The sequence below is a fragment of the Xenopus tropicalis genome, chromosome 1 (genome assembly GCF_000004195.4).
Source record: "Xenopus tropicalis strain Nigerian chromosome 1, UCB_Xtro_10.0, whole genome shotgun sequence".
Taxonomy (NCBI): domain Eukaryota; kingdom Metazoa; phylum Chordata; class Amphibia; order Anura; family Pipidae; genus Xenopus; species Xenopus tropicalis.
The window spans coordinates 58,157,662-58,301,840 of NC_030677.2; the positions used below are offsets into that span (position 1 = coordinate 58,157,662).

The following is a 144,179-nucleotide window of genomic DNA, read 5'->3' on the forward strand; positions in this document are numbered from 1 at the left end:
AATGTAGCCATAGTTTCAAGAATCTAGAAATTCTAGCCACAGCTAATTCTAATGGGAATATCCACTGAAGTGGAAACATTTTTTCCTATAAAAAATATAAAATTCATCATTATTTCAATTGGGTCATATAATTCCAGTCTTCCAAAGTAAGAATAATTTCTGTCTCATTTTCTAGCATCAGACATGCTTTCCGGAAATCCACTTACAGCCCAGTGAAGGATCCATTTTAGAATACAGAACGTACATGATAGTTTTATTTTCAAGTATTGTCTGTTCTTCTTCTTTATCTTGTTTTTGTTGAACATTTGGCCATGGAGAGAAACTTTATTAAAATAGTCGAGAAAAAATGAGCTTTGTTTGCTATTCATAACTCAAACAAGTTCTTTAAAGGTCAAGATCAAGGAGTGTTTCTGAACTGCTCTGTTCCTGAGCAATATTCAGCCTGGCATCTTTAAATTTTTCATCTCATTTAGATGCAAAAAATGCATTTGCCGGCATATACAGGCATGCTTATTCCCCATACAGGTTATCTGAGAATCTATACGGGTAGTGGTTGTTTGCAAACATACCAGGAGAAAACTGTTACGTTAGTAAACTCCAGTTGCACCTTGGCATGCCTACTCTCCTACTCTACACTCCTCATGATAGCTGGCAACTATTCCTAGATGCAAGGGACAGCTGTGTGTTTTTAAATGTGCCACACATTGGCATATGGAAATGACAAAGTATTTTTTAACCTTGATAACATATTTTTACTTCATGGGTTGCCACATAGCAAGTTATTTTATTGGTCTGGCTGGCAAAAGTCATCCTTAATGCCAATGTTCTAAAAGAGATGGTAAGGCTGCTTCTTTGTATTCAGACTATAATCACATCAGTCTGGTACATGCAACCTGCTGCCCTCCAGCTGTTACTCAGCATAGGGTGTAACACTTTCTCCAAGAAGATATCAGTGTTTGATTGCAACACTGGGCACTTAGTTTGATTGCAGCCTGGGCACTATCTGCATGGGGTTGCCTCTCACACTCCAAGTTAACTGGCTTCTGTAGACTATAAGCTCCACATGGCACAGGCAGTGAGGGGAATAATGAATAATTGTTGTAAAGTGCGGTATGTCAGTACAATATAAATAAAGTTCAGTATTGGTTAAGAAAATAATAGCAGGGGTGGCACTTCATTAACATCTGGAAGACATCCCTGATTTCCTCAAAATATCTAACAATGTATCCTATGTATTTCTTCTAAATGGACACCTCAGGGGCTCAAGGCAAATGCCCTTTCTGCCCTACCCAAACTGGCGCTAAAACCGTAGCCTGTAGCAGACCAAGTTGGCTCTACAGATATCACCCTATGCGCACAGCCATAGCAAACGCCATGCAGCTGAAGTAATACAGAGTGACAGGGTGGGTAGCTAGGACTCATGGCAGAGGTTCGCGTTCTACATCTGTATGACCCACCAAGGCTTCTGTAGTCGCTCCCGCCAGCTGGGAAGATTTTTTAGTCACACAGCCTATAGTGAAGTTATCCTGTGTGTGTGCGTCCCAGCTCTTATCATTTTGCTTACCCGCGGAGCCTGTGCCTTGTCTGAGAAATGTAAGGTGCGCTGATATTCGAGACTGCTTGGTAATGATGGCGGCTCACTGGGAGAGTTTCTTAGCAGTGGCTGGGGTCGTTCTGCCCCGCTAGAATGAAGTGAAAGCCAATTGCCAGCCTCCAGCCTGTTTGTTTGCCTGCAGATACCTGAGGTGCTACATGTATGTAGCAAGGCTCGGAAGCAAGGGGGCGGGGACGTTTGCCCGTTCTTATATTCAGCAGTAAGAAGGAGGAAAGGTGGCAAGCTGTCAGGATGGGCCTGCTGGAGAGACTGAGGAAAGAATGGTTTATCGTCGGAATTATCTTGGTTATCGCAGCTGCTAAACTGGAACCTACCATAGGAGGCAAAGGGGGTAAGTGCCCTGGCTAACGCTGTCCCACTGTGTGCCTTGCCTGTATCCCGGCTCCTTCCTGCACATCCCTGGGGAAACAACTCCATTCACTGGTGCATAAGGCTTCGCAGCCGGCTGCCTTTCTGTGGCCCTGCAACTACAATCCCCACTGAAATAAAAGTTCCTGTAGAAGTGGGGCCACAGGCTGGTTACCCTTTATGATTTCCTGCGGCGTTTGGCGAGTTAAAGCCACGTCTGTAACATGCTGCTTGCCAGCACTAAGCCAACAGCTGGGGTTAAACTGCAACCCCTGTGTCTCATCAGTGTGACCGCACCTTGGCCGGCTACTTACTGACCTCTCCGGTAATTTCCCCTTCTAGTGGCACTCTCACTCCCTGGGCAAGCCCTGCAGCCACACTGGGTACTAGTGGCACTCTCACTCCCTGGGCAAGCCCTGCAGCCACACTGGGTACTAGTGGCACTCTCACTCCCTGGCAAGCCCTGCTCAGCCCTGCAGCCACACTGGGTATTAGTGACACGTTGCATAGACCTGACTTCCGTGTCCTTTTAAATGGGGCTCTTGTAACATCCTCCTCCGGCCAGCTCTGCGCCTTCACTGAGCCTGCAGTCTCTCTGGCACATACTGGAGGCCACTTTGCTGCAAGTTTAACTGCCCCATAGGAATGACACACGGTACATACCAGTCTAATGTTACCCCTTGCACTCTCACTGCTGGGGTACCAAGGGGTGACACCATGTTCAACTTTCCACAATAGCTCAATGTCCCACTTGCTATTTGTGCCATTATGTCATGCTATACTGGCATGAAGTGATTTTGTATTGTATAGTCAATAATAATATTGTTATATTGATCAGTGCTTCTAAAACTTTTCTGTACTTGCTGCTCTTTCATCTGTGTCAGATTGGAGTAGCAAATCCCCCCCCCCCCAGCTACTAGTAAGCCCTAGGCGAAGTCTATTACATTACATTACATTAACATTTATTTATAAAGCGCCAACATATTCCGCAGCGCTGTACAATAAGTGGGTTACATACATTGGACATACAGAGTAACATATAAAGCAATCAATAACCGATACAAGAGGTGAAGAGGGCCCTGCCCAAAAGAGCTTACAATCTACAAGATCAAAAATACTTTATGCAGCAACTAGTGTGGAAGCTTACAGATTCAATGCTAATGCTATGTGTGCTGTGTTTTCTTGTGTGTGCTGTTTGTTTCATTGTGACCCATTTGCTAGTACAGGTTCTGTGAGAGTAATGCAGTACATACACACTGACACACTGACCGACTGAAAGGGTAACACAGGCAGTGTGCACTAAACAGGCCAAACCCCTTAGCTTGCTCTGCACCCCTATAGTTATGCCACTGATCCCTGTGAATTTACAACTCAGATTACATGTTTGCATTGTTATGTATCTCTAAGGGCTGTGGCACACTGGGAGATTAGTCACCTGCGACAAATCTCCCTTGTCGCGTGCGACTAATCTCCCTTGTTGCATCTCCCCGAAATGCCATCCCACCGGCGAAAATGTAAATCGCCGGTGGGATGGCAAACGCAATCGCGGAAGTTTCCTCTCAAGGCAACTTCTGCGATTTCAGGGAAATCGCGGCGCCGTGAATGCCATCTCACCAGCGATTTACATTTTTGCCGGTGAGATGGCATTTCAGGGAGATTAGTCACCCGTGACAAATCTCCGTTTTCGCGGGCGACTAATCTGCCTTGAGAGGAAACTTCCACGATTTTGGGGAATCTCGACTAATCTCCCCGTGTGCCACAGCCCTAATGCAGGGATTCCCCAACCCGTGGCTCATGTCAACATGTTTCTCACCACGCCCTATAATGTTGCTCCCAGTGACCTGAAACTAGGTGCCCATTTTAAAATTTCTGGCTTGGAGGCAAGTTTTGGAAGCACAGAGACACAGATTTATTTCAGGCAGAAACTCCTGCTGTGTGTTTTGGCTCGCAAATAAAAAAAAGGTTGTCAAATCCTTCACTAATGCGTAAGCTCTTGCTCTCCTATTTACACTATGCAAATTCTTCCTGACAATCTCACCCCCCCCAGCACTATACAATCTGATTCACAGTCATCATATCATGCAATGGCTACTGTAACTTTCTGATAATTGGCCTTCCCCCTCCAGAGACTGTCTCTAGTCCGTGATCAATGCTGCTGTCAGGCTCATACTGCTCAACTGCCCTTCCTTCTCTGCCAGTCTCAGCTCTGACTTCCACCACCTTTCAGAATAAAATTCAAATTTAAGACCCTCACAGTCAAAGCAGGTCGTAACTGCCCCCCTACATATCTCCAGGTACTCACCAAACCACTTGTTACTCTCCTCTAATTACCTGCTCCTCAACTCTTGCATTCAAGACTTAAAAAAGGGCTGCACCTGTTCTTTTGAGCAGGGCCTTCATGACCTCTTGTATCAATTATTGTTATTTGTATGTAAGGCTGATGCCACACCAGGCGTAGGGCTGATTTTTTCGGCAAGCGGAAAAACGCTTGCCGAAAATTCAGCCCTACGCTACTTGTGCCTGCACCCAAATGAATGGGATACGCTCGGGTGCAGGCACATGTAGCCGATATACGCACGAAAACGCGAGAGAATGCAAAGTCTCGCATTTTCATGCGTATATCGGCTACATGTGCCTGCACCCAAGCGTATCCCATTCATTCGGGTGCAGGCACAAGTAGCAGGCGTAGGGCTGAATTTTCGGCAAGCGTTTTTCTGCTTGCCGAAAAAATCAGCCCTACGCCTGGTGTGGCATCAGCCTAATCTGTTCAATATACACACTTATTTACAGCACTGCAAACTACGTTGATGCTTTATGAATACATGTGATAATTTATAAAAAATAATCTGCATAAATGTAACAAGAGTTCCCATGGATGTTTTTGGTGAGATGACATTTCATATTCATGTAGGTAGAGGTTCTGCGGTGTCTTTGATATGTATGGCTCATTGTGACCAAAGGGAGTGTCAAAGCAACTGTGTATGTTAATGAGGGTGTAGGTTTGTGTGTTCAGTGCCACGCTACACACAGCACATTTTTTAGCACCCAAGTTTTACAGTTGCCTTAGCTATGCATGCGCAAAACCGTGTCAAGCCTGGGCAGTAACCTTCCATAGAGGATGGACATGTGTTGCTAAGCAGTTTAGAGATTACCAGTCTGGGCCCGGCATCAGGCAGGGCTGATTTGGGAATATGAGCTTTTCCTAAATTCTGCTGGTTTGCATTGTTTCAGAAGTGGTAGAGATTCATCTTGGACTTTTGTACATTGGTACTCTGCTTTCAAACAGCGGGCTATACTTAACCTGTTACACAGAGCTGACATGTTGCAATGCAAACGTTTTGGAGGTTTTTCTTATTTTATTAACGCTTATGAGTGGCTGCATCTCTGTGACATCAACTCATACTGAAGGCAATGCATCTTCCTTAAGGAAAAATTATAGGAATCTCTTATGATGATGATTGAGTGCCCTATTAGATTATACATCTGCGTTTAAGAGAGACCTCTTGCTAAAAGTTTACATAACCAGAATGAGAAACAAAATTGTAACCTACGTCAAATTTGCACAATGGAATCTTAATACCCTTCTCTTCAGTCACCCCAAATATATCTTTTGGAGGTATTCTCCATTGATAAAACGCTTCTAGTAAATATCAATATAATCCTGTGATCATTTATATTGCACAAGCTTGGCAACGTCAGAAGAAAAATATTTTTGGGAATGATCGCACCTTCTGGATGTTATGGTACTTGGTTTGACTACTGCATTATTGCTGGATTCTTTGTACCCCTTTTGAAAAGCTTATTCTTATACAAAATGTATACAGAGTGATATGTTTTACTAATACTATAGTAGCCATCCAGGGACTTGTGTTCTGTTTCTCTATGGTGCTGCCTCAGGATCGCTTTACTGTGACACAGTTATGTATTTTACAGGCATGAAGATTGGAACAGGTACAGGCCCAGCAAATGGGGTGAGAAAAATTTCTCAACTGGCCCATGCATTAGTTGCTAAATTTCACATAGTGACATATTTTGCAGTCAGCAGTGAGTAAATTGCTTTATATCTCAGAATTCATACTTTAATCAATTACTTACATTAGGAAAAGGAAAGGTAAAAACTAAGTAAGCTTTATCAGAAAGGTCTAGGTAAATACAGTCATAGGCACTTACGGTAATGCTGCACTGAGCCCTCTGTCAAAAGAAACACAGAATTTCTTGTCTCTTTTTTTTTTTTGTAAACATGATGTTTCAGTGTCTGACTTCCTCTCTCAGAAACAGCCTTAATTCCTGGGGCCAGAGTCTGCTCAGTTCTTTCCTCTCTCCTCCTCCCCCCTCCCACCAGAATGCTAGGAACTCCCTCCCCCCTCCCTTAGGAATGTGTCATCTCAGCTATAACAGCTAGAGCTGGAGCAGGAAGGAAGCTACTTAAAATGGCAGCTGTTATTTTAAGCAAACCGAGAAAGCTTCTAAAACTCTTTACTCAGGTATGTTAATGGTTTTTGCAGAATAAATATTTTGTTCTAGGTGGCACTAATGTGGCAAATCTATTGGCAGTAAAATGCCGAAATGACTTACCTTCTCCTTTAACTGGGAAAATGCAGATAATTATATGACTACAGTGATTTCATGAGAATGCACTTTATTCAACATCAGAGTTTTGATCAGAATCATAGCCATATACTGTATACACTGAGGGACATAAGTATTTGAACACCCTACGATTTTGCAAGTTCTCCCACTTAAAAATCATGGAGGGGTCTGAAATTCACATTGTAGGTGCATTCCCACTGTGAGTGACAGCATTTAAAAAAAATTCAAGAAATCACATTGTATGATTTTTAAAGAATGTATTTGTATTGCACTGCTGCACATAAGTAATTGAACACCTGAGAAAATCAGTGTTAATATTTGGTACAGAAGCCTTTGTTTTCAATTACAGAGGTCAAACGTTTCCTGTAGTTCTTGACCAGGTTTGCACACACTGCAACAGGGATTTTGGTCCATTACTTTACACAGATCTTTAGATCTGTCAGGTTGAGGGGCTGTCACTGAGCAACAAGGAGTTTCAGCTCCCTCCAAAGATTTTCAATTGGATTTAGGTCTGGAGACTGGCTAGGCTACTCCAGAATCTTGATATGCCTCTAACGGAGCCACTCCTTGGTTATCCTGGCTGTGTGCTTCGGGTCATTTTCATGTTGGAAGACCCAGCCACGACCCATCTTCAATGCTCTGACTTAGGGAAGGAGGTTGTTGCTCAAAATCTCACAATACATGGCCCCATTCATCCTCTCCTTAATACAGTGCAGTCATCCTGTCCCCTTCGCAGAAAAGCACCCCCAAAGCATGATGTTGCCCCCCCCCCCCATGCTTCACAATAGGGATGGTGTCCTTGGGATGCAACTCATCCTTATTTTTCCTCCAAACACAGCAAGTGAAGTTTAGCCCAAAAAGTTCTACTTTGGTCTCATCTGACCACATGACTTTCTCCCATGCCGCCTCTGGATTATCATTGGCAAACTTCAGATGGGCCTGGACATGTGATGACTTGAGCAGGGGAACCTTTCGTGCAATGTATGATTTGAAACCATGTAGTAGTAGTGTTCTACCGACAGGGACCATTGAAACTGCGGTCCCAGCTCTCTTCATGTCATTGACCAGCTCCTCCCTTGTAGTTCTGGGCTGATTCCTCACCTTTCTTATCATCAGTGATACCCCACGAGGTGAGATCTTACATGGAGCCCCAGTCCTAGGGAGACTGACAGTCGTCTTTAGCCTCTTCCATTTTCTAACAATTGCTTCAAAAGTTGATCTATTTTCACCAAGCTGCTTGGCAATAGCCCCGTAGCCCTTTCCAGCTTTGTGGAGGTCCACAATTTTGTCTCTGGTGTCTTTTGACAGCTCTTTGGTCTTGGCCATGGTAGTGGTTGGAGTTTGACTGACTGTGGGGTGGACAGGTGTCTTTAAAGAGCTCAGACAGGTGCTACTAGTTTAGATTAATGAGTGGAGTAGAGGTGGACTTTTTAAAGGCAGAGTAACAGGTCTTTGAGAGCCAGAATTCTTGCTGATTGCCAGGTGTTCAAATACTTAAGTGCAGCAGTGCAATACAAATAAATTCTTTAAAAATCATACAATGTGATTTCTTGAATTTTTTTTAAATGCTGTCTCTCACAGTGGGAATGCACCTACAATGTGAATTTCAGACCCCTCCATGATTTCTAAGTAGGAGAACTTGCAAAATCGCACAGTGTTCAAATACTTATGTTCCTCGCTGTAAATTTAATTTAGGATTGGCAACTAACTGGTATGACATCTGTCGGGTAGAAATAATTCACATTGCCAATGTAAACTAAAAATAAAGGAAGGTTGATATTCATATTAGGTTGAGGTTCCTAAGTAAATGAAGTAAAAGTTTTCCTTTACGTTATTTTAGTTTTTTTTAGCATGTTTGTTACATTGTAACCTTCATTAATGTTGAAGTTCAGAAGTTTCCTTGCCTTGAACTATTTTTGCTAAATCACCTCTCCCTCCAGTTTTACTTTTTATTCGCTGTCCTGGCATCTGACGAGTGCATTCTGTTTTGTGCTGGCTATTGAAGTTGAATCTCCCTCCAGTTTGCCTCAGTAGTTGGAATTTAAGTTATGCTGATGTAGCCCTGAACATTCCCATAGAATTCCGCTTAGTGTGGCTACCTGCTTGTCAGCTTGTATGTCCTATTATTTCTTTTGAATGTTACAAAGAGCAGTCATTGACCTGTCTATACTGCATTGTTGAAATGTTTTAAATGCATTCGTGTATCAGATTAACAGGAGTAATGATGACCAAAATAATATGGTAGTATCAAACACAACTGTTTATTAGATATTTTTACATATAGGTTATACCTCCATTGTGGCAACTCATTTCTAATTTAACCCATCATTTGTTGTTGATCATCGCATCTTTGGCACTGACACTTTGGTTACAGATTGTGCATAGATTCTGGGTTTTAGTTTGTTCAGTTGGGTATCCTATGCTTGCTTTTTTATGGTTGCTAAAATTTTCCTTGCCTTGAACTATTTTTGCTAAATCACCTCTCCCTCCAGTTTTACTTTTTATTCGCTGTCCTGGCATCTGACGAGTGCATTCTGTTTTGTGCTGGCTATTGAAGTTGAATCTCCCTCCAGTTTGCCTAAATACACTCTATAAGTGAATCTCTAAGGCAGGGGTCTTCAACCTTTCCTACTCGTGAGACACAGTCAAATGTAAAAAGACTTTGTGAGCAACATAACCATCATAAAAGTTCATGGAGGTGCCAAATAATAGCTAAGATTGGCTATTAGGTAGCTTCTATGTACACTCACATCAGATTACAGGAGCCTTTATTTGGTGGTAATCTTGTTTTTATTCAATCAAAACTTACCCAAGGCAAGACATTCAAAAATAAGCATCTGCTTTGGGGACACTGGGAGCAACATCCAAGATGCTAGTGAGCAACATTTTGCTCACGAGCCACTGGTTGGAGATCACTGCTTTAAGGGTTCCATCTCTGACTTCATTTGCAACTATTTCTCCTAAGTGCTGTGGAGTGCTAGTCTGTGTTTACTCTTTGTTTTTTTTAATTGCACTCTTTAGTCATCTAGTGCAGTGTTGTCCAACTTCTGTGGTGCCGAGGGCCGGAATTTCTCTAGCATACATAGTGGAGGCCTGCTAATGGAAGCCAGTTTTGACGACTCTCCTTTTTTAAACTGCACCCTCTACAAAGCACGCCCATGTTATCACAAGAGCTTTTAAGACCATGCCCCATTAATGGTGGGTGTTTACTGCGGGGATATCAACCTTCACTCATATGTGAAAGAATTATGTCATATTAAGACACACCCTTAATTCCATATGCCTCCTCCTCCCCTGTGGATAGCATGTCAACCCTCAGCATATAGTTACAAACCTTAGGGACCATTTAATGGCTATTTCCAACTCCCAGAACAAACCTGGCAGGTTCACCTCCCACAGGCAGCATAGGGCAGGCAGAGTATGGCACACACAGGCAGCATAGCGTAGGCAGAGTATGGCACACACAGGCAGCATAGCGTAGGCAGAGTATGGCACACACAGGCAATACTCTGCCTTCCCTATGCTTCTGTGTGTGCCATACTCTGCCTGCCCTACCCCGCCTGTGTGTGCCATACTCTGCCTGCCCTACCCCGCCTGTGTATGCTATACACACAATGCTGGCACTCCTCCTACAGACTGATCCTGAGGTGTGAACACTGCAGGGGGTGGACAATGCAGAAACTAAAAGGTGTGAACAACACAGGGGATTACATGTTTAAACAGTACAGAAGAGTTACAGCCTTAATCTAAGGCAGGGATAGGGAACCTATGGCTTGAGAGCCAGATGTGGCTCTTTTGATGGCTGCATCTGGCTCGCTGCCAAATCTTTAATAAAAAAATTAATGGGGACGTGGCCTGCGCTCGGCGGATAGAAGACGTGTTCTAAGCCTTAGAACACGTCTTCTATCCGCTTAGCGCAGGCCACGCCCTCCTCCGCATCACATCCACATCCGGTATCCTTGGGACCCACCCTACCTTGGCCCGCAGCATCCGCGGCCAAACATATTGTATGGCTCTCACGGAATTACATTTTAAAATACAGTGGTCTGAAAAACGATTTGCCCACTTCCTGATTTCTTATTCTTTTGCATGTTTGTCACACTTAAATGTTTCTGCTCATCAAAAACCGTTAACTATTAGTCAAAGATAACATAATTGAACACAAAATGCAGTTTTTAAATGAAGGTTTACATTATTAAGGGAGAAAAAAAACTCCAAATCTACATGGCCCTGTGTGAAAAAGTGATTGCCCCCCTTGTTAAAAAATAACTTAACTGTGGTTTATCAATTTCAATTTTCAATTTCAATTGCTGTAGTCACCCCCAGGCCTGATTACTGCCACACCTGTTTCAATCAAGAAATCACTTAAATAGGAGCTACCTGACACAGAGAAGTAGACCAAAACCACCTCAAAAGCTAGACATCATGCCAAGATTTAAAGAAATTGAGGAACAAATGAGAACAAAAGTAATTGAGATCTATCAGTCTGGTAAAGGTTATAAAGCCATTTCTAAAGCTTTGGGACTCCAGCGAACCACAGTGAGAGCCATTATCCACAAATGGCAATAACATGGAACAGTGGTGAACCTTCCCAGGAGTGGCCGGCCGACCAAAACATCTAAAGAACTGCAGGCCTCACTTGCCTCAATTAAGGTCAGTGTTCACGACTCCACCATAAGAAAGAGACTGGGCAAAAACGGCCTGCATGGCAGATTTCCAAGGCGCAAACCACTTTTAAGCAAAAAGAACATTAAGGCTCGTCTCAATTTTGCTAAAAAACATCTCAATGATTGCCAAGACTTTTGGGAAAATACCTTGTGGACCGACGAGACAAAAGTTGAACTTTTTGGAAGGTGCGTGTCCCGTTACATCTGGCGTAAAAGTAACACAGCATTTCAGAAAAAGAACATCATACCAACAGTAAAATATGGTGGTGGTAGTGTGATGGTCTGGGTTGTTTTGCTGCTTCAGGACCTGGAAGGCTTGCTGTGATAGATGGAACCATGAATTCTACTGTCTACCAAAAAACCCTGAAGGAGAATGTCCGGCCATCTGTTCGTCAACTCAAGCTGAAGCGATCTTGGGTGCTGCAGCAGGACAATGACCCAAAACACACCAGCAAATCCACCTCTGAATGGCTGAAGAAAAACAAAATGAAGACTTTGGAGTGGCCTAGTCAAAGTCCTGACCTGAATCCTATTGAGATGTTGTGGCATGACCTTAAAAAGGCAGTTCATGCTAGAAAACCCTTAAATAAAGCTGAATTACAACAATTCTGCAAAGATGAGTGGGCCAAAATTCCTCCAGAGCGCTGTAAAAGACTCGTTGCAAGTTATCGCAAACGCTTGATTGCAGTTATTGCTGCTAAGGGTGGCCCAACCAGTTATTGGGTTCAGGGGGCAATTACTTTTTCACACAGGGCCATGTAGGTTTGGATTTTTTTTCTCCCTAAATAATAAAAACCCTTATTTCAAAACTGCATTTTGTGTTTACTTGTGTTATCTTTGACTAATAGTTAAATGTGTTTGATGATCAGAAACATTTTGTGTGACAAACATGCAAAAGAATAAGAAATCAGGAAGGGGGCAAATAGTTTTTCACACCACTGTATGTGGAGTTTTATGGCTCTCTCAGCCAAAAAGGTTCCCAACCCCTGATCTAAGGTGTTAACACCTTAGATAGTTAGGTATTGACACCATTTAAAGCTTACACAAAGGTAAGCCATCAAAGCAGCCAGACAGGTGGGGGGGCCACACAGAGGGTGGTCACGGGACAGCCCTGATCTAATGGAAATACTTATCTTCATCAAAGATTATTCAGACTCACTTTACAGTTAGGGGACCCATTCATTAAAGCACATTTTTTTTTCTTGTTTTAGAAAAAATGTCCATGATAATTTCATAAAAAAGTTGTGGAATTTTAGTGGTTTTCTTTAATTTCCATGAAAAAGTCATAATTTTGTAAAGACTACGACCATTTCAGAATTCATTCATAGTCATCTGTGACCATCTTTTGGCCAGGTTGGATCTGTAGAGTGCCATTGAGTCCTATGGAAGGCTTCCAAAATCATACATTGAAGGTTTCAAAGCCAAAAAGGTTTTTGCACCATTTACGAACATTCGGATCCGAAAATTTTGTGACTTTTGGAACACAACAACTATATTTTCGTACGACTGATAAAATAATTTTCGTGACATTTTGTGACGATAAATCGGAAATTATTGTGGATTTTAACCACAAAAAAAATTGTGGTTTTAAGAATGAGCCCCTTAGAGTCTCGCCCTGTTGCCATACTATTCTAATCACTTGAAATTATTTTTTAAAGGGGAGTGGCCAAGTAGCCAGGGGGGAGTTATTGGGTTGTGTGTCATTTTATTGTCACTAGGAGGAGTTGCATATAGTTATGCCCATATAATCATCAAACAATATCACACTAGTTCAGGCAATAGTTCCTGGGGCAGGATGTATTCATTAATTCTATTAATATCAAAGTCAACAGCATGTGGTGGTGTATGATTTATACATTAGGGTCGGTTGATTTTCAGCCTGAAAATGCATACTTTTGCATCAGTGTAGCTGCGCACTGGCCAACATCGTGCCAGTTTGTGACAGAGGAGCAAATGGCAGCAGAATGCTTTTTCTCATTCTAAGTACAAAACTTATGCTGAGAAAAAGCAGAGCACCTGCCTGGTGTGCCTTTGCCCTTACTAAAAAGGAGAAAGCAATATCACACTTTGGGCTGTGCCATATGGGGCAGCTTCTTGACCTACGGATAAACCTGGCCAAACATGCATTCCTACGCTTAGAAAATCTCATAATTGTGCCTAAAACCGGAGCCATTGTGTTGGCCCTGGTGCAGGCACACTGAGCAGAATTTGAAATGTAACTGCATATGCAAGCAGTTTTGTGCCGAATTCCGCTTTGTATGTCGGCACCCAAGCCAGCACAATGGCTTCAAGTGCAGGCACACCAATAAGCTGAGAATCTGCCCTGTGTAGTATCAGTCTTTAACGTATAAAACTGGTTTTCTGATACAACACCTCAATAATGATCAAATACAATCTAAAGGGATGATTCTTGGTTAGTAGTCAAGACTCCTGTCTTACCTGCTTGAAACACTACTGCTGATGTTAGGTGTAATTATAGTTGTCTGCAAACAGTGCTGTTATATTAAAAAAAATTACATTTATTTTGCTGAAAAAGTCATAGTCAAAAAGCTGAAAAGCAGCTGTTTTAGTGCTGAAGGGTGATATTTGCACAATGCATAATGTCTTTCATATAGCAGCAGCAGGTATTGGGATTGATTTTGTTTACTCATTTGCCACAACTGCAAGCATTCCACATATGTTAAAATGTTTACACTAGTAAATAAAGCACATGTCCCATAAGTAAGTTTGTCTCAATCTGTGTACATTTTATATGGTTAAATATTACAAAACAAAATTAGTACTAATCTTTGGCTGAAATTTATATTTATATGAGCCGCTTATTGGCCACATGGAAATGGCTAGAAGGTGTACAGTACTAAATCTCATGTTCCTTTTAAATTCATCATTAATACCCCAGCAACAGTATGCAGCTAAGTGGTGAAACCATATTTACTTACCCTTTACTGAGGGTCTGTAGGAATACAGGCACAAAAACTTTTTACGTTAATTAACGTAAACCTGTGAAAATCTTTATTTGAATACAGCTTGAAGGCAATCTAAGGCTACAGTTTGTACACAAAACAAAAAAGTATTGGCAGTGGTCCATCTAACCTGTTCCAGGTTTCCCCCTCCCTTGTTTGTGTGCAAATAATGGCTGTATATCACTTATATTCAGCACCAGGCCTAGCTGGCCGGGCGCCCTAGGCAACCCCTGCCCACGCAAACCTACCGTGGCTGTGCTGCAGAAGATGGGCGTTAATGCGACTGCAAGAGGGACCTGGGGGCCTAAGGGCCTGGACTAGGGGTAGGCGAGAGATTTATGTACCTAGCGACCCCCTCAATGTTGTGCCCGAGGCACATGCCTGTTCTGCCTTCTCATAGTTCCAGCCCTGTTTCTATTAGCCTGTTTTCTCCAGAATGTAGGTAGGAATGACTGCTGGCATATGGTGTATCTGGCAGCTGGTTAGCTTAGACTGAGGGTTGGGGATTTCTTTCTATGTTTCATGTATTCTAACAGTGCCCAAGTTCATGTGGCACTATAGGGCTCATTTACATCCGCAACCACCAGAGTTGTGGTCGTTAAACATGGGCACAGTTATTGCTCAAATTGACATTATTTATTAAAGGTATGTGCATCCAAGCATGCTCCTTGCACTTCCATATTGTCATGCGCTGCGCTAGTGCATAGGTTCTACCACCTGTTCTGTATGATGGGCAAATAAGTGTAATGACGCACCACAATCTTGAAGGTGCAGATTTTGATGCATTGGCAGCAATTGCGGCAGATGCAAAACCTCCACAGCCATTTTTGCACACTGCACTTGTATCAGGTAAAAGAAACGCAACTAAGTTACAGAAATGTTTCTCGGTAGGAGTGCTGCCACACTATGGAAGATATAATCAGAGGTAACTAGTTAGGACTGTACATGGTATGGTGTCTTAGCATGTTTCTGATAATGAAACTTGAAAAAAAAAAAAAAAAACTGTACAAATGCAGAGAAAAATGGTTTTTCTTTGTGTTTGATGCAATTTTGTCAAGGCCAGTTCACCTTCACTTTTCGATTGCCCTTGTATTATCATTCAATTGTTCAATTTTTTTTCTTGTACTTGAATATAACTTTTTCCTTATTTGCTTTTTCCCTTTTATTTTTGTAGGGCCACTGAAGCCAGAAATTACCATCACTTATATTGCGGTGTCTGCTATATTCTTTAACAGTGGACTCTCCTTAAAAACAGAGGTAGAGTATCAATTTATTTGGTGCTTTGTGCTAAATAAAACTTTCCCAAATCTATGCTTTAGTTTACTTTAAATTTAAAGGCAAACCTTTGCAAATTCTTTTTTTTTTTTTAAATAAAAATAGATATAGATGTAGCCAGTGTTAACCATTTATGATATGCACTGGGTATTTATTCTTAATGCTGCTTTTGGTTTTATTGCTGCAGCATTACTCATTAAAAACAATGGTGATACTGATGAAGGCAGCACATTGCGGAAAGTAGAGCTAATACCAGGAATAGGACCTGTTATCCAGAATGCTCGGGACCTGGGGTTTTCTGGAGAAGGAGGTCTTTCTGTAATCTTGATCTTCATACTATAAGTCTACAAAGAAATTATTTAAATATTAAATAAACCCAATAGGATTGTTTTGCCTTCAATAAGAATAGTTATATCTTAGTTGGGATCAAATACAAGGTACTGTTTTATTATTACAGAGAAAAAGGAAAACAATTTTAAAAATTTGAATAATTTGATTAAATCGGAGTTTATGGGAGGTGGCCTTCCCCAGTTCTGAGCTTTCTGGATAATGGATCCCATACCTGTACTGCCTTATTTCCTATTTAACAACACTTCTGGACTGCCAGAAAAATTTTCATGACCATCTGGAAAATGTTAACAGATTGACAGAGTTAAACACATTTATCATATTTGTCATAATATGTTTAGCTTAACGTTTTGTGGGAGTCAGTACTCAGCAGCAGCCCCAAGCACTAACACCCATTCAAAATCTTAATCCCTAAACAAGTTGAGTGTTAGGATTTGTTCAAGCTAGAACCCCAATAGGAAATTATAATTATTCTACCAGATAATACACTGACCTGTTATTTTTGTGCATTAGCTTCTAAATGTGGCATTAATCAGATCTTCAGAGAAGCTGTAATTTAGGACTGTGGGGACACTTGTCTCAGAAGTGATAATGGTCAGCTTATCTTCTGCAGAAGCTACTTGTTACAGAGCATCAGATGTGCTGCATGCCAAACAAATATCATTTGCTTATAATGTAAAATCTGTCCCGTAAGAAAACTTTAGAAATGTAGACATTGGTACGTTGTGTCTCATAGGAATGACAAATATAATGACCATCCAATCCTACTGCAAGTGAGGGAACAGGCTGCTGGTTATTCAGATCTGGATGATTGAACCAATCACTTGCAATCACAAATAAGATAAGTCATGTAAAGTATTTATTATAGACAGAAAGTCCTAGGGCACACAGGGCATTTAGTTGCCTGCTGGAAATCATGCACTACACAGGAAACAGAGCCTCAGAAAATACTATTAAATAGCTGCCTATGTCAATTGCTGTGCTATTGTGAAAAGTAGCATTGTCCCATGTGCTACTACCTGATATTAATAAGGTATTAGCATTCCACATTATTTTAGGATATTTTACTTAAACATGAACAGAATGGGGAAAAACACCCCAGGGGCCCACAGGACACTAGGCGCATTACTGGAACTGAGTTGTACAAAGTTCAAAAATAGTTTCTGGCCCCCATTAAGACCCTCATTTTTGCCATGTTTTGGACCTGTTTGAAATCCTGTTTTTCTAACTGAAGAAAGCCTTTCTTATTTTGCCATATTTCTGTGAACACCCTACTTCTAGGCATCTTTCTAAGTATCAGACCTTGTGCAGGTGACGAACACACTGTGAGACAAAATAATCTTTGCAAGTGAGAAAAATTTGCAATTCTCAAAGATCTGACTTTTATCTCATGCTGGTTGAACTAACGCTTTATCTTCTCGGTGTATCAACTGATCTGCTCTGATGCTTTGAGATATCTCCTCGTAAGGTCATCAATATTAAACAATCCATACAAACAGAAAGCAGAAAGGTATTTGCACATTAACAACAAATCTGTAGCCTCGTGGATTTCTCCCTGGAATGCTCTAAAGGCATTTATTTGAGGAGAAAAATTGATTATTTTTGCTGCCCAGTCCAAACTTTAAATATTTCAACATTTCAACTTGATGTAATTACAAAGAGCACTTGTACAGAAAATGTAGACACGTTTCTAATTTCTTGATCTTCATTCAAACTCAAGGAAAAAAAAATCTGCCTGCATGATTGAGGTGGGTCATTTTGAAAATACCAAGAAAACTTTAATAATTCATGTTCTGCGTAAAGATGTACACAAGCGGTGTATATTTTACTATCCTTGCACTAGGAGAAGGCATAAGTCCATCATATTGCTTAGCTAGAGCACTCCTATGCTTCTTCAGCTGCAGTGCAGACCAGTTTGACCGACTACTAATGTTATTTGCATAGTAATTTATTAGCTGTATGGCTAACTTGGACCTAATTTATACTAATCCCAGTGTAGACTATTGGGAACCAAATACACTAATAATCACTAATGTATCTGGGCCTACCTACTTGTAAAACCTCATTCTGTATAAATTTCCTACAATGTACATAACAATCATGAATAAACATAAAACTGGGGAAGTATGTTTAAGCAGGTTACTCAAAGGATAAGCACAGGACTAATTATAATCACTTACTAAATACCCCAGGCTGGCGCTCATGTTAAAACCTGTGCTGTCCCAGGGTACGTCTACACAAGCATGATGGAGCAATCCTCTTCTTCCACTTCATTCTTCCAAACACAAGGACTGGCATATGCACAGTAGTAAAAAAGCCAGCTTTTACTAAGTTTGGCTTCTCACTTTACTTTGTATGTGCACCCGAAGAAGCGGAAAGAGAATTGCTTGCCAGAAGTACCCCTGACTGGTGCAGTTTTCTGCTAACCTTGACGCTCGGGGTATCAGGTAAGTTATTGCAATTGCAACATTTAGAACCCCCCCAGTGATTAAAGCTTTCCTTCTGCACAATAGGACAGCATAGGGACTTATTTGATGCAAAACCTAAAGCAATCGATGATTTGTGCATGACTGTATGAAACACAGACTAATTGGAAATCTCTATTAACTGACAGAAACATGGCAACATATGCATCTGATTGGTATTTTACACCTCTTGATATCACTGCAAATAGCATTCACAGAGGACAAAGCTATTTTTTGGAAAATCAGGACAATTACATTTTGCTGTAAAATCCAGGAAAAACACCCAGTGAAATGCAGTATAAATTATTGGGACCACAAGGTTTTCCTGTATGTATGACATTCAATTTTGACATGTCATTTGAGAACTGGCGAGAATGTGTGTTGGAACTAATTATGGTTTAATACATTTTATCTGTGATAACTTGAATAAATAAAAGACTGTCTGTCTGTTTTCAATCTGACACAGAGCTCTAGCATTACTAGATAAATAAAAAATAATGAACTAACTTGGCAGCAGCACTCCTCTCAAGGCAATTTCCTAAGCTTTGTGTGTCAGTGCAAAGGTGGCTGTACATGGGCTAGTCAGGTACACTTTTTGAATGATTGTCTGAACAGTTGCCTGAACAGATTGAGGGCATAAAATATGCCACAAATGGGATGACGCCACTCGTTTTTTAATTTATTTTTGATAGTATTGTGCACACTTTAGGGCACAGGTACCTTCAAGCACAATTGCTATGTTTTTTCTCCCACAATGCAGCGGTTTTATCAGAATTCTGACGACATTGCAGTCGCAAAGGACGACTCATTTGTACTCCACCCACCACAATTGATGCATCTGTGTGTGTACATCATTGCAAAAGGGGCACAGTTGTTGTGAAAATTGTCTCCCATCATTTCTGGTTTGGTGTGTGGCACCTGACTTAGGGCGCTGAGGGAACCCTTTAGCTATGGCCTAATCTGGAGATGGTGGTATCTCCAGGATTCCCCTGCAGCAATAGGTGCAGCAGCACTCGGTTCAGAACGGAAGGCAGGAAGGACTTGAGCGGCTCTGAGTGCAACCTTAGGGAAGTGCATTATGTACATTTTACACAGGTACCTGAAAGTAATAAAAGTGGTTTTACAGCCAAATGACTGCAGGGCACCACAACTGCATGTGTGGACATACATGAGCCCTTTTGAAATGGTGCATTCTAAATGCAGGTATATCAGAGACACAATTTTGCCTATGAATCGTGGCTTCACACAGCATTACACTATCATATCTCCATTGCCTGAAATACTTTGTCACTAACAAGCAGGCAGAACTGGAAATACATAGCGTGAATCTGCAATATTACATTTCCTTTGGCATCATCTATTCTACAGTCATTGTTAAGCAAATCAATTCTTCCAACCAAATATGAAATAATCAGGTGTATTGTATGTTTTTTTCTGTGAATAAGGAGCTGAATTGCCATCACATGCCTTAGCACTTGCTAATATTCCAGGTAGTTTATATTCTAATTATTTCAACCCTTAATTCCATTTACAAGTTGTCATGTTCTTTTATACTTTTGGTTCTAAGCCATTAAATTCACAAGAGCATCTTATTACAGATAGGCAGTGTGCACTGGAATGTTAATAGGTTTGTATCATAGTGAAAAGCTGCAAATGAAGCTTGGAGACAAATTGAGTTTATTTATCTGAACATCTCAAGAGAATGGTTATTAAAGCTCCGCAAAAACCTCAAAATCCTACAAATGTAATTCATGTACCAACAGGGAAAATGCAAAATGAAAAACAGTATAATAGATGTCAAAGAAGAACCAGTTTTGAAAATGAAAAGTTAAATATTTGTGCAAGAAATATACATGGCTTTATATCACATAGAGAGGTGTGCATGCTTTTGGCTCCAGATGGCTTTGTATGTGTTACAATAGTCCTTGAAGGTTTCCATCATCCAGATCATGATACACGGTACAAAGTCTAAAACAATAATATCAGTTCAATGGAATAATTGTGATTGGGATTTGGTGGTTGCAGTAGAACCAAAGGTACAATGTAAGTCAAGCAGTATTGAGCAGGCAATGTCGAACCATCATCAGGCAAGGCATTGGTGTCACTGGAGAGCATTCAATACAAAAGGTCTCATTTATGTCGGTAGATGCAGTGGGCAATATGTGCATTTTCCTATAGTAAGTTATGTCTAAAACCACTTTCATTAAAGGCACTTGCGTTCAAATGGGTCCTTCGTAGTCCATATAGGTGTGCTTAACAGCAATCTGTCCTTCCTCCCTTTCTTTATGAAATGAGCACTGCCACGTCTACTGACAATGACCAGGCAGTAGCTCCTGGGTTCCCTCAGTGCCTTGCATCAACGGACACAGCACACTTGCTCCTTAAGAACCAGAGGAAGATGGTATTCACATGCCAAACGCCAGAATTGATGTACGTGAACACTGCAACTGACACCAGGCAATATTTGGTGCAACTGTTTCCAATTTACATTGCATATGCCTGTTTTGGCTAATTAGATGCAGTTTTGCTGGACATTGTGAACTGTGCATTGGTGGGGGAAAAACATGTCGATTGTAGCCAAAAGTGCACTTTACTCACTGCGGCAGGGTGAATGAATGCTCCATAAAATCTTCACACATAGCATAACAAATAGTTAAGTTAGAGCTTGCCAGATAATTCCGCCACTCTCTGTTTATTACTGTTGGATTTTTAAAAGAATATTTATCAGTGGATGAAAGTGAGAGTTCAGCCGTTTAATAAATATGCTTTTCAAAATTACATAGAAGACTTTGAGGGTTCTCTAACTTCACTTTTACTTCATGTGCGGTTATATGCAGGTGCTCTGAACCAGCTAAGGAGAAAGGCAGTGTGCAAAAAAAAAAACAACTCACACTGCCTTCCCTTAAGTAAATGAGCCCTATAGACTTGTACAGAAAGCAAGAAAATGAATGCATAAGGCTGTGTACACAGGAGCCTTTCAATCTGCACTCAAGATGATATTGTCTCACTTTGAACATAAAGGTGAACATGGTTATGCTGGCTGAATAATCTATGGATAGTGGACAGATTGTGGTCAGATTGTCACTGAATGGCAAACAGAATAACCTTCTGCATGCAGATACATTTCCAACATCTGAGTGTGTCAGGTGCAGGCCTGTGTTTGTCGCAACTTCACCATCAGCTCTTCCACATAATAAATTATAACACCTTTTTATATATTAGGATCTGTTTTTGAGATCAATCGTTAATTAGTGGACAGTTTTTATAGGGTTTTAGAACCAAGTCTGGAAACGCTAAAATATTTTTACCCTTGGCCTTTAAAGGGGACCTGTCACCCTAAAAAATAATTCCAAATCATTTTCTATCATGTTAGTTGAATAAAATAAACTTTATTTATGCTATGTACATTTTTTCATTTTTTTTTCCCCTTCAGTCCTGGAATTTACAATGACAGTCAGCAGGCTGGTGCCATTTTGTGTACACTGTTATTCAGGCAAAGCTTTGTTTCACCCCAAAATCTTTGCCATCTAGGTGATATCTACGAAAAGCTGAATGCTAAGTTAAAGTAATAGTGATTAAAAATCTGAGCCGTCAATCATATATTGCCTGCGGCATAGAGGCGGGGCAGGCAATATATGATTGACAGCTCAGATTTTTAAATACAATTATAACAGGTATGGGTGATTTAATTTAAAAAAAGATCCTTCGGTTGTATGTTTAAAGGACTTTTATTATACAGCTTTTTAAAGCCTTTAAATGATCTAAAGTTGTAACCCGGTACATCATTTTCTCCCTTTTGCTCCCACCAGAGATGCCACTATCACTTGCAAAAAGTTTAGCAGGGTGATTTTTATAATTGTTTATTTTGCTTGCATGGAAATGATTTTGTTAAACTGAGGATTCAACAAGCCACTTTTGAAACTACACTTGTCGCTACAAGGTTTGTATATTTGCTTAAATAAGTTTAGTTTGAGGAAGATGTATGAGTCCGTCTTAACATGTAAATGGCCCATTCAGCCTCTGCACAATCAGGGTTGGTGTTACTAAATAATCGGTTCCTTGTTTTCTCAGTATCAAGTTCAGGAAACCAAGTTTTTTTTTTTTTTTTTTGTGCAAGAGAAGGTAAACCTGAAAAGCTGTAAGGCCTCATATACATCTTTGTCTGTGGCAGTTCAGTCATCATGACCGCATAGTTAACAGTCCCTCATTTCAAGGAACAGTTTTGAGGTTTGATGTTCTGTTCATAGAGGTGGCTTGTCATGACCACATGTCATATAAGTTCTAACTTTTTGCAATCATTTCCCCCCACCCCCAGTTTCTCACAACACAAATTAAAGTTAACTTCTCTGAAACCAGAACAGACTGTTTCACTGGCAGTTGGAATATATGTTCCTCAGATTTGCAGTGTCTTATAGGACATTTTGGGAGAGACCAACAAACATACCCTTTAAGATTTTTCCAGGTTTACAGATATACAGTATTTGACATGATGGTTTAGCATTGCATCCATAGCTTAACAAATGTGTAGGACAACTAATAAGTGTTCATCCAAAATACCTAATATACATAAATGGTTCAGCTTGACTTCACACACACCCCCCCCCCCCCCCCCCCCCCGCCGACGGCGGCTATATTAGTTATATGAGTTTATATGATATTTTCTAATGACTAATGCAGCGGAGCTGGACAATGTTTAAAACCTATTATCCCAGGTTGGTTAAACAAGTTCAAAAAGTAATATTAATTATATTTTCTTCATATTGACACTGGAAAGATAAAAATCTGTACCTTTTTTTTTTTTCTCTCTTTTAGGAACTGACCAATGCTTTGATGCATGTAAAGCTTCACCTGTTTGTCCAGCTTTTTACGCTCGTCTTCTTCCCCACAGCAATATGGGTTTTCCTTCAAGTTCTGTCTCTTACTCCCATAAATGAATGGCTTTTAAAGGGGTATGTGTTACCTAATAACTAATATCACAATTATGAATATATTTTTGTTTAAGCTTGAATAACTGACAATGGTGTACGTCAGGGTTGCCCAGACGTTGTCTGGTGCAAGCTGCAAGAAAAAGTATCAATCTCGATGTTTAATACCCAAATACACAATGCAATTTATAATTGCACTGCCAAATTCACATTTATTGCCCACATAACATTATACAAGTGCCAACACAGCAGTATATCAATGCAGGGCAACTTCAAGTTTAATGTGAAAAGATTGTAGTACCTGTACTTCTTTACAGTCCCCTTTGTAGTTTGCACACAGAAACAAATATCAAGTGGGAACAAATGTGTACAGCTGATGGCAAGAGTCTCCATGCCTCTGCTGATCATTCCATCTGTACTGTAACCAATGCCCAAAGGGGTTATAAGGAAAGAAAAACTTTAGGAAAGTGGAGTATATTTTTCTCTTAAAGTTGTGTGTCTATGGGACAAAATGGATAGTTTGGATAGGCACAAGGAACAATGACTGGGCTAGAGGGAACTGGAAGATGCCTAGGGATCGAGTACTTATTTTGCCAGGCAACAAAGAATGAATGTGGGGATAGTTTGGATAGGCACAAGGAATATTGACTGAGCAAGAGGGAACTGAAAGATGTTTTGGGATAGAGTAGAGTACAAAGAATGAATGTGGGGATGAAAGTTATTTAAGAACAAATGAGCAGTAATAAGAAAAGGAGGAAGGACAGTTTGGGGGACAGACACAAATTTGAAGGTGGACAGAATATGGAGTAATCAGTTATAAAAAGGCTGTTTTATCCTTAAAAATTCCCTTTTCTCTCCTCTACATTTTGCAATTGATGTTGCAAGAGAAAAAGTGTAATGTGTAGTATATCTATGCTCTTTATGAGTTTTACACTGCATGGGATAAAAAGAATTTGAATATTCTACAGTCCTTTATGTATTTGACTTATGTTAATGTTTAGGGTATGTCTGAAGAGGAAGAAGGATTAAGATGTCATGAGAAATTAAGCTAAACACATCAGCCAATCACTTGCATTCATCACGCTTAGTGTGAAACCTTCATATATTTAAATGTGAATGTCTCGTGTGACACTGAGCTTTTCGTTAAGCACTAATAAGAGTCCTTTATTCCCATTCCTCTGCAGAAGAGCGCTCTTCCCTTATGCTGTCCCTATGTCAAAAATACTTTATAAAATTGGTCTCTTCAAATCGTTCCAAGTTCTTAATGTGTTTTGGTTTTTAAACTGGTATATCCCTGAGGATATGGCAGGCTGGATGAATATAGAAAGGGATCAGGGAGATAATGCAAAGGTTCATTGAAATACAGCACTTAAAGAATTAGTGTGAAGGGTCCAACTCCCAAACATGGATGTTGTTGCTATTAGTACATGCTGAAAGATAATTGAAATTCTTGATGGGTTTTAATGTGATGCTGCTTGCTAGAGGTTAATCTAAGATATTGTGAAAGGCTTTAGGACTTTGTTATTCTTTCTATCTTATTTTTTTTTTTTAAAATGATTTCTGTATTGTCTCATCGTTTGTGCCTCTCAGTGTGTCATCTGATCAGCATCTTAAAAGCTTTGCTTTTTTTTTATTCAAAGGGCTTCTGTTGTACATAAATCTTTTGTTCACTGCTATATAAAAAATAACTTTATTTGTTTTGTGCATGAGATACAGGGAATATTTTACAATGATGACACAATACTAGGCCTTGAGTAGGATAATCCTGCAAGAGGCTGTCTATTTGTTATTTATAAAGAGTGCATGTGGGACTTTTAAGTGGGAAAAAAACTACTTTTAAAGGGCACCCAACCTGTGTGTTTCTGCTCTGTGTGCTTCTTCTGTGTAGGCCTTCCCAGTCTGACCTGCACCCAACCCAGCGGATGCTGAATTCTCAGTCCTAACCTGTGTGACCTAAGGGTAAACCCGCAGGTTGCGGTTCAACCATTACTACTGGTCAGGTTCCCCTCTTCTTAAAAAGCACACTAGCCCTTGTATGCTTCTTGCTCCATGCCACAATGTTCCTCTCCTCCGAGCATTCCCTTCAGTTTTGGCAGGCACATATGCAGTGTAACATTTTTACATTTGTTTGCAGAGTTACATAATATATGTTTAATATCTGGTCTGTGCTATTAATGTTTTATAAGAAAAATGATAGGCTGAGGACAAAAGTAGCATTTTATAAACACAAAAATATATATTATTTGGGTGGACATTTGTGAAACCTTTTTTTTATATTTATACTTTAATTTTGTTTTTTTTTTCAGTTTGCAGACAGTAAGCTGTATGCCTCCTCCTGTTTCATCAGCTGTGATCTTGACCAAAGCAGTCGGTGGTAATGAGGTGAGGGTTCCTTTCTTTCCCAGAAATCATCTGAAATATTAATAGTAGTACCATATATGATTTCACTTAAGCATTTACAATTATTTTTAAAAAAAAGTTTTTAAAATGAATATTTTCCATTAAAAGTATTATACAGTGTGTGCTAAAGTGCGATGTTATGTATTTCTTCTCAAAAACATTGCTAAATTATGGCTACATCCAAAGGACTCTAGGCTGAGAGAGACTAACTAGGTATCCATTATTTGTCCAAATATGGCCAGCTGAACTCAAATATCCATGACTGTGCTCAGAAATTTCATACATATTGATTAATTTTGCTTAATTTGAAACAAATAAGAGGCCCCAATATTTGATATATTTGACCACTTTGTTCTGGAACATCTGGAGGCATCTGCTTACCTGTTTGTACACCAATGACAGAGGCAGTGAATATATGTAAATATGCTACATGTGAAAGGCAGTTTTTTTAAATTATGTTAACCAACTTTTCAGCCTTGGCCGAGTGAAGTGACCTTTAGGGCGAAAACACATGGAGCTACTTAGTAGCAGCTACTTGTCAAAGCTACTAAACACCAAAAAATACCCTGCCATAGATCATTCTGAGAATTGCCTCTGCTAAAACACACAGACAATTATCAGTAAATGATCAGCATTGTCTATTTTATTGTCTATCACCCTCAGGTGATGCTTCAAAATCTCATGTCATGCCCAGCAGCTTGCAAATCATTGCATTTGACATTAGCCTTATCGCTATTAATGTACAAATCACAGATAAAAAATATGTTTCTTTTGTGAGAGCCCGTCAGAGCAAGGACTGCATTAACAAACCAATGCGGTCATCACTCCAATGAGATTTTCAAACCTGTTCAATCACTATTGGTTGAGTCGGCCCAATGGAGTGCCCCATACATAGGCAGATGCTGACTCGGACTGAAGGAGCCAAATCGTCAGCTAAACATTAAAAACAAATCATAACTTTGTTCCACAGAATATGTTTACCTCATACAGGTATGGGACCTGTTATCCAGAATGCTCGGGACCTGGTGTATAAAACCATAATTTGGAACTGTCTGGATAATAAGTTCACGGTTAATGGGTCCCATACCTGTATATGATTATTTACAAAAATGTTTGCTGTTAAGCTTTTTCAGAGAGATGCCTTGCCTTAAAGGAACAGTAACACCAAAAAATGAAAGTGTATAAAAGTAACTAAAATATAATGTGCTGCTGCCCTGCACTGGTAAAAGTTGTGTGTTTACTTCAGAAAGTCTACTATAATTTATATAAATAAGCTGCTATGTTGCCATGGGGGCAGCCATTCAAAGGGGAAAAGGCACAGGCACATAGCAGATAACAGATAAAACACTATTCTACAGAACTTATCTGTTATCTGCTATGTAACCTGTGCCTTTTCTCCTTTTTTCCAGCTTGAATGGCTGCCCCCATGGCTACACAGCAGCTTATTATATAAATTATAGTAGTGTTACTGTAGCAAACACACCAGTTTTACCAGTGCAGGGCAACAGTGCATTATATTTTTATTTCTTTAAAGCTCTTTCATTTTTTGGTGTTACTGTTCCTTTAACTTAAAGAGCAATTAAGATTCCTTTGTTTCCAGAAAGGGTAACTTTGATTTTCAGTGTTAAAAACTAGATTGAAGTAGATTATAGATTGACTGTTGTGCTTCATTGGTAAAAAGAGCAATGATAAAATGCAGCTGTCTGTCTAAATTTACTTGGAAGGCATTAAAAATTTTTATCATATAATAGCTCTCTTCCATATAAGATTTCTTCTGTCTCGACATTAGTGCCCTTAATACACGATCTTCAGTCTCATGCCATGTTTGAATTCCTTTGCAGTAACAATGGTGCCGACTTCATTCATAGGCAGTATAACTCTTACAGTGATTTCCCCTTAGGCCAATCTGCCTGTAAAAGACTTCTTTTTAATTGACTGTAGAGTGACATCGCTAAGAGATGACTCAGCCAATCCATTTCTTTAAGCAACCAGCTAAATGCCATGTGGCCTTTTAGTTGGCCAACTGGAGAAATAATTCACACATATACCTCACACAGCTCTTAAAATCCCAGAATTAATTGAATCCACACAGGTGAGTTATTGAGCATATGTCTAGTTAAGTGTAGGCACAGTCATGTAAAAAGGACTACATTTAACTCAAATGATTTAATACTTTTTGTTATATTTTGTTAATAGTTTGTAAATTGTATTTTTATTTATCCTGAGAAAATATAGTCTATTATACTGTGTATAAAGCTTTCCACATACCAGGGTAATGCTTGGTGAATTCTCAAACCAAGTAACTACATCTATAACAAATCTTAAAATACACATCAGTAAAATGTAGCTCACATTATTACAACATTCAGTATAGCAAACTTTGTATCTTAAGTTTAAGCTTTTTCACTCCTATATTTGACATAAAAGCTTCTGTTTTCCATTTTCTGATATGCATTTGCTTTAAAAGGATGCTATCATCAAAATAAAATGGTGGCATTCTTATTTAAAACATGCTAGAAGTACAATTTCTTTAAGTTAACACGCATATAAAATGATATTATTTTGTTAAATGTAATCTAAACCTTTGCATTCTGTTGCAGTAGATTCCTCTGCAGGGGTCTGTGCATAAAGGGGTTAACAGTGATCTATTTTAGAAAGAGATGCTATAGCAGCCTCCCTTTGTTAAGGCCCTCTTGTCTCATGTCAATTTTTCCCCATGCTCCTTTGGGGCTGGATTATTCTAAAACAACAAAGTAGCCAGATGTCTGGTTCTGAGAGAGTCCCACCGGACAACTATGGAAGGCAACTGCATTCGTTCAGGGCTGGAGATCAAAGATACCTGAGAATTACTTATGGGCACGTAATTTGTGTCACAGCTATTATTATCACTCAGAAAATCATTATGGCACATATTATCGGTGCTAATATTAAGAATAAGCCATGCTGGGTTTTTCCAAGGGATTTTCTGATCTGTCAACACAATCCTTAACTGCAGGATTCTTTGTGTATGATATTTGGCAATGATATTGCCCAAAGTTTTTATCTAGAAGCTCGGCAAAGTCTTAATCTTAAATTTATGTTTATTTATTATAATGTATTATTTGCTTCATAATTAAAACTGGTCTTTCATACCAATGGTATTAAATGTAGTTTAGACAACCAACATCAATATGTAATAGGCAATATAAGGTTTGAAAACTCTACTGCTATACATTAGTAATCTTTTAGAAGCATTCTTTAGTATTGTTCAGTGTTTGCAACCTTAGGGTGGATTCACTAAAGGTTGATAAGTTTTATCGCACGTTTTTTTGCGGTAAAATTGACGCGAAAAAAAAAACACGCGATTCGCAAAAGTAATATCACATGCGTTTAGTCGCATATCGCATGCGTTAATTAGCGCGCAGAAATAATACTAACGCATGATTCACAAACACTAAGACGTGCTAAATATCGCATTTGTCTGTGCGAAAAATAACACCTACTTAAGGCAGGTGGTAATTATAGAAAAGTGCAGTTAATAAGCTTTTGGCAACAAAATATGGACTTTGCAGTGGGATTTATTCAAATATGTGTTGGCCCTATAGTGATGCAGCCTCCAGTGTGCAGGGAAATGGTCATTTTCATAAAAGTTTTCCGAGTTTTCGTAAAAAAAAAAAGTTTTCGTAGTTTTACGAAAGTAATGCCGTGTATGGCTAATATGACGTGCGTTTTTTCGCACGCGGCGACTATTTGTGTGCGATGCGTTGATTAGCGCGCGTTCCGTCAAATACTGCACAAAAATAGTCTTCACGACTTAAATAACGCAAGCAGCATCTTGTCTAAAATAACGCAAGTATGCTTTTAGTGAATCGTGCGTTAAGACGTGAAAAATTAGACACGATAAAATTTTTAACGCATGCTATAAATAGTGCACGTTTTAACACACTTTAGTGAATCGGCCCTCTTGTTTGGTAATCCATGTGGATACCATAAATTCTGATAGTGGTCACAAATTTATTCAAGGATCATTTGAATATTATTCATTATGTGATTGTGTTGCATTGTAGCCTTTAATAAATAATAACAAATGTAAACTGCACTCTAAACAGCAAACTAAGCCCAAAAAGCTAATATGGTTATAAAAACATTTTTTTTTTTTTTTTATATACTGAGTTTAATTCACAGGACTAAAGGTTCAGAATCTTTGTAACAGAAATGATCAGGCCACAAATTTGTTACAAGGGCTCAACATTGTGGATTTTGTTAGATGTGTCAGTGACACTCACATGCTCAATGTGCTCTGGGCAGCTGCTGAGAAGCTAAGCTTAGGGGTCGTCGCAAATCGTCAAGCAGAAAATGAGGTAACCTGTCTAGCATCAGCTTATATGGCAGGCAAAGGGCTGATGATTAAATTCTGATGCTAATTGTGCTGAATTTGGGGCCCCCAGGTAATGAGAATCTGAAATAATTACAAATCAGCCTTGTATTGTGACATTTATATTCTATATAAAGTATATATTATATTGTGAGTTGATCCCTAATTGACAGCAGCACAGAGCATGTGCAATGAATCAGCAGAAAAGAAGATGGGGAGCTACTGGGGCAATTAATCTAAAATGTAAAAGTATTTTAGATGTAGATTTTATTATTGCATTGACTCCTGTCTGTTCTTTTAAAGAAGAATGAAAGGCATTTTTTCACTTTATTGCAAATAGATTAGCCACTATAGTGATAGCTAGAACGCTATATTCTGTAGAAAGATTTACCAACAGCCCTAGAAGCTCTCTGTTTAAGATAGCAGGTGCCATTTTAGCTTCTGTGCTGCAGCTCAGAAGTATGATACCAAATAATACATGTACACAAAAGAATAGAAGGAATCCTGCATTTCTTTTGATAGAGGACTCAGTGCAGCTTTTCTGTGGGTGTTTATCGCTTTATTTACATAGACTTTTCTGACAGAGCTTTGTTACGTAACAGCACAAGGTTTTGTAGGATCCTACAAAATCTGATCCTCACAGTTGTAATGTAAATCTGCACTTTGCGCATCAGAGTTTTCTATTAGTCTCATTATTTTGTAACCAATGCAGCTACAACCGACTTGTAGGATGTGATCTGCTGGTCCAACACCATTCTACAAAACCTCCTGGGTAGTTAAAGGATACTGTCATGGGAAAACGTGTTTTTTTCAAAATAAATCAGTTAATAGAGCTTCTCCAGCAGAATTCTGCATTGAAATCCATATTTTTTTTTTATATTTTATTTTTAAATTTCAGATGGGACTAGCCAAAGTCTTCATTTCCCAGGGTGCCACAGCCGTGTGACCTGTGCTCTGATAAACTTCAGTCACACTTTACTGCTGAGCTGCAAGTTGGAGTGATATCACCCCCACTCCCTTTTTTCCCCAGCAGCTGATCAGCAGTACAGTGGGAAGGTAGCAAGATAGCAGCTCCCAGTAGATATCAGAATAGCTCTCTAGAAGTAAGAAATCCAAGTCTGGTTTGGGACTCCTCGAGTTACATGGGAGTAGGAGAAACAATAGGTTGCCTGAAAGCAGTTCTAATGTGTAGCGCTGGCTCTTTCTGAAAGCTCAGACACACAATGCACTGAGATGGCGTATAGTTTATGTATGTGAGTGTATAGTTTGGTAGGTGTGGGTTAGGTGTGCTGGGTTTACTTGGATGGGTTGAACTTGATGGACACTGGTCTTTTTTCAACCCTATGTAACTATTGCGCCTACACCCCAATATTACAACAAAACAAAAAAATACATTTGTTTGTTCAAGAATAAAATTTTAATTGGTGGAGTGAATTATTTTCTATGTAAACAGTGTAATTTAGAAGTAAAAGGTACACCATAAAAATCATGACACTATCCCTTTAAGCTTTAAAACGTACCAAATCATGATTGTTAGATTATCAAAAGCTTGTCTGTTTTTAGACAAAAAGCTAGGTATTAGCTTGCCCTTTCAGTAAATTGAAACTTTTGCCATTAATTAAGCACGCTGATGATCTAGCTTTACTTGTTTCAAAGTTTTTTTTCTGAATCTATGTAAAACTTTTTTTTATAATAGATCTTAGAAAGGCACCTTTGTTGTTGTTGTTTTATAATTATCTATAGATTTGATTTATTTCAGGGCCAAGTTTGTCTTTAAGCACAATTGGCAAAACATTATAGAATGGTACATGCATGCTAACATGCAACTGCTTTGTGTTTCCTCATTTATGTTAATATTTTATCAAACAAAGCTGTTTATAATATATATATATATATATATATATATATATACATATATATATATATATATATATATATATATAATATAATATAGTTTTTTGTTTTTTTTGTTGATTTGAGTCATCTGTCTTCCTTTAAATTGTGAAGCCCATTTGTGGGGGATTAAATAGGCCTAGTGTAAAACATACACTAAACAGGCAGAGAAAGATGGATTCCTCTATTTAACAGCAGTGTAATTGTGTACTCTGTTCTAGATGGAGCTGGTGTTGCTGAATAGTCTATTACTGCCACAGGTTGACAGGCAGGTGATAAGGCAGCTTCTGCTAGTGTCTGCGCAGGAGGCCTACCTAATATGCTGTCTGCCCTAAGGGCTTATGGGAGCACAGTTGGATTATTATGTTAATGCATGAGCCTCCTGCCCTCTTCCTATCCCAGCTGGGCTCCCTCTTGTTCCACTCTGCTTTTCCCTGACAGTGGAGTAATATGCTTCATGATTGAAAGGGCAAAAGGGCTCAAAGTGAAAGAAAAAAAAAAATAACAGGTCTACAAAGAGCTGTCATTGAAGCAAAGGAAGATTTTTTTTTTTTCCCCTGGAATCTAAGACACAGTAAATCTGAGATCGCATTCACTCCAAGCAGCCACACTTATAGGGAGCAGTTTGAGTTTAAATTTCATCTAAAATTGTGTGCACAAAATATCATGGAAAACGGACATACGTAAAAAAAAAAAAAGCTTGAATACAGTGAACTGTGCATAGCTTGAATACACTGTGTATAGCATTTATATGTACTAAGGCTGCACACTTTACATGCCACAGAAAAAAAAACTGTAAAAACGTAGTATTTCCTTATCTAAAATGAAGTTCAATGAGAACTAAAACTCAACAAAGAATTAGGCTAGGAATACTTTACTTTATGTATTGGTCTTCTGTACCATCCCAAGTCCACGACCGCACTAAATGTGTTTGACTACTGAGATTCCCCCAGTAGCCCCCCATCTTCTTTTCTGCTGCTTTACAACACATGCTCTGTGCTGCTGTCAGTTACCTGAGCTTAGGGGTCAACTCACAATGTAATGCATATAGGCAATATAAAATCCATGATACAAATTATTTCACTTTTACATTTCATGGCTACATAGAAATCAGTTTATGCACCAGGATCAGCAATGTAGTATCTGTTTCTAAAACAGATGTACCCTTAGTTTCTAATTAATATTTTGATGGTTTCCAACAACCTCAACAGTTAGTTGAGGGTGTTGAGTTAGTTAGTCCTGAACAGCAGCCAAGAACACTGGAGGCTTCTCCTGCATCCTACCCACCCCAGTTAAAATTTAGAACTAGGAGTAAAAATTCTTATAGGCCCACTGGTTCTGACACCTACAATTCTTATGGAAGGTTTTGTACTAGATGTTGCAACATTGTCGTTACGATTTGCTTCCATTCATCAAGAAGATATTTAGTAAGGTTGAGCACTAATGTTGGGTAATCGGGCTTGACTTGCAGTCGGTGTTTCATTTCTTATCTCAAGGTTTTGTTTTGTCCATTTCTTCCACTCCATGCTAGCAAAGCTATATAGATCTCAAATAGAAAAAAACATCCAGGTTGTTTTGAAGGCTAAAAGTAGAAATGCACCATGACGTAAAAGCAGAGTCAGCTCACCAGACTTTCTCCTAATAGGAGTATGGGAAGTGATAATGGTATCTCGATAATGGTATCTCAGAAGTGCAATTGTAGACTTCATTGTCAAGCTTCCCAACAAAAGAGATCTGAAAACAACAATTGGCAAAAAGTAATAAAATGATCTCAAATAAAAAAAAAAAACATGATCCAGAATTTGCCCAAAGGGTTAAAGGAACAGTAACACCAAAAAATGAAAGTGTATAAAAGTAACTAAAATATAATGTGCTGCTGCCCTGCACTGGTAAAAGTTGTGTGTTTACTTCAGAAAGTCTACTATAATTTATATAAATAAGCTGCTATGTAGCCATGGAGGCAGCCATTCAAAGGAGAAAAGGCACAGGCACATAGCAGATAACAGATAAAACACTATTGTATTCTACAGAACTTATCTGTTATCTGCTATGTAACCTGTGCCTTTTCTCCTTTTTTCCAGCTTGAATGGCTGCCCCCATGGCTACACAGCCGCTTATTATATAAATTATAGTAGTGTTACTGTAGCAAACACACCAGTTTTACCAGTGCAGGGCAACAGTGCATTATATTTTTATTACTTTAAAGCTCTTTAATTTTTTGGTGTTACTGTTCCTTTAACATTTCCCTAATTTGTTAAGACCACTGTTTTTTCTTGTTTACATCAAATAAGAAAAGGAAGGGTATAGGTAGCATGTGAATATGCACATGCTGTGAAATCAGGAAATTAGGCTTTATATTATTTTTTTTTTATGAAGCCACAACAGATGCATCTGTTTGCATTTTCCTGAATCTTACAGTTATATGTTAGCTTTTTATTCACTTCTTAGCTCCATCTTTGTCCATCATTCTTAGCTTGGGTTTTTGTATGCATTTAAACGGTCTTTTTAAAAGCCCTTGAGTATTTCAGCTGGACCTGCATTCTGGTTGAAGCAATATTCTGTTCTCACAAAAGAATTGCTGGGAGACGGGGTTTGAACTTTATGTAAAACCCGAGCTTGTAGAAGACTTCCTTTATTAACTGTCATCGCCCTCATAATATATGTTCAAATAAATGTTGTATAATAACTAAATTTGAGATTAATAGGCCCCTTTAGAAAGGGCTAAGTCATTCGTGATGGTGAGTGAAAAATCATCAGTGAGAAAGTAACAGGCACAAATTGTCTGCTTACTTACGCTCCTCAGTGTCATTGCCATCTATCACTGTCGCCTGGCACAGTTCTCATTAAAAGCAGTCTTCAGCCTAAACAACTTCATTTTGCTAAGGAGGACTGAAAATATATTTTATTTACAATACCTCCTCTTTCTCCTGATCTGATTATGAAATTAAACAAGGGCATAAAAGGGAATGCATTTTGTTTGTCCATTTCTGTAGATAACATTCAAATATTGATAATCCATTGAATGCTGGGACCACTGAATGTATGGCTGCTTTGCATTGATTGAAACTGTTTTTTCCCTCAGCAATGGGAGGTAATATGTATCCACTGCTCCTCATGTTCATAATATTCTTTTGTGGTTTCTACTCCTCCAAACACCACTTTTTGACTTGAGGCCTTGCAACGTATCAGAAAAATGTGGATAAAAGGGTAAAATATTGTACTTTATATAGTAAAAAAAAAAATACCAGCCCTCAATTCCCTTCTACAGGATGAGCATATTATCAATATCAAATTACTGCATTTTTTGCAGCTTTCGTACAATAAAGGCAGGAACTGCCAGTCCAGTTGTCCGCCACTGACGAACTGATTTATATGTGGCCTGTAGTTATTTGAGATCCTCCATATATTTAAAGAGGAACTATGAAAATTAAATAAGAACTTTATCTGTTTGATATAAGGGCGTTTCTAAATATAATTTGTGAAAAATCCTGGACTATTTCTAAAATGATCAAGTTACTCTTCTCTGCAATCAAGGTCAGATGCAAGGTCAGATTTTGATAGCCAGTTAAGTCAGATACATTGGTGTGTGCCCCCTTTGCCTTGACAATATATTAGAGCTAACTGTTTCAAAATGACCAACTCCAACATAAAGCTGCATGTAGAGAGACAAATTTCTGAGAGGAGGAGAGACAGAAGTGGTACATAATTTTGAACTGGTTATATTTAGAAAGTTTCTTATTTCTATTAGATAAAGCTTATATGACTTTTTTCATTGTTACAATAGCTCCCCCTTTACAGGAAAATAGTGTAGTGCATTTGCAGTCACTTATATATTTATGCCAAATTGTGGTGGCTCCAGTTAATAGTTAATACTCTTCTACAGCTTGGTCATTTCCCTATGGGGCCAAACTGTAAATTATATCCTTATAAATGGTGCGTACCTGCTCAGAATGCTATATTTATAACTTAAACATGTGGCATGTCTCTCCTGGCATCCCCTTTAGCTGCTCTAGTGTCATCTATCCATTTGCCATGTCTCCCTACCTCACCTTTTCTCACTGCTGCCACTGCTCTCCTGTACATGTATCCATAACATATTTCAACTGGAGTTTCCCTTTCTTAACCTGCCTCTTTCTCACATTGCTAGTCTCTCCTGGCATCTGTCCTCGTTACCCATGTCTCTTTCTCACTGCAGTGCTTACCTCTCTTATACCGCCTGTCTGCATGCCCAATCATGCCTGCCTCTGTCCTCACACCTCCCCAGGTTGACCACTCTCCACCCCAGTCACCCCCCCCCCCTTCCTGGTGAACACTTACTATCAAGCCCCCCATCGCCCACAGGAAAACACCAGTTATCTACGGAGTAATGTTTTGTAACAAAATTAAAACAAGCTTGGACAGATGTAGGCTGTTGTGCTCCACAGACAATGAAATAGCTAGTTAGTTTGCCAAAGGATTTTTAAATTAATTTGCTGACACTTGTTCTACTAGATTGGTCAAATATTATAAATTCTGGGAATGGAGGGAAAGGGGTGCAAAAAACCTTTAGTGAAGAAAGCTAAAAGAAGAGGTACATTTAAACACAAAGAGCTATAGTTTATAAAAAATAATGTACCCCCTACTGATATTTATACAGATATTAGAAGTTACCTCATCATTACATGGCCTTTATAAAAGCTTTTATATGGTCGTGTAACTCCTTGGGAACTTCTACTATATGTATAAATAGATAGGTCATTGGTCCACGCTGTGCTTTTTTAAATTTCTGTTTTTTACATGTGTATATACTAAGGAGGTCACTAAAGGGTTAACATATATCAACTGATTTTTGTTGGCTGAAGAGTTCAATATACTACAAACAATATTATGGTAAAGAAAGTTTTTAAACTGCATTGTGCAGAGGTGGTACAAAGTAATCTCTAGGAATTCATTATTTAGTCATTACACAGGATGCACAGACCACTAACCAAGGCTTGAGGCTTCCATCACCGTACAATATTGTCTACAAGGGAGCTTGTTGTATCATGTTGTCGTACTTCTGAATGTCAACTGTGATGTTTTATTTAGTTGTCAATGCTTATACTTCCCTTGAAACCAGTAGTGCCATATGCTGGTGTTAGCAAAGATTTTACAGTCTCTGCCCATTTTAGCTTGTGACCAGAGAATAAAAAGTCCTGCTCCATCTTTTATTGATGTGGAGTGAAGAAGAAGGAATGTAATAAAATGATCAGCTTTTGTGAATTAATTATGAACTCGAGTATGAAAACTATGATCTCCTGGGTGGTGATCTCATTATCCATTCACCATTATTGCATCCTTATTTGGATCTTGAGGCATGTTCAGCTACTGGCTTTGGACCTTATTCAGAGATTCCAAAAAAAAAAAAAAAAAAAGTTCCTGGCATTTGGGTTTATTGTTAAATATCTGAGAATATGAAGTCCTTTTTGGCTGGTTTGCCTCTTTCTGGATTCTGTTTTTTTCTCAGCATATGGACACTAAGTAAAAAAATGTTTGAAAATGTATTTGTATATTTGACTGGTAAACAGAAGCCACAGAAAGATTTTTATCTTTTTATAATATCTATAATTTACTATTTTAGCAAAATGTTTTTTTTCGTTTTTTATTAAGAAATACGGTTTAAAATATTGTTAACAATCAACACAAATGGTTGTCTTGCAGGAGATTACAGACAATAAGGGAATAAATCATTTAGTTTGGTATTTCAGTTGGAGCTTACCCATTTTAGGAGAATAGGAGAGAAATCTTTTATGGGAATTGGAAAGCCTAACAAGTATTTAGGTAACGGCATAAAGGGTGCCATGTCCATGTTTGCTAGCGATCTAGTAAACCTTAGCAGCAATTCTGCTTCGTTAGGCTGCTCTAGGGAAAACAAAATTTGGTTGGTCAAAGGATTACCTACATTATGCTATGCTTTAGTATCTTTAATCAGTCATATTTACTTTATTTCTTTTTTAATTGTATATTATTTTTGAATGCTGATTGTCCATAAAAGATGCAGGGCAGTGGAAAATAGACAACATTTTATTAAACTGTGTGACTCTTACTACTTGTACAGCCAGTTTCAGTGTGTATATTGTTCTAAAAAATTGTATGGAACAACTGATTTATTTTCCTTTTGCTTCTTCAACAGGCTGCCGCTATTTTCAACTCTGCATTTGGAAGTTTCTTGGTAAGTTCCAATTTTATTTTTTTTTTGCTGATGTCAGAGTTTTCAATTAAACAAATGCTAGTAAAATTTATATTTTAATGGAATTAAATAGTTCAATAATTAAATAATCACATATACTAACATTCATGTTTAATATTTTTACCATTCTGGCAAAGAAGGTGTCAATCATCTTGCAGTTCTGTGCATTGGAATAGATTAACACTGCATACTTTAATTAGTTCCTGTTAATGTGCGCTAATGAAGACCTTTGTCAATTAATTGATTTTTAGATTTTCTTAAATGAGATGTATTGAATATCCATTCTGCTGTAAAGTACTAATGATCGATAATAGAAAGGAAAGGGCAGCAATCAAATTAAACTAATAATAGTCGTGAAGGATCTTCACTGAAATATTATTTGGGGTTTGTAAAGAACAGCAGTTGTTTATGGGGATATTTATGTTCCTTTTATACTTCTTGAGACTGGCATTATTTACTTTTGATTCGCAAGGATTTAATATTTCCTATGGCTTTTTGCCAAGGATATGGGAGTTAAATGATTATCTTATCCTATTTGCTAGCAAATTGCTGCTACACCCTGGTAAATGTTTTTTTATGCAAAAACTGGTGTAAAAATGCTGAATATTAACTATTAAGGTCCTGTTTATAAAAATGTTAGTTGCCTTTTTTCGCAAAAAAGCGAATATACTAGAGAATGTTCTTTGGGAATCTTGAATAGTCAGCAGACTCTTTCTATTCATTCATATGGAATTTTTAGAAGTGTATATATTAAATGTTGAGCTTTAACTTTCACCCATTGATAAATATGTTTCTTCTAGTAACCAGATTACTGGGATCAATGTCCTACCACCATTTGTTTTATGCATGATAAATCAATGTCCTACCACCATACGTTTTATACATGATAAATATAAATTAGGGTGTTAAAAACACAAAACACATTAGATAAATCCAAATGACACTATGTTGTAAAGAGAGAGGCTCCAGTTTGTATTTATGTAGGCATTAGAAATGTATATTCATATAGTGAGCTGCTACATGGACAGAAAATGGAAATTGCACAGCATATCAGTGCAAGCTGTCTCAAGGCCCTGCCTATGTCCGGTATTGCACCACTGGGCCATTAGTCTAATTACATTGACTGAGCAGTGCCAGAAGGGAGAGCTGTTTTCAACAATTTTCGTCTGGTCGGAAACATCACTCCTCTTTAATCAGGACTGTCCTAGCTATATACAGGTATGCGATCAGTTATCCAGAATGCATAGGACCTGGGGTTTTCCAGATAAGGGGTATTTTCTTTGGATCTTTATACCTTTCTTTATACCTATCTTTAAATCTACTAATAAATCATTAACTAAACCCAATATTGTTTTCCTCCAATAAGGATTAATTATATCTTAGTTGGGCTCAAGTACAAGGCACTGATTTATTATAACAGAGAAAAAGGAAATCATTTTGTAAAATTTGTATTATTTGATTAAAATGGAGTCTATGGGAGATGAACTTTCTGCAATTCAGAAGTTTCTCATGCCATCCCATACCTGTATATAATTTTTAATTTATTTTATGGCCCTTTTTTTCCACAAAAGAGAAATTGTGTATATTTATTGTACAGTGTGTGGTAGAGTGACCCAATAAATAGGCCAAAAGTTGAGTTTTCCCTTTTAAGTTCTCTATAGTGGGAGATGTAAGCTTTAAGTGAGATGTTACTAAACAGAAAAATGCTTTCTTTGTTTAAAGGGCTTTGCTGTCTGATCTGGAAACCTATTGTGTTCTGAAAGGAACAGGCAGACCAGGCGATCCATTCCAGTGGTCCAGCTCACCATTGGTGTTTTCTTACTGGTAGTCCACAAGGAGCCCAGTGTAATTTGGGAACTCATCAAATGTGTGAAGGTAGCACCCAGAGGGCAGGATTTATTGTTATGATTTGTGTTTTTTATGGTCACCCCTGTGTTAAATAAACAGCCTTAAAGTGAAGAAAGTGTTTGTTGAGGATCCCGTAAGCTTACAAGTGCTAATAACTATACATACCTTTTCAGTAGCCAGTGGCCACATATAAGGCTCCCAAAATGTCTTATGTTGCCTGTCTATCTTATAGAGTTTATTAAACATAGTGTAGGGGCACTGATTGCCTATTTATAAATCACAGCCAAACCACCAAAGAGAACTTAACCCTTTAGCTATAAATAATGGAAGTCATATAAGGTCACCCAACATTTTATGTATAGAAACAGATGATTTTCTCTAGGTAGTTTTAGATAGACCGTCCCTAGCTGCAGCATATCTTTCCCAGTTTGCTCAATGCACGTTGAGTTTAGGCCACACAGTGCACCATTTTCTTTATTTACAAATCTGCCTTGGCACATCAAGATCTAATGCAAGGGCAGTTCAGCAGAAAATCCCAATTGGATAGAGATTTCAGACCTCTAGTGACAGCAGGTACAAATAATTGACTCTTCTGTTTGCATTCGCAGATTGTCTTGGAAATGTAAACATGGATATGCTCTGAACGTGACATTCAAACTATTTCAGGCAAATTACTAGATAACTTCACATACAAAATAACTTGGCGCTTGTCAGCATTGTATTTGCTCTTTAGGCAGTATTTATTTGTCTTTATGTTCTGCTGCTCCTCAGAATTCATGTGAAACTGCTGTCTGGTTGCTAGGGCCAGTGATCACATAGACGGAGGGGCATTTTTATGAAAGAACACAGCAGGCTGAAGCTTCACAGCTCTCTGTTCACTTGTGTAGGATTTTTTTTTTATAGTTGTATTAATGAAAAGGTGGATTCTCTGTTTTGCTCCTTGATATATATACCTGAACGGAGATGTACAATTTTTCTTCAGTCAACAGAGACTAGCTCTAAAGTTAAAGTTGTTTTCATGTTAAAACACCACTGTAAAGGACAATGAAAGGTTAATATAAATTAAAAGTAAGTCTAAAGGCATTCTTTTTAAGTACTTACTGCATATCTAAATTCCCAGATCCCTGCTTGCTTCTCTGAGATATGGTGCTGGCAGCCTACAGCAGTGTGAAGACTCCAGTGACATCACTGAAATATCTCTTCCCTTCCTGTAGGCTGCCAGCGGCAGCCTTCCTATTCTCTGAGCATGTGTGTCTCCTGTTCTGAGCTACACATGCCCACCAGCCAATCAGAAGCGATCTGGCAGATGGGAGGGGGGGAGGGAATGAAACACATGTGCAGTATGAAGCAAGGGAAAGGAAAGGGAGGAAACCTTTTTAGAGATGGCTGCCTGTTGGCGTTTTTACTAAACAATAGAAGGACTATTGGGCAGTATGCTTTTTACATTTTGACTTGCATTCTCCTTTAAGCTTTGGAATTTTTTTTTTCAGTAAACACTGCTGAAATTTCTAATTTATTATCAGTATCTTGTATTTGACCCCAAGATATAATTAATCCTTATTGGAGGCACAACAAACAAAATTAGAATTGAAGTGTTTATTTAACTTAAGACTTAAGGTATGGAGATCCAAATTACTGAAAGACCCCTTATCCAGAAAACCCCAGGTCCCATGCTGGATAAGGGTTCTATACCTGCATTTTATTAGCACACTGTTGTGCATACACATCATTATTAGACAGTTCTTGTCCCCAATTAAACTGTGGGTTTTTTTTTTTAAAAACTCAGTAGGTAATAATAAATTAGAGCTGAGTTCAATTAACATAAATTTCAGGACAACAGAATAACAGAGGACAGTGCCACTGAGGATTTTCCTATGTTAAGGCACTAATGTCATTATCTCCTCCTTTCATTAAACGGGCCTCTTTACAATAATTGTAGAGCTTAATAAGTGATTTGATATTTTTTCCCTTGATGAGGGTTTAATAAAATCTGAAAGCATTTTAGTAATTCAGCATGGCTACTTATCAAAGAACTGATAGCAGCTTCATGCAAATCTCCGTCTGACTGTGCTGAGGGAAGGCCTTTTCTATGTGCCACAATACAGCTTTATTATTGCAGTCATAATTACTGTTCATGTCTGTTGGGACTTTGCCCTTGTATCTACTAATGCATGTTTTTCTACTGGAAAACTTTTCGGGAAGACATATGTAAAATTACAGAACTATCTGTAATAATAACATGGGTCTCAATTAGAGATTTATTTAACAGAACGTTTTTAACTGGCCCGCTGATGTTAATGGATTTGTAGATCCTGTTTGCTTAAGCATCTGATTTTGTCACCGTTAAATAATGCTCTCAGCTGCCTTTCAAGATCATAATGTTTGTTTTATTGTTTTAACACAATTTGATTCAGGATTTTATTAAACAAAGGAGCCACATTGCTTAGGACACTTTCAACTGTGTATGCCATAAATAAGAATATGTATATTTCAGCTTCATATATATCTATGTACAATACACACACATTCAACATCCAAGTCTTACATGCTCCTTTCTATACTTTTATTTATATGTTTCATGATGGTGCAATTGGAAAATTGTGAAATTACAGTGTGGTTGTTATTATGGCAAATTACTAACTACTAAGAATTTATTACGGTTCAATCAAGTGGAAAATGAGTTGACACCTTGGAAATACTATTATGGTTAGTAAAACTCAGTAATTATGGAATTACATCGCTTCCAAAAAATCTGAAAAAGTAAACATATCATAACACAATTTTAAAAACTTCACAATTCATACGACCATATTTAGAGTTTCCATTCATTGGCAAAGCAACAATAATAAACAGTTGCAGTCGGCGTTAGCCAAAACAACATCTGTTGTATAGGCCATCAGAATTTTTAATGGTTTATAACCTGTGGCTGTCCCACTGTTGTATAACTGCAACTCCCAGCTCTCCCGTATGCTGCAGGGGTTAATATTCCCTTATGGGGTTTGTGCCAGATGCAGACTCATTAGTCAGGGTGTCCATTTTCCTTACAATTCTGTGACACAAATTCAATTACTGGAAACACCAGCAAATTCCAAATCTAATTTTTGATGACTGAACCAAATTTCCACATTTTATCCTCGCTTTTAGTTTTTCAACAATGTCCAATTATGATAGATTATTTTCCCCAAAGGACTGCATTATTATCGTTGATTAAATTTTACTTTACTAGTTAATTAATATTAATAAAAATGTAATTGTTTTTTTTTTTGTTTCACCTTTTCTTTTTTTTTTTCTTCTTTATTTAGGATTGTTATTGAAGTAATATTAATTGTAAGATCTCAATTTAGTGAAATGTCAGTTTTAATCCCACTCAGATTCAAACAGCAATAACATTTTGGTTTTCCCTAATCAGGGCCGGAACTATGGGTTGGCAGAAGAGGCACATACCTTGGGTGCAAGAGTTGGGGGGGCTGTTGCCTGCCAACCCCAGGTTCAGCCCCTTTTGTAGCTGGTCACTTCTCCCACCCTTCGCTCCCTAGTGTATGGAAATCGCTGAAATTTATTGTGCGGAGATAGTGGGGAGCAGTGGGTGCCTTGATGATCTGGGTCCTGCTTTGGGCGCATTAAAGTTTTTGCCCAGCACTGTATTGTGAGACTCGGCATCATGTATATTAGGCTTTAGAGATTTCTTTTAGTATGCTGTACATATAGAGTATGTTGTAGCCTGGAGTTACTGTACTTATTTTTGTTTTAAATGTCAGTAATATTTTATGCAGCTCTCATTACAACACAGTAGTTCTAGCTAATGTTCTCCCAAACCAACCCAAATGGGTTAGGGGTTTCCAGAATACACATACTATTAGATCACTTTAGTTTGCTTAAGTGAAGTAGCTAACAGGATACCACTACGTTAAATATTAGTTTGTAAATGTATTTTAAATGGAACCCTTTCAGGTCATCAACTTGCAAAAAATGTTTGCCTTACAAATCGTGCCCCTAAATTCCTTTGAAAGCATATTTGGGACTTGAGCCGTAGGCAGTGAAACGTTGTTTTTATTTTAATAAATAAGCATAGCATTTCTTCTATAGAAGAGAGATGCAGTATTAATATGTATTAAAAAAAAAGATAAAATTATATATAATTTTAAAGGGCATCTGTCATCCTAAGGAATAATTCCAAATGCATACACTTCTGAATTAAAATCATTAATATACTAATGGGTTGTTTTTTCATATCACTTTAAGAGCAAGTAATCAAAAACTTGATAATAGTAATGCCTGGCAATGGGTAAAAGAGAAGTTGTATATTTTCTTCATGCATACGCCACTATGGTTGTGTTTCAGCAGTCTGTTGTACTGAAGTAACAAAGGAACACGTATCATCCTTTTAAGCAGCACTGCCACCTAACTTTAACTAATGACTTTCAATCTGAGGCTAAAGATTATATTAGAACATATACAGAAGAAAAAAGGCAATGCACTCACAGGACTTGAAAAGTGAGCAAAATATTGTTTTATTAAAGTACCAAAGTCCTTGACAAATGTTGGTAATTTAATAAAACTATATTTTACTCACTTTTCAAGTCCTGTGAGTGCATGCCGTTTTGTCTTTCTGTATTAATGAACTTGAAATATAGTTATGCCAGGTACATTGTTCTTTTGTGTATGGTTTTTTTTTTAATATTCAAATTAGTGCATTCTTTTGATTATTGAATTCAAGCATTGCATTTGATCCCGAACTATATAGCTGTTTAAAGTCGCTCTGTATACAATTGTAACAGTTATAACCAACGAGATCTTCCCCAAACCCATACAATTAACACTACATATAGCGTTTGATTTTAGAGAAAAGATAAAAAGGCCTGCACAGTTTAGGTATTGCGCCTCAGAATAACAATTATCTTTCAAGTAATGATCAAAATATCTCTGCAAATAGACCCATGTCATGGATGTGAGTGCAAAATAATGATGCTCCCTTGCATAATTTCCAGAGTCTGTGTTAGATGGGCAGTATGCAGATGAAAGAAAATTTGGTTCATAACTGTGCACTTCACAGCTGACTGAAGCAGGTGTTAGAAATGCAGATGAACCTTGTTGACTAAAGACTGTACAAATTTGAAGTGAAAATGCCAGTGGTCTGCGCATAGTGCTCGGCTCGTGTGAAGTTCCACTTTGGTAAATTATTTATGTTATTGTACAAGCTGTATTAATGGTCGGGAAATGGTGCCTTTTTGCATTTCTTCTTTCTTTCCTATATTGGGCTATATTAGTTTAAAGGAACAGTTCAGTGAGAAAATGAAACTGGGTAAAATGGATAGACTGCACAAAATTAAAAATATTTGTATTATAGTTAGGAAAAATTTAATCTATAAAGTCTGGAGTGAGCAGATGTGTAACATAATGGCCAGAACTCTACTTCTTTCTTTCAGCTCTCTAACCTCTTAGTTAGTCAGTGACTTTAGGGGGGGCCACATGGGACATAACTGTTCAGTGAGCAAGCAGGCCAGATTCAATAGTAAATTAACTGAACAGTTATGTCCCATATGGCCCCCCTCAAGTCACTAATTGGTTACTGACTGCTAACAACTTAGAGAGCTGTAAAAGAGGAAGGAAAAGAGGAAAACATTTTTTATTTTGCACAGTCTATTTTACCCAGTTTCATTTTTACACTAAATAGCTCCTTTAACCCCACAGCCTAGCATAAGCTTCATATTCCTCAGATAACCCAAAAACTGTAAGTTTCCAACTGGCAGTATTTGGTTGTAAAGTCAATACTTGACATAATTTGGAGCTTTCTGGGTAGCAGAAACCTGCCATCTCCCATAGACTTTAACATTTGATATATCTGTTTAAAATAAACATTTATTTCCATTTTTCCCTGTAATAATAAATCAGCACCTTGTACTTCATCCCAACTAAGATAATGTCTAAATGATTTTTTAGTAGACTTAATGTCTGGTGATTTCAATTATAGAATGATCCCTTATTCAGAAAATGCCAGGTACCAAGCATTCTGCATAACAGTTCCCATACTTGTACAATGCAGTTGATTTGTATAAACCAAATAATAGCATGCTGCATTCTTTCTAAAGTTTACAACTTTTGCGTATTTTCTGCGATATTTTCGTTAATTTGCGCAACTTTTTCGTACTTTGCGACAATTTGCGCGACAAAATCGTATCATAGCGAGTACCAAAGTTTCGGATTTATTCAAGCTTTAATATCGTGACTTTCCTTGGGCCAGGTTGGAGCTGCAGAGTGCCATTAAGTCCTATGGGAGGCTTCCAAAATCATGCACTGAAGGTTCAAAGTCAGAGGTTTTCGTGCCGTTTACCATAGTTCGGATACGAAAATTGTGTAAATTTTTGATCGTAACAGCATTCTTGTCGCTAGAGATATTTATATATATTTTTTGTCTAATAAAAATATGGAATTCGGTCTGTAATCGGTTTCCTTTTACTTCCATCATAGATTTTATAAAGGCGTCACTTGGAGTTGTCTGTCTAAGCTTCTGTCGTCTTGGAAAAGACCTTCTTTTTTGTTATCTGTTAATGAGTAGCAAGAAAGGGTTATAGTCCGTGGGTGCGTCTGGTATTATTGGGGTCATGACTAGCTCAATGGCTTGTAATGAAACTCTTCATAGCAAAACCATAAATCTATGCCAGCTGCTTTATTCCCCCTGTATTAAGCACAACTGTGCAAAATATTGTGATAGTATAGTGGCATTTTAACTTAGTCTTTTTTTTTGTTCTGTCACTTCTGTTTATTATATTATAAGTGACTTAAATCCTCCTAAATTGGATAAATGAAAATAATAGTGTAACTGAATGCTAACCAATTCTATTAGAGCCACCAGGTTTTCTTTGTGGAGGAAACTATTTTTGTACTCTGATTACAGGACTAAAAACCAGTTTAGACTAGGTTTCTTGTATGGTGCAATCAAGAAAATCTAGCGATATCTATCATATTTCCCATTTTTCTGTTTTCTGTTCATAGATGAATATAGGTATGGCAGTTGATGGTAAAAATGATACCTGATAGCAATGTTATTGATAGGAAGGATAGGAAATACATGTGACTTTTTATTTCATTGTTTTTCTTAATTATAACATACATGTCCTCATTGTTTGTTGGAGTAGTTATTAGAAACCACAAAACACTGACAGCCACCGTTCCACAGTAGCATGCTTTTATCCTGTAAAACTTGCTTATGTTCATAAAAAGACAAATAATGCAGGTTCTTGTGTGTTTTTTTCCACCCTCTGCTTTTCTTTGTTTTAATTTTGAAACGTTGTGATATGTGCGCTGCCGCATTGCTTAGAATATAGTATGTATTATGCAAACAAGAAAATTGAAATAAAATAAGTCATAAAAGGCCAAACTCATGTGTCAGCTTTTGCAGTATTGCATTTTATTTAAATAAAACTGATTTAGCAAGCGGCATTCTATGTAATTTCTTTAGTTATATGTCAATATACCTTCATTAAAGCTTGTGTCAGCAATACTACAAGTTTGTTTTTTTTTCTTTTATTATTGAAGTAATATAATGTGAAAGATTTTGGCATTTTCCCCCCTTCATTTTAGAAACTCGTTTTGCGCCTTTTCATGATAGCAAATCCTGTAATTGCTTAAAAAGATCTATAAAATGTTAATTTGTTTTAATATAACTTTATTTTGTCAGTGGTTATATAGTGGCCCACCTATGTGCCTTGAACAAAAGTAAGGAATGCATTAAAGTGCTGTTCTACTCGCGTTGAACCTTTTAGTGCATCATACTGCATCAATGGGGTCAGCCTCTGCTTTAGTTTTCTTACACACGGACCTTTTTTAATGCGAAAACGTGTAAAAACACATATTGCATTTTTATATGCGTTTTTGGCAGTCCCAAATGTGATCCTTTATCCTATTCTACCCTCTATAACAAGTAAATGAACACGATGAAACGCAAGCGGAATAAAAAGCAACTCTGTACACTTATAAGTACAACCTGGAAGAATATAATGAAATTAATTAGCTGGTGTGTTTAGGTGCACTCAAATGTGCATCAAACACATAAAAATAAGCCTGTGTATAAGAGCCCTTATACCACAAAGGGCCTGTTAAAGGCTTATTTTTTATGGCTCTGAGCTAGGTCGCCTTTTGCTCACAACAAGGTTATGGTAAAACTTTTTTGTGTCGGCCATTGTTTCAAGAATATCTAGGACAGCAAATATGTTTTCACCCCAGATGTGACAAGCCTCTAAGATGGGCTTTCTGGTATATCTAGGAGAGTACATTTACGTTCATCCCCAATCCCGGCTTAACTGGCCTTCCAGCTGAGCCCACTCATTACTGCTAAAGGCCCCCCAAAATATAAAGAACAATTGACAATCGTCTCAGAATATCACTTTGTGCATCATACAAAAATCTAATTTCAAAGTTTACTACACCTTTAAATTGATTCATTTTATAAATGAAAATAATAAAATAAAAGCTGTACCCTCCCAACAATCTGACATATCCATATATTTCTATATATACTGTAACTGTAGGTCTATTTTCTCTTTCAGTATGAAAGCATGAAAAATATAATCTGCATTTTCTTTCTTTGACACTATTGTGCCCAACTTTTACTTTATCTTTATTATTCACTGGTGTCACAAATATGTGTAGAATATCATAGAATTTGTCCCAAGAGATGAATTGTTTGACACAAAATAATGAACTTTCCTCTTGTACTCTGTGTGCTACATCCTGAAAGAATGCGATCGTCTGTACTCTGTGTGCTACATCCAGAGAGAATGGGATCATCTGTAATTATTCTCAATCTGCACAATGACAATCACTAATTTGAAAGAGAATGCTTGGGGGCCTTCTTATCTAGCTTAAGGAGACATTATTGACATTCCCTGGGGTTCTGTGTGCACATGGCAATTTTTTATGACTTGTGAGTAGTCACGTATGTCAAGTTTTAAATGACATTAAAAGGATTTTAAAATTCTCCATAGCCATCTCTAGAACTTAATATCCTGTTGCGTATTTTGTTAAATTGCAGTCTTTTTTTGGGCTACAGCAGCCTGGTAATATTAACCATACTTCCTAAGAAATGCTTTAGGCAGTTGGGTCGCTCTACACTCCCATAGAGTGGAATGGGCAGCAACCTGATTTCCAGTGCTTCATAATCACTGTGAAGTGACTGTGTCCTGTGTACCCAGTGTTGGTGCCCTAAGATGCATAACGTGCCCAAGGATGCATTATTAGATTCCTGGTTACATTTTACTCTTAGTTGTCCTCATGCTTGGATTACACATTAAACTCCTCTCTTTTACAAGATTTTGGATTTCCCTCTTTTTTGTTAGAAAATGTTTCAGTTGAGTCTTTACTGCATTTAAGATTATCCTTACATGTATTAAAATGCACGTGTGCAGTAACCCACTGTCTATGACCTCAGCAGAAGATTGCAGTGCTGGGATTGTGAGTTCAGTCCTAGCCTGGGTAATTTCTGCAAGGAATTTGTATGTTTTGTCTCTGTCTGCGTGTTTCCTCTGTTCGTTCTTTCTTTCTTTCCAAACAGTCATGTTAGTTTGCTCTGGTTGTATATACACATAAGGGCTCCACAGACAGTGAGATTTGTCACCTACAGTACTTACATTTAAAGGGATCATTCTTCTTGGGGCTTAAAATCATGCATTTACTTCTAACAGCAAGACCTAACAATAGATGAATTGAGAGTCACAAACTGACTACTTTAGCTGCGTTACTGAGCACAACTGAAATTATCACACACTGTCTCCCTCATGAGAGGGTGTGCATATTGTTTAGAAATTCCTTATTCTGTTCTTAAAGGAACAGTAACACCAAAAAATGTATATATTTTAAAGAAATTAAACTATAATGTACTACTGCCCTGCATTGGTAAAAGTTGTGTATTTGCCTCAGAAACATTACTATAGTTTATATAAACCCTGGTGTGTAGCCATGAGGGCAGCCATTCAAAAGAAGAAAAGGCACAGGTTATATAGCAGGTAACCCTGTAGAATACAATGGTGTCTTATCTGTTATCTGTTATGTAACCTGTGCCTTTTCTCCTTTTTTCCAGCTTGAATGGCTGCCCCCATGGCTACACAGCAGCGTATTTATATAAACTATAGTAGTGTTCCTGAAGCAAACACCCGAGTTTTACCATTGCAGGGCAACAGTACGTTATATTTCAATTACTTTAAAACACTTTTATTTTTTGGTGTTACTGTTCCTTTAAGAGGGGATTACTTTGCCTAGACAGTGGTCTTGTTGCTTGTAAACACAGCAGTTAACCCTCTTATCTGCATGCTCCTGATATAAACTTGTTGCCTTAGGATATCAGTCAAGGCAGTCTTTCACCAAGGTATGGCAATTTTATTTAGTAGTAGTCAGTTTATCTTTGTAGAATAGATCAAATTACCAATGTTTTTGGTCCCTAAATTGAATTTGGTGTGGGGCCCACTGGTAGCGGTAAATGATAGACAAGGCCAATTTCTGCCACTCTTGCTGAAGTGCCATTGACCATAAAATTTGGCAGAGTGTTTTGACTGATTTTAGGCATATGGAACCCACAGGGTTTTTTGCGCCAGAGAAGAAAAACATTTGATCCCCTGTCATATCACTGTCATATCACTGAGACCTGGTGGGATGATAAATGTGACTGGGCTGCGAATTTAAATGGTTATACGCTTTTTAGGAGGGACAGAGAGATTAAAAAGGGTGGAGGGGTTTGTCTTTACGTAAAGTCAGATTTAAAGCCATGTAATAAAGACATTACCAATGAAAACGTCAAATCTCTTTGGGTAGAAATTTCAGTAGGGCTGAAGGTCACAAAGAAAATGATCATTGGTGTATGCTATAAACCACCCCGAATAGATGAGGGGGATGAGGCCCAGCTATTGTTGCAAATGGAGGAGGCTTCAAGACTGGGTCAAGTTGTTATTATGGGGGACTTTAATTATCCGGACATTGACTGGAGTAATGGGGTGGCTAAGTCAGAAAAAGCTAGTAGGTTTGTAAATATGCTAAATGACAACTTTTTATTTCAGGCGGTTCAAGAACCCACTAGGAATGACTCTATTTTGGACCTGGTGATATCTAATAATAATGAACTCATCTCTAACATTTGTGTGGGTGAGCATTTGGGGAACAGTGATCACAACATGGTCTCCTTTGAGATAATGCTGCAGAGACAGCGCTATAAGGGAGTAACTAAAACGCACAATTTTAGACGTGCAGACTTTGCCAGTATAAGGGCATCTCTGCAATGTGTCAACTGGGAAAGGCTTTTCATGGGGTTAGACACAGAAGGAAAATGGAACATCTTTAAAACATTGCTTTGTAGGTATAAACAACAGTATATCCCCCTTGTAAGCAAGGAGAGGCATCGCAAAGCAAAACCTTTATGGCTGAATAAAAGTGTTATTGTCTAGGTTGGTAAGAAAAAACGTGCTTTTAGGGCATTCAAGTTAGCTGGGACAGCGGAAACTTTCATCAGGTACAAGGAAGCAAATAAAGCATGCAAAAAAGCTATCAAGCAAGCTAAAATAGAAATGGAAAGGGATATTGCAGCTAAGAGTAAAAAGAATCCAAAATTATTTTTTAATTATGTGAATAGTAAAAAAATGAAGCAAGAAGGGGTGGGAACTTTATTATCACGGGGGGGGTAAGTTGGTTGATGAGAACGGGGAAAAAGCTGAAATTTTGAACTCTTATTTTTCATCTGTCTATACATCTGAGGAGCCAGATAATGAAGGCTACCCTTGTAATATGCTAAGTTCTAGTAATTTAGCTACTGACGCATGGGTCACTCGGGAGGAAATTCAAAAGGGACTTGAACATGTAAAGGTAAACAAAGGTCCAGGGCCGGATGGGATTCATCCCAGGGTATTAAATGAGCTGAGCGCTGTGATTGCCAAACCTCTTCACTTAATTTTTCAGGATTCATTGAGGTCTGGCATGGTGCAGAGAGACTGGCGAATTGCTAATGTGGTGCCATTATTTAAAAAGGGATCCCGTTCTCAGCCTGAAAACTATAGGCCTGTTAGTCTGACATCAGTAGTAGGAAAACTTTTGGAAGGGGTAATAAGGGATAGGGTACTTGAATACATTGCAGTTCACAATACTATTAGTTTGTGCCAGCATGGTTTTATGCGTAACAGATCTTGCCAGACTAATTTAGTCGCCTTTTATGAGGAGGTGAGTAGGAACCTTGATGCTGGAATGGCAGTTGATGTCATCTACTTGGACTTTGCTAAAGCGTTTGATACAGTACCTCACAGAAGGTTAATGATCAAATTAAGGAATATTGGCCTAGAACATAATATTTGAAATTGGATAGAGAACTGGCTGAAGGATAGAGTACAAAGAGTGGTTGTAAATGGAACATTTTCTAATTGGACCAGTGTGGTTAGTGGAGTACCGCAGGGGTCAGTCCTTGGTCCTTTGCTTTTTAACTTGTTTATTAATGACCTGGAGGTGGGCATAGAGAGTACTGTTTCTATTTTTGCTGATGACACAAAATTGTGCAAAACTATAAGTTCCATGCAGGATGCTGCCGCTTTGCAGAGCGATTTGACAAAATTAGATAACTGGGCAGCAAACTGGAAAATGAGGTTCAATGTTGATAAGTGCAAAGTTATGCACTTTGGTAGAAATAATATAAACGCAAACTATCTACTGAATGGTAGTGTGTTGGGGGTATACTTAATGGAGAAGGATCTAGGGGTTTTTGTTGATAACAAGTTGTCTAATGCCAGGCAGTGTCATTCTGTGGCTACTAAAGCAAATAAAGTGCTGTCTTGTATAAAAAAGGGCATTGACTCAAGGGATGAGAACATAATTTTGCCCCTTTATAGGTCCCTGGTAAGGCCTCACCTTGAGTATGCAGTGCAGTTTTGGGCTCCAGTCCTTAAGAAGGATATTAATGAGCTGGAGAGAGTGCAGAGACGTGCAACTAAACTGGTTAAGGGGATGGAAGATTTAAACTATGAGGTGAGACTGTCGAGGTTGAGGTTGTTTTCTCTGGAAAAGAGGCGCTTGCGAGGGGACACGATTACTCTGTACAAGTACATTAGAGGGGATTATAGGCAGTTGGGGGATGTTCTTTTTTCGCATAAAAACAATCAACGCACCAGTGGTCACCTCTTTAGATTAGAGGAACGGAGCTTCCATTTGAAGCAGCGTAGGTGGTTTTTCACGGTGAGGGCAGTGAGGTTGTGGAATGCCCTTCCTAGTGATGTGGTAATGGCAGATTCTGTTAATGCCTTTAAGAGGGGCCTGGATAAGTTCTTGATCAATCAGAATATCCAAGGCTATTGTGATACTAATATCTACAGTTAGTACTAGTGGTTGTATTTATAGTTTATGTATGTGAGTGTATAGATTGGTAGGTGTGGGTTAGGTGTGCTGGGTTTACTTGGATGGGTTGAACTTGATGGACACTGGTCTTTTTTCAACCCTATGTAACTATATCCTCTGACTTGAGCTTTATTGGAAATCCACTGAACACATGTGGATTTTGTCCCAAAAAATGTACATTTAAATGTTTTTGGCCTAAAATCTGCCTGTGCTAGCAGTTTCCATTATATTTATTGACAAAAAGCATGGCCAGTATTTTGCAGATAAAATACTGTGCCTGCACAGCCTTTGCACCCAGTGGCAGACTGTTATTCTTTAGTATTATGCTCCTTTATATAGCATCAACGTGTTTGGGCAGCTCTTCAAAAAGATTGTTCATTAGTCTAAGCAGTCTGTGAACACTATTAAATTCACAGTAGAGCTAATTTCATTTGGAAATGAACATGCCTGTATGCTGGAATAAGTTACCTGATGTGGGAAAACTTGCTCTTTTATTTGATTACCTTCTTAAACATATAGAAAACAAATCCACAGTAGGGGATGAGATGTTATATAATGATCCTTTCAGAGTTTAGCTGGAAGACCAATTATATTGTGCACTTCTGTTGTTATGCTTTCCCCAGTAGGATTAATTGATCACAGCTAAACATTCACAGGTTACTTTTGATCACAGCTGAACATTAGCAGGTTCCCATTCTCAACCGATATGTACATATTACATATTCTGGGCTTTTATTTCACATTAACTGTGTAACCAGGATATAACTGCATCAAGTAATTGAAGTAATTTTATGTATTTGGGAGAGTATTCTCACTACTAAGTTTACTTATATATGGCATTTCTGATTTATGCCATTATGAGGAAATATACGGTGAAGTCAACCCAGGAATTACAGGTTATGAAAGCTGCAAGGTTATAAATATAATTCTTTAATTCTTTAAATTGAAAAAAAAACTTGTGCTTCCTTTTATTTAGATGTAAGATCTAAAAGACTATATCTCATGTAACACTCCTCTTTAAAGGGGATGTTCTCCTTGAGACAATAGTTCGAATTTAACCAGCCCCTGTAAATCATCTTTAGTATCTTAAATGTTTAGTTTTGAAGCTACAGTGGATCAGCACTGCTAAAACGTTCTCTTTCTTCACTGTAGGGGATTTCCCAGACCAGTACTTGGAAAGCTGCCAGATAATAAAGTTCACACTGGTTCTGCACATGTCTTCCCTTTCCTACTTTATTTGCATATTTTCATACCATTGGCTGGTAAAATTTGCCAACATCATCAGTACAATGCAAATGAAGCAGGAGGTGGATGGCATATGCAGTACCAATTCATTGTGAACTTCCTGTTTGGGCAGCATGCAAGCTTGTGTTGGCAATCCCTTGAAAAGAAAGAGCAGATGTTTGGTAAACTTATTAAATATAACTGGAAACTGGTCACTGTACTGGAGTAAATGCAGCCAATACTACCATCTCATGTCTGACATGCTCTAGGGCAGGGATCCCCAACCTTTTATACATGCGAGCTACATTTAAATGGAAAAAATGTTGGGGAGCAACACAAGCATGAAAAATGTTTCTGGGGGTGCCAATAAGAGAGATGATTGCTGCTTAATAGCCCCTATGTGGACTGACAAAAGGCTCTGTTTGGTTTACTTGTTTTTTATGAAATCAAAACTTCTCCTTACCAGAAATACAATAATAAGCACCTCCTTTGAGGCCACGGGGAGCAACGTGTTGCTCACAAGCTACTGGTTGGGGATCACTGCTCTAGGGGCTCCCGTGAAAGCTTGATCATCTGGGCAGACAGTTTTGGAAGTGGCTAGCAGAGTATGTGTATATGGGAGAAGAGGCTTAGTAAGCTAATGTATGTATATCAGTAGTAGGTACATGTGTATGCTGGAGGAGGAGTTTACACGTGTGTAGCAGTGCCCCACAAGATACCAGGGTCAGTAAACAGACGTTCCTGGTAACTTTGCTCTTCTAGTATAGAGAGCTATTGCGCTTTCTGTACTAAGGTGAGCTGTAGCCTATAGGATAAACCCATGTAAATGGGATTTTTTTAAGAGTTTGGAATTTATTCCCAGAATTCCTTTTGTTTGCTTTTGTTTGTATGAGACAGTCTCCTCAACCTAATTTATTTGTTTGTACTAATGATACAATCCCCCCCTGACCTGCACAGAAGCTCAGAACTGCAGGTGTGGGGCCAAGATGGGGCCACATCGAAAAGTTCACCTCAGGGGGGCCATCGGTGGAGAATCACCCCTGCCTGTGTGTATGATGAGGGCCCCGCTGTGTGTTTACAGGAGGGCAAGATCTTGTATGTGGGAAACCTTTCTAAAATTCTGCAATTTCTCTGTTGTTGTATAACATAACTGGCTATATTCAGGCAGTTCCCAAACTGAATGCATACGTCAGATTATTGGCTTCACCCCCAGGGTTATCCTGGGAATTTCGAAATAGTGGTTAGAACCAAAAATAAACCCCCATTCTACAATACAAATAATATATTGCCAAACTTCTCACCTTCAAGTCTAAATTCCTATAGCTTTCTGAAAAGTTCTTTGTATAATTTCCAGTTTAGCATATTAATGTGGAAACTAAACAGCCCATTGGAATGCTAATATATCCAGCCCTTCTTCTGCTAGCAAACAATGCATTCATTTTTTTTTTTATATTAAGTCCTCTTTATAGTAATTTCTTTTTGTGTTACTGTAGCTGTGACTTTCCTGAACAAGCTCATACCCACCTCCTGTAGCAGTTCTTTTAGTTCAGCGCTGACACCCTCTGGAAATAAAGGCTCCTTATAGCACACTGAATATATTCGGTTCTCCCTTATCAAGCCTTCATAAAATGGTGATCTTATGGTGGCCATTTTGCAAAGAGTAATTGCAAATGCCCACCAATCCACTGCTGCGCTATGGCCACTCCTTGAAAACATCTAGAAAATCAGACAATTCTTTTATTAGATAATGAAGAGTTTCTTAGGGAAGCATTCCTGGAAATTCCTCAAATTAACCCTGACACATTAGGCAGCAGATCCAATTCTTGTGTCAGACAAAGCAAAATAGCCCTGACAGACATTTAACATACAATAGCACTTGGACTTTCTCACCTCTGGTGCCATGAAGATGGGGGTTCCTACTTCCTACTCGCTGGTATGCATTCCCTCTTTAACCAGGCCAAAGTCTGCTATTTTCACATGTCCCTTGTTGCTGATTAAGATGTTGGCTGGTTTAAGATCTCTGGAAGAAAAAGAGGTGGAAGAAGAAGAAAAGTCAAACTATAGGGGCAAAGCTATAGAGGTTGCAACTATATTCGGGCCAAGTAGAGAGAGATTAAAGAGTAGTACTTACCGGTGCACAATGCCGCGTCAATGCAGGTACTGCAGCCCGATGATCATCTCAGCAGAATAGAATCTTTTGTGAAACAGAAAATAATAATAATTAGAGACCATCTCCTTAGCTAAGAAACTCCACTTACACTGCTCTTAGATTTTAAAATCTAGGGAAAGGTATGATAATAGCACAATCCAAAATATCCTCATGAATCACTGCATGTGATTTAAAGGGGTGGTCCATCCTTTAAGTTAACTTTTAGTATGCTACAGCGTGGCCTATTCTTTACAACTTTTTAATCAGTCCTCATTTTTTATAGTTTCTGATTTATTTGCATTTTCCTTCCACCTCTTTCAAGCTCTTAAATGGGGATTACTGATCCCCAAAATAGCCAGCCAAAATAGTATTGCAGTGAGGCTACAATAAAATCCCTTTTGCTACTGTTTGTTATTTATCTTTCTATTTAGGTTCCCATACTATACAGAATCCAGTCTCCTATTCAAGCTGCTTCCTGGGGTTCAGTGGTCCCTCAATCCTGACACCTAAGTCTTTACATTTAAATGATATAGAAGTATTAAGATTGGGGAGGCGGAACCTTCAGAAGAGGCATTAGGTAACATACTGGGGCTAATGGCACAATGGGTGATTTCCAGCATTTTGTCATGCCATTTCTTGTTCTGAAGAAGGGGGACAATACACATGAAATCTCACCCATTCAAAGATCCTTTTACCATGGAGCAAGAAAACAGTGGAGTGACAAAACACCTGATATTGCCCTGCGTGCCATTAAGGTGCTATATAATGATTCTTAAGTGCCTAGCATTACAGCAAAAACACATAAATCGCAACAGGATCTCAATGGTATCAAGCAATGTTTAAAAAAAAATAATTCACATTTCTAGTAATTGTTATTAATAAAAACACAGCTAGCGGTGCTCCAATATAGCTGTTGGGGGATGTTACTTACGTTATGCTGTCCATCCTCAGTCCACCTTCCTTACGTATGAGTTGGTGCAGTGTTCCTCCTCTTGCAAACTCCATGACAAGGAAAGCATGCAGCTGGTTACAAAGATAAATGAGAAGAGAGTGATACATGGGAGCTGCTAACACAGAACTATAAGATTACAATGAAGGAGAGTGCGCAGCCGCATTAGTTCTCAGAGCAGAACCAAATACAAGGATCCCTAAATCATCCAGGATGGAAGAAAACATTTCCTGAATATCTGTAATTTTATTCTGTGCAGAGTTGTTGAAGTGTTGTCTTGTGGCTCTACTCTCTGTACATGTAAAGGCAGAATGATTTGCCTGAGCAACTCACTTGGGGGCTCATTTATAAACATAGGGTAAAGTTGCACCGCGACATTAACCCGTAGCAAACAATCAGTGGTTAATCGTGTGGTTGCCAGAGTATATAAATGACCCCCATGGGATATACCACCTTAAGAGCTCCTCCAACCCTGTAGATTTATGTGGAACATGGAGAGGTTAATCCTGGTGCAGACAGATGGGTGTATATGGGGTGGTTAGAGGAGAAGGAAAGGCTAATAAAGAGTTAATCCCAAGCTGCAGGCATACCTTCAGTTGTCTCAATAGTGCCCTTAAGTCTCCCCATATTTCACCTGTTCAGAAGATCAGAAGCCAAACAGGAAAAAAAAAAACCACTGAGCAGTGTAGAGAAGATTCCCATAATGCATCGCTCCTTCCAGACTTGGCAACTTGTTACTGTAGGCGGCGCATGCGCACACAGCAGGAGCGTCCGGTTGCCATGGCGACGCAGTGTTGGAGAACTCTGTAACATGCGGGGGGGGGGGCAGGTGCGGCGAGCGACAGAGTTTGTGGCAGGAGCGGGGAGCGGAGGGGGGGGGCTGGCTTGTGCTTTTCAGCCCATACAGACATGCTGGACAAGATGGCGGCGCCGTTCACTGAAACAAGTATGTAGGTTCTGGTATGTGTATCTCTGTAAATCTTTCATTAGGCAAGCCAGAAATATAGCGTTGTTACACAGCAATAGTAGTACTATTTAATAGTGTGCTTAATAGATTTTGACTTTCCTTCTCCTTTAATAACAAGGCTCATTGAGGGAACACTGTGTAGGGCCAGACGTCAGATGAAATGGTGCTCAGTAATCACTATCCTGAATAATGAGTTTATTTAAGGGCTCTGGCACACGGGGAGATTAGTCGCTCGCGACAAAACTCTGTGTTCGCGGGCGACTAATCTCACCGAGTTGCCATGACCCGCCATCCCACTGGCCAGTGGGATGGCACACGCGGCGGCGCGATTTCCCGAAATCGCCGAAAAAGACCGGTGGGATGGCGGGTCATGACAACTCGGGGAGATTAGTCGCCCGCGAACAGGGAGTTTTGTCGCGGGCGACTAATCTCCCCGTGTGCCAGAGCCCTAAGAACAGGAGTGCCAGCCCTGGGTATGAGCCAAGAGATTAGACTCTGTGGGATGCTCAGCACCTCAGTGATTTCAGCTATTCTTCTTCAGTGTGGAGTATAGCAGTTGAAAAATGTTCCCTCTAAAATTCATAAATTCAAAATCTAAAATACAGTCAATGGTATTTGGGGACTACCACCCACAGTTCTTAGCTATATAAGAGATTTCAGTTTGAAATTTGCTTACGTGGTGTCTGTGACTGGGCTCTGCTGACCTGTATCAGCCACATGGCAGGTTGGAATTATTACATAGCCATAAGCTTGCGTGCATTTCGGGGGAGACGCAATGGTGCAATAGAGAATTTCAGGTTCCAGGTCCAGAGTGTGACAAAAGATATAAAGAAGTATAACATGGTTTCTTAAGTAAGGTCATTAGCAGCTTTTCAAGTAAGGACAATAGTAACATGAACTGCATGGCTCTATGTTGTACCTGAGTCTGGAAAGCTGCATATCCGTGGCAGAGAAAGGGACAGCCTTCAGTGATCCGGAGAGTTCGGGCCTCTGCTAGGATCAAGTAGCTGATGTAATTTCCCTCCTTGTCCTGCTTGCGAATCACTTTGACCACCACTTTCTCTTTGCTGTTCTTTAATGTCGCCAACATAACCTGACAATGGCAAAATAAATAATAGCAGGGTTTTAGTTAAATATACACTGACCAAATGATCCTCATACAATTACACATTAATTAAACATTCCAATACATTTACTTAGTAATTGCTATTAAATATAGTTTATTTCTGCCTCTTACTTCCTCTCCCTTCTCAGTCTACTCCCATCATTCCAATATTGTATTGCTACTTAGATCTCCTTGAGACCAGACTTCAGTTCCCTCACAGAAACTTTTAACTTTGATTTATTTACAAATATCATTAAACCAGTGGCATTTTGAAATTAAATGTATATTATAAGTTACAATAAGATAAATAATACAAAATTATTTATAGGTGATAATGCCATAGGCTTAAACAGACTCCAGAATCAAAATGCATCTTTGAAAAACCAGTTTGAGGATATGTATCTAAAATAGTGTGCCGCACTGAAACTCCCTGCTGCTGACTTTAAAATGGTCACTTTTATCATATGTTTATCATTAAATTCTGCCTCAGCATCTTCCCTCAAGCAGCATTCAGTGCTTTCAAACACATTGCCATAAAAATTGGTGGCCCACCTCTGGACCTCAAGTTGAACAGCAGTGGAATAATACAAGCTAACACCATTGTATACAGGGAGTTCATCTTACTGAAGTGAACTTTCCTCTCACTGGTTGTGGGCCAGTTTAATGTAATTAAACTGAGACCAGTGATACAAAGCAACTCACCAGCAAATGCGTCTTTTTGAAAAACAACTATATTAGATACCTGTGAAGCCAATCACTTACCTTGCTGAAGTTTCCTTTCCATAGCACCTTGTGAAACTCATAGTTCCTGATAGTTTTAGGGTTTGGCCTTTGAGCTGGAATACAAGGCCTCTTCACTTCACTTCCTTCTTCGGGGGGAGAGGAAAGAGCATTATTAATTCACAATGCTAACATATACTGCAAGACATTCTCCTGTGATGTTGAAACGATGGGATATATTTTGCTGTTTATCAGTCCAGTGCGCTTTTATTACTTTAATAAACAAACAATAACAAAGGGTTTTAGGGATACTGCTCCATTTTGCATTTCTGAGCGATGCCAACATTCACCACCAATTCCTACCAGAGGCAGAGTGTTTTCCATGAAGCAGTGAAAGGTGACTAAGGGCTTAGTGGCTTGCACAGTTTCATTGAGATGACTGCATTTGTGGCTGGGGATCTATGAAAGAATGTAGTATTTTACATAGAGAACATAGCTTCTTTGGACAAAAGCTGCATCTTCCATAATATCACCCCTTCTCTCTCAACTTGATCTGTACCAGCAGGGCTCCAGTACTCAAACTCAGCAGAGCAGTAGTGCTAATGTAAGGTATGCATTTATCTACCATATGCTTTAGGAAATATGGGCAACATTTATGCAGATAACACTAGTCTCCCTGATTTATACAGGTAGTGGACCCGTTATCCAGAAAGCTCAGAATTACAGGAAGGCCATCTGACATAGACTCAATTTGAATCAAATCATTTAAAAATGATTTCAACGAGCCGATGCGGTCCCCGATCCGACTAGATTTTCTAACCTGCCCAATCGAGATCTGGACAATTTCAGGCCAGATATCGGTCGGGCAGGCCTGTCGGGAGTGCCCATACACGGGCCGATTAGCTGCCGATATCGGCAGCTACTATCGGCCCGTGTATGGGGACCTTTAGCCTTTCCTTGTCCTTTAAAATGCTAAGGCTATTTTTGTTTCTCTGTTCAGCACTGGTCTCCATTGCAGCTTTTTTCTCCTTTCTTTCGGCCCCCTTGAACTTTTCCACATTTTGTCACATTACAGCCACAAACATGAATCAATTTTATTGGAATTCCACGTGAAAGACCAATACAAAGTGGTGTACACATGAGAAGTGGAACGAAAATCATACATGATTCCAAACATTTTTTACAAATAAATAACTGCAAAGTGGGGTGTGCGTAATTATTCAGCCCCCTGAGTCAATACTTTGTAAAACCACCTTTTGCTGCAATTACAGCTGCCAGTGTTTTAGGGTATGTCTCTACCAGCTTTGCACATCTAGAGACTGAAATCCTTGCCCATTCTTCTTTGCAAAACAGCTCCAGCTCAGTCAGATTAGATGGACAGCGTTTGTGAACAGCAGTTTTCAGATCTTGCCACAGATTCTCGATTGGATTTAGATCTGGACTTTGACTGGGCCATTCTAACGCATGGATATGTTTTGTTTTAAACCATTCCATTGTTGCCCTGGCTTTATGTTTAGGGTCGTTGTCCTGCTGGAAGGGGAACCTCCGCCCCAGTCTCAAGTCTTTTGCAGACTCCAAGAGGTTTTCTTCCAAGATTGCCCTGTATTTGGCTCCATCCATCTTCCCATCAACTCTGACCAGCTTCCCTGTCCCTGCTGAAGAGAAGCACCCCCAGAGCATGATGCTGCCACCACCATATTTGACAGTGGGGACGGTGTGTTCAGAGTGATGTGCAGTGTTAGTTTTCCGCCACACATAGCGTTTTGCATTTTGGCCAAAAAGTTCCATTTTGGTCTCATCTGACCAGAGCACCTTCTTCCACATGTTTGCTGTGTCCCCCACATGGCTTGTGGCAAAGTGCAAACGGGACTTCTTATGGTTTTCTGTTAACAATGGCCTTCTTCTTGCCAATCTTCCATAAAGGCCAACTTTGTGCAGTGCACAACTAATAGTTGTCCTATGGACAGATTCCCCCACCTGAGCTGTAGATCTCTGCAGCTCGTCCAGAGTCACCATGGGCCTCTTGGCTGCATTTCTGATCAGCGCTCTCCTTGTTTGGCCTGTGAGTTTAGGTGGACGGCCTTGTCTTGGTAGGTTTACAGTTGTGCCATACTCCTTCCATTTCTGAATGATCGCTTGAACAGTGCTCCGTGGGATGTTCAAGGCTTGGAAATCTTTTTGTAGCCTAAGCCTGCTTTAAATTTCTTAATAACTTTATCCCTGAGCTGTCTGGTGTGTTGTTTGGACTTCATGGTGTTGTTGCTCCCAATATTCTCTTAGACAACCTCTGAGGCCGTCACAGAGCAGCTGTATTTGTACTGACATTAGATTACACACAGGTGCACTCTATTTAGTTATTAGCACTCATCAGGCAATGTCTATGGGCAACTGACTGCACTCAGACCAAAGGGGGCTCAATAATTACGCACACCCCACTTTGCAGTTATTTATTTGTTAAAAATGTTTGGAATCATGTATGATTTTCGTTCCACTTCTCACGTGTACACCACTGTACTCGTCTTTCATGTGGAATTCCAATAAAATTGATTCATGCTTGTGGCTGTAATGTGACAAAATGTGGAAAAGTTCAAGGGGGCCGAATACTTCTGCAAGCCACTGTATGTGTGGTTATTGAATAAACTTCCAAACCTGTTCACCAGCCATGTTTTGTAGTGATGCAACTTTTGCCCAGAAGCTTACAGGGACCTCTGGGGTACTAGGGGCAAAAAATGGATCCATTTAAGAAGGGGGATTTTTTAAGTGTCCTATAAAACCTTAGCATCATCAATATCATCAATAACTTTGCTAAACATGACTGTAGTTATTCCAGCAAACAATCTATGCATTATTCTGCTGCCTGATTTTGTACTGTCCTTTATCATTGTACAGCTTCCTCTCTGCTATTGTTGCAACTTCAGTTTTAATTGCATGAACCAAGCTGGCCTTTGAAGAGCGCAGCATAGTTGCCTTTCACTAACTATTCACCTAATCAAGGCATGACTGGCCTTAGATCTATTCTGACTTTGCTTCAGATCTACTGTATGAATCTCTTGATACCTACTTAAATCACTCTTATAATGCAAAAACAACATACGGTGCTCATCTTCAGCTTCTGATTACTCTTTTAGGCAGTGTTCTCGGGATTCAGACAGTAGGAATAGCTCATCATCATGCTGTTAATGAAACTGAGGCTATACCATCACTTCTTTTAACCTACTTGGATAACAATCCTAGCTTGAGTTAATTATACAGCAGGGCATTGAGATGAGAGAGTTAGCTAACTGATGGACAACGGCCCCAGCAGCAGAACACTAGAGAGGGTGAGCATTTTTTTCTAACTCTCTTCCCTTTTCTCTCTAATGAAATAGACTTGATTTTGCATTCCACCGCTATATTAATTACCTAGGGGATATAGATGGTTCTTCAAACAGCACTGAGAAAGAAAAAGTCGTTTTAGTATTCTATAAATTCACATAATTTAAGTAAATGATAAGTGTACCAGGTTCCTCAAGTGCATCTTCAGTTCAACTGAGATAAATTTTGTTCTGCGAATAATTTCCATGCTCTGCAGAAGAAGCATAGTTAGGTCAGTGCAGAAACATGCATGCTGAATGATGTTCTCTTTAAGAAACTTAAGAACCCTAAGAACCTAGGATATTTTACATTCATATACTTATTAAAGGGGCAGAGTCCTTGATAAATAAAGTTTGTTTTTGTTTTTTTAACTTTTGAAATAGAACATAAGTGCAATTGTTTCCTGCTTCAAGCTGCCTTCTGCTCATTTGAATTGGAAACTAGCTGCCTATGGCAGTACACCCTTTCCTGGCTTTCCATTGGCTTTAAACAACCACAGTAGAGTAACTTAAACCATCATTATAGCCCTGAATTGCACTGTGGAGTTGTTTCAGATAATAACTATTGCTGTACCTTTGGTACTTCTTATTGATGTCATTGGGAAGTGACAATATGTGTGTTTGACCATGTGCCTTAGCCCTTAAAATATGTAACTTTATGAAAACTGGATTGATATAGTAAACTAAACATACCCAGCACTAATGGGCTTATATATCAGTTTTCGAGATTGTGAATTCAAGTTTGTTTTTCTAAGTGAGTAATTAAGTAATAAGTGCATTGTAAATTAGTGTATATATGTATATATATATATATATATATATATTAATATATTAGTATATAATAAGTATATTATAAGTATATTATAAACCTCCAAGGAGTTACATGACCATGTAATGGCATGAAGTCAAAGGTAGAATGATTTTATAAAGGTCGTGGAACTTTGAGGTGACTTCTAATATCCTTATATTTTTAACCGGGGGTACATAATTTATTGTAATACCTAAGTTTTAGTGAGTCATGTGTCAGAAAGTATTTCACTAAGCCACACTTATAACTGATGACTTCTCCAAGCACCATTTATAAGGATATAATTTACAGGATAACCAGGGCTTTCTGATCTCTGTACACTTCTCAAATGACTCCAGTTAGACATAATTTGCAAAAGAAAAAAAATATATATATATTAAAATATGTATTTTCCTGGGTTATATTGAGGTTAATATTTGTGTGGAAATATAAGGCACATGGTTTGCTACTATTAAAATCAGCAGGGTTTATCCCGCTTAAACAAATCCTGTTGTGCCGGTATTTTGTGCTATTTGGATCGTGGTGGAGAGTGCCGACGTCTCTCTAAATACTGTGCACCAGGTGGAACAGAGTGGAAAGGCCAGGGTGTGCTGGTGAGTGTGGATTGGAATATAAGGCTAATGCCACAAGGGCAGATCTAGCGAAGTGGGTGTATTCTCAGCAAGCGTTTATTGGCTTGCAGAGATATACCCTACCTTAGATCTACGCTAGATCTACCCTACCTTGTGCCTGCACCTGAATGAATGAAATACACTGGTGTGCAGGCACATGTAGCCGATATCCACCAAAAAACGCAAGACTTCTTATCTTCGGTGGATATCGGCTACATGTGGCTGCGCTCAAGCGTATTTTATTCATTCGGGTGCAGGCACAGGAAAGAGTGTATGGCGATATTTTCGGCAAGTGTTTTTCCTCTTGCAGAACATATACGCCATATGCTATGTGTGGCATCAGCCTAAAAGTAAAGCTTTGCTTTACCTGGAGCTGAACAAGGTGCAAGAATATATACTGCACCAACTGTTTCTTGTAACTGCAGTGGCTAATTGCCTTGTGCTGACACAGCCTATAGAGAAATGCATTTCAACCCAGTAGTGGACATTCCAATCTTACTGTAAATTTGGAATTTTGAGACCAGTTTTTTTTTATGTATGCAATGGAGATTTATCAAGCTAGTGGCAGTGGTATAAAACAAATAATATTTACAGAAAGTAAGTTAAATATAACATGTTTAAAAATGTATACCGTAATGAATTGCGGTTTAGGTTAACAAGTAGTTATCAGTGTCTCTTATTTAACACTTGTTTAACCCTTTTATGTTGTAGCTCAAACTCTATTTTGCCACTAAAACATCCATAAAAAAAGTAGTACCCTAGGCTTCGGTCAGTTCATTTGTCTTCAACATCTATATATTTGCTTGGCAATGGGCATATCAGAACGCCAGTTGTTGGCAAGGAAGGCCTTAATGAATAGACTAAGGGCGTTATGTAATAAAAGACACCTAAGTTTGCCCAGGTGCATTAACCCCAAGCAACCAATCTGCAGGTAGTATTTAGTGGTCACCTGTTTAAAAGCAAATATCTCATTGCTTGCTATGGATTACTGCTACTGGGAAAACTTAATGCCTTTTATTATATATGGGGGTAGTTAATATTAATGGGGTCTTAGGCTTTTATTTATTGTAGGAACTAATCTCAGATTTCATATTAGACTTGCAGTTTATTACTATGGAAATTAATTGCACCAGTTCAACTGTGCATAGCAACAAACTTTAATTTGTAGCAGACTGTTCCAAGTTCATCGTTAAATAGTTGCTATAGGTCACTGCAGATATGCAGTCCTTGAGCCCCAATGACCCTATACAACAAAGTGCATGGCAACATCTGGTTGATTTATGAATGAACAACATTTTCATACTTAACTCTTTTGTAATCCCAAGAACATTTTCTCTGCACTTTCTAGTGTATTATGTTTATACCAGCCTGCTGAACTGAAAATAAACATGCTGATTCTTTTTGTTAATACCTATTAATGCCTAGCTTGGGAAAACTGCATATAAATGTATACATTTTGTCTCCAGTTGGCCTTAATGGCTAGACATAAAGGCCTTTTGACAATATAATGTCAGAAAACATATTTTATTGGTCAAAATATTATATTTTAAATAGATGTTAAAACAAGTCTTACCTATAGAACTGGTGTTTTTAATATACTGTTCTTCCTAACGTTCCCTTTATAGTGACATTTACTGAATTGCAATATCTGTCATCAGCATCTTCCTCTGATCAGATAATAGATATTGAGTGAGGGGCAGGAAAAATCAGCTGAGCAGTGACCAGATGCCCATTAGTATATGTATGGATGGGTGAGGGAGATGAAATGGGAACTGAGCTGTATAATGTGCTACAACCTGAACCAGTCTGGCTTATAAGGGTCATACATCTTGTACAAAAGCACAGAATGCCAGCATTTTAAAAGCAAAAAAAGAGATTTTGCTTCCTTGGATATCCATAGGTTTATAAATACAGAGCAGATACAAATGTAAATGTGGCCATCTTTGTAGATTAAAGGAAGTGTAGACCAAAAATAAAATAAAGGTAAAATATTTCTATTTCAGTGTATTTGAACTTTATTAGTAGGCAACATTGAAACTGGCCAATGCAACCTGAATGGCTTTGCAACTCTTGGGCTCTTTTATATACAGTACTTTTATTTAATCCAGTCCACTGGTCTATGAGCAATTTCATAAATACATAGGGATTGTAATCTCAACCATAATTCTGTCCCACTGTGCCCCTAGTTTTGCTATAGAAGTTGTCAAAAAACGTAATTATAGATGCAAGAAAATTTACCACCGAGCATTCAACTGACCAAAGTTCTCATTATAAGTGCAAGAGAAGTGACCAATGAGAACGCCGATTCCCAGCGCTATGTCAGACATCTTCCCGTTATCTAACATATAGATATAATTATGTCATTTTTTTTCTTTGTTATATGACACAGGAATAAGACATGGGGATAAAGGACGGACTTGTTTAGTGCTGGGAAACTGTGCGTATTGCTCCCAACTCCAATTGCAGGAACAGAGAACAGGGAGCCAGATTTACACAGATCAGCTAGGATTCTTATGGAGGACTTTTTGCATTTTAATGCACCTGGAGATTTGAGGGAAGTTTAGGAACAGTAGTTTTGTTGTGTAATATTGCTTTAAAAGAGAACTACACCTTTCCCGGCTATAAAAGCCTCCTGGCCTGCCTCAACCCCTCTCACCTCTACCTTATCACATAGATTCTAACTTTGAAAAATGTCCCTACCGCAAACCCCAACCTAAAAGAGCAGTGCAGCTACATACCTGGGCGACATCTTCCCTTCAAGTGAACGTTCTTCGGGTCGATCCGCAGATACAAACCCTGCTTGCACATGCTCAGTTGGAGCTAGCAGGAAATTGGCTTAAAGGAGACATATCATATAAAAATTAAGATTGTACCAGTAAATTATACTCCTATAAATATAGAAGGATTGTGCTTAAAAGTTGCAAAAAAAAAAAAAAGTTGTTTTTCGGACTGATTTATTGAGAAATCCCATCAAAACCCCACTAGTCCCGCCCATCTGTTCCACTTCCTGTTGGCTGAATTCTCTGGATGTGCAGGGGAGCTGTGGCTCTCAGTACACTGTAGGATAGGTATCAGCAGCTAGGCTGACCTGATAGGGAACTGCAATAGGGTCAGTTTTTAAAGTTAGAGACTATGCAATAAGAGAAAGGTGAGGGGGATCGAGGAAGGCCAGTTAAGGGGGCTTTTATAGCTGGGGAGGGTGTAGTCCTACTACAGCTCCAGCATTCCTCAACATTCATTATATGTTAAATTGTTCTGGGATTGTAGTCCAGCAACTGCTGTGTAAAGTTTGGTTGAGCAGTGCAGTGCAGCAGGGTTTAGTACCCCTTTAACAATTGGAAATACAAATTCACTTATGGCAGGTCAACAGGAAAAAATTGTCCCCCAAAGTGATACATGTGGATACAGTTGGCCAGTATGTTTAAAATTAGCCTAATTAATCTGGCCATGCAGCCTAAATTGTATATGTGTTTAATAGGTTGTATTCCAAAATTGAAGGTGCTCATTGTCTAGTACTTAAATTCCATTGCCATAAATTCTGTATATTTTTATTTATGCAGTAGGCAACTGATGGTGAACTGATGTTCACAGAAGTTGAAGTTCTTGACTGTGCTGAGCTTTCTCTTGCGTTTTTAACTCCAATTTCAAATATAACCAAAAACAATAGAGTTCTCCGACATTATGATTAAACAGGGTATCTAGAATAGTTTTAAAAGGTGGGGGGGGGCACATCTATTTTTTAAGCAGAGAATTGGTTGGGGTCCACAAAGCAAGATGGGGGGGGGCCCACATCAGGTGATGGATTGTGTTTTGACACCTAAATAATCCAAGCAGTGGCTTGAGCGCCGCAGTATGTGCCGACCTCTGATTGCAGTCCATATCAAAAGTTGTATGAATCTACTATTAAATATCAATTTGACTGGCCAGGTGAGTAGATGAGTTTGACTGCACAGAAAATTCATTTCAAGATGTGTAGCAATGACCTTATGAGTTTACCACCCACATCAGTGAATTTTGTTGATGAATGAGGTTTGATATGTATTGCCTACTTTTGCTGTAGTCAATACCAGTATGACACAATGCAGAACAAATTTTAACAGGTAATCATGCTGATATAAAGCTTATGTGTCCATGTAGGAGAGCCGAACTCCTGCATTTCTAAGGTGATGATATACTGTATTTTCTGCTTGTTTTGTTTATGTTACAGTCTTGTATGTATGTATGCATGTATTTATTTATTACGCAAAACTTATTTTAGGTGTAAGATGCTGCTGCTGATTTATTTTAAATTTTTAAAATAAAAATTTTGGATTAAAACATCCATACCTGTTTTAAACATTAAAAAATCTTGAGTTGTCAATCATATATTTCCTGCCCCACCACTATGCCTCATAGTGGCAGGCAGTCAAGTACCTTTTTTGCTTTCCATTCATCACTTCCTAGCTGTCACCGCACACCTCTTCTCCAGAATGGAGGACCTGATGCCCATGCACAGATTTTGGGGTGATACAAAACTTGCCTTATTAACAGTATCCGCAAAATGGCACCTGCCTGCTGTGATTGTGAATTCCAAGACTGAAGGAAGCAACATTTACACAATTTATACAGTGTAATTAACATTTTACTGTGCTCAACTAACATGATAGATAGTATTTAGAATTATTTGTTAGGTTGACAGGTCCCCTTTAAGCGTTGTATTTTTAACATTTTAGGGCAGTGGTACACGGGGAGGTTAGTTGCCCCACGTCGCTGCGATGTCCCGCAGTCGGCCGAAGTTGTCTTGAGAGGAATCTTCGGGTGACTGCGGGACATTGCAGCGGCGCATATGCCATTACACTGCCAATTTACATTCCAGCTGGTGGTATCGCATTGCGGGGAGATAAGTCACCCGTGACAACGAAGATTTGTTGCGGGCGACTAATCTCCCCATGTACCACTGCCCTTAATATAGCTATCGGTGCTGGGAGGGGAAGGTAAGCTAATGTTGATGTTACATGACCAACAGATAGAGGCAGTAAATAAACCCTCCTACTACTAATCCAGTCAGCTTGTGCCTGTCTTTTATATATGAAACACTGGTAGGTCCGGAAGTAATATCACTGTGACTTCTTGCAAACATCTAAGTCAACTGCAAGAAAAATTTAGTCTGAGGAAGGAATGATCAGAGAGAGAAGCAGAGTAGAGAAAGAAGAAAAGAGGGAGATCAGAATGAGAAGGGAGGAGATCAACAGAAGATGAGATGACTAAGGAACAAATGGGAAAAAAGTTACTGATTTTATTTCCCAGTGTTTCCTTTTATGCTTTTTAGAAATCCATTTAAAAAAAGATTAACTTCAAACCCAAATCTATATAAATTACTTTAACTAGGATTTGACATATAATTGTATAGCAAATAACATTTTAAAATGAATGTTATTACTCAGCCATGGTTTCCTGTGACTTCTTTTCCTATTTATATGGATTTACAAAGGCAATACCTGGTAGCACCGCACAAATAATCATCTAAGCATTGTTATTCTGGCAAAAGTCTGATTGGTTGCTATGGGTCATTGCACTGGTGCAGTTTAGCACCTACGTTTGTAAATCCTTTTGCCAGCTAAACTAGTAATTAGTAAAACTAATTAAAATTCTTAAAATGTATTCCATTTTTTAAATGACATAGCATCAGTCATGAATTTCATGATAATAATGATTGCCACTTTACCTATTTTCATTGCTCATGACTAGCATTCTAAATACATTTAAAGAAAAGGTTTTTTGGTACAGGTATGGGATCCCTTATCTGGAAACCCATTATCCAGAAAGCTCGGAATTACAGAAAGCCTGTTTCCCATAGACTCCATTTTAATCAAATAATTCAGATTTTTAAAATTGATTTTCTTTTTCTCTATAATAATAAAACAGTACCTTTTACTTGATCCCAACTTAGATATTTAATCCTTATTGGAGGCAGAACAGTCCTATAACGGTTTATTGATTTTTTTTTTAGTAGACTTATGGTATGGAGATCCAAATTACGGAAAGACCCCTTATCCACAATACCCTTGATCCCGAGCATTCTGGATAATGGGTCCTATACCTGTATTTATTTATGCAGATGTCTTAGGCCACCTTTTGGATCATTGTTCAGGGTCAGAATGCCATGATCAGAGTTAGACAAGAGGGGCCCAAGAAAGCAGGCACTGAGCTTTACAAAGAACCCCATAAGGTTCTACAAGAGTTGTTCCTGAAACTTACCTTATATTATTAGAGATTGCCAAGGACATGTACAATATGGCATACAAATGTATTTGAGCAGACAGTACTTTTTCCTGGGGGCTTAATCTCCTACAACATGGGCGTCCAAACAACTGAAAATACATTTCCATTTGTGTCAGTGTGAATCACGCCATTAAAACATTTCAGTTGTGTAACTGCTGGAAATTGCCTTTTTCAGCTCTCTCCAATGGTTATCCTATTGAAAAGTTTTAAAAAGTGGGGATTCACACTGACACATTGGATTGTTTTGCCATCAATATGGATTCATGCAGTTTAGTTATGATCAAATACAAGTTACTGTTTTATTGTTACAGTGAAAAAGATAGCCTTTCCATAATTTGCAGCTTTCCGGATAATGGGATTCAGTACCTGTATATGATTCAGCATCTTTCCAGGCAAACTTTATGGTTTGAAAAGGATACAGTGTTCCAGTAAGTCAACCAGTGTTTAAGGGGCTGCAGAGGAAAGGAAGAAAAGCCGAATATATTCCATTCTGTTACATTCATGTTACTTCATATATTACTACTTTTTAGGGTAATCGCCTGATGTACCGAATCCAAATACTAATGTGCATATACAAATTAAGATAAGGAAGGGTTAAAGAGAAAAAGTCACGTGATTTTAAGGATTAGGATTTGGTTAGGCATGGACTCCTGCTGAAAAAAGATGAATCTTGGGCAAATCCTGAACCAATTCAGTGCATCCCTACTATTTTTTTTTTCCCTTTTGTGGTATTTTTGATTTGCACAATGTCAGCTATAAATGTGCATTTAATATATGCTACCTGCATGATGATGTAATTTTTGCAAAGGTATAAAATGGTATCTCTTACAACTTGTGTGAGATCATAATTGTTTGCATAGGCATTTAATCTTCTGTAAAATATTGTAAGCAGCTACAATTACATTTTTATTTTGCATAATGGAAAACAAAAGTGATAGGAGAAGATTCTTCTAAACGTTTTTGTTCAAAATGAAAAGTGACACACTCTTGATCGTGAGAAACGCGGAACGCTGCTGGTGAACTACGAGAGTGATGCTACCTCGCTTAGCCATTGGTGGAACATCTCTTACCATTAGGCCTTCAAACTCTCATTCAGCTGTCAACACACGGGCATTTTCCAGAGCCAGCTTCTCCCATGCTGTGCACTGCCTGCAGCTTGCCTGGAGCTTAACTTTGACTGAAAGTGTTGATTTCACTTCTCTTAGCCTTGTTTCCATTTAGCGTTAAAAACCTGCTTCATAGCCTAGCCTTTTATTCTGCAAAGCACACACTTGTGTCATCTCTCGCTCTACACTCCTGATGTGAAGTTAAGGAGCTCAAAATATATGCTAGTCATTTCCATGAATAATTGATCAGAGGGGGAGCCTGGCAGTGTTAATTGTGAAGGTGCCGCTGAGCAAATGCCAAAACAAAAGCTCTCCTGAATGCTTTGGAAAAAGCCTGTAAAGTCTTTAGCAATAAGCACCAGGGTCAGTGCGCCGAGGTGGAATTTAAAAAGGCCACTTGAATATAATGGGTTTTGACTTGGATTTGTCATGTGCCTCAGTGCATCATTGATTGAGCAGTCGTTTGTTAAATCTGCTGTGTGGTCTGCTGTTTGTCTCACCGCAGACACTTTGTGCAAAGATTCCTTGATTTCCGTTTGTTTAACACATCTCTCTTTTTGTGATCAATGATAGTTATGGCTGGAAGAAAACTTAGAAGCTGTGTTTTCTCCTTGAAGTCTGTGGAAGAAAAAAGACATCTAAGTAAATAAAGACTAAATGTATTATGTTGTCTTTTTTAATAGACAAGTAAAGGCTTAATCACTGGACTTTGGGCAGTTGTTGTTAGCCCTGGGCTGACACTCGGCAATCTTGTTCCTGTCTCTGGAATCCTTATTGCTGCCCTGGGCTGGGCGCATGCGCATTACAGGAAAGGTTCTCTCCTTCTTCTGATCATGCACTACTGCATATGCGCACAGCCCAGCTGCAAGGAATTCTGGGGAGTCCAGAAGATGGCAGTGTGGTACTTGTATAGTATTTTAAGTGGTAACCTCAGACCCCGGCCAGTCCTCCTGTTTGCTGAAAACAGTGCCGGCTCAGGGTTGGAGGTCAGGAATTGGTGCACCCAAGTGAAGAAGCTTTTTTTTCTGCATTAAGCATTTGTTTTTTCTGAACAGTGTCCTGTACATCTACAGCATGCAATGTAGGCCAATTTATTCTGCTATTTGCTTAGTAGGTTTGCAAAAATGTTTTTGCCTCTAATGTCAGATTACTTCTTGAAACCAGTTTATGTATCTAATTGGCATATTTCCAACACTTATAGATTTTGTCCCATGTATCCTTATTGTCCCCATTAGCCATTAGATCTCAAAATTAATTTATAATAGCACTATGGAGGAGCTGGAGGCCAGCAGTTGCCTTCTCTGTAAATATACAGTGGTTCTTGAAAGTTTGTGAATCCTATAAAATTTTCTATATTTTTTATAGAAAAAAAGAGAAATCAAAGTTTACTGTTTTCAGTCAATGGGATGACAATCGGATCAGCTTACAAGCTTAAAGAGTTTGGGCAGATTGTGTACAAATGTAGGAAATTCAAGACCATTGTTACCCTACCCAGAAGTGGTCAACAATAAAAGATCACTTCAACTGCAAGCCGTCTAATAGTCCAAGATGGTTACAAAAGGGTAGCTTCTAAGCAACTAAAGGCCTGTCTCACACTGGTGAATATTGATGTTCATATGTCCACAATCAGGAAAACAATGAACAGCAATGGTGTGTATGGCAGGGTAGCAAGGAGAAAGCCTCTGCTTTCCCCCAAAAAATATTGCTGACTGTCTACAGTTTGCTAAAGATCATGTGGACAAACCAGAAGGATACTGGAAGAATGTTTTGTGAAGGTATGAAGCCAACATAGAACTTTGGCTCAAATGAGAATAACACTGCATTCCAGCATATGAACCTTATCCAATCTGTTAAACATGGTGGAAGTGTTCTGGTTTGAGCCTGTTTTGCTGCATCAGACCCTGGACGGCTTGCCATCATTGATGGAACAATGAATTCTGAACTTTACCAGAGGATTCTAAAGAAAAATGTCAAGGCATCTGTCCGTGGGCTGAATCTCAAGAGGCATTGGGTCATGCAGCAAGACAACGATCCTAAACACACAAGTTCTACCAAAGAATGGTTAAAGACAAATAAAGTAAATGTTCTGGAATGGCCAAGTCATAATCCTGACCTGACCTTAAACTAAATTGAAATGTTGTGGAAAGACCTAAAGCAAATGGTTCATGTGAGGAAACGCACCAATCTCAAAGAGATGGGCCAAAATTTCTCTGATTGTCAAAAATTTGTCAGTGTTTCGTTCTCCGCTAGGAAACCAGTGGGACTGGAGAACTGACAATAAATTTTTGATATATACATATATGCTGCATAATGAACCGTTTGCTGGCAAAATAAAATAAAGAGCTTGCAGTATAGTATATAAATTCTTGTTATTTACCTTAAAAGAAAGTTATTCAAATACTGTATGAACAGAAATGAATGTATACACACAAGACATACATTTGTATCAGTCTGTTTCCTTGTGGTCTTTCTTTTTTATAATGTGTTTATTTTAAAAACTTCTCCCTTAGCATAGTTATTTTTCCTCCAACTATGGAAGCAGAGGTACTTCAAGTCAGAGAATTCATCACTTCAGCATGGAATATGGTGATGTGTTAAATGACTCTGCTTGCCTGAGGGGGTGGAGAAATGGTCCCTTTGAGTCAAAGGCAGTTCAGATAGTGAACTGAACTTGAATGATCTTATGTTAACAAGGAAACTTTCACTTTTTGTTCTTTATTGAGATTATTCAGTAATGTAATACTTTTATTCATATATGTTGCTATATATTTTTATGTGTTTGATATCAAAATGAAGATGCCATGACAGTAAAGTTACATATAGTACTGCACAAGAAGATCCATGAATGTGGTTTAATTTTAAGGAAATGCTTACATGAGTACCTACATTACAAACACAGATTGTTCCTAGCCATTTCAGTACAAAAAAACAATTCTCCTTTTCTACCCTAGGGCTGATTCTTATTGTAGTCTTTTTTATAGAGCACCATATTTTTCACTGTCAGTATAGAAATTAAGCTTTTTACTGTGCTAAAATTTACATAAGATGCATTGTTACTTGTTAAAATAGCAGACCGCAAAAAGTTTGCCTACATATTTTTAGGTATAGTGTTTCCAGATCGCAGGCAGTCTGTACTTACAGCTTTGATATTTCTTTATACATAGCAAGTTTAATGTGTTACCCTAAATATGCTAGTCTGCACTTATGTGACTAGTGCAGGTATAGGATCCCTTATCTGGAAACCAATTATCCAGAAAGTTCCAAATTATGGAAAGGCCATCTCCCATAGACCCCATTATAAGCAAATAATTCTAATTTTTAAAAATGATTTCCTTTTTTCTATAATAATAAAACAGTACCTTGTACTTGATCCCAACTAAGATCTAATTAATCCTTATTGGAGGCACAACAATCCTATTGGGTTTAATTCATGTTTTAATACTTTTTTGGTGGATTTAAGCTATGGAGATCCAAATTACAGAAATATCCCTTATCTGGAAAACCTCAGGTCCCCGGGCATTCTGGATAACAGGTCCCATACCTGTAATGCATTGTATGATTGTTAATGGATTCATTTCGAGACCATTATAATGTAGAAACAAACTCTGTCATTCTGTCTAAGTTTGATATGTCTCTACATACAGTATTATTTTTTAAAGAATAGGAAAGGTACAATCACTGGGGGGTGCCAAAATGTTAGGCATCCCCCAGTGATTGTAATCGCTTACCTTTTACTCCGGGCTGGTACTTCAGTTAGGAGAAAACCGCACCAGCCCAGGGTAGCTGCGAGAGAGTGATCATTTTTCTTCTTCTGTCTTCCCACCACTTGCACATTCACAGTAGAGGGAAAAGCCAAATTTAACAAAAAAGCCGGCTTATTCACCCTACTGCGCATGCGCCGCCCCTCAGGATTCCCAAGACAGACAGGAGAAGGAATAGGATCGCTCATTCACAGCTACTGGTGCAGCTTTCTCCTAACAGGAAAATCAACCCAGTGTATAAGGTAAGTAATCGCAGGGAGTGCTTAACATTTTGTCATATATATCAATTACCATTTTTCCCACTCTTATTAAAGTTACTTGTAAATATAACTGCTATTAAAAAGTATTATCTGTACCCTATTCGGTGCCTGGTGGTTCTGACTTTTTAAACAATGGAGCAAGGCTCTGTGTTGGTCTGATCTGACTACCGCATGGTTTCCCGCATTGTAACAGGGTTACGCAACCCACGGGTTTCCCACTGGGAACAGGAAGTGACGTCACTAGTTGGTTGGCAGCCTGGACCCCCAGGTCACTGAAGAGCTCATTTTTCTTTCTTCTCTTTTTCTGCCTTACAGCTGCCCAAATCATTAGCACTTTGGGGGTACCCAAACTGATGCAGGGCTCTGCTAGAAATTCTATGAGTAATCAATGTCACATTAAAAAAGTTTTCTGTTTCAGTGCTTAAAAATCATTGCGAACAAAATTTCAGTTTAGGATTTATTTATTAAAATGTGGGAATTTCTGGATAATTTTTTATGGCATTAGTATATATTTGTTTATAATAGATGAATATATAGATAAATATTAAGCTTTATATTATTTTATTTGAAATGTTTATTTTTATCTGTGATGTTACACATAGTTACATTGGGTTGAAAAAAGACCTGAGTCCATCAAGTTCAACACTTCCAAGTAAACCCAGGACACACAAACCTATACTGACCTATCTGTGTGTTTTATAAGAGGCCAATAATTTAAGCCCAACTGCGGGGAACTCAAGCAGACATTCACATTGATATGGAGATTATAGATCACTGGTAGCCAAGAAAGGTCTAGCTGTCAATAGACTACAACAGTGTTTTTCAACCTTTTTTGGGCAAAGGCACACTTGTTTCATGAAAAAAATCACAAGGCACACCACCATTAGAAAATGTTTAAAAATTTAACTCTGTGCCCAGCAGCAGTGCCCCCCTAGTACATTGGTGCCCAGCAGCAGTGCCCCCTAGTACATTGGTGCCAAGAGCAGTGCCCCCCTAGTACATTGGTGCCCAGCAGCAGTGCCCCCCTAGTACATTGGTGCCAAGAGCAGTGCCCCCCTAGTACATTGGCGCCCTGCCTACGGCACACCAGGCAACATCTCGCGGCACACTAGTGTGCCACGGAACAGTGGTTGAAAAACGCTGGACTACAACACCCATAAGCCCTCTTAAACAAGAAACATTGGCTATTGAGCACTGTAATTCAAACAACGCAAACTGTATAGAATCTGTAATCCAAAACTTAACTCTGTACTGTAGTTAAGATTTTATTTTCAATCTTTTAAACACCAGTTGCAAAGTGTGATGTCTAATGTGCTTCCATGTAATAACAGAACTACAATTTATTTGCAGTGGGCATCGGCAGTGCCCACTGTGTAGCATATTTTGTGGATTAAAACTAAATATTTGTATATTTATAGTTTGAGAATGTGTAGCTTCAGAAGCCCAATAGTACAACCTAGTGGTAACATGTGGTATACAGTATATATTGTATAGAAATCAGAACATTTCAATTTATTGTTCTTCGCTCTTTTGTTTTTTTTCGGGTAATTTTTAATTAACTATTAATTATGTTGTTATAATGTTCTCTTTATGGATAAATGAATAAATTTGATTCAAATTCCAAGCCAAACTTGGATATCTTGGTGTCTCCTTTTGAATGCAATATAGTACAGGTATGGGATCCCTTATCCGGAAACCCATTATCCAGAAAGCTCCGAATTACGCAAAGCCTGTCTCCCATAGACTCCATTTTAATCAAATAATTCAGAATTTTAAAACTGATTTCCTTTTTCTCTGTAGTAATAAAACAGTACCATGTAATTGATCCCAGCTAAGATATAAATAATCCCTATTGGGTGCAAAACAATCCTATTGGGTTTAATTAATGGTTTGTTGATTTTTTAGTAGACTTAAGGTATGGAGATCCAAATTACAGAAGGACCCCTTATCCGGAATATCCTTGGTCCCGAGCATTCTGGATAATGGGTCCTATACCTGTACTAGCAAAGTTTCATCTTTTTCATGGTGTCCAAACTGCAGCCTGTTTGTTTATTTAACATTTTTGATATCCAAGCTGAGGCCATAGGCTGCTAGGGGCAGGTTAATCAATAGTCGTCATAATGATTATTGGATTGACCATTACATTTAATAACATACCAAGTGGATTAGATTGATTCAGAACAAATTTAGATTGATCACCTGAGAAACCACGGCCTTGCTGTAATTTGACTAGTATCCATTAATATCAATACTAATGGAATAAAATGCAAAAAAATAAATATGAAAATATTTAATTCTTGCCCATAGACTTTTTATGGGTTTTGACTTCTCATACCAGTTTAAATATATAATCTCTGAAAGGCTCATTTTATTAAAATATCTATTTTAATTGATTGATTCAACCAAATTATTTGGACTTGATAGACCTGTTGCATCAAATTGTTACAGTTGCTGGTTTCAAAAGCAATTACATTTATAAATAATTTAAACATAAAAATTGCTTTGAAGTTCATTTTCATTTTTTATGCAAAAAAACGTTTTTGGGTAGAGATCATCTTTAAGCCAACCCAAAATTTTTAAATATAACCAATTAGTGCACCGACCTGTATCCATAATATAAAGATACTGGTCACAATCATCCACCCAACATAAACATATTGAAATTTGTAAACAATTTAAGTGAAATCTGATGTACATATGCACTCTGTGGGAAGACATAAAGCTCTATAAGAATTCCAGCTGTCTCTGGCTATAACAGGGGTTGGCAAACTACGGCCTGCAGGCCATATCCGGCCTGTTGGTCTTTTTAATCCAACCCACCGAGGATTGGTGTCTCTCGCTTTGTCCCGACTCCGCAAGTCTCATCACGCAAGACTGCATGTAAGCATTGGCCTGGCCCGTTTGTCCAATATTAAAAGTCAATGTGGCCCCTGAGCCTAAAAGTTTGGCCATCCCTGGGCTATAAGGAAATCTGTGTAATATACAGAATATGATTTAAGCAATTGTCGGAGCACTTTTTATACAGTAGAAGTCTGATTTTTGGACTATTGTTGACTTCTAGGGGGAATTATCCTTTTAATGTATTTCTCCTGTTTTTAAAACTGGGGCAGGATGGCATGGATTTGTATATGGATTACACCTGCTTCAGCTGTAAATGGCAAGTGAATTGCTGCCACTTGCACTGATTTGTTGAGTTAAGGGCCAAGTGTGTGTATAAACTGGTACAATCCTATTTGCCAGGATGGACAGTTGCTATAACCACTACTTACTCTATTTTTACACCTATTCTTAAGCTGGCCATACACTGTAAGATCTGCTCATTTGACAAGATCACCAAATAAGTGGATCTTTCCTCTATATTCCCACTTTGAGGCGGCGATATCTGATCATTTGGCCCTCGTTAAATCATATTGACAGGATACAGGCCATCTGGACACGGAACTAGCTGGTGAGCTCCTCCTCCTGATAGCCTGATATCAGTCTGAGGGCCCCATAGGCACCCGATAAGTTGCCAACCTACAAACTTGTTTTTTGACTAGTTTTTTTTTTTTTTTATTGACTAGTTATTTTCAATAGATAATTTCATACATATGGAGAAAAAAGCATCTTTAATCATTTTAAGCCATTTATTTAAACCTCTGTTTATACTAGTTTATGACCATGGGAACTCCGAGGTCTTGGTAAATTTTTCTATTTTGTAATATTTTAAAGTAAAGCTAAGAATGAGGTAGATGTTAGAAGATAAACCTGGAAATGTTGGAAGTTAGCAGGGATGCCAAAGTTGGAGTGGAGGTTTGGTGGGTGGTGTGGGTTGACTGTATGTTGTTGACCACAGTAACACAGCAGCCAGGGCAACTAAACTGACACTTTGTCCTAATGTGCACTAAAGTAAATGCTATCCATCAGTCTGCCCTAAAAGAAATTTCTGAGACTAAAGAATAATTCCCTTAATCAATAGAGAGCAAACATAAATCAATATTTTACATTAGAATGAAGTGTTTCATGACTGCACAAAAATGCATTTACAGCAATTGATAGGGATCGACCGTTCTTTCTGGCTTTTATAATCACTCCTTAAGCACAGACTTTTGTTTGTTTTCTTTCTCTCTCTTTTTTTCTCCTTTTTACCTAACACCACTAAAATCATTGAAATATATTCCAGAAGTCTTTCACATTGGAGGTGTAAATGGATTTCCTGGAAGTTTGACAGCAGACAAGGGAAGGCAGCCTCTTTGCACTAACACGGCTGCTGTTGGAAAGCTCAGCTTTGCAAATAACTTAAACTGTGACAATGACCTTGTGTCCAGAAGGACAGATAATCATCATGTACTCAACGTGCAAACAGGGGCTGAGTGATTGATTAAGGCTCATATAGTTCTATGCAGTGGCATCTGACCAACTGTGATTTTTTTTAGCCCATTTCACTTGTCAGCTCTCACTTGGAGATTGATTGGGTTAAAAGCAAGTTCATGGATTTAGTATGTTAGAAATGGTGAATCCTGTTCACCCAGTAAGAGGGGTATCATGTTAAAAAGCTAAAAATTTAGAAATAAATGTATATAAAAAAAACATTTTTCCTAATGGTTAAATTTGCCATGGGTTCACCCAAGTCTCACCTCCATTCTTTGTGTACTTTGTTATTTGTTGGTATACAAGTGCAATCTCCCCTTTTAGCATTCACCAAACTTGCTTTTTTATTTGTGAACTGTTTCTGTGTTCTCAGATGGGTGTAGCTATTTTTTTTAAAAAAATGTAACTTAATGGTAATAGGCCATCACGGCACAATGATATGCAACTTTGAACTATCAAAGCAACAGATTATGGAAGAAATGTAAACACCCCCAGTAGTTGGAATCTCTTACCTGATACCGCAGGCCAGTGCTCCTGTCAGCAGAAAACTGCACCAACCTGGCGTACTTCTGTGTGAGCCCCGCTGGGCAAACTTCATCTTTGGCTTTTTCTTTCTTCAAAATGGACGCATGGACAGTAGAGTGAAAATGGCAGATTATTTGTTGAAGTGTGAGAACTTTTTACTCTACTTGCGCATGTGCAAAGAAGGAAGAGGATCGCTAGCACAGAAGTACCCCGGACAGGTGAGGTTTCTGCTAACAGGGGCACTAGATATCAGGTAAGTGATTGCAGTCATTGGGGGTACCTAATGTTTGCCACACATCAGTGATTAAAGCTTTTCTTCTTCTTCTCCCTTTAAATGTAAAATTGCTCAGAGTGCTCTTCTAAGAACTTTTGCAGTTTGCTCTTTTATAGTTTTCAAGATACAGTACTCATCAGTTTTACACTGCTATTAAGAATTTGAACCAACGGTGCTGTCTGCTGCTGATGTGAGCTTACTGACTGCAGTAGGTTGAAAATTAACTTCTAGAGAATCATCTAACGTTTCTCTGGTCCGTTCCAAGAAAGGCAAAATCACAAGATGATTTGTTAGGAAATTGAAAATAACTCTTCCAAAAGACAAAGAATAATATCAGACTTTTTAGTGGACCTGTCTCATGATTATGACCTTTTTCCACACATATATTGAATTAGTACATCATCAGCCCTATACCCGCCCCACCCCTAGCCACTAAGTCTCTGTGGAGTGCCCTGGTTTGGCATTGAATATATTAATTAGTTTCATATTGACCATGTTTGACTCCAATAGTGTATTGTATTTATCATACATATTTAATAAGACTTTTTCAGATAGACTTCATTAGCAAACTGAGGCTGATTTACTAACGTATGAGCTAAATTGCCTGGTGGGTCTCCAGTCAGACAACTTTGATCTAGAGGTCCATGTATTGTTTGTTCATTTTGTGTAAAATTTTCCTAGTGAGTCTTGTTTGCACACATGAGAATTAATGCTTACAAATCTTATATACAGATATGCGCGTAACAAGCCTTGAAATGCATCATATCTATTCTCTTCATCTGAGTATATGTGCAGAGTGCATGGAGGGCACTACTTCTGTGTGTAGTCCTCCCGGGTCCAGAAGATCTAAGGGCAATAGGAATATTCACTGTGTGGTATCAAATATTTATGTAACAATGTTGCTGCATTTCTTAGCCATGAACTGACTTGTCAGGACATTTCATTTATTTATTTATTATTTCGACTTTATGCCCTGAAAGAAGGCTACGTTTGGGGGTGGGGGGGTTGAATTTTAGTGCATGCCCTAAAAGGAGACTTTGGGTTTTTTTTGGGGGGGGGGGGGTTGCCAGGCTGCCAAGCTGCCACACATCTTTGTTTTAATATATAGACTGGGTATCATGGCATAATTGGGATAGAAAACAAAATCTGTTTAATAAATTGTGATTAATTTCTGAGGGTAGAATGTGACTGCATGCCAGAGCTATAGGTTACTTTTGAGATCTTGCTAATAAAACATGCTCTCCAGGCGGTTAGTAAAGAATCAACATGGGGTTATGTATGATAAATATTGTATGCCTTGTGCTATGTGTCGCTATCTTCACAGTTTTTAATTGTTGTGATCTTCTTCTTGCAGGGCATTGTTGTAACGCCACTGTTGCTTCTCCTCTTTGTAAGTATAATGTTTTTAATGCAGTCTAGTAATGGGAAGTGTATTATCAATCACTGTTCTACATTTTCTGCACTGCCTGACCAGACTGTGCTGCTTTCTGTCTGAGGCTCTGTACATACCATCTAATTGCCCTCTTTCCATGTAGTTGCATGAATTGGTCAGATCTGGGCATGCTTTTGTTTGATATGGGCATGTTCTAGGTGAAGATAGAGTAAAGGTGACCATGTACAGGCAGATTTAACCTGCAGATTTAAGTCCTTTATACTGGGACCCCTGGCGGCCCTACCCGACCAATATCTGGCCGAAAATCAGGCAGGTGTCTTGGACAGGTTTGATTTTTTTAAGTCTGATTGGGGACCGCATTGGCTAATTGATGTGGTCCTTGTTTCGACCTCTCCTATCTCCATCATTGTTATTCAAACCCTTTTCATTTTTCAACGTTTTTTCTTTCTCTTTGGCTTTTGACAGTTTTCTTTTACTGTTGCTTTATTCTGCTTAGTTTCACTTATAGTCTGTCCATTATTCTTTCTTATTTGTTCCTGCTGTCGTCCTTTCGCTTTGGTTAAAGGAGAACTTTATATTCTGAACATGAACGTAACCAACAGATAATTTGAAGTGACCTGTTCATGGGGTATAGTTTCCATTAAGTTCAGACCCTGTTTTAAAGTTTCAAACAAAAGGCCACCTATATATTTCCTTGTGTTTAGCAGGCTGTCACAAGATAAGTGTAATTGCAATATTATGGTAATAAAAAATAAAGGTTCATAAAACATTTTTTTTTCTCATTTTAATGGGAAAGATCCTATTAAAACATTGATATTATATTAAGGAAACTGTTAAGATCTAAGGCAGGATGGGGCCAAAAGAAAACTACTAAAGGGTCACATCAATACTCTTCATCCTGTAGTGAAGGTTTTTATGTCCAGATGGTACTGAGATATTTTAGTATGACTTCAGCCACAGGGCAGGAGGGCTTTGCACTGGCTCCATAAGCATACAAATGCTGTAACCGTATGCCAGAATAAAACTAAGCCCAATTGTCCCTGCACAAGAAAATAAACTTGGTCAAATGACATTCATGGTTTTCTACAAAACTATAGGATAAAAGTTTTCTCATATAAAATAGGACAAGAAAAAACACTGTTTTTAGGTACTGGATAAACAGATATGAACTACATTAAAAAACAAACAAACATGTTTTCAGTCTGTGGTGTTAGTGGCCTTTTAATACTACCAGATTGTTTTAGCGCTAGTCGTATACATTTTCACATACAGCATCCTGTTGTAAAACATAGCATAATATTGAAAAGTTCTAAAAGTAATCTAAGATAATGGTCAGAGTGCCTTTAATGAATTCATGTAACACCACAGCTTTCCTAATTATATGCCAAATATTTTTCTTTACAGCTGGGATCATCCTCTTCAGTACCCTTTACCTCCATATTCTCTCAGCTTTTTATGACTGTTGTCGTTCCACTTATCATTGGCCAGGTATGTGCTCATTTTGTGTTCATAAGGGACAAATTTTCTTTCACAACTATCACTAAGCTTTCTGTGATGTTTGAAGCTTACATTCTCACTTTTTGTTTGTCAGTGCCAAGATTTTTATCATGAAAAAAATAGAAAATAGGTTTAACAATGGGCCATTTCTGTATTCTAGACTGACACAGATGCAGTGGGCAACATGCGCGTTTCTCGCAGTGAGTTGCACCTCATACCACTTTAATCAAAGGTGCTTGCCAAAACGTGCTTTTTGCACTTTTGTATAGTTTTACTCAATGCCACTTAGTCCTTTCCTGCCTTCCATTTCAAATCAAGTGCTGTTGCGCCTATTGATGCTGTGGTTCCCTTTGCTCCCTGCATCAATTGTTGCAGTACACGTGCACCTTAAAGGAATAGGCTAAATCCCTGGGGGGGGGTTGCAAAAGTATAGCACTCCCCCAGTGAATGTAATCATTTACCTGATACCCCTGGTTGGTGCTTTTGTTAGGACAGAACTGCACAGGCCCAGGGTAAATGCGAGTGAGCGATACTCTTCCTTTTGTCTTCTTTCTTCAGAATCCCGGGGCCCAACGCATGCACAGTTGGGTGAAAAAGCCAGCTTATTTTTGTTAGTCAGCTTTTCACGCCACTGTGCATTCACAAAGTTTGAGGAAGGAACGCTTGCCTGCATACACCCGGCCAGTGCAGTGTTCTTCCAACACGCATCAGCTGGGGGTTTCAGGTAAGTGATTAAAGTCACTGATGGATGCCTAACCTTTTGGCACCCCCCCCCCCCCCCCCCCCAGTGATGTAACCTTCCCTTCTGCTTTAAGAACACCAGAAATAACGCTAGGCAATATTTGCAACTGCACCTGTTTAACAGGTGCTATTTGGCACAATGTTTGCTTGTTGTAGAGCAGTGCTGTCCAACTGGCGGCCCGCGGGCCGCATGCGGCCCGCGACCCCCCTCTGTGTGGCCCCCCACCTGTCTGGCTGCTTTGATGGCTTACTCTTGTGTAAGCTTTAAATGGTATCAGTACTGTGATTAACTGCCCCCCTGCATGGTTCTCACCTCAGATTCAGGCTGTAATCCCCCTGTATTGTTTAAAAATGTAATCCCCTGTGTTGTTCACACCTTTTAATCTCTGCATTGTTCACCCCCTGCAGTGTTCACACCTCAGGCTCAGGCTGTAATCACCCATATTGTTCCCCTGTTAACACCTCAGGAGCAGTAGAAACCCACAAATAATCCCTGCACTCTACAAAAAGAACATATACTGAGGTGGTACTGCAATTAAAAAGTTTTTTTAATATATAGTTATTGTGCAGACTGTAGGAGCAGTGCCAGCATTGTGTCACTGTAGGCTGCCTATGTGTGCCATACACACACAGGCAGGGTAGGGCAAGCAGAGTATGGCACACACAGGCAGCATAGGGCAGGCAGAGTATGGCACACACAGGCCAAGTATGGCACAAACCAGCCAAGAATGGCAAACACAGTGAAAGTATGGCACACGCAGGCAGGGTAGGGAAGGCAGAGTATGGCACAAACAGGCAGGGTAGGGCAGGCAGAGTATGGCACACACAGGCCAAGTATGGCACAAACCAGCCAAGAATGGCACACACAGTGAAAGTATGGGACACAGGCAGGGTAGGGAAGGCAGAGTATGGCACACACAGGCAGGGTAGGGCAGGCAGAGTATGGCAGGTTTTTGCTGTACTACAACCATTAATATGGGTATGGTCATGTGATAACATGGGTGTGGTTTCAAGTGGGTGCGGTTTCAAAAAGGGGAGTGGTCAAAACTGGCTTCCATTATCGGCCCTCCACCACGTAGGTCGGAAAAATTCCGGCCCTCACTACAACAGAAGTTGGACAGCACTGTTGTAGAGGAGAGGCTCCATTTAGTTTAACCTGACAGTGTTTAGGCTTGGTGAAAAACCTACAGTATTTAGGGACCTTGTTTCCATGCAGCCATTTGTTATGTGCTAAACTGGGCACATCGACTTTCTGTTCTTAAAACAGAACCTCGTTAGTTTTTACGAAAATTGCAGAATTATAATATTCTATTTAAGCCCAAGACAAGCTTTTTGGCTGTCAAGAATATTAAGTACCCTGCAGAATGGTAGCTAAGTGATTTTAAAAGGGGTGCTCGTCTTACCTGTAATAGGACTAGGAAACCATAGTCTGATCAGAATCCGAGCTTTTTTTATATTGTTAATAAAATGTTGAGCCAAAGTTGATTTGCATGTCTACTGCCATCTACCTGGCACTCCAATTGTGCCCTGTCCACAGGGTGATTTAACCATCAAAGGTTTGTTTAAATTATTGAACTTTTTTTTACAGATAAATTGTATATTGCTTCCTTGGTGAGAAAGTAATTCAAACACAGGTGGAGTTCCAACCTTTTAGTGATTCCACTTGGTTTGTAGAAAGGTGCAGAGTGTGTGTTCTTTTAGATGTTTTCAGATTCTTGGCCCTGGCTTATATATGTACAGTCCACATTTTTTATTTATTTATGTATTATTTTTTTGTGATGACTCAATTTGGTTTTCATAGCGGTAAATTATTAATATATTTCTATGCTTTTCACAAGCTTCCCTGTTCTATATGTGCTTTTACTTACAGTTATAGCATCCAGCAGTTTTCCATTTTGTTTGGATTTTATCCCTCTGGAGGTAGAGTTGCTGGGGCCATCAGGAAAACAACAGGATTCTCTGGGATACAATTGTGGGTGACAGTTCAGATTCAAAACACATCCAAGTTATCCTCTGGAGGTGTCTAATGAGTGGCCTCTTGCTCAAAGCTCTGCAGATGTCACTGGCAATGTTAGTCCAACATCATGTATATTTAATTAGTGTTCAGATCATCAATATTAAATAGTAATCTAGGCGACATATTTGTGAACATAGGCCGAGAAAGCAAGTTGAATCACTTCTTGTCTATTAATTGGAATGCTGTATAATTACCCATGAAAAACACCATTGCAGGCATGTTCATTGTTGAGAGAGCAGTCATTAGGAAAAAAAGAACAGAAATGAAAATAGTGTAAATAGTGGAAAAATGTGTTTTACTGGTCTTTCTTTTTATACATGCATTGTAGATAGCCTTATTCTCTATATCATATGTTTATTCCTCTTTAAAAGGAATAACCTGCATCTTAATATATATTATATTATATTATATATATATATATATATATATATATATATATACACATATACAGGTATAGGACCCCTTATCCGGAAACCCATTATCCAGAAAGTTTCTGAATTACAGGAAGGCCATCTCCCATAGACTCCATTTTAATCAAATAATTTACATTTTTAAAAATGATTTCCTTTTTCTCTGTAATAATATAACAGTACCTTGTAATGAATCCTTATTGGAGCCAAAACAGTCCCATTGGGTTTAATTACTGTTTAAATAAATTTTTTAGCCGACTTGAGGAAGGAGATCCGAATTATGGAAAGACCCCTTATACGGAAAACCCCTGGTCCCGAGCATTCTGGATACCGGGTCCCATACCTGTGTATGTGTGTGTGTATATATATATATATATATATATATATATATATATATAAAAGAGCAAACAGAGCACACCCTATAAATGTTCAAACGCCCAGGGTGCTGGCAAAAAAATAATTATACAGACAGTGAGCCGCATACACAAGGACTTTGCAAAAAAATTAACACGTTTATTAAGAAAAAAGGTCAGACGTTTTGAGCACCAACTGTGCTCTTCCTCAGGGATAAACCAGGTTTGTTACAAAACTATCCCAACTCCACAAGATTGTACTCAGTACAGGTGAATGTAAACATTTTCTTCAATTAGGGTATCTGTGAATTTAGCTGGGTTCAGAGTGTTGGACTGGCCATTCTGGGGACCCCATAGAGCCCTCTAACCCTGTGGGTTTGTGTGCCTTGATTGCCATGATTGCTGTCAGTATCACTTTAATGACAGATAACAACTAAAACTGACAAGGGGGCTTAGAGACTATATAAAGAGGTTAGTGGTGACTTTCGAAATAACATAAATCTTGAAATAAAATAATGTGACAACGCACTGCATTCTTGGACAGTGTTGATGGACTGCAGACTGCATTTTTTCATGCAAGTATAGCCATTGGGAGTATGTGGATAACGTAGCATAGTTTCCTGATACATGGAAATTCTTAGGTTCCATTCTTACTACATACTTGTGCCTTGTATTTAAAGCAATCTAGCAGACATTTAAAGATGTAAATATACAGTTCATGAGAAATATAGAAAGATTTTGAGTCAACCCTTCAGCAAAGCTGTGTGCTGTGTTGCTCCAGCACGTGTTGCCAGGAATTAATTTTGCTATTGAGTTGCATGAGTACCAGAAACATAGAATTTACAGCTTCTATTTGTGTGTATATTATGTTATGGATTCTACAGTCTGCGGCACTTAAAAACAGTAATACCACAAATAAAAATGATTCAGGGGACCTTTTCTATCATGTTAGTTAAGCAAAATAAACTTTACTTACACTATATCAATTATTTGATTTTTTTCCCCCTCAGTCTTGCAATTTACAGTCACAGCAAGCAGGCAAGTGAGGCAGGGCAGGCAATATATGATTGACAGCTCAGATTTTTAAATTCATTTATCATAGGTATGGATGATTTATTACAAAAAAGAACTTTTATTATACAGCTTTTTATGTGTGGGTGACAGGTCACCTTTAACTTGGCATCCTATTTATTTCTGTCATGCACACGTAAATGTGTTTTCTTTAAAGCACAAATCCTGGTTTTTATTGTTTTTTTTTTTTTTTTTTTGCTTTTATCTGCACTTTGATGAATTGCCCTCAAAATCCATATCAAAAACTAGTTGTGTTCTTCCAAAAAAATATATAATGCCAAGTAAACATGTATGTATAAAAAAAAATTATGTTATTTATTCCCCTAATAAGGCCAAAATCTAAACTGTAAAGTAACATTCTATTGTACAAACGTTTGATTAGTACAAGCACAAAAAAAACAAATCAGCCAACTGTAAAATGAGCTGCTTCCTATCTCAAAGCCTAACAAAGGCTTCCTCTTAGAGAAGGATTGGGTTTGTTTATACAGAGGCTTTTCAGTGGACTGGTGGTTTGTTTTAATTGTGCTTGTATGAACGTGTCGATTACTTTTTAATCTTTTAGTTATTGCTCTGTTTAGTGCTAAAACTACTAAAAACCTGTACATATTTCCTAATTACAACAACAGAAAAAATTATGCACATGCATTATTCATTAACCAATGTTGGAAAACAGGATATACTACCCCTTTAAAAAGCAGAATGTTCTTTTTGTGCTGCAGTGTTCTACAGTGTCCTGTTTATCGTTATGCTGCTGGTTACTGCTATTAATGTTTGCAAGTCTTTCTTGTAATGTTAATAAAACAAAAACAAACAGTCAAATTTATTGTATACCCGTTTTACAAAATACAAGAGCAAACAAGGCAAAGGCATATTCTGCATTATTATTTCATAATGGCGCATGTCCTTGTGTCTGTGTTAAGCAAATTAACATCTTCCCCCTCTCAAACATTCTACCTGTGTTTTTACAGTTTTAATGGTCCCCAAGCAGCTACTTGCTGTGCTTACTAAGGACGCCGGTGCACTTTAATCTCAGTTCTTCTTCTAGAAGTTCTTTCTTGGAGTAAAATAAATAAATAAGTTGGACAGCAAGGGTTAAGCCACATACACTGGTGCCATGGATAGACACTGATGTCTCTTACTTTCTCTGCGCTTTTATGCCATCTTCCTTTCCTGCACATAAGTGCTTGTGACAGACCTTTATTTTATGTTTTATATTAAAGAGCAATTTATGATTAAATGTTAATGACATAGAATTTTCACAGTGCGCCTGTATATCCTACCAGTTTGAACATTTTTCAAAGAAGCACACCAAAACCCACTGTTTTCAATGAATAAATAATAAAAAGCATGTCTGCACATTATCATTCATGCATTCTGTATCTGCTCGGCCACTTATTAACTCTTGTGGCACAGAAGGATGTAAGTGACATGCTGTGTTGCACACAAAAGTTTTGTGTAGAAGTACCATCAGCTGCGTTTAGGGATGGCAAGAGCTAAACTACCCTGTGTTTCCAACACACAAATTTATGGCTCAAGTTTGAATGGAATGCACTTCAGACTTTAACATTGGCAGCATTGAGATTTGTATAGAAATATTTTGTTTTCAGACATTTTATCAGATGGAAACTGTTATATAAAAATAATATATTTAGTCTATACTATATATTTTTGTGATAGAAAATGACCAGCTTTTCTATTAGGATATGGTCAGCAGCAACACTTAAGTAATGGCCTATTAATGGTCCCAAGCAGTTCTGAGAAATTTAAAGCATTCCCAAATATGCCATTGGTTTAATATAGGCTGCCAGAAAATTGAAGTAATCCAGCAATTTAGGGAAAGAAACTTATTTGAAAAAGTTGCATTTTTGTAGCTGCTACTGCTTTTTATTCTGGTCTTGGCATGGTGGGAAAAAACGTGGGTATTATTATGGGTGTTATCTGTACCCTCCCATTGATCAATAAGCAGCACAATCAGATGAATCAATATTTACTGTTAATTATTAATGAACGGAAAAATGGAGCAGGACAAAAACAATAGCAACAAACTAGTAATAACATAAATTAATTCTGGTGGGGAAGCCTTAAACCTTTAGCTGGCTATACAAGTGAAGACCCGCTTGTTTAATGAGGTGTTCAAAAAAGGGTGTCTTTCACCAATATGCCTACCTTGATGAGGGTAATATTAGGCTTATCATAATGCCACTACGCAAGCAGTTCTTGATGTAGATCAAGGACCACATCTGTGATAGGAAAATCAAACCTGCCCGATTGACATCTGGCCAGATATTGGGCAGGTAGGCCCGTCGGAGGCGCATAAACTTTTGGCAGTTCATCGATTAAGTAAGGCATCTGTGAGCATTAAGCTGGCCATACAAGCACCAATGATATCGTACGAAATGAGGTTTCGTATGATACCATCGGTGCGTGGATGGGGGATCGATGCAACGACAGATATCGCAAAGGCTGCAGATATTGGTTGTCTTGGCGATCGGCCAGGTTATTATTGAAGGCGCCCAAACGAAATCTGCGTTCACGGCTGAAGCGGCAGGTGGAGGTTGAATTCCTATTGTTTCAGCCTCCACATCTAACGATTCAGCCCTGAATGTCAGTGGGGGAAAAGAACAGGAAAGATCAGAATTGCTACATGTATGGCCACCTTTATGGCCAGTTAAAGTAACCTGACATTAACTTAAAAGAGAAATTGAAAAAAAATATGAATAACATAATGAAAGCTTAGATTACCATAGCAGTCAGAGCCAGGTTTCACTCAACACTACTAAATAAAATCTGTTATTGAGGCTGTATCTGCAGATTACCACTGTTTATAACATACTAAAAGCATATTTCAAAGTGAACAGGATTTCAGAAAGTCCAAACAAAAATTCTGCCAATTCATAGAAATGTAAAAATTAGAGGTATTATCTCAAAAAACAAAAATTTTTTTTTTACAATATATATATTCTTGTCAGTATAGCCACTACTAATCTTGATACAGTCATGTCAAGAACTTTTACACCTTTTAAGCTGTTAACTAGCTTTTTGAGCAAAAAAATGTAACCTCTTTCTTTATAAAAAAAAAAAATCTAAATATATAAAAAATACCATATATAACTTCACACAGTAAGTCCATAAGATTAATTTTGTGGTCTTAAAGTTTTGCACATGGGGCAGCAAATTATTAGAATAACAACAGAAATGCTTTTTGTATATTAAATCTAAAAGCAAAAAATGACGACCTTGCTTTCATCTGGGTGGTGACATTTTCTTCCTGCTTTTATCTGCCATCTATTTTTGATTATATTTAATTGTATTATTGATTTGCGAGATATATGTAAAAACTGATCCATTTGCACTTTGTCAGTCTCTTCTTCTATGCCTTCTCTGAAAAAGGAGAGATAAAAGAGAGGGCTGCATTTCCCCCTTAATTACTCTTGTGTGGTTTAGTTCATATGCATCCATTAATTGAATTAAAATAAAAGATTTCAAATGGCATTTGTCTTAAGATTTATGAAAACTCCAGATATTCAGACTTTGAATAATTTAAACTCCCCCAACACATACACTTTTGCTTTTCAAGCATAAGTTATAATTTAATTAAAAACTTCTGGTGCATCCTTGGCTTTTTAAATATTTAAGTGTTCCATGGATCACATTCGATTATCTGCCGTCATGAAAATTCCTGAAGATGTCACAATTTTAAGGTTCCTAAAGTTGCACTCAGAATTGTCTGTTGATGCAAGAGGGATTGTGATAATTACACACATCCATTAGGATCAGCAGAGGAGATAAACATCAGGGAGGCTTAATGGGCTTGTCTCTGTGACAGCTAGCAAAGAACATTTGACATAATTAAGGACAGATTTGAATGCAGTTGAAAATATACTCTCATTATATGTGCCCAGTGGAAGTTGCACTAAAACTGTTAAATTCCCCAGAAGTCGTCTGTAGTGGCTGGGAAGCTTTTGAAATCCACTGTGGCAGTCATTCTGCTTACGCTCTTCTCTTTATGTCTTTTTGCTGTCAGATTTACTTTGTGATGCCTAAGTTGGCTGTGGATATACAGAAAAAAGGCAACCTGTTGTTTTTTTCTCTTTCAGATAGTACGGCGCTACATCAAGGACTGGTTGGAAAGGAAGAAGCCACCGTTTGGTGCCATCAGTAGCTGTGTCCTTCTAATGATTATCTACACAACATTCTGCGACACATTCTCTAACCCAAACATCGACCTAGACACTTTTAGCTTGGTTATTATTGTATTTATCAGTAAGTATAGTGCTAATCTGACATTTGGTATGTTTTTTTCTTCCTGTTTGGTCCCAGTGGGGCCCATTCCATTCTAATGTGTAGTATCAAATACCTGAAAATAAAAACATATACAAAGTGCCTTGCAAAAGTATTCAGACCATGAAGTAGAATGAACATAGGAGCACAAGGTACTTCTCTCTGCATAAACAAGGAGGCTTGTGAAAAATGCCACAGAGGGGCCAGCAATAACTTTGAAAGAGCTACAGCATTCTGTCACTGCGACTGGAGTAAAGGACCACTAGTTAACCATAACACTGGCAGGTATGGGAGGGTGGCACAAAAAAGCCATTACTCAAACAGTTGTGAAATCACATCTGGAGTTTTCCAGAAAGTCTGTGACACAGTTGCAATGTGGGAAAAGGTTTTTTTCTAAAATAAAACCACAGTAAGGAATTTGGTGCACAAATCTTACTTCCCAAAACTATATAAGACTATATAAAACACTATACCTACAGCAAAGAATGGTGGTTCTGGCAGCATGATGCAGTGAGACTGTATTCATAGGAAGGCACTGGAAATCTTTCCATAACAGAAGGATAAATAGAAGGTGCTTAATGCAGGAGAGCACAGCCTGTTTCAGTCTGCTGAAAAACTGCATCATGGGAGAATATTAATCTTTTAGCAGGGCAGTGATCCCAAACACAAGGGCAAAATAAAACTGGAATACGTCAAGTACAAAAGATGGCCTACAGGGATGGTATTGCAGGGAGATTAGTCGCCCGCGACAAGGGAGATTGGTTGCGGTGCGACTAATCTCCCCGTGTGTCACAGCCCTTACAAGTTGTTACTAATACAAAATATTGATTTTGTAATACTTGAGTGAATGTAAAACGAAGTGACATTAAGAAAAACAAATTTTAAGTTTGTTTTGTTAACATACGATCACTTATTCTATCAGCACATTTCATTTTGTGTAGCCTTAAAGGAGAATGCAAGTCAAAATTTAAAAAGCATACTGCCCAATAGTCCGTTACTGCCCAAACGCTACACTTTTGGCTCACCTAATCAAATATTTACTCAGTCACACTCACTTCACATTTTCTAGAACAGTCAGCCATCTCTAAAAAGGTATTCTCCCTTCCTTTCCCTCCTTGCTTCATACTGCACATGTGTTTCATTCCCTCCCCCCCCCTCCCCTCTGCCAGATCCGCTTCTGATTGGCTGGTGGGCATGTGTAGCTCAGAACAGCAGACAGGATCAAGTTACACACATGCTCAGAGAATAGGAATGCTGCCGCTGGCAGCCTACAGGAAGGATAGAGAGATTTCAGTGATATCACTGTAGTCTTCACACTGCTGTAGGCTGCCAGCACCATATCTCAGAGAAGCAAGCAGGGATCTGGGAATTTAGATATGCAGTAAGTACTTAATAAGAATGCCTTTAGACTTACTTTTAATTTATATTTACCTTTCATTGTCCTTTAAGCAATGTCACTTGAAAAATTGTGATATTTTTGTTTTAAAGCACTAAAACTAAAAGGAAACTGAGGACAACATTTTAGCATAGAGAATTGAACAATGAACTGGACATCTTTACAAGGCACTTTATATATCTATAACCACTTGCCTGCTATAGATCATTCATTGTATGGCTGTCTGTCAGGGACTTACTGCCAGTACCATAGATATCACATTTCACAGACTGATTTACAAAGATGGTTATTGAAATTGCACCAATGCAGTGTGCAGTAACAATAGTGAGATATTTATTTTCATTTTCTAACTTGTAGTATTTGTTGTAACGTCCCTTGTGCAGTTTAGACCTTATATCAGGAAACCGGTAAATAATTATCTGTGTATTAATTGATACACAAATTAATTAACTCTTTGCCTTGCACCTGTACACAGTGTTCTACTTTGACCCACTGCTTGATTGTTATTGCATCTGATGTCACATACATAAATGATGGGGAATTTAATAAAAGCTGTTCCCAGGAATGTTGTGTACAAGAAAAACATGTTTTACCCATCACATATATTTAATATACATATACCAGTGTGCAGTGTATTTAATAAAGCTATTACTGAAAGTAATATTGCAACATAAAAATTACATCTCCTGCAAGTACAGCTTTAAACGGTGCAATAAAAGAAATTACAATGTAGTAACTGCTTAATGAACAACATTATATTGCCAAGTGCAAATTTCTGTTCTTTTTGCAAAATGTTTTCCCATTTACGACTTTAATTTCCTTATTTGTATCTGTCTCAATTAGATAGCAGGATTCTTTAACAGTTAATAAATACATTCAAAATCATTCTAATGCAGAAAAGGAAAATCATTTACTAATAAACTCTTCTGCATGGAATATAATACTATTTTAACCATTCTATCAACCTGTTAGTTATAATTAATTGACAGCTCAGCCTTCAAACTTCATTGTTTGAGCATGTTCAGGACCCATCTTGACAACCAGAAAGTTGGAAAGAATATGGTGAGGGTGCCTTTGTTCTCCTTTAAAGTTCAGTTTTATGTTTATATCTTTAAACATTTTTTTTGAGTACAATTTAAATGTTATAGAACTGCCTGTTAATTATATTTGTTTTATTTTTCCAGTATTTTTTATCCAGCTGGCATTCATGCTTTTAACATTCCTCTTTTCTACAAGGTATGCTTACTTCTGTTACTTTTTGCTTACAAATGCTGGTATGTTTGTACAAAAATTGGGGAGAGACATAGCAGTCCCAGAAGTGGCCTGTTTTGGCTGTCAGTGGGATTCTTGAACTGGCATTTAGGAAGGCCACAGGCTGTACATAGCTCTTTAAGAGCTCCTAAGTTTAACATTTCCCTTGGATCCATCATCTATTGGAAACCCATTACCCACATAGCTCTGGGAAACAGAAACTTCTACTAAATATTAACTAAGCTCACAAGATCATTTTTTTTGGCAAATAAAATCCTATTTTCGTATATTTTCATATATTGTTATATATATAATACCTTAACCTAGCTCTAAGCCCCCTGCGTCGCACTCGCACCACCAGCCTTATTGATTGGCTGCCCTGTGAACTGGACTGATGGCAGAATTAAATAGCTGTCAAAATCTATCGTCCAGTCCCCAGTGCAGATGTGGCCAGCAGGTGACATGCCTCCCCCCCCATTTTTGCCACCCTAGGCTCACACCCTCCCGCACAAGCACCCTTTCCCCAGGGATATTTATGGTGCAGTAGTCGTGACATGGAGGTGGCTCATCTGTTCTAGTTAATAATACTTATGTCCTTATGGCCTATATGGACAGGGTGAAACAGCACAGCAGAAATGCATTTATTGCAATTGGAGAAAAATGTAACACATGGTGCTGTCATAATCGGGAGCAGTCACATGTACATGATATATTTTTTTCTTTATTGAACACACACAGATGATTTACCTCATGCATTTATATGTTCTTTTTGTTACTTATATCCATTGGTACTTTGTATGCAGTGACAAGTCAAAAGCATATATGTTAACTGTATATGTGCTTGTGTATGTCTTACTTTTAATTGTCCCTTAATAATTTTATTTATGTGTTTTAGTAAGTTGGGCTTTTATTGTCCTATGCAGCTATTAATTGCAGTGGAAAAGATTAAACCAGTAACCTTCTTTTGTTTGTTTTTTTCCTTAACAACTTCTTATGTGTAGCAAAAACACTGGTTTTACCCCAGCCGACACTGTGGCGATAGTATTTTGTTCTACACACAAGTCCCTCACCCTAGGTAAGTAACCAATTGTGCCATAAACCACAAAGTATTAGTTTCTATTGAAATTGGCATCAAAATATTTTGACAGAAACAGTCTGTGTGCTGCCATGCCTTGTCTTTAAAGTAGAGCAATAATTCTTATATGTTGTCCCCAAATACCCTAAGCATTGCAATGTATTATCATACCTCCCTATTTTCACGGGACAGTCCCTCTTTTGACAGATCAACCCGCAGTCCCAGATTCTGACTGAAAAGTCCCTCATTTCCCTTTGATCTCCTACACTGAAAGCTAAAAAAGATACAAATTTAATTAAAAAGTAGCTTTTGGCAGAGAAAGTTTTGGCAGCCAGAAAGTTAACAAGCCACACCTGCACTCTGAGATACAATGGTAATAAACTAAACAGGTCTCTTGGGAACTGAGACTTGCAGCTTAAAGGGCAATTTCAGCTTTTTACCTTTAAATAACTTGCCAAATTTAGTCAAATGGGAGTGGTATTTAGGGGGTGTGCTCAAAACATTTTCACCACGCTGCCTGCAGCATTTCTTTTAGTCCCTCTTCCATTTTCAAAATGTTGGGAGGTATGCATTATGTATTTTCATGTAGCGTATACTCCAAAGACAAAAAGGCAGCTTGGAACTGAATGTAGGTGGGATCACTTTTGTGCTGCCTACGTACTGTATCTTTTCTGGCTTCTGTCAGGAATTGTATTTAAACTTACTGCATCTACACAAAAGGTTTGCTGCAAAAATGACAATGTCATCCAGACTGGTAAATGATAGGTTTCAAAAATATTGCTAATATCCTTCAGACAGTCACACACATTAAAGGAGAAGGAAAGGCTAAGTCACTCGGGGGTGCCAAAATGTTAGGCACCCCCAAGTGACTTAGATTGCTTACCTTTTACCCCGGGCTGGTGCCCCTGTATGGAGAGAACAGCACCAGCCCGGGGTAGCAGCGAGCGCTTCCTTCTTCCTTGTTCGCTGCACGCGCATGCGCAGTAGAGTGAAAAGCCAAACTTTAACAAAAGTCTAACCTTCTATGAGCAGTTGAAGACATTTATTTCCTGTGTCCTGTGTGGGGAATTCATGTTCAGCAACAGAACTGAGCAATAAAAACCCATATGAATTCTGAATTCTTTAGTGCAATTTACATGCAGGGAGAATTAACATTGTCCCAGTTGTCCCTTATATCTTCAATATACACTCACTTTGCAGAACAGAGTTCCCCTTTCTTTTCCTCTTTGTTCCTCCTCACCTGGGAAGGAAGACCAGCAAGTCTACTGTCAGTAGATGGAACTATTTGCCTCACTTATGCATATAAGCTCCATTTCTCATGTCATCTTATTCCACTTGGGTCATGAGCATATCATGGGTTCATGGCAGTCAGGCAGACGAAGTGCACAGAGAGATGACTGTCACTTTTATGAAGTTCTAAATGGTTGAGGTCCTTGCCTCCTTACAAACAGCCTTTAGACAAAAAATTCTGCCAATGGTTAAGATCCTATGTTAGCAGACTTCTCGAAACACCAACAACAGAAAATGGGATTTGTATTTATTCACTGATGAATCATTTTATTCAGGGCACCATGAAGGCAGCACATAGTGTCCCACACTACTGCATTTTTTGAGCTTTGGTGGTGTGAACTAAAGGGTGCATGCTTGGGAAGAGGAACTACACCTCCTGGGCAGTTATATGCTAGTCATCCTGCCTTTTAAAGCAGCGGTTGTTAATTTTTTTTTAACTCCATTTGATGTTGAAACTTTAGTCAGCCCCCCCTTAGCTCATAATATGATTTCGTATATAGGAAATCATTTTTGTTTCAGCCATTTACCCATGATTCCAAGAATATTAAGGAAAGCAAATCTCACCCAAATTGCTCTTGAAATTGGGCTCTATATCAAATCATACCCTAATTGGCCTTTCGGCTAAGCGCATCCCAGATGGGCAGCCCCAAAGTTTGAGAACCACTGTTCTAGAGGGAAGCTGATACTAACCCTTTGGGTACCTAGCTGTTTTACTTTAAATAAGATCTTTGCCTTTCCCTTTGTTATCCTTAAAAAGCCTTTCATTTCAGTATTATTAGCGCATTACAGAATGTCATTGATACAAGGTAGAGGCTATTCCAGTATGTCTGTTTTGTTTAGTTGATATTTTCTGTTTGAAGGCGAGAAGAGCCTCTAAATACACACATGTGATTTATCCCTTTTATTACTACTTATGCTATTGATTGATTAGAACTAGATAGTAGCACTTTTTTCTGTATTGATTGATTGTGGATGAAGTGACTATTTGACCTTTAATTATGAGTCTTCACATTGAAAATGACAGTGAGCTATGGCTTCTTCTAATCCAGCTGGAAAACCTGGCAGGAAGCCATTCCCTGGAGTTCATTCAGCACAATAGCAACTGCCTCAAGAAAGCATTCTACTATCACTACAGTGCATCTAGCAAGGATCTGTCCAACATGGCTGCTTGTTAGCTGCTGTCTCTCATTAGGGATTCTAGATTAGCTCATGAATGTAGAATGTCTGCAAATATACATTTGTAGCTTCTTATTGTTATGTGGAGTTATAGAACACTTCAAAGAGTTCATACATGCATGTAGTTAGATTAACTGACTATCAATACCAGTTTAATGTTAATTATATAAACTGTACCCAATAACATTTTAAGGAAAGAGAAGTGTGTGTCTGGGTGCAGTTAATAGCAATATGTTATCTTGCCTTTTTTTCTGGTGATAGATAGGTACATCGATCAATAGATAGATAGATGTACAGCAACTAAGATGAAAATGGAATCTTTCTGTGTTGTGCATTTAACAGAGAAAGATTGTCATTTTCAGCTGCAGTAATTATAATGCCTCCTGCCAGGATCCTGTGGTGCCATCACCTGTGCCATCCATAAGACAAGTTTGCTTCCCTTTTAATCTATTGTTTAGTGACAGTAATGTTGAAATCAAACCTTTAATACAAGCATTTCTACTGCGTTTGGATTTATTTACTTTTTTAATCCTTGTACTCTGTGACTGTACTATATCTTTTATAGTAAGGAAAAGGCAGTGTTGCCACTTAAAATAATGCTTTTGCACAGAACTTTAACAGAAAAATTCAGTACAGACAGTTCTACTTTTCTACTGCCATCAGGTAAAAAACCTGCCAGGGCCAGTGCTAGTATTTACAAATAAGTTAAACACCCTTTAGTTGAGCTCCTGGCCCACCCAATCCATCTTTGATGCTCTGTTGTGTCATTGCTCCACCCAGTTTTTCTACTGTCCCTCCCATTTGTCCTGACCCCTCCCATTTATGGCATTGTCTGACCCCTAACAGCACATCCTGTCCCTTTTCATCTTCACCCCGACTCTGGCCGGTAAAACATTTAAAAAAAAATATGGAAAGCAAATATGGCAAAAAGTAAGCCATTAAGCAAGGTAAGAGTGGAGCTTTACCATGGAATGCAAAAAGCCACTTCTGGTATCTTAAAGAGCCAGTTATCTGGGGGAGGGGTTATATTGTAACAGGAAATGTGGCTCTTTTAGTGCCGAGAGCACAGGTAAACTCTAGGATGCAGCCCCCCTTGGGTGGCCTCCAATTATCATGTGCTTTTATAGATATCTTCATTTTCTGGATGGCGGGGACCATACAACAGCACAACTTGTCTGAGGCCAAAGCAAACTCCTATACATAGTCCTGTCCCAAATAATAATCAACCTACGTTCTTCAGAGAAGTAGCATTCATATTATTGTACTTAAAGAGCCAGTATAACTAACTCTAACTATATATATATATATATATATACACAGTAGATCCCCCATTTTATGTTTTTTAGGGGACCAGGAAAAATTACATAAAATTCAGTAAAATGTTAAACCAGGGAAATGTGTTAAAGCAACTTAATCTTCTAGTACTCAAGGGATATAAGCACAAAAATCAGTTTTACTTTGAACTACAATATTTATTGTGTTAATGTAAATGCAACTACTGAAATGCATTATAAATTGGTGGAACCACAAAAAACAATGTGAAACGTGGGTATGCGTTCATAGTATACAAATTATTTCTATACTATGCATGTAAAAATCTTGTATTTTAAGCAAGTTCTATACTGCAATGTTTCCTATCTGCTTTATGTTGCACCATCATATGTCTATAATATCCCTTTTCAAGCCGTATTCAAAACTGTCCGTAAAAGCTGTACAACATAACTACAGCTCATTTCAAATATAATAAAAAATGGACACAAAATTGAGTGTACAGTGCCGCTATTAACAAAGGTACGTACACCTATGCATACTTTTGCCCAGCCTGAATTACAAGCAAGGGAACTTGGGAATTGCTGCCAGCCAGCTTATGCTGGAATGCTAAGAAAAAAAACTACATTGGGGCAAAATAACTTGTGATGCATTCCGATGAGGCATACTTTAACAATATGCAGTGTTAAATAAAAAACAGAATTTTATGTATTAATATTGGATCAAAAAGCTTGGTATTATTAAATTTAAAGATAACTATTTGAACATTATCATTAAAAGTTTGTTCCTACTGGCTTGGCCTGTTAATTTGGAAGTGCCCCATTTTCTTACTGCTGGCTGACCACAAGCTCCCTATTCTCTCCCACAGGCCTACTGTAATGGGGGGGTTTAGTACATGTATGTTTTTGCTTCCAGCTTCCATTTAGTAACTACAATATGCATTTTTTTAAGAACAGACATAGGGGAAAAAGTGGTGACAGTGCAGGAAGCCCGGGCTCATTTACATGGAGAAATTTTCTGACACAAATTGACTTGTTTTTTTTCACCCACAATGCAGCAGGGAGACAATAGTGAAGGTTTGGTTCCCATTGCCCACAATTTCCAGTGTACTGTCTTTTCCAGAAAAAACCCCACCTTATTTGCCTCTGAAACCAGGTTACTTGAAGTCATTACTACGTAAAGTTTTAGGCTCAGTAAGAATTGCCAGAAATACCCTTGTACAGGACAAGCTTTCCAAACCACACTGTGTATGTGGTACTTAAAACTAAGCTTATATTTCCTACACAACTTCCAAAATGATATAAAAGGCACGTATCCCTTTTTCTCTCACCCTGCATATAAATCCTTTGATTGCAGCATTTCTCAGATGTGTCCGGAAATGTCACCAAAGGCTTTGTGTCCTGATGCCGCCTATTCATCTGTACATACTGCTAGCAGTAGGTTTTTATTAATATTTAGAAAGTTTGCCTCCAGCAGTACTAAAGTGTGCATCAGAGAAACAACAGTTGTTTACCGCGTTTGAACTGGAGAATCTCGCCCCAGAGATGTGCTTTCACTTGAAGTGTACATCTTTCAATCTGAGCTCGCGACAAAGAGACACATGAAAAACGATTGTCATTCAGGGCTGCACCTCTCCAATTATTTATTTGGCTTGTGTCTTCCAAGAAGTACGCATAATAGAGAGCGACACATGAAGCCCGATTGCTGCCTTTAATGACAGCGCATTCATGTTTCTCTGTGACATGTATATATACTTAAAGAGAATAAAGTAAACAGGTTTCTAAAGAGGATATTGTTAATGGCATTAACCACCTGTCTGATGCTCTGCCGGATCCATTCGGTGAAAGAGATTTAACATTTCGTCCTATGGTCTTTTTGTGCTGGCAGTAAATTTGTTTAGTAGATGGAAAATCACAAATTTAGAGTATTTGTTTTTTGGGCATGAAGGAATCTTGTAGGTTTATGTAGATTTGCCTTCCTGCATTTGCTGTTTGAAAAAAGCAAAGAAAATATCAACATAATTATGCATGGGGCAATATATAATGACCAACAGGCATTATATATTGAATAAGTGAATATTATTGTCCACTCTCTATTACATAGTAAGTTGGGTTGAAAAAGACACATCCATCAAGTTCAACCATAATGCCTATATATAACCTGCCTAACTGATAGTTGATCCAGAGGAAGGCAAAAACCCCATCTGAAGCCTCTCTAATTTGCCTCAGAGGGGAAAAAAAATTCCTTTTTGACTCCAAAATGGCAATTGTACCATTTCATGAATCAACTTGTACTAAGAGCTATCTCCCATAACCCTGTTTTCCCTCACTTTATAAAAAGCCAACCAACCCCTTCTTGAAGCTATATAATGTATCAGCCAGTACGACTGATTCAGGGAGGGAAGTTCACAGCTTCACAGCACAGTAAAAAATCCTTTCTAAATATTCAGACTCATGTCAATGGAAGGACCTACTGGTAAATAAAACATTAGAGAGATTATTATATGATCCCCTTAAATATTTATACATAGTTATCATATCACCCCTTAAGCTCCTCTTCTCCAGCATAAACAATCCCAACTTGGCCAGTCTTTCTTCATAACTGAGACTTTCCATACTCTTCACCAGCTTAGTTACCCTTCTCTGCACCAACTTTAACTCAATAATGATGTATTTGAGAACCGGAGACCAAAACTGCATGACATATTCTAGATGGGGACTTGCTTGCGCTCTGTAAAGTGGAAGAATAACCCCCTCCTGCAAATCTGTGCCCCTTTTAACACAGTTCAAAACCTTGTTTGCCCTTACAGTCCTGACCTTGAATTCTTTCCTTAAACCAGAGTCCTTAGGAATGAAAGAATCCCGGGACCTTTAGTTTAAATGTAGTGTATATAGTGGGGTATATCTAGAGTAGTCCAGTAGCAGCTTATATCTTCTAAAAGATCTCCAACCATTAAGAACAAACACTCTAACTTAATAATTAAAGAGATTTGTTTTTACTTTTAAAACCATCTTTAAAAATTTTCTCTCTGTTCTTTCAAAAGTTAGTGACCTAACAGCAAAGGGCTTTACTATAGGAGTTAGCATTATAATGGCAGAAAGCTCTTTATATTTGGACTCCCACATTGCCCACCTTAGATGTAAGGTTTTGAGCTGTATTAAAAGGGGTATAGATTCACGGGAGGAGAGGGTTATTCTTCCCCTTTACAGAGCGCTGGTAAGGCCCCATCTAGAATATGCTGTTCAGTTTTGGTCTCCAGTGCTCAAACGGGACATTATTGAGTTAGAGAGGGTCCAGAGAAGGGCAACTAAGCTGGTAAAGGGTATGGAAAGTCTCAGTTATGAAGAAAGACTGGCCAAGTTGGGTCTGTTTACACTGGAGAAGAGGCGCTTAAGAGGTGACATGATAACTATGTATAAATATATAAAGGGATCATATAATAAACCTTTCTAATGTTTTATTTACCAGTAGGTCCTTCCAACGGACACGAGGGCACCCACTTCGTTAAGAAGAAGGGAGGTTCCATTTAAATATTCGGAAAGGATTTTTTACAGTGAGAGCTGTGAAGTTCTGGAATTCCCTCCCCGAATCAGTCCCCCAAGAAGGGGCTGGATGGATTCTTAGCAAGTGAGGGAATACAGGGTTATGGGAGATAGCTCTTAGTACAAGTTGATCCAGGGACTGGTCCGATTGCCATCTTGGAGTCAGGAAGGAATTTTTTCCCCTCTGCGGCAAATTAGAGAGGCTTCAGATGGGGTTTTTTGCCTTCCTCTGGATCAACTAGTAGTTAGGCAGGTTATATATAGGCATTATGGTTGAACTTGATGGACGTATGTCTTTTTTCAACCCAACTTACTATGTTACTATGTTACTATGTAACATGACTAGAGCAGAATGTTCTAAATTTTAGATAGTGCTGGGGACCACTCACTTAAACTCACTTTTTAAACTCTTATCATTGGCCCCTGATATTTGGGAAAACTACTTTGCTTCTTCAAATACTTATACAGCTATACAAGTTATAAACTTTTAAAACTTGTTATAAAATAGGTTTAGAAACCATACCAAATGTTTGGGCAACAAACTTTGTATTTATTTCACCATTTTTTTCAAATTGGGGGTCTGGGTGCTTTGCAACTTTTTATTTTCCATTTTATATGCCAAGTGTAGTATAATAATAGTGCACAGTATATTGTAAAAACCATTGGGGATCCCCACAAAGTGTGAAATGAAAAAGTCTACAAAATTTGTAGATTTGTTTGACTTGACTAACTTGTATGAGGCACTTAGTACCTTATGAAGTAATAAGAATGTGGAGTATTCAGGAAGCCAAAGCTTTTTGCAAAAGTGTTAATGTCACTGACTGGGCTTCTCTCATGTCTTCTTGGACCACTGAGATGGTGCTTGCTATCAAGCCTGTGTGCCCAGATACAAGCTTTAGATCCTTTGGCAGATTATTGCAACACTGGGCAATGATATTTTGAACTGCAAGCTCTACAGGATGGCTACCCGATGGGATTTTCGGGAAGGATTTTACCTAATCCTGGCTTTCCCTTCAAATGAAAAACTTGCTTAGTAGTAGCCTAGTTGCCTAGTAGTATAGCACAAGTGTCAAGCTCTGTTGGGTAAATTGCGACAAACATCATAGAGATATAGAATTATGGCATGCTGTGCATTAGTGATTTCCCCTGTGTTTGAATCATATAGTAATGTGACAGTGAAATGCTCTGTCTCTTCGCTATTCCTCCATTCCTCCACAGCATTGGGAGAAAAGCTTTGCTAGAAATTACTTTAGTCAGAAAGGAATCCATTTGCAATATGTGCCACTTAACATCTCCCAGACAATACATTGTATTAAAGAGGCATTTTTGATTAATGTTTTATAAACATTTTTCAGCATGACAGCTTAAAGTCCTTCTAAATGCATGCATAGTGCTTACTTCCGTAACGTCAAATGCCATCTCGTAAAGTCCCATTGGAATCTGTCAACCATGGTGCAGAGAATCAGTTCCTGTTGAACATAGCAATTAATTTGCTTTGATTATATTGCTCCGGAGATGGCAAAATGAAAAGTCCCTGCTGCATTGCATCAGCTTAAATTTATATTTCTACTAAGAACCAAGCTCTTATGCTGGTGTTGAGAGGTTGGTTGGTGCCTTCATATCATATTTAGGGCAAGCCAGTTGACTTCAGTTGTTATTCATTAAGCATAGCATCAACTAACTTGCCCTTTACATGGTAAGTCAGTGGATACTATTCTTATGAATGGACTGAATTCACTGATACTTATATTAACTACGGCACTTTCTGGAAAAGTCAATTAGAAATAGATTGGTTGCACAAGGACTCTGGTCATCAATTTTTGGTTCTGCGTCTTGTTAAAGCTCAGTGATGGCAATTACTCCTACAGGATAAAGAATATAAAAATAGTAAAAAGCAGACTTTGCGCAAGAGATTATTTTTGAGCATACACACATCCCATAAGGCAGCACAAGCTAATATTGTATTTGTATTTGGTATTTACATTTGTACATATAACTGTAAAACAGACAAATTGTTTCTGACAGCTGTAAAAGGGAATGTGCCATCAGTATGGTCTCATGCATACTAGACATCTCTGACTGATTCTGATCCTATTCTGTCAGGCCATCTAGTAGAAAAGAGCACTGGTGTATATGTAGGGCAATTAAAGGCATCCATGCATTCTTAAAGAGAAAACTATTATAAATAGAGGGATAATGTGATACAGTATGTAAAAAAAGAAAAAAACTAATTAAATATTCTCCTAGACTGAGCTGCTCCTGCAGTGGGGCAAGGGTAGACCATTGCTTCAGACAGCAGTCTATGGCAGGTTACCAGCGACGACAAAAAGCAACCTCTTTAAGGCTAATCCCTCTGTGCTGGCATCAGCCTTTTAGCTGTGTCTGCACCCGGAGCCCTTGCATCAGCCCGGCTGCAGGTACATGGAGTGGATTTAGACACAAAAATGCGTGAGTATGCATTTAAAGCCTGCACCCCGGCCGACAAAATGGTTCCAGGTACAGCACAGTGAAAAGCAAATGCCAGTGTAGGGGCTTATTCTAGGCCTACATTTATCATCAGTCCAAAAGTCAGCTTAATGTGGCATTAGCCTAGGAGATGGATTTCTGAGGGGGCAGCTTTAGGGCTGCTAATTCAGGCACCCTGTTCCTAGAGGCCTCCTTCAATGTCCTGCTCTGGAGGTAACATTTTCTCCAAGAGTGGTACCCTTTATTAATTCAGTTATGTGAAACTAATTTGGCAAATACAAAATTAAACAAGTTATACTGTCCTTTCAGAAGAATCTTTCCCTAAAATATCCTTTTAGTCGGAGCTTTGTCACTCATCTTATACCAGTCTTTACAAGTTGCTCGGCAGTATTTTACTTGAGAGGGATATATATAATATAATATAATACAGACCAGGGCTCTGGGTTCTGTAACACAGTGTGCACAATGAGTGGGCTGTTGGAGGAGGCACTGTTTATTTCATTTCCCTTTAGCAGAGGGAGTAACATTTGGTTATTTTGGGGTTGGGGTTGTTTTCTCTGAAAAAAGATGCTTGCATTAGGACATAATTACTCTTTACAAGTACATTAGTAGATATTATAGACAGATAGTGGAGGATATTTTTTTCCATAGAAGAGATCAACACATCAGAGGCCTTCCCTAGAGGAACAGAACTTTCAATTGAAGCAGCATAGGTGGTTCTTCGCAGTGAGGGCAGTGAAGTTGTGAAATCCTTGCTGGGTGATGATGTGATGCAAATTCTATTAAAAGGGACAGTTCAGTGTAGAAGTGAAACTGGTTAAAATAAATAGACTGTGCAAAACAATAAAATGTTTTCAGAATAGTTATAGTAATCTATAAAAGCTGGGGTGGATGGATGTCATAGTAACCAGAACACTACTTCCTCTTTTACAGCTATCTAAGCTGTTAGCAGTCAGTAGCCACTCAGTGACTTGAGGGGGGAGGGGAGGCATATGGGACATAAATGTTCAGTTAATTTGGTTTTGAAGCTGACCTGCGTGCTCACAAACTAACTGAACAGTTAGGTCCCATGTGGCCCCCACTAATGACGCTGAGTTACTAAGGTTTGAGAGCTGAAAGCAGGAAGTATTGGTCTGGCTATTATGTTAGATATCCGCTCACTCCAGCCTTTATGGATTACATTTTTGCCTAACTAACTATATTAGAAATATTTTTTATTTTGTGCAGACTCTCCGTTTTACCCAGTTTCACATTGTAATTGTGTGTGCTGAAGACGGCTTGAGTCTAACCCGAAACGTTGAATTAAACGTCCTGTGTGCGGTTTGTTTGTGCTTACTAATTATGTTATGTTAACCATGGACTTTTTTCAACCCAACCTAACTATTTACCTTTAGTGAAATTAAACTACAAATGATTTTCAACTTCTGTGTTAATGTGACAAAAAGTCACACGATTTTAAGGATTCGGATTCGGTTTGGCCAGGAGCATGGATTCAGCCAAATCCGAATCCTGCTGAAATCTTGGCCGAATCCCAAGCTGTCCAAGGGTGCATCCCTAGTATTTTCTGCCAATTATAGCAGCACTGTGCATGTGTTTGGAAGTGTATATATACAATTTGATAGTCTATATATAAAGGAAGATTGTGTCATATCCATAACCCAGTGATCTTCTGTTCCCAGGAATCCCTATGCTGAAGATCGTGTTTGCAGGATATGAACATCTCTCGTTAATATCAGTTCCTCTGCTAATCTACCACCCAGCTCAAATTCTTCTGGGAAGTGTATTAGTACCAACAATAAAATCATGGATGCTTTCAAGGCAGAAGGTAAATATGTGCACAATGTATATCAAAATTCATTCGTCGTTTTTGTTTGTGTGTATTGAAAATTGAACAGTGCTATTCTGACTTAATTGAACATATCATATAAACACATCAGTGTGGGCAGATGTACAACATTACATACAGTTACAGTGACTGGACACCCCTACACTAAGATCTCAGAAGGGCACGTAGTGCTGTTTTGTATAGACTGTTTATTTGCACAGAACAGTGGGGCTTTGATGCATATGCAGCGATGCCTCATTATTGTACCTCTATATACACACACCCAGGACTGCCATTGGGGAAAAGGGAGTACTGGTGTGCCGTGCCTGTTATTAAGTTATGGTAAAACTTATACAATTTACGTAACTGCAAAAAATTAACGTAACCTGCCTAGAATTTGTATCAAGTAAAATACAATGCAGAGAAGCTTGACTGGGGCAGGAAGGGGACAAACTCCACTGCCCCCAATTACTTATTATTAGCACATTAATTAACTATTTTAGTAACTTATTTATCATATTAGAATCTATTTACTGAATTACATTAGCGTTTCCTACATTAACTTTTCAGCAGGGTAGAGGCTGATTTTTGGGCCCCACAGCAACATCCTTGGGCCCCTATTACTTTCAAAGAAACTTATGCAACTTATTTCTAGATAGACTCCACTGCCCCCTCCTCAATTTAAAGACTGACCTATTGGCACTTTTTTTTTAACTATTTTTGTGAACTAACACTGACTAGTTATTGGGCAACTAAATTTACATATTTTATATACCTTGTGCAATAACTCAAGTAACTTACATAGGAAGTAATGACAGCACAGAGCGGGGCAGGAAGGAGTGTAGGATTACTAACTGTTAATTAGAACATTAGCTAATATAACTTTTTATATGAACTACTTATTATAGAGTAACATCAGCTGTTTATATTGCACACACAAGGGGCGTGGACAAGTACTGCGCATTTGTGTTAATGGGGGCCCCATATAAATACCTTGTACAGGGCCCCAAGTTTTCTGATGGTGGTCCTGCACATACACCATATAAGCACAAATCTCAAGAAAAATAGTCTTCAAACACTACTGGGATGTAAAGGGATGTATGTATGTATAACTTTATAAAGCATTACTAGGATACAGAGTGCTGTACAATTTTACAGTATTTACAAATTGGGAAGACAACATTATAGTAAATATAAGTATAAATACACAGAGATTACATGCCATGTGATAGGATGGTAGGAAGGTGATTCCTGCACCGTTGAGCTTACATTCTAATTGAGTGGATAACATACAGGCACCAAAAAATGTAGGTAAGTGCACAAAGAGTTGGCCATAGGCCTTTAAGCTCCAAGGCTGGGATTGTTCTAGTGCCCAAAAAGTTAGGAATTGAGTTACTTTTGAAAGAGATTTAGCGAGTGTGCCTTAAGGTGGAATTTAGAAATAGAATGCCAGAGTTAAGGAGCAGTGGGACAGAAATAGAATGCCAGAGTTAAGGAGCAGTGGGACAGGAATAGAATGCCAGAGGTAAGGAGCAGTGGGACAGGAATAGAATGCCAGAGGTAAGGAGCAGTGGGACAGGAATAGAATGCCAGAGCTAAGGAGCAGTGGAACGGGATTTCCCGAAATAGTGGAAGTTGCCTTGAGAGGAAACTTCAGCGATTTCGGGGAAATCGCGACACCGCATATGCCATCCCACCGGCGTTTTACATTTAATCGGGAGATAGGATAAGGCCATGATTAGTGGTTTATCTGTTACTTGTAAATGAAAGTGTGTATCTTTTCAGTATCACAGAGGAAGTAGGTACAGAACCATGATGCACACCTCCCCCCCCCCCCCCCCACACACACCATATCTCCCAACTGTCCCACTTTACACCACAGTCCCAATTTCGCCACGCTGTCCCGGATTGACTTGTAAATGTCCCGCGGCATCAACGGTGCAGAAGCTGCGGTGCTCCCTAGAGACGTGAGTGTGACTTCATGGGGAGAAGAAGAGCCAGGGGACGTAGCAGGAGGGAGCAGGGGGAGCCGCAGGAAGCAGGGGGACGCAGGGTAGGACGTTGCGGGGGAGGTGAAGGATATTTGGGAGGATGCTGGGAGGAAGCTGGAGGAAGGTAAGGGGCAGCTGGGGGACACTGGGGTGCATGCTGCAGGAAGCTGAAAGATGTTGGGGAGGATGCTGGGGGGAGCTAGAGGATACTTGGGGGGAGCTAAAGGATGTTGGGGAGGACACTGGGAGGGACCTGGAGGAAGCTAAGGGGGAGCTGAAGGATGTTGGAGAGGACACTGGGAGAGAGCTGGAGGATGTTGGGTGGATGCTGGGGGGAGCTGGAGGATATTGGGTGGATGCTGGGGGGAGCTAGAGGATGTTGGGGTGGATGCTGGGGGGAGCTGGAGGATGTTGGGGTGGATGCTGGGGGGAGCTGGAGGATGCTGCAGTGGGGAGCGGCCCATAGTATGGGGACACTGGGGGAGGACCAGCATTGTTTTAGGGGGCCCTGGGCTGACTTGGCTAGCAGTGTTTTAGGGGGTCCCTGCTCTGGCACCAATGCGAAACGTAGCACCTGGCTACCAATGTTTTAGGGGGGCCCCTGGCTATCAGTGTTTTAGGGGGCCCTGGCTACCAATGTCTGTCATGATATACAGGTGCCACGGTGCATAATAAAAATCCTTAGGGCCACAATATGTCATGAAATGATTGGGGCCACCGTGTCTGTCTTCTGGTGCACTTTGTGCGTGTTATGCGTTTCAGGTGTGGTTTTTTGAAATGGGCCTGTTTTGAGGGGCGTGGCCATAATGTGAGCATGGTCTGAAAAATTTTGCCACGCTCCACACAGCAGATATTTTTGTTCCTCCTTCTACTCTTCAAATGTTGGGAGGCATGCACACATACACAACAACCGGAAGAAAACAGAGAAAGAGGATTTGTTAGCAAATACAACAAAGTGGTAGGAAGAGAACCTGGATGCAGGGTGTGAAATAAGAACCAAAGATTTATCATTTCAAAATGATTATGGATACCAAGAGAATAGAGAAGTGTGCATTATAGTGAAATTGTCAGCAGTACAAAAGCAGATTGATGGGATGGGTTATTACATAAATCACTTCTCGTATATCCTGCTGCCCAGAATTACGTTAGCTTTGATTAAATATGTTTATTGACATACAGCAAATAGCCCTTTTTTTTTTTAAGAGGGGTCTCAAATGTTTTCCAGTCTTCAAACAAGTCTTTAAAAGGAACAGTTCAGTGTAAAAATAAAACTGCAAAATAAAACATATTTGTAATATAGTTAGTTAGGCAAAAATGTAATCTATAAAGGCTGGAGTGGACAGATGGCTAACATAATAGCCAGAACACTACTTCCTGCTTTAAGCTCTCTAATCAGGGACTTTAGGGGGGGGCACTTTGGACATAATTGTTCAATTAGTTTGTGAGCATGTATGTCAGATTCAATAGCAAACTAACTGAACAGTTATATGACATATGACCCCCCCCCCCCAAGTCACTGATTGGTTACTTGACTGGTAACCACTTAGAGAGCTGTAAAGGAGGAAGTAGTGTTCTGGCTATTATGTTATACCTGTTAGAACAAGGACCGTATAAATGATGCGGTCCTTGTTCTAAGTGAAAATCAAAACTGCCTGATTGATATATGGCCAATTTTAGACCAGATAGTGCTCTGGTTGCCTGTCGGGGTGCCCATATATGGGCAGATAAGCTGCTGAATTGGTCTGAATCTAAATCTGCAGCTTAAATCTGTCCGTGTATGGTCAAATTTAAGCAGAGTAAGTCATTTACCACGGACACCCTTTAAATACAAATACCCCCTTGCATATAAGAGAGGATGGGGTGCAAAGGCACGGCAGAGAGGGGCAGCAAGAGTTAGCTTAGCAAAGTGCCAGTAATGCCAGCAACGTATTCTATTCTGAGCTTTCGTTTGATGATTTCAAAGCAAGAAAAGACTTGTTTTTATGTTGCTTTGCTTGTTTATGAAGGAACAAAAAAATATATCTATTATATTTTTCTTTGCAATTAAGTCAATCAACGCAATTCAGCTCTGGCATATTCTAAAATTGTTTTGCCCCCTGGGGCTCTCTGAAAGTAAAGATGACACCTATGCCAACTGCTAATGTGGGACTGATGTTAAATATTTAGAAGCCTGAATACTTCTTCTGAAATGTGATGGAAATCTCAAAAGGGAAGTAGTGTTAGGTTGAGTTAATCAGATTGTGATTGGGGACAGGATGAGATACCCTGTATAGGGGCAGAGTTTATTTGCCAAAGATTTTTCTTTTAAAAGCAAAAAATGGAATTCTATATACAGGAACATCCATTCTTGGTATCTTAATCTATACAGTGGCTGGGCAGGAGAAGCACCTTGTGTTTGAAACATCTTTATCATAGTTACAAAAGCTTCTACGTGTGCCTTATACTCCTTTCAATAAAGGACAAGTAAAGGCTGATTCCAATATATGCCAATGCACTTCCTGTATCAGTAAAAGTAAGCTTTTGCCATTCTGTACACCCCTGCCTGGACACTTGATATTAGTGTGTAAAACAGGATAATAGCATAAATTCTAAAAGAAAATGTAAAATGCAAAAGTGCTCAGAAGAGAATTCTGAGCAATTGTACATAAGGTATAGTGGTAAGTATGTGTCCCCTTTAGCCACTTTGGAGAAGTCATTTCTGTCATTATTATTAATGTTGGTTTGTATGTATCGTTCCTGGCCATGCAGAGCAGCTCCCTTTGAGCCTTAACACAAGTTCCCCTACCAAAAGGAAAACCATATGTATTAGAAGAGATAATGTACCCCCTGCTCAAAAATGTAAAGAAGTGCCTTTATATTCAGTGACCTGCATGAAAGCACTCTTTCTTATTTATCAGAAGTCACCAAGGAGTTGCGTGACCACATCATTCTCATATATAAAAGCAGGGTGTCCATTATCCTTTATGTGTTACATTGAGCAGTTACTGAGTCTAACCCAAGCACCAGAGTAAGCCCATTTATTCTAATTGGTACTGTATGGGATCTTTCAGTTCTGTGCTTCAGCTGTGTGACATTGCATGTCAGCGCTTGTGCATTATATATGAATATATTTATGTGCCCAATCGTACATTCTGCTTCACTGCATATCAGTCTCATCCTGAATAATGCACGAGGAGTTTTAAATATATCTGATTTTGCTTCTTTTAGTTTATCACTTCAAATTAAATCACTAAATATAAATCTATATACAAGGACCAAGTTAGAGACAGGCCAGGCTGCGACTGTGAGAAGCTAATCAACGCATTTACCCCCTGTATAGTTTATGGAAAATTGCCCAGTTCTAAGCACTTTCTGCATATTTACTTTTTTATATTTCATGATATTAGTAGGTTTTTCACTGCTAATATCATTATTATGTAATGATTATTGGTCCAGTCTGGGGCCTCAGAGATCGGCAAAAGTGTATGGTACTGAGCAGCAAGTGTCTCCTGGTTCCTCTCTGCTCGGTTTTATAGCCCCTGTTACAATGAGCAACAGAACTGAACAAACTTAGTATCAAACTTAATATCATGGAAAAGTGAATTTAAATTGCAAAAGTGCTCAGAAATGTTTCATTCTGTTAAACAGGTGAGTATAGGTTTCTTCTAAATACAAAATACACTCCCTCCTTCAGGGGGGGGGGGGGGGTTGTAATGCTCATATACTGGTATTGCACTTAAGCTTGATTTTGTGTAATGAGTGTCAGCTTCTCCTTCATTTGTGTTTTCTTCTAGGCCCTGAAATTAACAAGGCAGCCGAAGGTTCCATTATAACAGCAGGACACAAGGAGTGTAAATATGTACAATACTGTACATACAAACATCACCCGAAAGACTTGTATTTCAGAATGTTCCTTCAATGCATATTTTATTTTTTTAAATAAAGATCATCTTATCGAAGTGCCTTATGGATACATTTGGCAAGTTCTTAGTGTGCAAGCAAGAAGGTCCCATTGGTGGCTGCAGAGAACACATGTAGTGCTGAATCATGATTTTGTATTTTTTTTTTTATTATTATTATTAAGGAAATAAAAATATCCAGCCTTGTATTTTGTTTCCATGTGGGCAAAGTCAGTTAATCTTTTTTTATAAATATATATTAAATGCAGTCTGACACTGCAAAAACATACGAGTTGGCCGCTCTGTTCTTCAGTGCACCAGAAAGCAGGATCCCCACACACTCCTATTAAATACAAATGGGTAACTTATTATCCAATATAATATACTGCTGTGAGTTACATCACTACTGTAATATTATATTATGTACTCTGCTAATAATTGAGTTAATACATTTAGATACATATAGATAATCCCAGAATGCCTTGCACTCACACTAAGTGGTGAAGAAAACAAATACCAGTGACAGGAATGGCATCTGCTTGCCACTGTGCACACAACGGCCAGTTGATGGAATCTGCCCTGTTTGCAGTGAGAGGAGGAACCCCTTCATGCCAGTTACTACTCAGTTACTACTCCAGCCAGTTCCTACCATGTGTGGCATGGGCCTGGATTGGCATTGCCTCCAGCATTGTAGGAAACACATTGTGTGCCATTAGCCTAAGGGTGCTTGTGCTGTCTGTGCAAAAACACATGTATTATTTACATTAGCAGTGTGTCCATATCTCGCTCTTATCTTGGGTTCATTGGCAAGCCAGCAGGCATACCTCATGAGGTGACAATACAAGTGGAAAAGTCATGTGGGGTAGCTGATATAAATAAATGATAATATTCTCAGCACCCAGGGAGTTCTTGCTATTTACATTTGGCCCAATTGTCAGGCTAAAGCGTGTCCTGCTGGGAAGCGGCTGTTATACAGAGATTGCTAACCCATCACATCAGTCCCTGCCCCAGTGGACAGAACAGTCTACAATCACTACATCTTCATACACAAAAATAAAACAATGTAGGGGCCAATCCAAGGCATTTTTGAAATACTGGAGAGCGTTCTTAACCCATCTAATAAAGAATGAACAGTGTAACAATGAATGTACTTTACCAGATATGCACACATTATGGTTCCCCATACACAACAGCAGTCATTCTTTCCAGCGTGTCTGACATCCCCCTTTTTTTGTTCCTCCCGCTCACAGCATGGAGCCATCCCTTTGTAAAGAAGTAAAATACATAAATTATTTGCCTCGTTTGATTTGTCGGTCCTGGCACTACAGACGCTTTGTGGTAAAGTTACTTTCTAACAGCAGCACTGGGCTGGGTAAAACATTGCCAGATAAAAGCTTTTGACTTAACACTGATTTTCTCAAAGTTCCTTTATTACTAAGTCCTTAAAGCAGAAATATGTGAGCAGCTGAAAGAATCCATATGTATTCACTACTTCAGTAAGGGGCAGGATATGGTAGCACTGATGTTCCTAAAGAGTAGTTGGCCCGATAACCTGCAGTATCTGTAATTTCCTGTAGGGACAGGACTATGCAGTGCCAGGTATTATTCTTTACATTCTGGATCTGTACAAAGCCAATAGCAGGCAGGACTGGCAATCTGTACATTCTGGCAAATGCCAGAGGAGCTGCTATAAGATGCCATAGAGTCACTATTGGACCTGTTTGGGCCTCTGTGTACTTGACATGCCAGGACCAGTCTGAGTCCATACCTAATAACAGGTAACCAAGTTGATGCTTAATGTCAGAGGGTCATTTACAACAAATTGCCCTGCATTTTCATTTTATCAATCTTGTACATATTTACATAGGGTTGAAGAGTCCATCAAGTTCAACCTTCCAAGTAAACCCGCACACACAACCTATACCAACACATACATAACTATATATACAAACATTAATACTACACATGATTTGGGTTTGTAAAAGTAAATTGATGCTGTTAAGCTGTCCGACTGAGTGACTTGGTCACCCGTGGTAGCAGGGATTCGGCCGAGACTAAAACATATACAGGTATGGGATCCCTTATCCGGAAACCCGTTATCCAGAAAGTTCCAAATTACGGAAAGGTCATCTCCCATAGACTCCATTATAAAGCAAATAATTCTAAGTTTCAAAAATTATTTCCTTTTTCTCTGTGATAATAAAACAGTACCTTGTACTTGGTCCCAACTAAGATTTAATTAATCCTTATTGGAGGCAAAACAAGCCTATTGGGTTTATTAAATATTTAAATGATTTTTAGCAGATTTAAGGTATGGGGATCTAAATTATAGAAAGATCCCTTATATGGAAAACCCCAGGTCCCGAGCATTCTGGATAACAGGTCCCATACCTGTGTGTATATATATATATATATATATAATAGAAAGAGTGCTGCACACACAGGGATTTGATACAAAAGAGAAAGTGTTTTTATTGAAAAAATTACTTTTGTTAAAAAATACTAATTTATGGTTACTGACTATCCCCACGTACCTATCATCTATACACTTCCTACAGTCCATAAGTCCCTTTCTGCACCACCAGGTAGGCCAATTACTTTAGCAGTGGACTCATTGTACCAGGCTGTTACCATTTTTTTATTGATTCTCATTTACAACTGTTGGTACAGTCAATGTCATCTTACACACAGGATTCCACTTATGTTATGAATAAACTTAATGCCTTGAGGGACATTCCTGCTAAATGCCTTTTGGTGACCATGGATGTAAAAAGGCTTTATACTGTCATACCTCATAACCTTGGCATTGAGGCCACTAAAGGGGCTCTCTCAACAACCACGTCCAGTGACCCACCCGCGGAATTCCTGGTACAACTTCTGGAACTTACTCTGATCAGAAATTATTTCCGCTTTCAGAGCTCATTTTATCTGCAGATATCTGGCATGCTGATGGGAAGTGCCTTGGCAACATGCTATGCCAACCTCTACAGGCTTGATGTTAAGGCAGCTTACATTCTCCCTCTGGTGTGTAAAGTTCTATTCACCTACTTTTGCTATACAGATGATCTGTTCTTGCTGTGGGGGGGAGTGTAAGGAGGATCTACTTTCCACCGGTGGTTGAATGATTAGGATTGTCCCATTAAGCCTACATTTAGGCCTACTCTATGCTTATTTATCAATTTCCAAATTTGAGAATTTGAGTTCTAAATTGAATAAACTCGCACATTGAATGCTCACTTATATTAATAAGGAAACTCATTCGAATAAAAAATTTGAATGCCTCCAATTTTGTTGAGTTTTGAGTTGGAAAATATTTCTTGCCTTTGCTTTGAGTTTTCAGGTTTTTTTGCAATTAAATCCAAGACATTTGAGTTTTTGAACTGTAATTTGAATACAAGTTTTTTTTAGCGCAAAAAAAACTTGAATCAAGAAAATGAATCAAACTCAAACACTGATAAATCTCCCCCTTAATTTATATGAAGATAATATCAACAGAGAGTTATATACCAGGTAGTTCCAAAACCAACAGATAGGAACTCCATGTTGCATGCACCACTGACCTGCCACCATTAAAGGCATTCTTTATTCCCAATTTCTTACGATCATTAGAAATAATAGTACTAAGGACTCTGCTGTAAATCAGTTGACAGAAATGTATAAAAGGTTTCAGGAAAGGGGATCCAAGGAATCCTTGTTAGGGCCGTGACACACGGGAGATTAGTCGCCAAGTGACAAATCTTCGTTGTTGCGGGCGACTAATCTCCCCGCAATGCATTCCCACCGGCGAGAATGTAAATGGCCAGTGGGACTAATCTCCCCGTGTGTCACAGCCCTTAGATGAGCAATTGCAATGAGCCTTACAACATACACGTGAAGATCCGCTCGCTTGGCGATATTGGCAGCTACAATCAGCCCGTGTATGGGGACCTTTACTCCAATGTAAGCAGCCTCTAAACAGCCAGGCTGCACCATTGATTTTCATAGCCACATTATCTTCTGGTTCTTCTCAGTTATCCAAGTGTATAAACAGAAGCTGGCCCATGATCATTCAAGATGAGCCATTATCCCTGCACTTTGCGGATAAACCCATGATGGGCTACAGAAGGGGGAGGATTCTCAGGGACATACTTATGAGAACAGATTCTAAAGGCTTGAAAAAGGGACACACTATCTGGCTATCTGCACAAAAGAAGCTGGGTGCTACAGGTGCCCGGATTGTGTCACATGTAGGTGCCTTTTGATTGGCCTGAACTTCCCTCACTCACATAGGGGCAAGATGCATGCCTATCTATGTGATCTATATCATATCCTGTCCATGCGTATTATATAATGTTGGCAAGATGGTTGGCAAGATGTTTACCACACTATGGGTAGTAACCCACAGAGCAAGTTACTTGCCGTGATAGATCTCTGCTATAGCGGACGAGTTACCGCTCCAAAAAGGCTTTCCAACGGCAACAATAATTGCTTTTATGATTAGTAACCATTATGGGGGGAAAGGCAGATCAAGCAGTGGCCCTGTACATTCTTAGAATGGGCCATTCATTACCCAATTTTACATTTATGGATATAGATCACTAACCTCCCCTATCTGTGGGAGGATACTGGGCTAAAGCCCTACTTCTCAGGGAATGGTTATATATACGCTTGATTGTGTGGCCCTTGGAATGCTATATCTAAACTTCTTGGACCACTTCCACATTGATTATTAACTAATTACTTTACTTTATCCCTACATGAACCTATGTGGCCTGATACTGACTGGCACTCTGGCTAATTCTACTTCTATGTATGATAACAACATTGCCATTGTGTAACATCTTCTGTATGTGACATTTTATATCTGTACATGTGTTACATTATAACACCTTATAAAGTTATTTTAATTTATCATCAGGACAATGCTGATTTTTTTTCCTCACAAGTGGTGATGGCTATCACTGGACTACTGGCAGACAGGCCCCATCAACCCTTTTGGATCCCTATATAATAGGTGCCTGGTAAGTAAGGGGGGGGGGCAGCAGGCGTTCCCCTCATTTTACCTACCCTAGAAGGACAGCCTGGCTGGTTGATAATTTCTTACTATGTGTGCACCACTTCACTATAGGGGCTTTGCAGTTATTGCAATATTGAAGCGTTGGCTAGGCACATTTAGATACCTTGTAATATACCAAAAATATTATGTACCTTAGGGACTTTTGAAGACTAGGGAATGTGGGCACAGCTTTCTGTACACTGTGGGTGCTGTAGATTGGGCAGTGGGTGCACCTGGATGCTTGGTGACCTGGTTTACAAACTGGTTTACAAACTGCATACACCTCATTTGCGAGTGGCGCATTTCTATTGGGTTGAACAAAAAAAGTGTTGGGCTTTAGCCTCTTGATCTAAGTTATAGTCCAGTTTAGGAAAGAATCAAACACTGCACCTCAGCACTTGATATTTTACTTATTTGGGTTAAAAGTCTGATTCAGTTTAGATCTGAGAAACATCTTGCTTTTGGGTCATCCTGATATTTTCCCTCAGTCCCTAAGCAAACAGTAAGCACAGAATGCTGAATAGACTGAAACAGTTGATCTGATCAGCTTTGAGCAAAAGAAATGTCCGGCGGGAACCTCAAGAAGGTTTTGATAGTCTCCTACCAAGAGATAGAAATAATCTCTGTTTCTTGCAAGGTGTTGCTCAGAAATGTTTTCCTGGATGTGTTATGAACTACTGACTGTGCATCTTATACAGAAAAAGTTTGTTTCATCTTTATTTGCCTGCTATACAGGCGCTCCTCTCTCTGAGAGTTCCCTATTGCTGTGAGTGAGGAATGTTCCATTTATGAATGTTATACCTACTGTGCTCTTCTCACTGTTTATTCTTTATCTTGATTAGATGTTTCTTACTTTCCCTATTCACCAACTACATGTGAGGTGGGGAAATGTGCTATAACGGATTTAGAGTCCGGTCTGTCCCTGAGAATACAAATAAGTAGGCTCCACTGCAGTGATAAAGAATGAGAGCCTAACCACTAACTTAGAAAGAAAATATACTCATAAGAACCATTTCCCAAACCATAGGCTCACAGTGTAATGCAAACCCTCCCTCATTTCAAGTTATTGATTCTGAAACTCCCTCTGCTTTCCATAGTAGGTGGAGCACAGATTCTGAGAAGAACTTTTGGGTTCTGCCCATGCTGTGTCTACTGCACAAAAAGACTGGTTTGTGCTACCGAAGTGGGGTAGTTTACATGCCTTGTGTCCCCACCTGGGTATACAAGAAGGCTGATCAAGATTATGACAACTGGATGTAAAGAGCATCATTTACAAGAAAAAGTTGACCCCCAAAAATCCTGATCCATGATGACTGACAGAAGGCGACAAGATCAGTCCTATGTACAAATAGTGGCCCGTGAGTGGTGGAGGGACTACATTGTGCTTCAGTGTGCAACAAGCCGTGCTCTGGAAAAGAGACCTTGTATATTTACGTGGATGTCACCCTTCCCAATTCCAGTGGAAAAGCCCCACTCCCAACACTTTCAGGGTAATTTAATAAATAGTCGTAAACTGGCCACATCTAGTAACCAATAGCAACCAATTAGATGCTTGTTTTCAATAGATGATCATTGAATGATGTTGGTTGGTTGCTATGGAGTAGACAAGTAGCAAACTTAAGATGATTTATAACATAACCCCCAAAATGACTTACAGAATACCTAAGAATTTGTTCAGTTGACTGGTGTGATGTGTCCTTGTCCTCTACTTCCAGGGCTTGTTGCTCTCTCCAGCAGGAAGGCCCCATGTCCCTAATTTCCCCTATTTTTCCAAGTGCATCACCATCTTTGGGATCTGTGCTGAACCACAGTCAGGATGAGGAAAGTGCAACCAAAACCTAGTTTTTATATGTAAACATTGTATAAAACATATTTTTCTGTTTGAAAAACAGTCAATTTTAGTATACTCAGTTTTTCACAGGTTGTTTTTTTTACACCTACTGCTATTAAAGAGTTAAACCAAAACTTGGTATACACTGATAATAGACAAATAATCCCCATTAATATGGTTTCTCTACTGCAACTGAAAGGGATGCTGCTGGCCCTACTGGAATGAGTGCAGAGCAAAGCTTGGAGGGTAGTAAGGCGAGGTCACGCGGGGGCACGAGGATGGAGATAATGGAACCTAGAAAGTTAAGTCTATGCTTTGATTCAGAAATAAAATAAGAATCCCAAGACTGGCAACCTTGCAACTATTCAGAGTAACAACTGGCAGCATACCACTAAGGCTTCTGGGCAAATGCTAGACTGACGTCTCTATTTTATGTATGGAACCATTTATATAAAACAAAAACAACTTTAGTAAACAATTAAGGAACACTTTTATTTGTTTGTTTGATTGACTATTGTTTTGGGGCCAGTTGTTAATTCTAGCAACTATATCAAAGAGGTAATGTGATATAGATTGAGCCATATTGCCCCCTAGTGGAATAACAGGGGAAACGTTTCTGCTGGCAGCTGTGGATTTAATATACAGGGACAGGATAAATGGGAAAGGTATCAATAAATGTAACTGGTGTGTATACATTCTAGTTTAGAGCTGAACCTTTATTAGAAGCAGCACAGATTCCAAATAAAATGAAGCATTTTGAATAAAATTCCTCCCACTCAGATTGTAAGCTCTGTGGGTCAGGAACCATCTTCCCTTCATGTCAGTTAGCGTGCGGCACTTAATCTTGCATCTAATTGTATATATTTTATTTATTATTACACACACTACATTCTGTATGTTGTATTTGTTGTACTGTTTCCTTATTTATTACTTTATATTAAAATGCACACGCACCAATACACACATACAGTGGTGTGAAAAACTATTTGCCCCCTTCCTGATTTCTTATTCTTTTGCATGTTTGTCACACTTAAATGTTTCTGCTCATCAAAAACCGTTAACTATTAGTCAAAGATAACATAATTGAACACAAAATGCAGTTTTTAAATGAAGGTTTACGTTATTAAGGGAGAAAAAAAACTCCAAATCTACATGGCCCTCTGTGAAAAAGTGATTGCCCCCCTTGTTAAAAAATAACTTAACTGTGGTTTATCAAACCTGAGTTCAATTTCTGTAGTCACCCCCAGGCCTGATTACTGCCACACCTGTTTCAATCAAGAAATCACTTAAATAGGAGCTACCTGACACAGAGAAGTAGACCAAAAGCACCTCAAAAGCTAGACATCATGCCAAGATCCAAAGAAATTCAGGAACAAATGAGAACAAAAGTAATTGAGATCTATCAGTCTGGTAAAGGTTATAAAGCCATTTCTAAAGCTTTGGGACTCCAGCGAACCACAGTGAGAGCCATTATCCACAAATGGCAAAAACATGGAACAGTGGTGAACCTTCCCAGGAGTGGCCGGCCGACCAAAATTACCCCAAGAGCGCAGAGACAACTCATCCGAGAGGCCACAAAAGACCCCAGGACAACATCTAAAGAACTGCAGGCCTCACTTGCCTCAATTAAGGTCAGTGTTCACGACTCCACCATAAGAAAGAGACTGGGCAAAAACGACCTGCATGGCAGATTTCCAAGGCGCAAACCACTTTTAAGCAAAAAGAACATTATGGCTCGTCTCAATTTTGCTAAAAAACATCTCAATGATTGCCAAGACTTTTGGGAAAATACCTTGTGGACCGACGAGACAAAAGTTGAACTTTTTGGAAGGTGCGTGTCCCGTTACATCTGGCGTAAAAGTAACACAGCATTTCAGAAAAAGAACATCATACCAACAGTAAAATATGGTGGTGGTAGTGTGATGGTCTGGGGTTGTTTTGCTGCTTCAGGACCTGGAAGGCTTGCTGTGATAGATGGAACCATGAATTCTACTGTCTACCAAAAAATCCTGAAGGAGAATGTCCGGCCATCTGTTCGTCAACTCAAGCTGAAGCGATCTTGGGTGCTGCAGCAGGACAATGACCCAAAACACACCAGCAAATCCACCTCTGAATGGCTGAAGAAAAACAAAATGAAGACTTTGGAGTGGCCTAGTCAAAGTCCTGACCTGAATCCTATTGAGATGTTGTGGCATGACCTTAAAAAGGCGGTTCATGCTAGAAAACCCTCAAATAAAGCTGAATTACAACAATTCTGCAAAGATGAGTGGGCCAAAATTCCTCCAGAGCGCTGTAAAAGACTCGTTGCAAGTTATCGCAAACGCTTGATTGCAGTTATTGCTGCTAAGGGTGGCCCAACCAGTTATTAGGTTCAGGGGGCAATTACTTTTTCACACAGGGCCATGTAGGTTTGGATTTTTTTTCTCCCTAAATAATAAAAACCCTCATTTAAAAACTGCATTTTGTGTTTACTTGTGTTATCTTTGACTAATAGTTAAATGTGTTTGATGATCAGAAACATTTTGTGTGACAAACATGCAAAAGAATAAGAAATCAGGAAGGGGGCAAATAGTTTTTCACTCCACTGTATATACATATGAAACATTATTTGCTTGTAACCACTATATCCATTCTGTCTTTACAATCAGGTTAAATTATCATTTTCTGTTTATATTGTGTGAATACATAGCACTTTACAAAGTGTGTGTCACTGCTACAATGGATCTTACAATCTAATTTCTATGTGAATCATATTATCTGATGTCCCCATTGCTGACTTTATTGATCCTTCATCCAGCCTGATACTGCAAGGTCTGCACTTAATGCTCACGAACCCCAAAATCATCCAGCTCTGTTGCCAGTATAAATACAACTCACCTGTTCAGAAACCAGCATGTAAGCAATATATGTTTATCTATGCACAAACCAACAATGTCTGAGACTTTAGGCCAGAGCTGTTGTTCTTGAATAACAAATACACAGTACTTAAAGAGTTACTGACTGAATAAAATCTGCATTTACAAACTATGAACATTCCTCTACAAAAATAAAAAAAAACACAGAAACACAGTATGCATAGGTGCTGAGTACAGAGTTACTGCCAGATTTTCAGTGCTGTACATGATAAGTAATAGGTGCAATAGAAGTGTTCATATGAGGGCAAGAAAGGTTTGCCTGCATTTGTGCTCCTATTGCACTAAAAAAATGAACAAAGCCCTCAATGTCCTATCTGCAGGGAAAGTCAGTCTTCATGTTCCCCTATTGAAGCCCATGGGAAAAAATGGTTGCTAAATACAGTACAAAAATGTTACTACAGTCTGTATTCTTTAAACTTGTATTTCAATAACTTGTAACAGGATATTTGAATTATCTTTTAGGCCATATATATAGTATATAGTACATCTTGAAGATTAGTAAATTATTGTGTTGAAATATAAAGTGCAAAGTCAGAATATCAATGATATTTTTTCGATAAAAGGCGTTGTTTGCATCACATAATAATAAACGGCATAAGAAATGTCCATATTTTACATTATTCACTTTTTATACATAATAGGCCTTTCCAGCCTTTGGCCAGTGGCGCTTTATACGACAGTGTTGATCAGTGCCTTGCCATTGTTTCCTTTATGTAATTGTGAGTTAAAAATGGGAGGTGTCACTTGTAAGTGACAGCACAATTTACAACAGCACCCGTGCTTTTGTGACCTCCCAGTCCTCCCAAACAATGTGGGTCGTTGCTTTCCAACCTTTTGATTAGAGGAGCATCACCTTAAGATGTTATAATGAATCATCCCTGACACCCTCATTTGTTTCTGCACAGCAGTAAAAGAGTTGTGGCTGCTTCATCAGTGCATTAGGACATTAGAGTGACTTGTAAGCAATCTATCAATCTGTCTGTAGGGGGAACACTACTATAATTCATTATTCTTTGAAGGATTTTATTTTTCTTGCAGCAGTTGCTGGATTCTTTAACAAATCCCATCTCTTTTCCTCTGGCGGGAGTAATATGACTTGTATCGGCCATGCCAGGATGGAATGCATTCTGTTTGTACCCTAAATGAATAAACAAAACAGGCCACTGGGCAGAGAATGAAAGGGATCCTCCTGGCATAGAAGGAACCACACTGCACCGATAGGCACAGAGCACTTGCACCCAAAGGATCACACACTAATGCTGTTTAAATGCCAAGCGCCAGATGTGACGCCGTGCCCCACTATGAACATTTTAGCTACAACTTGTATCCCATGATACTGCAATCATTTGCAATAATGCTTTTTGTCATTATATTTTTATTATGTAATTTAAATATGTTTGATGGCTGACTGGGAATTAGATAATACGTACAGAGCCTGGTAACGTGCCCAGCAGGTAATGTATGGGTTATTATTATGTATATATACTTGTTATATACTTGTTATATGTGAATGCTGCTGGGCTATTTGAATAACTATATTTAAAAATGCATTGCCCTTTGTACCATAACATGGGCTTACAGGTACAGAATGGAAAGAAACATCACACTGATGAATATGCTATTATAGTTACATAGTTACATAATTAAGATGGGTTGAGGCAAAAAAAAGGCAAGTCATGTTCAACCCCTCCAAATGAACCCCAGCGCACACACTCATATACACACACGCATGCTGACCTATCTATACACTCACATATATAAACTATATATATATCAATACCTATACTAATTGTATATTTTAATATCACAGTATCCATCTGCATTCTGCCTAAACTTTACTAATAGATTTTTAAAACCATTGTGCCATAGGAAGGGAAATGAATTCCATATAGTCAGAATGATCTACTAACCCTGAATCCCATTAAACAGACCATTCTGGGAGTTTGGTAGAATCCAGTCACATTACTAAAGGGCACATTTTACTGAGATTCACTCAGAGAGTGGGTTTATGGCTTTCTGCCTGCTAAAGCTGCCTGAGACCTCATTATTTTTTTTTTCTATCAATTACTGGTTTTGTTGATTTCACGATTTTTTTCCAATCCCCCATGTTTGATGGCAAAAACAGATACATTTTTCTTCAGCTAATTTTATTTTTTGGGGGGAAATGATATATTTTTTTGCCTCCAGCTGTTGTCTAGATCACCTTTTTGCATAAAGGGCTCAAACATGGGGTATCAAATCAGCAATGAAGAGAATTAGGAACCACACACACATGTTGCGTGACACTCTGAGGCCACAATAAACAGATACAACACCTTTTCTGTAACGTGTGTGTGTGGCTCCTAAATCTCTTAATTGGTCTTAACTGGTCACTGAATTTGCATCAGTCAGACATGAGGCAGTCACTGAATTCACATGTGCCATACTAGTACAACACCCCTGTGAGCCAAAACTGTGGATCATTGTACACTTTCACCAGCACCACCTATTGTCTGTGCTCACTAGCAGGTTGCCTGGCCAGGACTTTTCTCTTCTGCACTACCTCTGGGTGGCACTCACACAGCCAGCTGGCATTGCTATCTGAGTGTACAGTCAGTAAGTAATTCCTGCCTAATAACCCAGAAACACAGACAAGACAGAGCTGAAGCAAATTGGCAGCATCTGCAGTGAGCAACAAATACCTTTAAATAAGTAACTGCTCAGCTTGTGGGTTATTTATCTTAGGAATCCAGTGCTACCATTTACTTAGAAGTGTTACTTTCAATAAAAAGGAAAAACCCCAAGCACTTGAGGTTTAGTTCTTATACAAAGAGAGAGTAGCACCCCGGCAGAACTGTCAGAGAAATGTATTGAATTGACCTCAGGTAACAGCCAGGGGTTGTGTTGCTGCCAGAGTTAAACATGTCTCCCTATCAGGTGTGAATGGACAGAAGAAGACTTGTTCCATTTACACCTGATGAAAAGGCATGTTTAGCTGCATAAGCTAGAATTTCTTCTATTTGCTTGTTTATTTCAGTGTTTTCCAATAATGCACTCTTGCTCTTTTCCTTTGTTTTAGGTTCAAGTCAATAGTTTTATTTATCCTGCTATGCACTTTACATTAAGTGTATTCTTATGCTCAGTCTCTTCAGAAGTGAACTCAAAGGCTAAATCACGTAGAACCTGAACTGGGAACTGGCACTTATATTGCAGAGTCGCCCACTGTAACCTGCAGCACTAAATACCCTCCTATTTGTGTCTGTCAGTTACCCACCCCCTTAGATTGTAAGCTGTGTGGCAGGGACCTCCTTCCTACTCTGTCTTTGAGACTTAGCTCTTCATTTTTAATGTTTATTTGTATTTATAATCATACTCTATATTTATTTGTATCTATTATTGTAATGATTATTGTAATGACCCCCCTATTTGTTCATTTATTGTTCAATTTTATTCATTTATTGTTCTACTGTACAGCGCTGCGTATATAAGTAGCACTTATGAATACAAATATACACACATACTGGTCAGCAAAATGCAGTTTTGGGGTCCAGTCCTTAAGAAGGATATTAATGAGCTGGAGAGAGTGCAGAGACTGTAACTAAACTGGTAAAGGGGATGGAAGATTTAAGCTATGAGGGGAGACTGTCAAGGTTGGGGTTGTTTTCTCTGGAGAAAAGGGCGTTAAAGTACATTAGGATCTACGCACCAGAGGCCACCCCTTTAGATTAGAGGAACGGAGCTTCCATTTGAAGCAGCGTAGGTGGTTTTTCACAGTGAGGGCAGTGAGGTTGGGGAATGCCCTTCCTAGTGATGTGGTAATGGCAGATTCTGTTAATGCCTTTAAGAGGGGCCTGGATGAGTTCTTGAACAAGCATAGTATCCAAGGCTATTGTGATACTAATATCTACAGTTAACATTGATGTTGGTATATATAGTTTATGTATATATAGTTATGTTTGTGAGTGTATAGATAGGTCAGTATGGGTCTGTATGTGAGTGTATAGATAGGTCAGTATGGGTCTGTATGTGAGTGTATAGATAGGTCAGTATGGGTCTGTATGTGAGTGGATAGATAGGTCAGTATGGGTCTGTATGTGAGTGGATAGATAGGTCAGTGTGGGTCTGTATGTGAGTGTATAGATAGGTCAGTATGGGTCTGTATGTGAGTGTATAGATAGGTCAGTATGGGTCTGTATGTGAGTGGATAGATAGGTCAGTATGGGTCTGTATGTGAGTGGATAGATAGGTCAGTATGGGTCTGTATGTGATTGGATAGATAGGTCAGTATGGGTCTGTATGTGAGTGGATAGATAGGTCAGTATGGGTCTGTATGTGAGTGTATAGATAGGTCAGTGTGGGTCTGTATGTGAGTGTATAGATAGGTCAGTATGGGTCTGTATGTGAGTGGATAGATAGGTCAGTATGGGTCTGTATGTGAGTGTATAGATAGGTCAGTATGGGTCTGTATGTGAGTGGATAGATAGGTCAGTATGGGTCTGTATGTGAGTGGATAGATAGGTCAGTGTGGGTCTGTATGTGAGTGTATAGATAGGTCAGTATGGGTCTGTATGTGAGTGGATAGATAGGTCAGTATGGGTCTGTATGTGAGTGGATAGATAGGTCAGTGTGGGTCTGTATGTGAGTGGATAGATAGGTCAGTATGGGTCTGTATGTGAGTGAATAGATAGGTCAGTATGGGTCTGTATGTGAGTGTATAGATAGGTCAGTATGGGTCTGTATGTGAGTGGATAGATAGGTCAGTATGGGTCTGTATGTGAGTGGATAGATAGGTCAGTATGGGTCTGTATGTGAGTGGATAGATAGGTCAGTATGGGTCTGTATGTGAGTGGATAGATACAGATGAAGCGCAGGTTTTCCCAAAACTTAACTAGTTACAAGATAACACAGGCTATCCTGTTGTGTTATCTCGTGCCATCTCCCTGCTGTGTCAGGGGAAAAAAAGCCTTCTTAGGCTGTTATTCTGTTTTTAGACAGCAGGTGGTGCCTGGAAAGTAACGTTAACATGCACAGTAGGGGGTCCATTTTGACACCAGACTTCTCCAGCCTTATCTTTTTTCTGGAATGTGGGAAGTGCTAAGAGTGATTAAGATTACCCCCTGGTAAAAGCAAATAGAGCACTAGTCTCTCCTGTGGGTAATTACACACTGGGCTGTTTCTGGGCAAATTCAGTTGGTACAACGTGTATCAGGCGCCAGGGCCGGATTTCTTTCTGAGGCGCCCCGAGGCCGCCCCTGTAGGTGTCCCCCTCTGTGCGCATGCGCGAACGCGGGCCTCTCCCCAGTGCGCATGCGTGAACGCTCCTTTAAACTCCCATACGGAGCAGTGGGGAGAGATCCCGACTGCTCCGTATGGGAGCCAAATTGAAAAATTTTTCTGGCGGCGGGGTGGCGTGCCGCCCCTAAACTTCTGCCGCCGTAGGCCCGGGCCTTTGTGGCCTCTCCACAAATCCGGGCCTTTCAGGCGCATAATCATATATTTTTAATACTGTAGTTTGGCATTTTTCCCTCCTCTTTTCACATTATGCAATTTTGTTTTCCTCAATCATTTAACTATTACAGTTCCCAGATCCCTGCAAAGAATGGGCCCAGACAAAAAATAAGTTCCCTTTTCTCTGTAATAATAAAACAGTACCTGTACTTGATCCCAACTAAGATATAATTACCCCTTATTGGGGGCAGAACAGCCCTATTGGGTTTATTCATGGTTAAATGATTCCCTTTTATCTGTAATAATAAAACCGTACCTGTACTTGATCCCAACTAAGACATAATTACCCCTTATTGGGGCAGAACAGCCCTATTGGGTTTATTTCATGGTTAAATGATTCCCTTTTCTCTGTAATAATAAAATAGTACCTGTATTTTATACTGGTTTTTTTTTGTGGTTAGGATGGTTTTGAGAGAGGGCCATTTGTATAACTCAGCCTGCAGCCTTGTGCTTTATATGGGCACAGAACCCCTCAGTGACTTCTAAAATCGTTATCATTTACAGTAGGGGGTACATTATCCCTTATAATACATGAGTGATACTCAGAGTTCCTGTATAACTCAGCCTGCAGCCTTGTGCCTTTATATGGGCACAGAACCCCTCAGTGACTTCTAAAATCCTTATCATTTACAGTAGGGGGTACATTATCCCTTATAATACATGAGTGATGCTCAGAGTTCCCTGTATAACTCAGCCTGCAGCCTTGTGCCTTTATATGGGCACAGAACCCCTCAGTGACTTCTAATATCCTTATCATTTACAGTAGGGGGTACATTATCCCTTATAATACATGAGTGATACTCAGAGTTCCCTGTATAACTCAGCCTGCAGCCTTGTGCCTTTATATGGGCACAGAACCCCTCATTGACTTCTAATATCCTTATCATTTACAGTAGGGGGTACATTATCCCTTATCATACATGAGTGATACTCAGAGTTCCTGTATAACTCAGCCTGCAGCCTTGTACCTTTATATGGTCACAGAGCCCCTCAGTGACTGCTAATATCCTTATCATTTACAGTAGGGGGTACATTATCCCTTATAATATACGAGGCCTGCAGCTTTGTACCTTTATCACAGAATGCCTCCAATATCCCTTTTAATACATAAGAGATTATTACAGCCATGTTTTTCATTTATAGTTATTAAGGTTAAGGCCACAGGCAGTGACAGCAGCTTTGGACAAGTATAAACAATAAATAAAGCAGACATTATCAATAGTTCAGAAATATATCTTTCCACAACTTGGGACAACCTATCTGTACTGAACCCAGTGAGTTTCTTACGCCCTGTAGGCAACACTGACACCCAACACTGCACCACACCATACCTCCCAACATTTAAAAATTAAAAAGACTGACAAAAGTATATGCCGCGCTAAGTGATGCAATATTTTTGACCACGCCCCTCTGACCACACCCACATTACAAAACACCCCCATTTTCCATGGTTGGAATGGCAGCATCAGACACACCAAGTGCACTAGTGTTTTAACTCTTTTACTGTCAACGACGTATGGCATACGTCGTGGCAGTAAAAGGGCTTAAATGCCAACGACGTGTCCCATACTTCCTTGGCATTTAAGCGCAGCTCTCTGCAGCGCCGGTATGTGCCGCCGTTGCAGAGAGCTTCTATCCATGACAGCCCCTCTGGGCAATGTGCCAGGGGGGCTGTCATGAGGGTCCTGCAAGACGTTCGCTCGCAGGACCCTCCAGGAAGCAGCAGACGCGATCGCATCACGTCTCCTCCTTCCCCCCTGCCGGCCGGCCCACTGAAGAGGAGGCGATCGGGTCTTCAGGACAGGTGAGAACTTTTTTTTTTTTCATTTAAACACTTACACACACACTTACATACACACTTACATACATTTATACACACTTACAGCACACATTTTAGCAGTTTTTTTTTTCATTTTTCACACTTTTATACACTTATTTACACTCATATACACACTTACACACTATAACAAAACTTTTACACATGTACACACATGTATACACAAACACTTTGGTTTTTTTTGTTTTGTTTTGTTTTTTTTTCATTTAGTTTCTTTTACCCAAAAACTGTTTATTTTGACAGCGTGACTATTGGATCAGATATTCTGACCACTAATTACACTGTCATGTGACTTATTTTGTTGTTTCACTGATTTGCACAATTTTTGTGGTTTTATCGCATTTTATCCCTGTATAAGTGTTCCTAATCTGTTTTTAGCGTAGCTTTGCCAGGTGTAACTTTGGTGTACAAAAATAACTTTACCTATTTTGAATTCATCAGAATGTGTACTTTCCAAAAAGATATGGTTTCCTGGGGCTCTTTGTATAGTTAGGGGGGGTTACTGCACATAACACGCTGTCGGGGCTCTGTTTGCAAAAGCTGAGTTGGCAGGAGAGAAATCCATATGCGCTATTTTCATTTTGGGGTCAGTACACACCGCAGACTTTGGTATATCTATGCATATTGGGCATCAAACTGTTCAGTAGGCCTCTGGTGTTCCTATTTGGGGTGACTTGCCTTTGTACGCAAGAAATTGTGTGAGATAAATGCGGCAAATTGCAACATTTTTAGGCGATTTTCTGAAATGTCATAAAAACCAATAACTTTAGGAAAGCTTTGCAGATTGGTACTTTGGTGTAGAAAGGACTCTTTACCCTTGTTGGATTTGTCAGAATGTGTACTTTCCAAAAATATATGGTTTTGTGGGGGTCTGTGTATAGTTAGGGGAAGTTTCGGCACATAATACACTGACAGGGGGCTCTGTGTGCAAAAGCTGAGCTGGCAGGCGAGAAATCCATATGCGCTATTTTCATTTCGGGGTCAGTACATACCGCAGACTTTGGTATATCTATGCATATTGGGCATCAAACTGTTCAGTAGGCCTCTGGTGTTCCTATTTGGGGTGATTTGCCTTTATCTGATCTTTATCAAGAAATTGTGAGAGATAAATGCAGCAAATTGCAACATTTTTATGCGATTTTCTAAATGTCATATAAATCTGCAAACTTAGGAAAGCTTTACAGCTTGGTACTTTGGAGCAAAAAGAAATGTTTACCCATTATAGATTCGGTGGGATGTGTACTTTCCAAAAATATATGGCTTTCTGGGGTGAGCGTACTTTTTTTGTAGCATTATACCACATAAAGGATGTAAATGTGTTGATTTTGCAGGAGCTGAAATGATACATCATATGGGGGTATGTTCCCATTGGGGCCCCTACATGCCACATGCTTAGCTAAACCTATACATATTGGGCATCAAACTGTTCAGGTGGACCCCTGGCGTTCATATTTAGGGTGTTTTATTTGGTTACTTTATGACCTGTAGGAGATAAGATACTATAGACTGGAAGTTTTGAAGCAATTTTTTAAAAAAATCACAAATTTTGATAAAAACCAATAACTTTAGGAAAGCATTGCGACTTGATAGTTTGGAGTAGACAGACAGTTGTGCCTATTCTGTATTCCCCAGAATCTGTTCTTTCCAAAAATGTACAATTTTCTGGGATAAACCTTCTGTTAGTGGAATTTTTGTCCTTGAAATCTAAGGTATGCTGCTTTCTGGAGCAGTGCTTTGGAAATTTGGTAGTGTACTGCTGAGAGTTTTTGAGAAATCTCCATAAAACTATATATATTTGGTATTGGCACGTTCAGGAGACATGGGACTTTCCAAATCAGTTGTATATTCGTGCATAAAATAATTTTTGTTTCTAGTATGTGTGTTTATATTATGGAAAATTAGATTTTTTTGCATTTTTAGACATTTAGAAGCCTATATCTTGTTACAGAATTGGAATTACACAAAAATTCTACCATATTTTGAAAGCTTAGGTTGTTCTGAAAAAAACGATATATTGTTTTCCTGGGTAAACTAAAAGTCCCTCCGAGGAAAGGCCCCTAAAGTGAAACAGTGCAAAATGTTCAAAAACTGTCTGGCAATACAAGTTCCGCTTTGACCAAAACAGCTGGCAGTAAAAGGGTTAATAGCTGGCATCATAAATCATGAGCTGCCCTTGAAAATACAAAAAGGAGGAGGCCAGGACGCGCCTGTGGCCATCAATGGTCCTTCATAGTTCAATTCCCTTGGTGCGTCTGCCTCTATCAATGGGGCTCAATGCTGATACCATTTCTGATACATGCCCTGCCTAAGGCATCAGCTTTGAGACCCAAGGAAGCTCAGCTGCCAGGGCGGGACTCGAACTCCAAACCTTACGGGGTAGGAATCGAACTCCAAAGCCAACGGGGCAGGAATCGAACTCCACACCTGGCGATGTAAGGGCGTGCGCTCTACCACTTCGCTATCCTTCCTCCTCCCACTTGTAACATGTTTCTTCGTAATCTTGTCTTCTGCATATTGGCGGTTGGTGTATCCTAACCGACTGACTGAAACACTCAGGGTTAGAGCCTGCTGCTTGCCCCAAGCCCTATATAACTAGGGGGGCTGTTATAGTAGGGGGGAATGAATCCTCCATTTATCAACATTCTCTGGGGGGGAATGAATACAAGGGTATAAGTTTTACCCCCGGGGCAAGAGAGGTCCCCAAATTTGCCCCATTGACTTATGATGGGGATTTTGGCAAATAACTAGTTTGTCGTAGACCCATGAATGAGGTGTTAAACTGTGTGGCTAATTCGAGAATGGGGTGCAATGACTTTTCTGAGGGGTGGGCAGTTAATTGCCCCAGCAGGGGGCAATTATCCGCCCATAGACTTAACATTGAGACCCACTTTGACTGAGTCTCGCACCATTTTTGGTAGACCCATGAATGAGGTGTCAAACCGTGCGGCTTATTCGGGAATGGGGTGCTATGACTTTTCTGAGGGGTGGGCGGTTAATTGCCCCAGCAGGGGGCAATTATCCGCCCATAGACTTAACATTGAGGCCAACTTTGACTGAGTCCCGCACCGTTTTTCGTAGACCCATGAATGAGGTGTCAAACCGTGCAGCTTATTCGGGAATGGGGTGCTATGCCTTTTCTGAGGGGTGGGCGGTTAATTGCCCCAGGAGGGGGCAATTAACCACCGTTTGTCGTAGACCCATGAATGAGGTGTCAAACCGTGCGGCTTATTCGGGAGTGGGGTGCTATGACTTTTCTGAGGGGTGGGCGGTTAATTGCCCCAGCAGGGGGCAATTAACCACCGTTTGTCGTAGACCCATGAATGAGGTGTCAAACCGTGCGGCTTATTCGGGAATAGGGTGCTATGACTTTTGTGAGGGGTGGGCAGTTAATTGCCCCAGCAGGGGGCAATTATCCACCCATAGACTTAACATTGAGACCAACTTTGACTGAGTCCCGCACCGTGAATGACACCCATGAATGAGGTGTCAAACCGTGCGGCTTATTCGGGAGTGGGGTGATATGACTTTTCTGAGGGGTGGGCGGTTAATTGCCCCAGCAGGGGGCAATTATCCGCCCATAGACTTAACATTGACACCAACTTTGACTGAGTCCCGCACCGTTTTTCGTAGACCCATGAATGAGGTGTCAAACCGTGCAGCTTATTCGGGAATGGGGTGCTATGCCTTTTCTGAGGGGTGGGCGGTTAATTGCCCCAGGAGGGGGCAATTAACCACCGTTTGTCGTAGACCCATGAATGAGGTGTCAAACCGTGTGGCTTATTCGGGAGTGGGGTGCTATGACTTTTCTGAGGGTTGGGCGGTTAATTGCCCCAGCAGGGGGCAATTATCCGCCCATAGACTTAACATTGAGACCAACTTTGACTGAGTCCCGCACTGTTTTTCGTAGACCCATGAATGAGGTGTCAAACCGTGCAGCTTATTCGGGAATGGGGTGCTATGCCTTTTCTGAGGGGTGGGCGGTTAATTGCCCCAGCAGGGGGCAATTAACCACCGTTTGTCGTAGACCCATGAATGAGGTGTAAAACTGTGCGGCTAATTCGGGAATGGGGTGCTATGACTTTTCTGAGGGGTGGGCAGTTAATTACTCCAGCAGGGGGCAATTATCCACCCATAGACTTAACATTGAGACCAACTTTGACTGAGTCCCGCACCGTTTCTCGTAGACCCATGAATGAGGTGCGGCTTATTTGGGAATGGGGTGCTATGACTTTTCTGAGGGGTGGGCGGTTAATTGCCCCAGCAGGGGGCAATTATCCGCCCATAGACTTAACATTGAGACCAACTTTGACTGAGTCCCGCACCTTTTTTCGTAGACCCATGAATGAGGTGTCAAACCGTGCAGCTTATTCGGGAATGGGGTGCTATGCCTTTTATTCGGGAATGGGGTGCTGTGCCTTTTCTGAGGGGTAGGCGGTTAATTGCCCCAGCAGGGGGCAATTAACCACCGTTTATCGTAGAAACATGAATGAGGTGTCAAACCGTGCGGCTTATTCGGGAGTGGGGTGCTATGACTTTTCTGAGGGGTGGGAGGTTAATTGCCCCAGCAGGGGGCAATTAACCACCGTTTGTCGTAGACCCATGACTGAGGTGTCAAACCGTGCGGCTTATTCGGAAGTGGGGTGCTATGACTTTTCTGAGGGGTGGGCGGTTAATTGCCCCAACAGGGGGCAATTATCCGCCCATAGACTTAACATTGAGACCAACTTTGACTGAGTCCCACACCGTTTTTCGTAGACCCATGAATGAGGTGTCAAACCGTGCAGCTTATTCGGGAATGGGGTGCTATGCCTTTTCTGAGGGGTGGGCGGTTAATTGCCCCAGCAGGGGGCAATTAACCACCGTTTGTCGTAGACCCATGAATGAGGTGTCAAACCATGCGGCTTATTCGGGAATAGGGTGCTATGACTTTTGTGAGGGGTGGGCAGTTAATTGCCCCAGCAGGGGGCAATTAACCACCGTTTGTCGTAGACCCATGAATGAGGTGTAAAACTGTGCGGCTTATTCGGGAATGGGGTGCTATGCCTTTTCTGAGGGGTGGGCGGTTAATTGCCCCAGCAGGGGGCAATTAACCACCGTTTGTCGTAGACCCATGAATGAGGTGTCAAACCATGCGGCTTATTCGGGAATAGGGTGCTATGACTTTTGTGAGGGGTGGGCAGTTAATTGCCCCAGCAGGGGGCAATTAACCACTGTTTGTCGTAGACCCATGAATGAGGTGTAAAACTGTGCGGCTTATTCGGGAATGGGGTGCTATGACTTTTCTGAGGGGTGGGCAGTTAATTGCCCCAGATGGGGGCAATTATCCGCCCATAGACTTAACATTGAGACCAACTTTGACTGAGTCCCACACCGTTTTTCGTAGACCCATGAATGAGGTGTCAAACCGTACAGCTTATTCGGGAATGGGGTGCTATGCCTTTTCTGAGGGGTGGGCGGTTAATTGCCCCAGCAGGGGGCAATTAACCACCGTTTGTCGTAGACCCATGAATGAGGTGTCAAACCGTGCGGCTTATTCGGGAGTGGGGTGCTATGACTTTTCTGAGGGGTGGGAGGTTTATTGCCCCAGCAGGGGGCAATTAACCACCGTTTGTCGTAGACCAATGAATGAGGTGTCAAACCGTGCGGCTTATTCGGAAGTGGGGTGCTATGACTTTTCTGAGGGGTGGGCGGTTAATTGCCCCAGCAGGGGGCAATTATCCGCCCATAGACTTAACATTGAGACCAACTTTGACTGAGTCCCGCACCGTTTTTCGTAGACCCATGAATGAGGTGTCAAACCGTGCAGCTTATTCGGGAATGGGGTGCTATGCCTTTTCTGAGGGGTGGGCGGTTAATTGCCCCAGCAGGGGGCAATTAACCACCGTTTGTCGTAGACCCATGAATGAGGTGTCAAACCGTGCGGCTTATTCGGGAATAGGGTGCTATGACTTTTGTGAGGGGTGGGCAGTTAATTTCCCCAGCAGGGGGCAATTAACCACCGTTTGTCGTAGTCCCATGAATGAGGTGTAAAACTGTGCGGCTTATTCGGGAATGGGGTGCTATGACTTTTCTGAGGGGTGGGCAGTTAATTGCCCCAGATGGGGGCAATTATCCGCCCATAGACTTAACATTGAGACCAACTTTGACTGAGTCCCACACCGTTTGTCGTAGACCCATGAATGAGGTGTCAAACTGTGTGGCTTATTCGGGAATGGGGTGCTATGACTTTTCTGAGGGGTGGGAGGTTAATTGCCCCAGCAGGGGGCAATTAACCACCGTTTGTCATATACCCATGAATGAGGTGTCAAACTGTGCGGCTTATTCGGGAATGGGGTGCTATGCCTTTTCTGAGGGGTGGGCGGGTAATTGCCCCAGCAGGGGGCAATTAACCACCGTTTGTCGTAGACCCATGAATGAGGTGTCAAACTGTGCGGCTTATTCGGGAATAGGGTGCTATGACTTTTCTGAGGGGTGGGCAGTTAATTGCCCCAGCAGGGGGCAATTAACCACCGTTTGTCGTAGAACCATGAATGAGGTGTCAAACTGTGCGGCTTATTCAGGAATGGGGTGCTATGACTTTTCTGAGGGGTGGGAGGTTAATTGCCCCAGCAGGGGCACGAGTTTTGCAATTAACCGCCCACCCCTCAGAAAAGTCATAGCACCCCATTCCCGAAAAAGTCGCACGGTTTGAAACCTCATTCATGGGTCTACGACAAACGGTGCAGGACTCAGTCAAAGTTGGTCTCAATGTTAAGTCTATGGGCGGTTTGACAGTAAGTGCTCAGCTGGTATATAATACAGGAGATATCCTCTGAGCGCTGTTACCCCCTGCTGGTATATGTGCCACACCTCTCACAACTCTGGTCATGCCCATTCCCACACGTTGTGTCTCAACCCTTTCTCCTTGTAGACTGTAAGCTCTTTTGGGCAGAACCCTCTTCACCTCTTGTATCGGTTATTGATTGCTTTATTTGTTACTCTGTATGTCCAATGTATGAAACCCACTTATTGTACAGCGCTGCGGGATATTTTGGCGCTTTATAAATAAATGTTAATAATAATAATAACTAGAGAGGTACATTTCCTGAAGAAAATGTGAGTGGTGCTTGCCGTGGCAAAACTCGTGCCCCTGCTGGGGCAATTAACCGCCCACCCCTCAGAAAAGTCATAGCACCCCATTCCCGAAAAAGCCACATGGTTTGACACCTCATTCATGGGTCTATGACAAACGGTGCGGGAAGTTGGTCTCAATGTTAAGTCTATGGGCGGATAATTGCCCCCTGCTGGGGCAATTAACTGCCCACCCCTCAGAAAAGTCATAGCACCCTATTCCCGAATAAGCCGCACAGTTTGACACCTCATTCATGGGTCTACGACAAACGGAGGTTAATTGCCCCCTGTTGGGGCAATTAACCGCCCATCCCCTAGAAAAGTCATATCACCCCATTCCCGAATAAGCTGCACAGTTTGACACCTCATTCATGGGTATACGAAAAACGGTGCGGGACTCAGTCAAAGTTGGTCTCAATGTTAAGTCTATGGGCGGATAATTGCCCCCTGCTGGGGCAATTAACTGCCCACCCCTCAGAAAAGTCATAGCACCCTATACCCGAATAAGCCACACAGTTTGACACCTCATTCATGGATCTACGAAAAATGGTGCGGGACTCAGTCAAAGTTAATTGCTGCCCCCTGCTGGGGCAATTAACTGCCCACCCCTCAGAAAAGTCATAGCACCCCATTCCCAAAGCAGCCGCACGGTTTGACACCTCATTCATGGGTCTACGAGAAATGGTGCAGGACTCGGTCAAAGTTGGTCTCAATGTTAAGTGTATGGGCGGATAATTGCCCCCATCTGGGGCAATTAACCGCCCACCCCTCAGAAAAGTCATAGCACCCTATTCCCGAAGCAGCCGCACGGTTTGACACCTCATTCATGGGTCTACGAGAAACGGTGCGGGACTCAGTCAAAGTTGGTCTCAATGTTAAGTCTATGGGTAGATAATTGCCCCCTGCTGGGGCAATTAACTGCCCACCCCTCAGAAAAGTCATTGCACCCTATTCCCGAATAAGCCGCACAGTTTGACACCTCATTCATGGGTCTACGACAAACGGTGGTTAATTGCCCCCTGCTGGGGCAATTAACCGCCCACCCCTCAGAAAAGTCATAGCACCCTATTCCCGAATAAGCTGCACAGTTTGACACGTCATTCATGGGTCTACGACAAACTGTGGTTAATTGCCCCCTGCTGGGGCAATTAACTGCCCAACCCTCACAAAAGTCATAGCACCCTATTCCCGAATAAGCCGCACGGTTTGACACCTCATTCATGGGTCTACGACAAACGGTGGTTAATTGCCCCCTGCTGGGGCAATTAACTGCCCACCCCTCACAAAAGCCATAGCACCCTATTCCCGAATAAGCCGCACGGTTTGACACCTCATTCATGGGTCTACGACAAACGGTGGTTAATTGCCCCCTGCTGGGGCAATGAACTGCCCACCCCTCACAAAAGTCATAGCACCCTATTCCCGAATAAGCTGCACGGTTTGACACCTCATTCATGAGTCTACGACAAACGGTGGTTAATTGCTCCCTGCTGGGGCAATTAACCGCCCACCCCTCAGAAAAGGCATAGCACCCCATTCCTGAATAAGCCGCACGGTTTGACACCTCATTCATGGGTCTACGAAAAACGGTGCGGGACTCAGTAAAACTTGGTCTCAATGTTAAGTCTATGGGCGGATAATTGCCCCCTGCTGGGGCAATTAACCGCCCACCCCTCAGAAAAGTCATAGCACCCTATTCCCGAATAAGCCGCACAGTTTGACACCTCATTCATGGGTCTACGACAAACGGTGGTTAATTGCCCCCTGCTGGGGCAATTACCCGCCCACCCCTCAGAAAAGGCATAGCACCCCATTCCCGAATAAGCCGCACAGTTCGACACCTCATTCATGGGTATATGACAAACGGTGGTTAATTGCCCCCTGCTGGGGCAATTAACCTCCCACCCCTCAGAAAAGTCATAGCACCCCATTCCCGAATAAGCCGCACGGTTTGACACCTCATTCATGGGTCTACGACAAACGGTGTGGGACTCAGTCAAAGTTGGTCTCAATGTTAAGTCTATGGGCGGATAATTGCCCCCTGCTGGGGCAATTAACCGCCCACCCCTCAGAAAAGTCATAGCACCCCATTCCCGAATAAGCCGCACGGTTTGACACCTCATTCATGGGTCTACGACAAACGGTGTGGGACTCAGTCAAAGTTGGTCTCAATGTTAAGTCTATGGGCGGATAATTGCCCCCTGCTGGAGTAATTAACTGCCCACCCCTCAGAAAAGTCATAGCACCCCATTCCCGAATAAGCCGCACAGTTTTACACCTCATTCATGGGTCTACGACAAATGGTGGTTAATTGCCCCCTGCTGGGGCAATTAACCGCCCACCCCTCAGAAAAGGCATAGCACCCCATTCCCGAATAAGCTGCACGGTTTGACACCTCATTCATAGGTCTACGAAAAACGGTGCGGGACTCAGTCAAAGTTGGTCTCAATGTTAAGTCTATGGGCGGATAATTGCCCCCTGCTGGGGCAATTAACCGCCCACCCCTCAGAAAAGTCATAGCACCCCATTCCCGAATAAGCCGCACGGTTTGACACCTCATTCATGGGTCCACCAAAAATGGTGCGAGACTCAGTCAAAGTTGGTCTCAATGTTAAGTCTATGGGCGGATAATTGCCCCCTGCTGGGGCAATTAACCGCCCACCCCTCAGAAAAGTCATAGCACCCCATTCCCGAATAAGCCGCACGGTTTGACACCTCATTCATGGGTCCACCAAAAATGGTGCGGGACTCAGTCAAAGTTGGCCTCAATGTTAAGTCTATGGGCGGATAATTGCCCCCTGCTGGGGCAATTAACCGCCCACCCCTCAGAAAAGTCATAGCACCCCATTCCCGAATAAGCCGCACGGTTTGACACCTCATTCATGGGTCCACCAAAAATGGTGCGAGACTCAGTCAAAGTTGGTCTCAATGTTAAGTCTATGGGCGGATAATTGCCCCCTGCTGGGGCAATTAACTGCCCACCCCTCAGAAAAGTCATTGCACCCCATTCTCGAATTAGCCACACAGTTTAACACCTCATTCATGGGTCTACGACAAACTAGTTATTTGCCAAAATCCCCATCATAAGTCAATGGGGCAAATTTGGGGACCTCTCTTGCCCCGGGGGTAAAACTTATACCCTTGTATTCATTCCCCCCCAGAGAATGTTGATAAATGGAGGATTCATTCCCCCCTACTATAACAGCCCCCCTAGTTATATAGGGCTTGGGGCAAGCAGCAGGCTCTAACCCTGAGTGTTTCAGTCAGTCGGTTAGGATACACCAACCGCCAATATGCAGAAGACAAGATTACGAAGAAACATGTTACAAGTGGGAGGAGGAAGGATAGCGAAGTGGTAGAGCGCACGCCCTTACATCGCCAGGTGTGGAGTTCGATTCCTGCCCCGTTGGCTTTGGAGTTCGATTCCTACCCCGTAAGGTTTGGAGTTCGAGTCCCGCCCTGGCAGCTGAGCTTCCTTGGGTCTCAAAGCTGATGCCTTAGGCAGGGCATGTATCAGAAATGGTATCAGCATTGAGCCCCATTGATAGAGGCAGACGCACCAAGGGAATTGAACTATGAAGGACCATTGATGGCCACAGGCGCGTCCTGGCCTCCTCCTTTTTGTATTTTCAAGGGCAGCTCATGATTTATGATGCCAGCTATTAACCCTTTTACTGCCAGCTGTTTTGGTCAAAGCGGAACTTGTATTGCCAGACAGTTTTTGAACATTTTGCACTGTTTCACTTTAGGGACCTTTCCTCGGGGGGACTTTTAGTTTACCCAGGAAAACAATATATCGTTTTTTTCAGAACAACCTAAGCTTTCAAAATATGGTAGAATTTTTGTGTAATTCCAATTCTGTAACAAGATATAGGCTTCTAAATGTCTAAAAATGCAAAAAAATCTAATTTTCCATAATATAAACACACATACTAGAAACAAAAATTATTTTATGCACGAATATACAACTGATTTGGAAAGTCCCATGTCTCCTGAACGTGCCAATACCAAATATATATAGTTTTATGGAAATTTCTCAAAAACTCTCAGCAGTACACTACCAAATTTCCAAAGCACTGCTCCAGAAAGCAGCATACCTTAGATTTCAAGGACAAAAATTCCACTAACAGAAGGTTTATCCCAGAAAATTGTACATTTTTGGAAAGAACAGATTCTGGGGAATACAGAATAGGCACAACTGTCTGTCTACTCCAAACTATCAAGTCGCAATGCTTTCCTAAAGTTATTGGTTTTTATCAAAATTTGTGATTTTTTTTAAAAATTGCTTCAAAACTTCCAGTCTATAATATCTTATCTCCTACAGGTCATAAAGTAACCAAATAAAACACCCTAAATATGAACGCCAGGGGTCCACTGAACAGTTTGATGCCCAATATGTATAGGTTTACCTAAGTATGTGGCATGTAGGGGCCCCAATGGGAACATACCCCCATATGATGTATCATTTCAGCTCCTGCAAAATCAACACATTTACATCCTTTATGTGGTATAATGCTACAAAAAAAGTACGCTCACCCCAGAAAGCCATATATTTTTGGAAAGTACACATCCCCCCGAATCTATAATGGGTAAACATTTCTTTTTGCTCCAAAGTACCAAGCTGTAAAGCTTTCCTAAGTTTGCAGATTTATATGACATTTAGAAAATCGCATAAAAATGTTGCAATTTGCTGCATTTATCTCTCACAATTTCTTGATAAAGATCAGATAAAGGCAAATCACCCCAAATAGGAACACCAGAGGCCTACTGAACAGTTTGATGCCCAATATGCATATATACCAAAGTCTGCGGTATGTACTGACCCCAAAATGAAAATAGCGCATATGGATTTCTCTCCTGCCAACTCAGCTTTTGCACACAGAGCCCCCTGACAGCGTATTATGTGCAGTAACCCCCCCCCCTAACTATACAAAGAGCCCCAGGAAACCATATATTTTTGGAAAGTACACATTCTGATGAATTCAAAATAGGCAAAGTTATTTTTGTACACCAAAGTTACACCTGGCAAAGCTACGCTAAAAACAGATTAGGAACACTTATACAGGGATAAAATGCGATAAAACCACAAAAATTGTGCAAATCAGTGAAACAACAAAATAAGTCACATGACAGTGTAATTAGTGGTCAGAATCCAATAGTCACGCTGTCAAAATAAACAGTTTTTGGGTAAAAGAAACTAAAAACAAAGTGGCAAAATGAAAAAAAAACAATGCAATCGCGTCTGCTGCTTCCTGGAGGGTCCTGCGAGCGATCGTCTTGCAGGACCCTCATGACAGCCCCCCTGGCACGTTGCCCAGGGGGGCTGTCATGGATAGAAGCTCTCTGCAGCGGCGGCACATGCCG

General features: G+C 39.6%; 1 protein-coding gene across 3 annotated transcripts; it reads left to right on the forward strand.

The window, feature by feature from the left end:
* The first annotated feature begins 1,449 nt into the window (after positions 1 to 1,449).
* Positions 1,450 to 114,806, forward strand: slc10a7 (solute carrier family 10 member 7). Of its 3 annotated transcripts, NM_001004977.2 has the most exon segments (12): positions 1,740 to 1,946; positions 15,358 to 15,440; positions 23,084 to 23,220; positions 25,503 to 25,578; positions 37,995 to 38,033; positions 83,033 to 83,068; positions 84,476 to 84,559; positions 93,258 to 93,423; positions 96,022 to 96,073; positions 97,090 to 97,163; positions 108,586 to 108,731; positions 114,496 to 114,806. In NM_001004977.2, coding segments are annotated over 12 exon segments (1,032 nt in total). In that variant the 5' UTR covers positions 1,740 to 1,846; the 3' UTR covers positions 114,535 to 114,806.
* The last annotated feature ends 29,373 nt before the right edge of the window (positions 114,807 to 144,179 follow it).

Bases quoted from the DNA above. Each gene is read 5' to 3' on its own strand.
- slc10a7 (XM_031897994.1), top strand. From the start codon at position 1,847: ATGGGCCTGCTGGAGAGACTGAGGAAAGAATGGTTTATCGTCGGAATT. The intron at 1,947-15,357 runs GTAAGTGCCCTG...TTATTTTTGTAG, and splicing joins TACCATAGGAGGCAAAGGGG to GGCCACTGAAGCCAGAAATT. The intron at 25,579-37,994 runs GTGAGGGTTCCT...CTTCTTCAACAG, and splicing joins AAGCAGTCGGTGGTAATGAG to GCTGCCGCTATTTTCAACTC.